This window comes from Chelon labrosus (assembly GCF_963514085.1).
Source record: "Chelon labrosus genome assembly, chromosome: 16".
NCBI lineage: Eukaryota > Metazoa > Chordata > Actinopteri > Mugiliformes > Mugilidae > Chelon > Chelon labrosus.
In genome coordinates, this window is record NC_140349.1 from 16,053,045 (window position 1) to 16,191,592 (window position 138,548).

General features: G+C 42.4%; 8 protein-coding genes across 13 annotated transcripts in view; 5 read left to right on the plus strand and 3 right to left on the minus strand.

The window, feature by feature from the left end:
- Window positions 1-1,368, minus strand: part of fam221a (family with sequence similarity 221 member A) — a gene marked incomplete at its 5' end in the record, with an annotated part of 2,382 nt that extends 1,014 nt beyond the window's left edge. Inside the window, 5 exons of the mRNA XM_084562876.1 lie at window positions 226-358; window positions 441-514; window positions 628-818; window positions 901-1,074; window positions 1,304-1,368. Of these exons, the coding sequence (XP_084419002.1) occupies window positions 226-358; window positions 441-514; window positions 628-818; window positions 901-1,074; window positions 1,304-1,368 (637 nt within the window). The remainder of the gene's footprint in view (window positions 1-225; window positions 359-440; window positions 515-627; window positions 819-900; window positions 1,075-1,303) is intronic.
- A 294-nt stretch (window positions 1,369-1,662) lies between these two features.
- ccdc126 (coiled-coil domain containing 126) lies at window positions 1,663-4,996 on the plus strand (the record flags this gene model as incomplete). Of its 3 annotated transcripts, none has more annotated exons than XM_084563872.1 (3): window positions 1,663-2,218; window positions 3,996-4,589; window positions 4,752-4,996. In XM_084563872.1, exons 2-3 carry the CDS (start codon window positions 4,352-4,354, stop codon window positions 4,994-4,996), a joined length of 483 nt encoding a protein of 160 aa, XP_084419998.1. In that variant the 5' UTR covers window positions 1,663-2,218; window positions 3,996-4,351. The 3 variants fall into 3 exon arrangements, with proteins under 3 accessions (XP_084419998.1, XP_084420000.1, XP_084419999.1); XM_084563874.1 differs by having other exon boundaries at window positions 4,348-4,589; XM_084563873.1 differs by having other exon boundaries at window positions 1,663-2,154.
- Window positions 4,997-6,993: 1,997 nt separating this feature from the next.
- Window positions 6,994-14,354, plus strand: tra2a (transformer 2 alpha homolog). Its single transcript, XM_084563871.1, has 9 exons — window positions 6,994-7,122; window positions 8,477-8,610; window positions 8,780-8,945; window positions 11,168-11,221; window positions 12,181-12,369; window positions 12,861-12,976; window positions 13,175-13,333; window positions 13,418-13,488; window positions 13,612-14,354. Exons 1-9 carry the CDS (start codon window positions 7,087-7,089, stop codon window positions 13,620-13,622), a joined length of 936 nt encoding a protein of 311 aa, XP_084419997.1. The 5' UTR covers window positions 6,994-7,086; the 3' UTR covers window positions 13,623-14,354.
- Window positions 14,355-21,578: 7,224 nt separating this feature from the next.
- On the plus strand, window positions 21,579-45,144 carry igf2bp3 (insulin-like growth factor 2 mRNA binding protein 3). 4 transcript variants are annotated; one of them, XM_084563982.1, is made up of 16 exons: window positions 21,579-22,066; window positions 23,045-23,105; window positions 28,594-28,642; window positions 31,988-32,039; window positions 32,257-32,320; window positions 33,083-33,361; window positions 33,475-33,609; window positions 34,186-34,308; window positions 34,426-34,561; window positions 35,269-35,400; window positions 35,586-35,654; window positions 36,532-36,651; window positions 36,791-36,865; window positions 36,982-37,113; window positions 37,286-37,399; window positions 42,367-45,144. In XM_084563982.1, the coding sequence occupies exons 1-16, from the start codon at window positions 21,892-21,894 to the stop codon at window positions 42,466-42,468; spliced, it is 1,818 nt and encodes a 605-aa protein (XP_084420108.1). In that variant the 5' UTR covers window positions 21,579-21,891; the 3' UTR covers window positions 42,469-45,144. The 4 variants fall into 4 exon arrangements, with proteins under 4 accessions (XP_084420108.1, XP_084420109.1, XP_084420110.1 ...); XM_084563983.1 differs by lacking the exon at window positions 35,586-35,654 and having other exon boundaries at window positions 35,269-35,412; window positions 36,529-36,651; XM_084563984.1 differs by lacking the exon at window positions 35,586-35,654 and having other exon boundaries at window positions 36,529-36,651.
- Window positions 45,145-46,620: 1,476 nt separating this feature from the next.
- Window positions 46,621-52,638, minus strand: gpnmb (glycoprotein (transmembrane) nmb; the record flags this gene model as incomplete). Its single annotated transcript, XM_084564019.1, has 12 exons — window positions 46,621-47,209; window positions 47,352-47,442; window positions 47,529-47,749; window positions 48,163-48,268; window positions 48,701-48,916; window positions 49,047-49,106; window positions 49,606-49,929; window positions 50,053-50,214; window positions 50,305-50,478; window positions 51,036-51,197; window positions 51,272-51,424; window positions 52,569-52,638. 12 exons carry the CDS (start codon window positions 52,636-52,638, stop codon window positions 47,056-47,058), a joined length of 1,893 nt encoding a protein of 630 aa, XP_084420145.1. The 3' UTR covers window positions 46,621-47,055.
- Window positions 52,639-56,950: 4,312 nt separating this feature from the next.
- On the plus strand, window positions 56,951-61,872 carry LOC311501130 (polypeptide N-acetylgalactosaminyltransferase 15-like). The gene is made up of 10 exons (XM_084562802.1): window positions 56,951-57,647; window positions 57,740-57,906; window positions 58,470-58,674; window positions 59,571-59,738; window positions 59,978-60,095; window positions 60,473-60,667; window positions 60,750-60,881; window positions 60,959-61,060; window positions 61,147-61,290; window positions 61,417-61,872. The coding sequence occupies exons 1-10, from the start codon at window positions 57,124-57,126 to the stop codon at window positions 61,600-61,602; spliced, it is 1,941 nt and encodes a 646-aa protein (XP_084418928.1). The 5' UTR covers window positions 56,951-57,123; the 3' UTR covers window positions 61,603-61,872.
- Window positions 61,873-71,895: 10,023 nt separating this feature from the next.
- Window positions 71,896-119,714, minus strand: kcnh8 (potassium voltage-gated channel, subfamily H (eag-related), member 8; the record flags this gene model as incomplete). Its single annotated transcript, XM_084563582.1, has 16 exons — window positions 71,896-72,492; window positions 76,306-76,385; window positions 76,573-76,688; window positions 77,328-77,608; window positions 79,807-79,845; window positions 80,672-80,886; window positions 86,517-86,766; window positions 87,810-88,009; window positions 89,532-89,741; window positions 91,671-91,875; window positions 96,832-96,989; window positions 97,093-97,330; window positions 98,479-98,606; window positions 101,920-102,051; window positions 105,775-106,008; window positions 119,639-119,714. The coding sequence occupies 16 exons, from the start codon at window positions 119,712-119,714 to the stop codon at window positions 71,896-71,898; spliced, it is 3,159 nt and encodes a 1,052-aa protein (XP_084419708.1).
- Window positions 119,715-130,392: 10,678 nt separating this feature from the next.
- Window positions 130,393-138,548, plus strand: part of satb1a (SATB homeobox 1a) — a 12,279-nt gene continuing 4,123 nt past the window's right edge. The window contains exons 1-7 of the mRNA XM_084562549.1: window positions 130,393-130,673; window positions 131,059-131,235; window positions 131,316-131,442; window positions 132,096-132,219; window positions 133,331-133,442; window positions 135,607-136,142; window positions 138,155-138,352. Of these exons, the coding sequence (XP_084418675.1) occupies window positions 130,457-130,673; window positions 131,059-131,235; window positions 131,316-131,442; window positions 132,096-132,219; window positions 133,331-133,442; window positions 135,607-136,142; window positions 138,155-138,352 (1,491 nt within the window). The 5' untranslated portion in view covers window positions 130,393-130,456. The remainder of the gene's footprint in view (window positions 130,674-131,058; window positions 131,236-131,315; window positions 131,443-132,095; window positions 132,220-133,330; window positions 133,443-135,606; window positions 136,143-138,154; window positions 138,353-138,548) is intronic.

The following is a 138,548-nucleotide window of genomic DNA, read 5'->3' on the forward strand; positions in this document are numbered from 1 at the left end:
CACTTTGCTGCCCTCACATGCCTCTTAAAGGAACTCTCTTCGTGACTTGAACTGCATTCAATCTTGATGCTATTTCACGTGACTAAAAGTGAAAGGAATGTTCAAGATTTGCCAGTCAGACGAGAGTACCTCTCACACAGCACACATGCTTATAACTACATTGATTTAAATGGGATGTCTGCTTCTGATTTCCATTGAAAATAGAAAAATATACTTGTCTGTTACCTGAGCCACTGACATCCAGAGCTAGGTAACCATCCAACAAGGAGGTGAAACCTGTCAACCCTCCCATGGCGGCATAAGGGACATCCCTGCCTACAGGTTGACCCCTGGCCTCCCTCTCTAGTTTTGTCTCAACCTGCCAAGGAGATAATAAAATATTTAGAATTTAAGTTAAAACTAAACTGTCCTTTAAGTGTTTGATGTTTAAATGGACTCACCAGGGTTCGATGGGCAGAACTGGGCTGACCACACCCACAGGTGAAGGGACTCTGGAAGCCAGAACAGGAACTGCCTGAAAAATGAGTTACAGGTAAGGGAAAGCTGTGCATGATTCCATCTGTTAATTAATCAATCGAGAGTGAAGTGCACTCATTCATTTCTGAAATGTATGGATTTCAGACTCACAGATCTTGCACACGTGGCCAGGAGCTTCACTGTGATCCTCAGGTAAGTGTTTACACCTGCAGCGTACGGGGTTTGGCCCAAGCCGAGGAACATACTGGTAGGCAGGACAGCAACAACCCCCGACCTGGCATGGTAGGGCCAGGGGTCGCTCAGACGGAACCACCTCCCAGTCTGTCTTATGCTGCTTGTACCTGAACGACAATACAGTACTTAAACATGTACTTCTCTCTGTCTAAGGTAGAAGGGTGCATGACTTTGTGTGTTGTGTAATACCTATGTGTACAGAAGCACTGTGTCTCTGGACCAACAAGTTTGCAGTCAATCCCCCCAGGGACTCCAAAGCTCACATACAACCTGTTCTTCACTCGCTGAGGCAGCACATCCCTCTTGTACGCTTCATACTGCTCTGGAGTGAACAGTTTTCCACCATCATCATCACCCACAGTCCTTGAAAAGAGAAACCATCAGTAACATCTGTAGATTCTGGTTGCCACTTATCTACAACAGTCTGACCTGCCCATGATAAGACAAGGTAAGATAATCCTTTTATTTATTTGTGCCACAGTGGGACAAATTTACATTGTTCTTTAGGCGATACTCTGCACAATACAAGTAAAAGCCTCTAGATGTTCACTAAAGTAAGGACATAAACTGATAGTTTAGTGTTGAAACAAACCTTCTGTACTCCCAGTAGTCATCCACCGCTTTTAAAGCTGATTTATCGAGGCTTACTGTCTCCATTGTCGTAAATCCTAAACAAACAGCAATAGGCTTTTTGTCTTGCGCTGCAAACAACCATTACTGTTTTCCACCAGTTTCGAAGTTGCCATGGAGATGGTGTTAGAGGTCCCTCTAAAGGGCAGAAAGTGAACTGCACAAAAAATAAATAAATAAAGTCAACAAAAACAGACATAAAAACGCATAAAGTGAAATAATAAACGAGAAAAATGTAACAAAAAAGTTCGCAATAACAATAATAATAATTATTATTATTATTATTGCAAGTTTACATAGTACATATTTTTATATATAATCAGCGTTGCACTTTCCTGATCACTTGAAACCTAAATAGCTTTATTTATTTCTCTTTGAGTTAAAAGGTGATTTGTAGCTTAAATGTTACAGCTCGAGGTGTAAGATAAGGAGGTTAAAGAGCAGCCATGTATGACAACGAATACATTTCCCATAATTCAACAGTATTGACGCACCCAGAAGACGTTCAGGGACACCATGATGACAGTCAGCCCAGTTGCATGCTTGGAATTGTAGCTGCCGACTTTTCCTTGCAAGGACCTCTTCGTTAGTAGAGACTGTGGAGGAACACGCTGAAATGGCTATCGGGGAGAAAAGACTAAGCTAACTTTTCAAGAAAATACCTTTTCAGGACATTTCATTCCCCAGCGGCAGTAGCAGCAACAACAACAGCAGCAGCTGCCCCGGGTTGCCAAACAGCCAGCATCATTCAGTGTCAGCCAGCGGCAACCCCTCGTCCCTGCTTCTCTGCAGCCTGTAAATCTCCGTCTCAAGGTAGCTTCTCGGTCAGCATGGTGGGGGAACGTGTCGGTTTTTGAAGGCTACGCTTCATTTGCAGGTAATGCTTTTACCTTCGTGTCGCCTGTCAAGTTGGAGCCCCGGCAAGCTAACATGTAGCGCTAACATTAAATGTTAACTTGCGAAGAGCTTCAGCTAAGCTCGAAGAGCGGCTGACTGCTGTTTTAAAGTGGAAAAAGTCTGAGTTGGGGTTTATGAAATTAGCTAAATTAGTCTGTGTCTTGAGTTTGAGCGTTGGTTTATGTACTTTTCATACATACGTAACTTGACATCGTTTCATTTTAACGACAAGTTCAGCGGGTCAAGGTGTATGTTTTATGAGGTATAATTTGTTTCTAGGATTCACAGTGCCTCCATGTAGTAATTTCCCTCCTCCACGCTAACGGTACTGACATTCCAGTGTTCACCGGATTGCGTCTGTTGCTGTGTCTGTCTGCTTCTCTACCACGTGTGATAGCTGTTGTTGTGTCAATATTTAACCAGTAGATTAGGTATTTTTGGTGCATACAGTGTGCCTTATCGCTGTCAGTCGTAACATTAGGTGGACTTTTTAAATAGCCCACTAAACAAGTGGATTATTCATTGTCTTAATGCTGCACCTTTACATAAAGCTGGTAAGAATGTGTTTTGAATGTCAGTAAGCCTTGGCCCTCTGGTGACCTAGATTGTTATGACCTGTTCACTGACACGCTCATAACGTACTTCATAAGTTTTATTAGTTCCTGCCCTGGAGCTAGTATAATTTACACTCATATAACACAGTACCTGCAAGTGATGTTTACCTCGTAAATTTATATACACCTGTAACTACTAAATAAACTAAAATATTACTCGTGCTTGCCATCTTCTTTAACTGGCTGTGTCGAGTATGTCATTTTTAGTGTCAAACTCTGGTGAATGGTAAAAATTGTTTTTGTCTATATGAGAGTGAACAGATAATATAGTATGTAATTTTACAGTTGTGCGCAGGATGTAAATCATTCTTCATTTGCTTACTGAAAGCAGAAGCAAAAGGGCGTCGACACTGAAAGTTTTTGACACACATGATATGTTTTACACTCAAAGAGATGTGCTTCCTGACTGTTCTCAACTATCCATTAGGTCTTTACACCTTGCTTTCTCTTTTCTCCCTAGTTCCTGTCTGCTGATAGTTTTGCCCAGGTCATAGGGAGGACATGTGTTGCGTGCCTGTGTGTGTGTGTGTGTGTGTGTTGGGGGTGAGCATCACCAAACAGATTCTGTTACCTTTCTTTTCATAATTTATTCCCTCAGTCACTACGGACTATTTGACTGCGATAGTAAGTGACACTCCCATACCCAAGAGAGACTGCAGAGAATGAATTTGATGACAAAGTTGTGAAAGTGGAGAAAAGGTTGTCTAATTTTCTCCACATGTGCACGGTGTGCACTCGCAGGCTATTTGTCTGTCCAGTAGCCATTGTGGAGGTGGGATTAGAGAATGAATGCCCTCTATGACTCTGTCTGTTGCTATCTGGAGCTGTAAAGTGGGTCCCATGAAATCTAAACTAGTAATCGGGGTAAGAGGGAGTGAAAGAGGTTTATTGATGACGGGCCTATTGTGCACCCTGACCCAAAGGAGCAAAGAAATCTGTCTCTAATAAAAGCTAAATAGTGTAGGAAGCCACTTTGATGAATGTATAATGTTTGTTTGTTTTCCATGGCACTGCTGCATTGCAGATTGGAAGATAAAGTGTATAGATTAAAGAGTAAAACCACTGCTTAATCTGTAAAGCAAGTGTTTTCCTCAGATGATAATTTTATTAATTTTGTCTGTTTTGTGTTCTTCTTCAATATAGTTGACAATGTCTGTGGATATCCTGCCTGAGCACCCAGTCTGCCTTGACGATTTGGTTTTAGACATCTTGCAAACAAACCACCTGTCCAAAAACCCATGACTGCTGGTGTCTGTGGGCGTTGGTTTACTTGTGTTTCCTCTTCCTGCCATATGCTTTTGCTCAACACATTCTCGTCACGTCACAGGAAGAGCGGCATGTTTTAGAAATGCTATGGACTTTTGACCTCTGACCTCTCTGTGGATTAAGGTCATCACAAATATCACTTTCTGCTGTTTCGGCTGGAATCGACACACTGTCAAACGTTCTGTCAAGTTATTGGTATAACTAGTTCCCTTCCTTCTCACCACCTCAGTACCATGCTGGGCGGTATATTGCGGCGGAACATGTCCCAGAAACTGAGTTTGCTGCTGCTGGTATTCGGCCTGGCATGGGGACTTATGTTGCTGCGCTACACTGTGCAGCAGCCTCGCCATCAGAGCAGCGCTGAATTGCGTGAGCAGATCCTGGAGCTTAGTAGAAGATATGTCAAAGTCCTGACAGAAGAAAACCAGATTGCACCAGGAGGACCACAAGGAACCTCTATGGCTGGTTATGGTAAGCATTTTAGAAGAATTTACACATTCAGTGCACATGTGTGTAGTACTGTGTTTTCTAAACACAAAATTACTCATTCACTCAAGAATTGTGTGTTTTACAATTGTAAAAACAAATAATCAAGCTTCTTCCTCGTGTATGTTTTTCCTCCCATATCTCCAGCTGACTTGAAGAGGACTATAGCTGTGTTGCTTGATGACATTCTCACACGTTTGGTCAAACTGGAGGGGAAAATTGAGTTGGTGGTCAACGCCTCCGCCACAAACTCCTCCCACACAGCAGGGGGAGGCATCCTCGCCTCTGCTCCCGCTGCCATACAGAAAGCTTCGAAGCAGGAGATACTCGGCAGCCACCCTGGGACATCACGCCTTCACCCTCACATCCCCAACAGGCCTGGACCACATTAAGAAGCATAGTTTTTTTTTAAGATATATTGATTTGATTTTTCCATCATTTATCACTGATGCATCATCATCAGACTATTAAAGAGCAATAGCAATACTTATGGACATCCAGAAACTGAAAAATTGAGATGCATCTCCAAAAATTTTCAACCAGCTCGGAGAGAAGAAAGACCTATCTTATGCTCATATTTATTTTTATTTACTACACAGACTCTCCAGCTCATCTTTTTATATTTTTATTGCAGAATTTATTTTGCTTAAATTCTAGTGTTTTTTATTATCACGTTTGAATTTCTCGACTGTTTATGCAAACGCAAAGAGTGAACGAGAAACCTGGCTTAAAATGTTTTCCATATACCGCACATTGTACACAACTCTACAATATTGCTTCAACATATCGAAATGCTGGACGACTGAACCATACACTCAGAATAGTTCAGCTTCATTTTAGTTTTTAGCTGGTGCAATTGCTAAACACCATAGAAAATGCTTCTTTTAGCATATAAATATACTGAGAATTTTAAGGATGAATAAATGCTATAGGTCACTTGTAAGAGATAATCCAAAGAATATTATTTGCACTCCATCTGAAGGCAATATAAATGCATATGTGCTATTGCTGTGAGGAATATGGAGAATGTGAAGGGGTTTGCCACTGTAAATGTATGTGTGTGTGTGAGCGGGCTTGCTTTGCCTCACTTGAAAAGAACAGTAGCTCCCTCACATCAAGTTGGGAAATGTTTATTAAGCTGTTGATTGAACAGATTGAATGTACTGTGCCGTCAGTCTTTAGCCCTGCAGTGCTGTAAAGATGACTGATCTACTGCTTACACATGTTCAGGGCTCATGTTGCACTGTGACTAAAGACATTTTCTAAAAATACATCCAACTTGGACTTCAGTGGTGTTTAAGGATGTGCTTCTCGTAATGACTTCATCTTGCAAAGAGATGGCCAACACTTTTCCCAATATTATTTGGAAATTGTATGAGAGGGTCTGTGTGGATATATATATTTGGCAGACTCAAATATTAGGAACTAATAATTAAAACATAAACGTGGCTTCTTAATGCTGCTCACAGAAACTGTAGCCATGAGTAGATTATTGACCTTTGTTTTGACTCTGTCTAAATGGTGCCACAAATGTACTTTGCTCCACAATGCTAAAGCAGAATTTCGACAAGCCAGCCTGCTCCTGCTTTGGGATAGCTTTACTAATAAATCGGCCTCATGTGAAAACGTTCTCCCCTTTTAAACCAGCTTTATATATGTCAGAATCCCCACTTTTCTTTTAAATTAACTGTGAAGGTAAAATATGATGAGTGCCGTCAAAGAAATTGCAGATGTGACACAATGTGCCTCACAGGGCAGTGAATGTAGTTGTCTTTGCCTTTGTCTAAGTATTTAGTAAGTATTTCCCAAAGAGGGAAGCCTCTGTGAGTACTTAAGGGTTGTGTGGATGTGTAAGCAAATATATGGAAATAAATTTCCTGTTTGGTTTTGACTACCCACCTCTAAAACCTTGGTACTTTTAAATTGTCCTGAATTACTGCAGCCTGTTACGTAAAGTAGCAATGTACTTTTATTAAAGAGAGTAATTTTAGTGGTTATATAAAGGAGTAGTTGGCTCCATCTGAACCAACTTCAACATGTAAACGGTGCTTGCATTATTTTTTTAACATAATCTGTAACTGCAACATAGGGTCACTTTTAGCAATTCTTTATTGTGCAAGATTTGGATCACTTTGTTTTTTGTCATTAAATGATTTTATGCGGTGTATTTACTACTTTTAAGTGTCCATACGTCGTAAACCACTAATCCTGGGGGGAAGCATAAAAAGTTTCCAAGGTGTGTTTACGGCATTGGTTTACGGTCATGTTACGTTCAAGTACGCCATGTTTAAGTTTTCACAGGAAGGGCACGTGCAAGACGAAGCGGAAATGACGCCAGGTTCCGCAGCTCTTAAACATACCGCCCACCTTAACGCGCCATTTTCTTGGCCAGGAAAGAAAAAAAAATAAAACATTAGAGTTAAGCCGCTTCACTGCAGCTTATTTCTACCAAAATACTGCTTTTCGTTAGCTAAACAGAAAGATGAGCGACATTGAGGACGGAAACTACGAAGAACGGGTATGTAGTTTCCCTGAACGATGTAAAATATCTTCATATCTTCCTTTTTTCTTCTGTGTGGCTTATAGACATTGTTATAGGAATGCACCATTAGCTAGCGTACGTTTATGCTAACGCTGTAAATAGCTTAACGTCCACTTCCTTGCTTTGTTGGCTAGCGTTGCACGTGTTGCAAAGGCAGAAAAGCTTCCAGACAAACGTGTTATCGAAAGTTTTTTTCTAATTTAAAACAATTCTTCTCTGCTAGCAAGACTGCCTCAACTATCCTCTGGTAAAGGTAGCTAACCGCTAGTTACCGATAGCATAAAGTCGCCGAGGTTAACCCTTGGTGGAACCTTGCGTTCCCTGATAAATTATGCTCTGACTCATTTGGTATTGAAATGAATTACAAAACGTCCATGACCAGCAACGTCCTTTTAGGCAAATGTGACTGCGTCTGTTTTTCCTTCTCCAGATTTAGTTTTAAGCCAATCTTCCTTCTCAGCTTTCATTCTCTGGTTTAGAAAATGGAAATATTGTTACAACATTTTCATCTATTATATTCAGTAACATAACAGTATGGCTTACATTGTAACTTTGCTCATTTGCATCATTTCTGCAATATTAAATCTTAATGTAATTGTACTGCATTCAGTTTTTTGTTTTTAATTTTATTTAAGATATATATATATATTTTTTTTTTATTAAACTCTATGATCTTAATTTTATTGAATGTTCTTTTTTCATTAAGGTTATTGAACCTGAAGGATTTGAAGAGTTTTATCCAAGAATGATGAAGAAAATTTTCAAGATAAAAGAAGGCTAATGAAAACATGTACAGAGCAGAACGTAGAAGTGGAAAGGGAGGAAATGTGACGGAAGAATGGTGTGAGATAGACGCGCTTGCAAGTGTAATGGCTAAAATGAAACAGACCGGGCGTCAGAAAATCTGAAAACTGAAAAAAGAAGAATGAAGAAGGATAGAAAACCTGACAGAAAGGAGTAGCGTGTAAAGAATCTGGAAGAATGAATGTGTCCCTAGGTTAAGTAAAAATACTGTTTGTGTCACAATTGTCTCTTCTTTACCATGCTCCCTTTCTTTATATAAATATGCATGTTTTTATCTTTTCCCTTGATGGCCCAGGTGGACATAGAGCTGTCATACATTTATATATTTTTAATGTGTCGTATTGCAGATCAAAGTTTACTAACCCCTTTTTCCACAGTACATAAGCTATACATTTTAGACAGGTGTACTGTTTGTGTGAAACATTCTCTACCACATTTCACTAGTCTGTGCTTGGTTGTGTTTCTTTGTAAAGAAATAAATACATTTGTCCAAGAGAAAGTTATTAACATGCTGCTGTGGCAATAGGGGTCACGCTCCCCATCGAAATCGGATCATGGGAGTCCAGCTCGGGTCAAGTCGGAGAGCAGGTCCGGCTCCCCGAGTCCATCCCGGGCCTCCAAACGTTCTGAGTCCAGATCCCGCTCTCGGTCAAAATCTGGGTATGTTGCTGCCTTTCTATAGTGACTTTGAAGTACTGTGATCTCATCATACAACAGATCAATGTTACTGAGTGCTTTGAATGTTGAGCGCTTTCTTCTCTTTTATGTCACTTGTCATTTTAACGTTCACATGTACAAGACCATTAAATGAATTGCTTCTTGTTCTCAGGTCTCGTTCTAGGCGGCACTCAAACCGCCGTTATAGCCGGTCACGCTCTCGGTCCTATTCCCACCGGAGGAAGTCCCGCTCTCGTTCCTACAGTCCTGAATACCACCGCAAGAGGAGCCAGAGCACATCACCTATGTCGAACAGGAGGCGTCACACTGGCAACAGGGTGAGTGTGACGAGATCTAAAGCGTAGGCCAAAGCTATAGAAGATAAACCAAAGGATTCTCACATTAACTATAAGGTGTTACTGCTGACATTTCGGACACATCAGATTTCTGGGGTAATTCCGAATCGTAACTTGTAGATAGTGAAAGATTAAAACATTTTGTGCATTCGTGTGACTGTTTTGTTTTCCTGAGTTGGTAAGTCCTTTATGCATCTTTGGTGTGTTTAGGTGCTTTTAAGTCAAAATATGAAAACAACATGGGAAAATTCCAGCACTCAGATCGTATCGAGAGGGGTGGTGTTACCCTTTGAAAATCTGTTCAGTCAAAAAATAATAGCACCTGATAACCATGTGGATCTTTTGATCTGATCTACAGTATCTCACAAAAGTGATTACACCCCTCACAATTTTGTAAATATTTTATTATATCTTTTCACGGGAAAACACTGAAGATATGACACTGATACAATGTAAAGTAGTTAGTGTACAGCTCGTATAACAGTGTAAATTTGCTGTCCCCTCAAAATAACTCAACACACAGTCATTAATGTCTAAACCGCTGAGTACACCCCTAAGTAAAAATGTCCAAATTGTGCCCAGTAAGCCATTTTCCCTCCCTGGTGTCATGTGACTTGTTAGTGTTACAAGGTCTCATGTGTGAACAGGGAGCATGTGTGTTAAATTTGGTGCTATCGCTCTCACCCTCTCTCATACTGGTCAACATGGCACCTCATGGCAAAGAACTCTGAGGATCTGAAAAAAAAGAATTGTTCCTCTACATAAGGATGGACTAGGCTGTAAGAAGATTGCCAACACCCTGAAACTGAGCTGGAGCACAGTGGCCAAGACCACACAGCGGTTTAACAGGACAGGTTCCTCTCAGAACAGGCCTCGTCATGGTCGACCAAAGAAGTTGAGTGCACGTGCTCAGCGCCATATCCAGAGGTTCTTTTGAAAATAGATGTATGAGTGCTGCCAGCATTGCTGCAGAGGTTGAAGGGGTGGGGGTGGGCCTGTCAGTGCTCAGACCATACGCCGCACACTGCATCAAATTGGTCTGCATGGCTGTCATCCAAGAAAGAAGCCTCTTCTAAAAATGATACACAAGAAAGCCCGCAAACAGTTGCTGATGACATGCATTACTGGAACTATGTCCTGTGGTCTGATGAGACCAAGATAAACACACCTCCAAGATAACCACTGACTTGCTAAAGAAACTGAGGGTAAAGGTGATGGACTGGCCAAGCATGTCACCAGACTTAAACCCTATTGAGCATCTGTGGGGTATCCTCATACGGACATTTTCACTTAGGCTTGTACTCACTTTTGTTGCCAGTGGTTTAGACATTAATGGCTGAATGTTGACTTATTTTGAGGGGACCGCAAGTTTACACTGTTATACAAGCTGTACACTGACTACTTTACATTGTATCAAATCTTCAGTGTTGTCCTGTGAAAGGATAAAATATTTACAAATGTGAGTGGTTTACTCAAGTTTGTGAGATACTGTAGGTGGAAAGAATGTATTCTTCCTGCCCATGTTTGCTCCATGTGACGAGTGTTTGTGAGAAATGAACATGCAACTTGCAAGCGAAAAAAAAAAAAAAAAAAGTAGCATTTGCCAAGTTTGATTACCATCACATGACCTCAGCGACTTAGCAACTTGTGTATATATTTTTTTTTTTCTTTCTGGTTTGTTCCGACTTGTTGGGACACTGACTTGAATGTTTCCAGTCAGGATCAAAAACTTCCAACTATTCAATCACATGATTGCTCTATTAGGCTGTTTAATCTCACATTGTGTATAGTGAATAAAAACAAATGCTTGGGATGTTATGGGGAGATGTTTTAAAGACGCTGTGTTTGTAAGTAAAAAAAAAAACATGAATGAGTTTCACACGTTTTGATTTAAATCTGCAACATGCATTCAGAACCAACAGGCTAATATAATCAGAACTGTGTTGCCCTTTTTAGTATATAACTGTTATTTGCTATTTATGTTTAAAAAATGTTTTTGTACTTAAGTTTAAATATTGAAAATGTATTAACAACGATTGCTTCATTAGGCATCTCAGCAGTTAAACGTGAAGAGTGAGACGGGTATTTTTGTGTACGGAAGTAATTTATCACATGATTGTGGTGGATGCTGTGGGAATCCACTTTGACATGACATTTAATAACCCCTTTGATTAACCCCCCCCCCCGTTTCATTATATCAACAGAGCCATGACTACACAAAAGAAGCATGCAGTCATGGCGGTGATGCTGATGTTAGGGTACGTGGACCTTCTGACATATTTTGGGATTTAGCAATGTAATGTTTGTGTGTGGGTTAAATGTGCTAATAGAAATGTTATAATATATGTATACGTATATGTAATAGATATTATAATATAAAATGTTAATATTTGCAATATGCAGCAGGTCACCTTCTGAATTGAAGTACAGTTAACACTTCTAATTAATACTCAGAAAATATGGATGATCTAAGATGAAATGAACATGTGTTTGCAGTTTTTATTTTATCTATCATGTGGTGTAACTCACACTTCATTGCAACAGTAACTAGCAAAGTACAAATGGATAATTTGCTAAATATGTATTGCATTCTAAACTTTCTTGTGTCAACAAGGTATTAATAGTTTTACATAGGAGCCTTTGAAGCTTTAACTGTAAAGGGTAAATGCAGGAACATACTTAATGTTGGAAATTAAGATTAAATTTTGTATGTTTTCTTGGCTCTCCATCTGGTAACAATTTCTTGCAGCACCATACTTGACTAGTTGTGTAAGTTCAATGTTCATAGCACACTGCTGCTTTGGGAGGTCCATGTGAAAATGCAAAACATGAGGGACATTTTCAAAACAAACATGAGGCAGTTGAAATCGTCACATCTTAGCCTGTGACATCTTTTTGAAAGCAGTTTAAGGGGTTATTAAAGCTGTCATAGGTTACCCACAAAGAATTTACTGTGGTGCTGTGTAAAAATATACATAGATGTACTTTACTTTTTAGGAGTAGCTTAATAACCCAGTGCTCATAAACACATGGTATAGCTGGAATGTTTCCTCCCTAACAGTGAGAAACTGATCTAAAGTGAGTAGTCAATGTATAAATGAAAAGGTTTTAAAAATCATTCAGTCTTGGAGTGTGTTTTTCGTACTCGATCAGATAAATGGATTTTGTATGCAAAACTTTATCCACCAACTCTGATTCCTATTGTTGACCTTTGCAGGCGAACCCTGATCCGAGCACATGTTTGGGGGTGTTCGGCTTGAGCCTGTACACAACAGAACGTGACCTGAGGGAGGTGTTTTCGCGCTACGGCCCTCTGGCCGGGGTCAATGTGGTGTACGACCAGCGTACCGGTCGCTCCCGTGGCTTTGCCTTCGTTTACTTTGAGAGGATTGAGGACTCCAAGGAGGTATGGGAAATACTTGAAGTTTAATAATTGGTCAAAAGTTCAATAATCTTTACTCCTGGTCCTATTGACTAACTTGTTTTGCTGTACTGCATTCTTACTAGCTAGAATGAAAAGTAGCATGTCACTGGGTCAAAGGGTGAAGAGTATAGACACAAAGCAATAGTCTTAAATCTAATCATTACATTGATTTATGCCCCTCATTACTTTATTTTTTGCTACATTAATGTAGCATTATTCTGTGTGGATATATGATCATTAGCAACAGCATATTGTTTGACTCCTCTTCAGATATACTTTTTTAATTTAGTTGTGATTACATCAGTGTGCCACTAGGTGTCCACCTATCCTCAAATTCCCTAAAATGCATCCCATGGCAGAGGTTTGCAGTGTGTACTGTTGGTGGGCCTTTGTGAATGAAATAATTTTACCCAATGCGCTTATAATAATCTGATAACATCTTTGTCTTTCTCCTCCCTTTTTGTGTTCCCTAGGCAATGGAGCGAGCCAATGGCATGGAGCTCGATGGGAGGCGAATCAGAGTGGATTATTCCATTACCAAACGTGCCCATACCCCCACGCCAGGAATCTACATGGGCCGACCAACTCAGTAAGATCAACACTGATGTCTAATATGAGATACCGGCTGTCTTGATATATTAGTGTGAACTTAAAATCACTCATTCATCACTTTTCTTGTTGTTCAAATCAGTTTTGACATGGCACTGTGCTTTTTATTAATTTTTTGAAGAGATCAGCTGCCCAGGGGTCATAGCTTTTTTTTTCTTCTTTTTTTTAAAAAAAACAGCAATGGTGGAGGTGGAGGTGGTGGTGGTGGTGGCGGCGGCAGTGGCGGCAGCAGCGGCGGCGGCGGCGGCAGCAGCAGCAGCAGGCGGGGGAGAGACTCGTATTATGACCGTAGCTATGACCGCTGTGACAGATATGATGAATATGACTATAGGTATAGGTGAGTAGTACCTTGCAAGTACAAAATCAATGTTATGCCATTATGTGTGAGAAAGCGTATTAAATTTTCATTGTCTTTTCGCAGTCGCAGGCGCTCTCCATCACCCTACTACAGTCGATACAGGTCTCGCTCACGGTCTCGCTCCTACAGCCCACGTAAGTGAGGAGAAATGCCAAAGAAGGCTCACCTAACTACATTTACTATACAATTTTGACGCCACATGTTGCTGATTTAAAGCCTATTCTAATGTAATGTTTCTGGGTTTTCTTTTCTTGCAGGACGATACTAAGCTGCAGCTTCCATCATTCAACTTCCCTCCAATAATTGATGGTGTGTGATTTATCAGTGTGTTTCAGAAGGGCAAATTTTGAATTAGCATGTCTATATCAACAGAGTTCTTGAGTTTGAGGCTGTTCTTGTTTACATGCAGTAGATGTCTTCATTTTTTTAGGCATTTTGATGCGCCCATGTTAAGTGTAAGCAAAGACTGTTGCTTTGTCTAGATTCATTGTTATACTTCATTACCCTCATTTTCTGCAGCCTGGATCCTCTTTTTTTCTGTTCATTGACTGAGTTATTGCACTGTTAATATGGTTCTCATGATGGGGAAAGAAAACAGTGGTAACACTTGATTTTACAAATTCTTTTAATTATAAGAGAAACCTCTCTATGTGCAGTATAGATAACGGAGTGTTGTTTAACTCAGAGTTTACTGGTCAGTAGCAGGTAAATCAGGCTGTTAAGTGGTACCACCAACCAATTGTTTTTGTCTCTGCTTACAGTCTGTCACTTCATTCTAGTCAGGAAAGTTATTGTTTTTGGTTTCCAGAGAATTATGATTTTACATATTGCATTTTTTTTCTATTGTTATTGTTTTCTTTGTTTGGAAATACAAATGTAAAAAAACCTCCAAAGTTTGAATGGTGTTTTTTGTCTCTAAATGCACATGAAATTGACTTGAGCTGTACGGATGGGAGTTAATGCTTAGTGGGTGAGGTGGGAAAACGAGAGTTTCACAGAACAAGACCAGCACCAGGGTGTTGGTTATCACTGATTTAAAGTAACCAGTAGAGCTGTAGTCACCCTTTCAAACTATAAAATATTCTCCATACATTCAAGCTTCCCTTCATTCCACTCCACACCAATGACGACATGAACACAAAGACATAAAGCGAGCTTTTATTAGGTGTCTCATGAGATTCAAAGTTTGCAGAAAACTATATATTCTGTAACTTAACACATTAACACAAAAGATAAGCATGTTGTACATTAACATGCTGTAAGTTCTTCACTTTCATCTATTATCCAGGGTCTTTACCTTTAAGTTTTCTTGCTGAAAAGATGACAGAAGATGGCAAACAGTGTGAGTAACATTTTCTTTCATTAACAAAAACCTTGCAGATTGCGTCAGCTCAACGCAATCACTCACTTTGTCCCACGTAGATACAGGATCAAAACCTTGGATTGATAAAGACAGGATCCCAACACCGAGTGGCTAGTCAGAAAAGTAAACCTGTAGGAATGGAGGGCCCTTTATCTATACGCCTCAGGCCCAATAACAAGGCCCCTCATTCAGATGGGGTTAATAATCAGTGCTGACATGTCATGGGGCCCCTCGGAGTTATGCATTCATCCATTCAGAGATAATTCTTAAGGTTCCAAGGTAACCGCTGGCTAGAAGGATACAAGGGTCAGAGTTTAGGGTCTTTCTCAATAAAGGTTCATCACCATAGCCTACAGGTCTATGAGTGTGTGCTCATTTTCACCTTTATATTGACTACACACTTATTCATACACACTTTCTCCTGTAGAACTCTGAATAATGAAGCAAGTAAATTATATAGTTAGTTATGGTCCCTTGATTGTAACTTGCTGTACCTCTTCCTTATTAGTTTTAAAAGTAGAAAAATGAAATTAAAGAGATTTCTGTAGTTACGGTTGTGGTAAATGTTTATCTTCGTGAACTTGCGCTGTGACACCGGTGACATGGCAGGGGCCACATCCTGATAGGCTAACTAGCTGGGGACAGCCTGCTTACTGTAGATATTTTTATTACTAGCTCAATGTAGACGCATTTTACATATAGAATTTAAAGTTCTTTCAAAGTGTCAGTATCAACAGTAAAGTGTTTGGTTAGAGGAAGAAGTCCATATTTATTGCTTTGCAAAAAAAGACCCAAATAGTTCCTGTTTAATTTGAATTTTACATGAATTTTGATAGTTTTCCTTTATCCCCATCATATAGTTTTACGGTACATGATTTATAGCAATGAACCAAACACACCCAAGATCCTCGCCACGCGCAACATGTAGCTTTACCATGCACGTATGATCAAAATCAAACAGGGAGGGGGCACATGTAACAAACAGGACAATGTCTGAAGGTTAACAGGCAGCAGCATGCATGTTCATGTATTGTATATGGTTTGAACACAGGAAGTGAGCTGGCCTAAAATCCCCGCCTCTGTCTGCTCCACATCTGAGCATTAAACATGAGCTTCCAGTTGGAATAACAAACATTAGCAACGGTTTGCTCTTCAGTAAGCACATGCTGATTATCTTACTTGTTAATCAGGATTCTCGCTCATGCAGAGGTCCAGAACAGAAATACACAATTTGACCATTTTTATCTTTTTTGTTTGGACTTTTCTGAAAACCTTAACTTTGGTCAACAAAAGTTGTTTTCAGAAACTGATCATTTTTTAAATCAAAATGCATTTGTCTATTCATATCCTTACTCCTCTTTATTAAATGTGGCCAGATTAAACAAATAAAAGGTTCTTTGCTGCACTTGAAATGAGCTTTATTACTTTTTTTAAACTGCAAGTTAACGTGTAGCAAAATAATAATAAAAAAATCATTATCAATTAAAAACTTGTTTGAAACTATTTTGGATGTTTGTATAACTTAAAATTGAATTCTAAAAATCATAAACAGGGGAAAGATTCATTATTACACTATAATAATTAAAAGCTTGCTGCTTCCTTTTAAAATTTACATTAAACATTTATATATATCTTTATAGAAATAAATCAAGTAAATACATGATCACCAGCAACAGCCTAACTATAATAATCAACAATCACATGCAGTAAATGACACTATATCCCTAATATGAGAATACACAACTTAGTCCATTCCAAATTCAACAAATCCTGCACTTTATTTTACAACAATAACACAATCTAATGACAAATTACAAGTGTGAAAACTGGAAGCACAACCAAACTTGTTTTTCTCTTCTTTCAGAAAACAAGATATTGAAGAAATTGATTGCTTTTGAGCTGTTAAGGGCAAATTTTCCCCAACACAAATCTCAGTGTAACTAATCAATCAAGGTGCTGAAACCAGCAAACAACAGCAACCAGGAGAGGGGAAGTTTTTTTTGTTAGTTTTTTTTTTTTTTATAACAGAAAGAGAGACAAAGCCACACTGCTGCAGCATGGCCGTACAGAACAGCAGCAAAGTGTGACAAAGACTGCAAATATTCGTGTGTCTGAGCGTGAAAACACCCATTTCCACCAAACTTTTTGTGCTGCATGAACATGTGTCTTTAATCTGGTCAAATGCAGCAACAATAAAGGAAAATTCAATCCAACTCATCCCATAAGATCACACATAATTACAAGAGAAATACAACAAATGTCTGCCACAGTAAAGCCAGTTTAGGATAAAATAATTAAAACTAAAATAAACCAAGAATTTCAGATGATTTCTTTGACACTCCATGCAGCGTGTGCAAGGCAGTGTGTGCGGGACGTAAGCAAATTAGAGGCTGCTAAATAAATATTTCAGGAAAATTTTAGGAACAGCTGAAAGGCGACAATAATGTAACGGAAGCTGAGTTTGGCTGCTATTTATAGCCTTTAAAGCTGTTTCCAGCCAAACAAATGATCAGCCACTTTATTAAAAATATCTCCACATATATATCATCTTTCCAAATGAGGCTGAGTTAACTCTTTTCCCATGCAATTTCCAGGATATTGGCTTTATTTGACAAAAAGGGGGGGAAGAGAAAACAGAAAAAATAAGCTTCAGCTTCTTTCCTTGTGTTAATCTCTTTTTTTTTTTTAAATAACAGAGCTATTAGCTGGGGAGTATTTGATCTTTTAGTAGTTTACCAGCAAGCATTAACTCGTTGTTTACTATTAAAAAGAACTGATGCCTGGCATGTGTTTAGAGGGGGCACAAACCGCCATTTTCTGATGAGAAGAAGGTGTGCCATCATAAAGCAGAATCTAGGGAAAACGCACACGCCACCCGTTTAGTTAGTTTTGCTTGAGAGCCTGAATAAAAAATCCATCTGATATACAGAAACTCCTGTGGCTGGATCAAATGCACAAGGAGATTTGTTAGTTAAGTTACTGTGAGGCTCCTGATTCTCCTCAACATGGCGTTCACCACAGCTTTCCTTGACTCTGTCCGAAGCGGTCAGCCACTGAATTCAGTGCTTACAGCTCAAGTGGAAAGAAAGCACATTGTTAAAGACTTGCCTTAAATAAGAAATAAAATAAAACAAAATAAAATAAATCTCACCGGAAAACAGAATCCCTTGATTCACTGTAGCCTAAAGGGGGCTTTGTAAACGAGCCTTGCGCTTGGCGACGCACACTATCTATATCTTGGAGCGAGGCCAGAAGCTCAGAGTTGGGCTATACGCTGCGTTTTGCATAAACTATCTGCCTCTAATCTCTTTGTCTTTTCTTCTAGAAATATCCCAGTTCAACCAGATCGATTCCTACTCTGACATTAACAGCAGAAATCTTCCCACATAGGGATGCAGTCTGGTCTGAAACTTTATGTCAGTTTGCCCCCTATGGAATTTGTCCATAGCGAGGAGTCCTGAAACTGGGGGCGGGGAGACTTTCTGTACATTCCTCAGCGATACATTCACTTCTCCTCCTGCAGAGCCTGCACACAGAGAGAGAGAGAGAGAGAGAGGGGGAGAGAGGGTTTCAGGCAGGCTGCAGCCATGCATCGGCTCATTTAAACCGACAGAGCACGCACATGACTGCTGTCGCCATACGTTGAATGTCCACGGATGTGTCCCCCTCCATGCAGCCAGTTGCACATTTGCACCCAGCCCCTCCGCCGTTTCGTTATTTAATTTTCTGAGAAAACCATTAAAACCAAATAAACTGGGTTATAAAAAATTGTATGAGCCTAACCAGGCCAACGGAAAGCACACAGGCTTCATAAATCTCCCATATAGGTCCATACAGAAGGGACGTGTGGATCTAACCACTGGCTGGAAAGTCACTAAGAAACTTTTCGGGACTGAAACTCGAAACAAATTATAAAACAGTTCAAAGGTAGTCCGAAGAGTCGCCAGGAGTGACTTTTAACCCCATCTTTTGTACTCTTTTGATTTGATCTATTCAAATGTGTGCCCCATAAATGTAAACACAGCATAAACTTCCTGAAAAGCCGAGGACCGTTATGAAAAAAAAGAGAAAAGAAGCGCCCCGGATCGGCTTCTGGCTCTCGTTTTAGTTACATCTTTATGCCCTATGACAAAGCCAGGCAGAGGAAACACGGGGAGAAATGCATAATTGGCGCGCTGATTCATATAGAATAGTCGAGCCGGGGAGCCAATGAATGAGCGCGCTGAGGCCGAGCCAGCAGCGGTAGTACGGAGCGGGTCTGCTGCGCTCTGATTGGACGGAGCCCCCGACCAATCAGAGAGCTCGGTGTGTTTGTTCAGCAGCAGAGGGGTGAACCGACAGAGGCAGCCATGGCCCCAGTCCTGAGCCAGTGGCTGTAGGGCCCACTATACCAACACTCCCTTTGTAACCTGCTTTACACGAGCATGCACACCTAGGCCTATTCATTGGAAAACAGAGCAGGGACACAGTTCTTATCGTCTCGGCTCCAAGCATGGCTCCTCGTAGGGCTGCAGCGGAGGCTACACCCACCTAAACTCACTTTTCAAATGTGTTTTTCTTTTCCTCGTGACATACATTTAAACTAGCTTTTCAAGCACAATAAAGGAGGCTGGTTCACATTTGCCACAGATTACAATCAAACATTTTACAGCTGTTTCTTTCTGATTGCACACATATTTTATTTTTTTCACATGTAGGTCAAATCCTAAAACTAAATTAAAGGAATTAAATTCTGCTTTAGATCAAATATACTGTTCTGTGTATTGAGCACATGTAAACGCTTATTGACCTGGTTCAAGGTGAACTTTGAACTTTAATGGTATGTGCTAAATATAAGCAGATACAGTCAGTTGCTGGTTGTTTATTAGGTACACAAACCTTTTAATCAATTGTTGTTATTTATAAATGCTATCTCCAAGAAGTAGAGTTCCTCTGTTAGACACTGAGTAAACCTCACTGTCATTTGCCTGCTACTGTTGTTCTGTGGTTGAATTAGTGCACAGTGGTAAGTGTTTTCAATATGTTGCCCAACCTATTTACATGCATAAGCGAACATTAGAGACACAATTCAGTACAATGCTGCAGTATGCACTTATTCATTAGGTACAGAAGTGAAAACAAATGCATTTCATCCTGCATTAAATCATGGCTGCTATAATGTTTAGTTTATATTAAAACAACATCAGAAAGGTGGTGATTTAACTGTATGATCATTCTGGATGATTTAGTTTCCGGTGCCGTTAAACTGGACTGAATTAAACTCGTTTCTGCTGTTTAGCCTAGTCCACTGACTAAGATCGGGTTGTCAAAATAATAGGAACATATGTTTGTCGGCACAGCACAGCACAATTCAACAGTACAACAAACCACAGCCTCTAACATGACGACACAGTTGAATCAGCAGCTCCCTCGGTTATTTTAAACAAATGCAGAATACCATAACCTTCATGAAGCTAAGATTTAGTGCAGGACTGTTAGTTTTCACTTCTGTACCTAATGAACTGGCATGTGAGTGGAGCTCACCAGCAGTGTAAACTGTTACAAACTTAACAATTTATTGCGGAATTATAGATAGACAGATACAGATAGATGTTTTTATTATGCTTTACAAATATATTGACAAATTGACTTCACTGATAAGAATATGTATAAATGTATATATTTTGTTGTAACGCTGACACAATTATTTTCTGATAGTATATCACCCTGTTGCCATCAACAGGTATGTAATCATTTGCTTATTAGTCCTGTAAAAACGTACATTATCTGCAGTGACCTCCGTAAACTATCGGCCTCAGTTGATTTACAAAGAAGCTTATTGACAGTTGTGTAATGCTCTAGACATGTATACCACACGTGATTGGATTTTGGGCCGTGCCTTACATAGGACACTGGGGGCACTTTTTGTGTTGGAGACCCCTCCCTCTTTCAGTAAATTCAAATCCATGCCGGAGGTATAGCAGAAAGGGATTCGCCATGTTTGCTCCACATGGCCAACGCTTCCGCCTTGCACCAATCCTCCAGAAATGTGTAAAACCTAAAAACAAGTGGCGTGGGAGCTCTGATATCGCCCCACGATGCCCTCTCAGCACGATTTTGTGTGACCACGAGCAAAACGGGCCCGCTGTTGGACTTTGAATTGTGGATCAGAGAGGGCATGGCTCCACTCATGCTGGAGAAGATGGATGCCGCCATGTGGATAGTAGTACGTGTCATTCCCACATTGCGTGAGGGCCCGAGGAGTGGCGTAGGGCCCATCCTGTTCAAGTTACTTGGAGTTAAATGTATGCAGCATACAATTTAACAATATAATGCAACATCATTTATGAACGGCCCCACCCCCTTTTCCTTCTACTGTGTCATCAGCACAGCGCACTTAACACAGCCGTGCGCACCAGCCCCCGCAATATCAGCGTCTGAAAGCTATGGGCGTGCGTGAGCGCACTGCCGCTTTACTATTTCTCAGCCGACCAATGAGAATCGACGCTTTGCAGAGAAAGGCACACCAATGTGATTCTAGTAAAGATACTCTAGTTTCTCACGGAATCCCTTTACGCACATAGCTCGCCAGGTTTTTTCCCAACACCAATCCACTCTTCCCCTCCTTTTTTTCTTCGCTCCCCTTCGCTGTCCCCACCCCAGATTCCCGTGCAATTTTCCCCCAATCCCAAACACTTAATTGAGCAATTGGGATTCCTCACGTGTGGGCTGATTTGTAGTTTGAACACGTGGCTCATTCAAAAAAGCCGGAATAGCAGAGGATTTTTTTTTTCTCCCCCCTTCTTCTTCTTCTTCTTCTTCTTATTCTAGGCTCCAGACTCAGAGGCGGGCGCCAGCCTTACCGTGTGTGACATTCTCTGTCTCTTTGCCAAGAGGTTTGGAGGAAGACACAAAGTAGTTTCTCCTCCTTTTCACCCTGCCCGCCATCGTTTGGAGACACGAGATTAATAATTGAGCGTTTATTTATTGCGCGATAGAGACAGAGGGGCGAGGGAGCGCAAACGCACTGTGAGGCTGCCAGTTTAAATCTATCTGTGGCTTGAACGACCGGGAAGCACGCCACAGCCACTCCGTAGTAGTAAAGGCGATTTAGGCTACTCCAAACACTGCACATCCGTGAGAGCAAATAACTATCTCTCCCTCAGCGTAAAGATTGTCCCTTTCGGCTTACAACATGAATAAGCTATACATTGGCAACGTGAGCGCAGAGGCGAGCGAGGAGGACTTCGAAACTATCTTTGAGCAGTGGAAGATTCCGCACAGTGGTCCATTTCTTGTCAAAACTGGCTATGCGTTTGTGGATTGCCCCGACGAGAAGGCTGCGATGAGGGCCATCGATGTTCTTTCAGGTGAGAAATTCTGGGCGAATAATAAAAAAAGTGTTGTTACGGAATACGCACGAACTGCTGCATTTGTGTAAAGATTGCCTTGTTTCGTGGCTCCCTATGAGAAATGCATGTAGTCCTGTAGGGTGGGGGTGTATCCAAGCGTTTCTTTCTCTCACACAACCTTTACTTGGCCTTTTGACACTGTGCGCTCAGACAAATGGCTTCCCTGGGTTTGAGTGAAATCTTGCCCTTGTAATTTCACTGTGTGCAGCTTGATAAAATGGTCGAGTAAACACAATCATGAGGAGGACGAGGATAGCAAGGCTTTCCTAATGCAGGTTCTGTGCCGTACAGGGCAGTGAGGCGCATAGGCAGCGGGGCTGTGAACGCCGTGAAGTGAACCTTGTTGTGGGCTCTATTACAAAGCCCACTTTGGCACGATTTGGAACCATAGTGTGTTCCTTGCTTCTGCTTCTTTCTTTTTTTACGACTTCCATCTTAAACTTGCACTCTTGTCCAGGTCTCAAAGTGTAGGCCTTTCTCCTGTCGCCACAACTCGCTACATTGTGAAGCCATTTTTTCGCCCATGCTGACACACCAGGTGGTTTAATTGTGCTGGTCAAATGTAGGCCATCTAACTGAGCCACACCACATTTTGCTTTTGTACATTATCCCCCCTTTGGTCTGTTATTAAACTTGAGCCTGCTCACACGGGACGAGCACAAATTTGCCCCAAAACTCGTATAATTTTACGAATTGCACTAAAGTCAGGCTCGTTTGTGTCCCCCCGTGCTGCTAGTGGCTCACACACTTTCAGCAATTTGTGTTGCTCACATCACACTGTGCAGAAAATATCCACTGCATGTTTAGGTTTTCGTGCACTCCATAAATCGAGCAGTAAACACTAACCCTAAATACATTTCCAAAGGAGCGGAGGGGGGCCTGCGTGAGAGGTCATATGCTTGATGAAATTAAAGCAGCTGTATTTTGTTTTTTTAGGTAAAGTTGAACTTCACGGGAAAGTTCTCGAAGTGGAGCACTCGGTCCCTAAACGTCAAAGGTACGTCCAGATTTTATTATATAGAGCTTGGTTCAACTCGTGGGAGCACAGTGTTCTCTTTTTTTTTTGCTTCGCCATTTTCCTTTAAGACGCCTTTTATTTTTTAAGTGGTAATGTTGGAGATGTGCGTTTGTGTTGTGTGAGCGTTGTTAATTCAGCGGTGTGTACATTTTTGGATAAACGAGTTATCTTTTTTTTTTTTTTAAAGAAGAAAAAAAAAAAGCTCTGGGGTCAAATAAAAGGGGCGTATGGTGGTGCACTCCCCTCCTCTCGCCATGACTGTAGGGTGCTCCTAAAGTCGTTGTGCATGTGGATTTAACCAGCTTGTATTTCGCCCATCCGCTCTTGTGCTCCTTGTGTGCGCACAGACCTTTATACTACTTGAGTTCAAACCTCGGGTCGACCAGCAGCAAAGCCCCGAGTGTGCAGGCTGGATTTGAGGCGTACAGGCCTTGTGGAGTCGTCCATTTGAGAAGGATCTGCCCGTCATTCTCCCTGCCTGCCCTGCGCTTCCGCCCTCCTCAGCACATTGTGCTGCTGTTGCATGAGATGGACTCCCAAACGCGAGTGGAATGGGAGGCTTGGGGCCCAAGTCACGAAAACCCTTAGTTTCAGAGTTAGACCCCCGTAGCCACACTAGACGGTTGTTTCACTGAATCCCTTTCAAAATTGTACCTTGCATATTTTTCTGTGTGAGCTCTGGACGAAAAATACTGAGACGATTTGACGCTGTGTGCGTGTTTTTAGTGTTTACGCAATTTGGTCATTGAATTAAATTAAATAGGTCTTGCTTCGTAATTGGTGTAATTATTTGTAAGAAGCGTTACGCGTAATGTGCATTGTTTGCTTTCTTTTGAATAATCTGCTTTTTTGCGCAAGGTAGGAAGCCACATGCTATATCCATAGTCATGGCGGAGCGTACAGGCTTTATACGTGGCACAGAATAATTTTAAACGTGCGTGGATTTGAAAAGGGAGCAGATTGTGGATTTTTAGAGACCTTTACGTGAAATGTAATTTCCACTTTTACAATCGCATAGGGTGTCCCTGGCAGCTGGGAGCTTGTTTGTGTGAATTTGAGTATGGTTGGATAAATAAACCAGGTGAGAATTTTTGCGTCAAAATTTGGTGACCTTCCGCCAAATGTTGCTCATTACGAGAAAAAAAAAAATGGTGACGTTGCTGCGTTTTCAGTGCAGCCTGTCGTGTTGGCCATGGCAGCAACAGAGTCGAGTTTCAGCCACACTTTAAAAAAAAAAAAAAAAAGTAAAACGTGCCCTCCCTTTAAAACATGGAACATAGCAATAGTCAATGGGAACAGTATTCTGAGTATAGGCTACACACACACACACTTGTAAACTGGGGGGGCCCCTCTTTGCATTCCAGCCTGCAAATATCAGCTGGGGGGCTTGGCCAATCACCATGGCTTAACCTTTGAACCCATCAGGAAAGGGAAGTGCTATAGCAGACACGGATCAAGGTGGGCTGGCTACAGTTTGTGGTTCATAACGACAGGACAGCGTGGGGTGACACGTTGCGGAGTGTGCTGTTGCACTTTGGGGAAAAAAACACGCACGTGAAGTTTTTTTTTTTCCCCCAATTTTATTTTTTTGAGGCATGCATCAAAAATCCTTAGAATGTGTGGACCACCTAAATCATCACGTCTACGGTCAACAGTGACTCATGAAATTATCCCAACAACTCAATGCAACAAAATTAATTTAATCTGCTGACACACCTTGCTCTTTGTTAACATTTTGGACATTTGCAGTTCACTTTGCCTGGCTTCTGAAAATGTTGTGGCTTTAAAAAAAAAAAAATGAAATCAAATTAAAAAAATCTGCCAGTTAAAGATGAAATCCACTCCTCCATGATCTGCTTTTATGCATTTTTTTTTTTTTAAATGCAAAAGAGTAATAAAATAAAGCATTAATCAGAAACTTACAGGTGTATCTGCTTTTTCAAATGGCTAGATTTTCCATAATTGTCATAATAGTTTAAAATGGTAACTCTATATTAATTTTGAACCTGCCTTTTTTTAAAGTGTTATTTCCTCAATAACACAGCCAAGCCATATAAAATGTGTATTTTTAACTATTTTAATTCCACTCATATTTAGTTTAACCCGTAATTATAAGCCTAACTGAGTTGCAGCAGTGTTATTGTGTGTCCACGTGAGGCTAGAACATCATACTAGAAGCCATTCTTTTTTCTTCTTTTTTTTTTGCATGAATTCTTCAAAAAAAAAAAAAAAAGAACTGCAGCACATCTAAGCCCACATGTAGCTACGAGTCACATGTACAGGAAGAATGAAAATGGCATGGTTATAGGAGGGGTGGCCCCCACGTGTGTGTGTGTGTGTGAGAGCAGTCTTTAGACATACCGTGTTCAAAAGTGTTTTTTGTTATTTATATGGTAAATAATTGTTCTCAGCGAGTAGTGTAAAGTTTCAGTTTGCTTTGTTTGCTTTCACGCTACCTTTTTTTTTCCTTTCATGCCATGCATCAAATAAAACGTGTATAAAATGACAATGGTGTAGCTCATACGAGGCTTGTTTATGTAAAGGGGTCCTGACTCTTATTACAAGAATTCTGGGTCATGGGGTCACTGTGGGGCCCCACCTGCAAAAAAATAAAAAAAGGGGATTTGGGACGGAGACTTGGGGTGCCAGAGAATTATGAATGTGGCCCCTTGTTTTACTGCAGGCAACAATTTCTTAACTCTGCCTCCCTCTACGCTCCAATCAGAATTGCATTGTAATTTTGCTTTCTTTAAAAGGAAGAGGAAAAAAAAAGTATAAAATTGTGTGTGAGCTTAGGCTAGAAACACAAACATGTGGTCTTTGCAGAAGTTCTGGCGATATTCAAGTTTGGAATTCCTTCAGAGCTTTTCAATGTATCCTAATGCAAGTGTGAACGTAGCTTATTGGCTGCACGGTGTGCATATAAGGCCTGTGAGGAGGCAGTGGAAAGCAGACTGTGTGGAGTTCAGTCATTCAGAACCTCTGCATACTGAATAGTCAATGGCTGTGAATGGGCGTTGAGCACAGATCTCATGTGTCCCACGCTGTCCACAGAAGTGTAGGGAGCTTCAGTATGTGTGGACAATCCGGAAAGGGTTGATTTCAGGTGTGGTGCAGAGTCACGCTGCTTGACTGGGTGGATTTTTTTTTTTTAATTTTTTGATGGATGCATCTGCACGCTTACGTGTCCATACACCAACTGTGTGCACGATATCCACTGTGCAGTCACATAGGTCTCAGCTGGGCAGCCAGGGAAGGGGGCAAATGTGTAGAATGTTGGTCCATTTTGAAAGTAAATAAGGAGCACGGCCTCCTCCTGGCCGTCACATGACTAGCCAACACCAGTCACTCCTGGCCCTCCCCTCCTTCCCTCCCCCTCCCACTTTTAACCCTGCTCTACATGTTCCTGTCAGTGGACTTGTCCGTGTCCATGGCAACAGGGCCCCACCCCCACAGGGCAGAGAGGGCCCTTGTTACCCTTCCCTGAAACAGGACTAGCCCCCCCAATACCACACCCCAGTCACACACACATACACAGAGACCCCCCCACCCCCCCACCTAAATCAAAGGCTTGGGCTGGGGAATGTATACCACCCACAACCCCCACCCTACGACATACCCTGGCTGACTTCTTATGTGTGTGGAGCTATAGGTTAATCCGACTGGAAGTGCTTTGTGCGTTTGCACATTTCGCATGGTGTTCTCTCCGCAATGCAGAGCGTACAGAACGTGTGGAGAGAAGGTGCTAAAGGAGCCAGGAATGGCACAGTGGGCCGGAAAGGGCTGAAATTCCTGTTGGGAGTTATATGGGAATTTTCTTTACTATTTGCCCATTTAAAATGAAGTAGTTTATCTCCTGTTTAATACACTGAGCTGCTGTTGGCTCATGGTCGCAACGGCTAAGCTGAGGAATTTAAACTATGGTGGCCCTTGTTGCACACGTGCAGTACGCTTTACTGCATGCTTGTGTGGAATGTTTAAATTTTTGTTGCCCGTCTTTTCTTTTTAATTTTTATTATTTCTTCAGTTTGATAGTGTAAAGGTTGAGCTCATAAATGCTGCTTGTTGTGGGGCATTATCTTCGACACAGATTAGAAAACGGCCATTAACAGCGGAGCAGTTTGTGCAAGAAGATGCATTTAGACGTCACCCAACTGCTTCAGGACAGGAAACGTGTGTAAAGATTTTACATTTGTGACCAAACTGCAAACCTAAAAATTGACTGCACATGCTTGATCATGAGTAGTGCGGGTGCACGGCTGATATTAAGAAAACCTTTATTTGTCCTGCAATGGGGAAATTGCAGAGAGAGAATATGGAGTTGGTTCCGGGGTCAGGGTTTAATTCTACGTTGTGCGTCTGTGTGTGTGTGTGTGTGTGCCTGTGTGTGTGCGCTCATGCTTCAGCTCAAAGTCATATGTACATTTTGTTCCTTTAGGTTTGTGTGAGTCAACAGGCAGTGGACTTTGGAGTGGCCTGCACTTTTCTCACATTTTTTTTTTTTTTTTTTTTCCCTACAACAACCACATGCAGGCAGACACCTGTGAAACTCTGTGACTCATTGATCTACAAGTTTCATTGTCTGCATGACCTCCACTCAAAGCCTGTATACTTATGGCGTTGTGCACAAAACATAACTGAGCCGGGGCCATAATGCTAAAGGAATGAATTGGGGATTTCTCTCCTTGTTGGTTCTTGTGACGGAGCACAGCAGCACCATTGTAACTGCTAGTCTTCGCTTGCTTCTGCTCCACGCACACTCTCTGTGACCAAGCACGCAATTTTGACTCATCCTATTTAGAGTGACGCGGCTAGCCGAGATTCCCTTTGGTTTCTGTTAAGCACCACCATCATTTGTGATACAACAGCTGGGTGATCCTGGAGAAGTATTTTGGGTGAAAAGAGCAGGCCTCCAGCCTTGCAGTGGTATGGAGCACATGCTTGGCTCCACATTCAGATACCATATCTTATCAGTGCCATTTCTGTTTCTTTTCTTTTGCTTCTCTTTTGTCCTCACCGTCTCATTCTTGTGACACTGGCGGTGATTTGGGAGAAAGGCGTGGTGTTTTATTTATTTTTTTTTTATGTAAAGCTTATTTTGGTTCTGAACACCCTCTACTCAATTTAGTCCGCAGAGTGGTGACTCCCTTTGCCCACCTTTTCCCACTCCCTCCCACGTTTTACGCAGGGTGTCTCGGTACACCTGCTGAGTTGGGAATGGAATTACAGAAGTCTTATTTCTAGCACTTCTCTCGGTCTGTCTCAGAAGATGGTGGAGGATTTATTTATTTATTTTTCTCCTCTGATTTGTATCATTGTGGGCTTGGTATTGTCAGCTATTAATTGTCTTTCTCCCCTCTTCTCTCCCATCTCCTTTCCCATCTACCTCCATTATTCTTCCCCCCCCCCCACACCTCTTCTTCCTTTATCCATCCCCCACCCTCTTCTTCTCTTGTTCTCTCTCCAGGAGCTGCAAGCTGCAGATCAGGAACATCCCGCCTCACATGCAGTGGGAGGTGAGTGCTAACAGGCTGTTAACCGCTTCCAGGGTGGGGCACCATGGGGCAGGCCAATCGCCTCTCATTTAGTGGCCTCTGGAGTCACCTTGCTTCCCTTTGGGTTTCAATCGAGCACGCACTTGATGATTCGTTTGTCTAAGGCTGCAGCTTAGGCCAGGGGGGCTGTGATTGGTACGACAGGAACGGCCGCTTAAAAACTCATTCGACAATGACATTATAATTTTTCTGTGTAAATGGTTAAGTGGAAAAGATTTCACTGAACAAAGATTTCATAAGAATGGCACCTACAGATGATTTTGGCTGGCTCACACAGAGAGGAGCATGTTGTCTGTAGTGTTGTAGTCCTACATTTGTTGAGTCTTTGACCCGGATCAGGTGCTAGCTTGAAAGTGGAAGTTTCTTCTCTTGCAAAAAAAAATGTGGAAATTGAAAACACTTGCGTTGTCAGGGGGCTTGTGAAAGATTCATGTGACAGGTGGGCCTTTGGCCTCGCCAAACTTATTGTTGAAGTCCTTATATGGAGTAAATGTCATTTCTTATATGTGAATTTGGTTATTAAGTGCCTTAAGTTGTAGTTTTCTTTGTGCTTTATTTGTACCTAGGTTGGAGTTATGGAAAGTGTTTCCTTGGCTTTAAGAGGGTTGACAAAATAAAAACAGCACTTGTAGAATTTGATGCAATGACTTTGGAGTGCTCCTGAAAAAGATTCACTAATGTCAAAATTTTGGGTGCGTTGGTGACGCTAATTCAAATGCAAAAAAAAAAATCTAATCACATAGTTGCGTTGGAGAAGGCATAAGAAGGCATTTTTATGGATGGGGGGGTTTCTCACAAAATAAAGACATCATGAATAACACAATTCATAAATGCCACCTCAAATTACTATACAATCGTGACACTGACAGAATGCAGCAGTCTAAATTACTGAAGTACTTGTTTCAGGTTTACTGTGCGCTCATATTAAACTGCACAAGTGTTTTTATTACGTGTGTGACAAATCTGCTACCGCGTTCACATGATGGCTTAAATCCAGGTGTTGCATTAAGAAAATGAACCTAAAATAAAAAATTCACGACTTGCACAACTGTTCCAGCGCAGGTAACTCAAACTGTGGGATAAATTTGGCACGATGTTGGATTAAGCCTGGAAGTGAACTTTGGTATTTTAGGCACAAAATACTTTTCTGTGACTAATGCTTCAGAAAACCATGTTTGAACTGATCACAGAAAATTGTCCTTAGTTGAAGCTCATTTGACGTTCTTAAGGCAAATGTTGAAAGATTTGTAGCGAGTTCAAGTAGGTGCTGAAAACTGGTGTAAAATGTCAAATGACTTAAACTTTTTTTGTGTTCCTTAAAACATTAAAATGCTAAAAGCTGTAATGTAAAAATTAATGATATCAATAGAAATGGTGAGCAGTAATGTGGTCAGATTTCGAGGCCATTGCCTGATTAGTGGAAAAACTAGTGAGCGTTGAGCAACAGTCGTGTGTGTGTGTCATGCATTGCATGTCTTTTTCTGTGCATGTGATAAGTGTTGAATTTAAAACTCTATGGTATTCAGTGTCTGCTACACATTCTGCTTTGATTACACCCAGTCTTCTGGGCACACGTAAATGCGTGCAGACCTAAATTTGTCATACAAGTTTAAAAATGTTGAAATTCCACTAAAGTTTTTTTTTTCCCCCCCACTAGAAATCATTTGTACAAAAATACTCCTGTTAACTTCCATATGAAATCTCAGGAGGCATCAGCACAGCTTTACGTGACTTTTTTTTTTTTCTTCCCCCTCCTCTGCAGAGGGTTTAGCTGTGATAGCGTGTGCTTCTAGTGCTCAATTAAATTTTCTGCTCCATAAAGACTATGGGACCCTAATGAGAAAATTCTTATTGAATTGCACAATTGCTCGGCACTATTTTAAATTGTAAGATTGTAAGGCTAATACGTAGCTTCAGATTTCATCTTGGTTCCCTCACTGTGATCAAATGGCTACGGACAGGCTCTGTGTTTTGTAATGGTGGGTTCGCTTAGCCTACGCATGTTCCTTTAATGCAGCTCCAGATCCACCCATGTTCCTCGTATGTAGCGAGCCAGCTATTCGCTTTCTCAAAAGGTGACATGGAGGTTCTCCCCCTCACGGGGAGGGGGTTAGGAGAATAGAAGAGCAGAATAGAATGAGAGCTTTTGATGCAAAGGCCTTGTATGTATCTTATCAGGTAGATAAGACAACGGGTCATGGTGTGTTTAGCCCCACAGCGAGAGAATGGTGGTGAGAGTAGTGGCGTGTTCACAAGCTGTAGTGGGTGGGTGGGCCTGGACAGTTTCCCCTTTCCTTCCATGTGCTCCGATTCACAGAATGTGTAGCATGAACTCGCACCCCTCCCCCAGCTGCTGCTTCCTGCTGGAATGTACCCCACCCTTTCCTGAATGGCCTGGATTCCCATTGGCCAGGCTCGGCAGATGGACAGGCGGTGTAGCCAGCCAGCAGCTAGCAACTCTTGGCTTCAGGGAACTCATATCAGTGCTGGAGCAACCAATGACAGGGAGTGGAAATGGCAGGGAGGCGGGAGGTTGCTCGGTTGGTGGGTGGGTAGAGTGGGGGGTGGCAGGGACGGTCTAGTTGGCTAGAAAGTGGGGTTGAGCTCTTGGGGGTGTGGCCTTGGGTTCAACTGAGCATGGTCGGAGGTCTTAGCTTAGCTTAGAACCCTCGCTCCCCCTCTCGCTCACATTTGATCACGTCTATGAATTGAAATCCTGTGGTCTCCAGATTTGGGCAAATGGCCAGCTTGGTATGGCTTTCATTTGAATGTATTTGCAATAAAGTTTTGTATTTGTTTGTGCTGTTTGCCTTTTATATGCAGGATTCCTACATGCTGGGATTTTTAAAACATGTGTAATTAATTTGCTTTTTTTTTATTTATGGAAAAAAAAATCTGTCTTTATGGATTTATTTCTCTGAAGTAGTAAAAATTATTAAAAAAAAAATAAAATAAAATAAAATAAATATATTAGTCCGCTCTCTATAGTTGCACAGATGATTCAAAGATTGAAACCTTTTTTTTTTTTAATAAACGTTTTAAAGCTCCCTCGGCGCCTGGAGCACCATCCACCAACTGCCCTTAGGGAAGAGTCATAATTTGGGGTAGACAGGCCTTTTACAAGAGGCAGCAAATTTATCCACGTAACTCGACGTTGAACTCGGGGGTTCAGAATTAATGGAGTGTGTCCTCGCAGCGAGCTGGACAGTTTCCCACGGATGAGCTTCTGCTCGCTAACCAGTTCAGGTCAAAGCCTTTTAAGTCACCAAGTAATCATGGCTTTTTTTCCTTTTTTCTTTTTTACAGGTGTTGGATAGTATGCTCGCTCAGTATGGCACAGTAGAGAGCTGTGAACAAGGTAAATAGACTGGGCATTAAGCTTTATGTTGCAAATCTGACTAAAATGTTATTCAAACCAAGTTGCTGCAAGATGCTCAGAATTTCTGTGCCATGTTTTAGTAATTTACCCATGTTTTTACACAGAATTGTGCTAAATTGTTCATTTGTAATTGTGATTCAGAAAAGATTGTGTAAAATTGTGTCACCGTTGCTGAACGTTGTGTGTTCTCCCACAGTAAACACTGACACAGAAACTGCAGTAGTCAATGTCCGATATGCAGCCAAGGACCAGGCCAGGCTGTAAGTACACACACACACGCACACACACACACGTGCAGTGTATTCACGTCATTAAAGTCCGCCTCGTCTGCCTTGACGTGGATCTGTTCAAGTTTTTCACTTTTCCCAGCATTCCCTATTGGATGCTGCATCTACTTCCTCTGTCTAGTGTTCTTACAGTGCACCTGATTTCCTCTTTCCAAAAACAGTCTTGTTTAATTTGACATGCAGTGATAACTGGGAGCAGGGGGGTGGTGTTGGGGAGGGGAAGAGGGAGGGAGTAAGGGGGTGGGGGGGTAAATTAGCCATCTGGTGCCCCCTGGTGTACATGAATTACACTGCAGTGCTGCTCCCTGCAGAAGTGCTTGTAAAAGTTTCCAGGCTTAACTGATCGTTTCACTGAGGCAGATGTGTATTAAGTGTGAAGACTAACATGAGATTATGCGGAGTTCACTGTAGCTCGTGAGAGATGATGTTTGCCCACTGCCTCAACGTTGGTTGGATGCAGTCCCTCGTTCTCGCGTGAAAGCATTTAAACCTTTTTGTTTTAAAGCCCCCACTCATTTGATACACCCATTAATAAAAAGGGTGAAGAAAAAAAAAGAATCAAACCTGAAGCTTAACAGTGATTGCCTCAACAGGAATTTGTTTGGCGGTTGAGACAGTCGGATCTTTTTCACTCCACGACTCCTGTCTAAAAGCCTTCCTGTGCTGTTGAATCATACCCACTCAGTGGCAATAAAGACTTTTTCACGGAGACTGAAATCTCTTTATTCTCCCCAGGGCTATAGAGAAGTTGAATGGATCTATGATGGAGAACTATGCCTTGAAAGTGTCCTATATCCCAGATGAGACGGCAGCAGCCGAGGGTCCTTCAGCAGGGGGCAGGAGAAGCTTTAACTCCCGCGGACCCCCTCGTTCTGGCTCTCCAGGTTTGGGTGCCCGACCCAAAGTGCAATCGGACATCCCACTGCGCATGCTGGTCCCCACGCAGTTTGTAGGGGCGATCATCGGGAAGGAGGGCGCAACAATCCGCACCATCACCAAAGACACCCACTCAAAGTACGTACATGGAGGTCAGGAATTATATTGAACATTGCTAGTGTATCCCTTCTCTTCCCGAGCTGTTGATACTTGATGAAGTAGGCTGACGGGAAATCTTTTCTTTCCTCCAGGATTGACATCCATAGAAAAGAGAACGCAGGCGCATCGGAGAAACCCATCACAGTTTTTGCCAGCCCTGACTGTTGTTCGAATGCCTGCAGAACCATCATGGAGATCATGCAGAAGGAAGCCATTGACACAAAGTTGTGAGTTTGACTTGGGTTTTCACAATTTTGTGTGTCCTCCATAGACCTGTCATGCTGTTTGAAGGTTGATCCATTCCATAGCTTCCCGAAAGCGTTCCTTATGTCCAAACATTCAGATTTTGTTCAGAGTAAATCCACGTTGGCGTCAACACACGTAGAACCCATTTGTGACAGAGCCAAGACGTCTTTGAGACTGAAACTTTGTTTGGCAGCAAAGTCTGTGTGTGAGAGAGAGAGGGGACGGCATCAGCGCTCTAACCTTTCTGCTCTTTTCTAATGTTTGTTTTGGGGAAAAAGACAAGATGACAGATGGGCCCACATTCAAACATAGCCTAAACATTTGTTGCAATGCAATCAAATTTAGGATACTTTGACACCGTCTATGCGGAACAAGGAAAGAAACTGCCAGTGTGCTTAAAAACGGCTCACATCTTAGATCTCTTCCCTCTTCTATATTGTTTGGCAATATATCTTTATTGCATGCGAGCTTGATCTGACCGTTCACAGCGTCCCAACAGATACACACTGAATGTTTAGTATTTGCAAAGTACCCTACATCCTGTCTATCTTGTGCAGTACGGAGGAGATCCCACTGAAGATCCTTGCACACAACAACTTTGTAGGAAGATTAATAGGGAAGGAAGGACGCAACCTGAAGAAAATTGAACAGGATACGGGGACCAAGATCACAATCTCACCGTAAGACTCTTTGGCACCCTCTGAATTTGTGGATGTATTGACACACACTTGTAGTTTGTGTGGTCACTCCATAAAGGTGCCAGTTGGCATCCTCACCCACTTCGCGGTTCTCTCCAGTCTCCAGGACTTGACCCTGTACAACCCAGAGCGGACCATCACTGTGAAGGGCTCCATTGAGGCGTGCTCCAGAGCAGAGGAGGAGGTGATGAAGAAGATCAGGGAATCCTATGAGAGCGACATGGCTGCGATGAACGTAAGCGTCTTCAGTTAGCAAGGGGGAATTACGTGTTAATCTAATGGAAAGTTTACATTGACCAGTTGCTTCAGAAGTGCCAGACAGTCTGTTTACTTACCGTAACCAAGTTTATATAAAAACAAGACACTAGATCACCAAAAAAAATCTTTTTTTTAGGAAGGAAATCAGATGATGCTGTGACCTGAAAACACTGCTGCCATAGCGGCATTTTCATTTCCTGAAACGAGGGCGTGTATATATGTACACATACTAATGAGGCTTAAAAATTGTACTTTTAAACAGATTTGTTTAAATTCTTTGGTGTAATCTTAAGGATTTTATGAGTTTTAGATATTGAGTAATGAACAGTATTCAGGTTTCTTCATGTCAGCTCCTTCTCAACTGCAGGAACTGAGATTTCAGAGGATGTGAAACTGTCGATGTATCAAGAATCTGGAAGGATAGGCTCACAATTTGATGTATTCTTCCTGTCTGGGTCCCGCAAACTTCCCTGCTGAAATCAAGCTGATGTTGCTCGGAGTTTGAAATCACAAGCGTTGTAGTTCACTCTTTTTCTTTTTTTTTCTTTTTCTTTTCCCTACCTGCCAAAAGTGTGACTTTTAATGAATACAATGAGTTTGGCGTTAATGAGGCAGCATGCAACTTGAGATGTGACTTTTTTTTTTTTTTTTTGTATTAATAGAAATGTTCCTGTCTCTCTGCAGCTCCAGTCCAACTTAATTCCTGGCTTGAATCTGAATGCTTTGGGTTTGTTCCCCAGCGGAGCACCAGGCATGGGGTCGTCCATGTCCAGCGTCCCACCTCCTGGAGCCCACGGTGGATGCTCGTCATTTGGTGTAAGTGACAAAGTGCGTTTCTTTGCTGCATACACTTCATGACTCAAACGCTGGATTGACTTTTGATTATTTATTTTAACTTGGTATGCTGCGTTCCTGGGTCACGCAAGTGAAAACTACAACTGATTTAAACAGAAGCAATCCAGTCTTTAGCGACTCAGTTTCATGTGTCTCTTTTCCTTTAGTGCAGTCCTTATGGGGGTGAGGGGCCGTTTTGGGCTTCTATGCTGTCGGCAAGCAGCCAGCCCCTTGGCGTAAGTCACCCATCCCAAAGTGCTTTGCACGGCTTGTGGCTGCTTGCTGTGGGATTATGGGGACGGGTAGTCTAGAAGGGCATCTTGGTTGATAGTCTTTCAGGTTAGCTTCACCAGATGTGGTGGTGTTATTTCTGCCAAGTATGAAGCATTTGTTTAGGAAGGTGAACGTTTGAACAGTGAGTAAAACCTCCTTGGCACCAAAAGCCCTTCTCCAGATTTGTATAATTCCAAAGCAAGTTGTTGTTGAGTCCTCAGCTGACATATTGACTGGAAAACTGGGCTCAGTCCAAAATCAACAAGCGGTACTTGTTGTTCCATCATGACTATGCATCCTCTTCCCTTTCAGCCACACTCATTAGACACAAGTGATGTAGCAGTTTGCATCTGTAAATAATCATTTAAAAGACACTCTGGCTGTACATGAGTTCAAATCTGGATGCCACTGCCTACTTGATGGTTTTTCCGAAAGAATTTATTGGTTTATTACTAAACTAATGCACGTGGTAAACTCAGACTTTGGTTTTGATTAACTAGAAACTGGGAACCCATTTCCTAAATGTTTTTTTAAAATATTGGTTCTAACAGTGATCTGTGGAATGTGAAACAGACCAGATACCAGCGATGGTTTTGGGAACATGCTGTGCTGTAAAGACATTCCCAGTTTGTAACTGCCCGACTGATGTACCATTTCTGACCAACTGATTGATTCCAAGAGGAAGCTCTAAGCTCCATTGTCACTTAAAGACTTGCACAGCTTTTGCTCGATCCCGTGTTTGCATTTGCGCATATGGTTGGTGCAGTTGAATGAACGCTCTGCCGTTAGTCTGTGATCCTCTCCTGTTCACGGTAATACTAAGGTGTTTGTACCCAGCAGGGACACCCAGAGTCGGAGACGGTTCACCTGTTCATTCCTGCGCTTGCAGTGGGAGCCATCATTGGAAAACAGGGTCAGCACATCAAACAGCTGTCGCACTTTGCCGGAGCCTCAATCAAGGTGAGTGACGGACAGGCGGCGAAATTCACAATCTCAATGATAATGTGTGGATGATGTCGTCTTCCTGTTGTCACTTGATTGATAGAGACTGGAAGTGTAAGTGGAGGTTTGCTTTTTTTGGGTGTCTGCCTTCCTTCAGATTGCCCCTGCAGAAGGAATGGATGCCAAGCAGAGGATGGTCATCATTGTTGGACCACCAGAGGCTCAGTTTAAGGTGTGGTAATTACATGTTTACATAAATGCAGAAATAAATGTTTGGGAGGTGTTGGATTTGTTTTGCAATCAGAGTGGCCCCTGTGTCTTAGACCTATCATCTGTGCTTGAACCTAGGCTCAGTGTCGTATCTTTGGCAAGCTTAAAGAAGAGAACTTCTTTGGACCCAAGGAGGAGGTGAAGCTGGAGGCTCACATCAAGGTTCCCTCTTTTGCTGCTGGAAGAGTCATTGGGAAAGGCGGGAAAACGGTAAACGAGGACAACGATTGATAAGTCACTGCGCTAGCTGAACAAATATGCTAGATTTTTTTTTAAACTTTGCTCCAAATGAGAATTGGCTTTAAAAAAAAAAAAAAAGGCTGTGTTTTTATCTTATCCTTTCAACTTGAGTTTATTTTTCATCCTTTTCTTTCGGCTGCAGGTCAATGAGCTGCAGAACTTGACCTGTGCGGAAGTAGTGGTACCCAGGGACCAGACGCCTGACGAGAACGACCAGGTTATAGTCAAGATCATTGGACACTTCTTTGCATGCCAGGTGAGTTATGGGGCCAAAAAATAAATAAAAAAAACAGGTGTACAGCAGGGGTCGCGTTAACCGAATATTTTCCGTCATTGACCGTTGTTTTTTTTGTTTTTTTTTAAACGGTGACGGAAAATCTGAAAGCCATCTGTCCTTTTGACAGATTGCAATTCACACCCCAGACCACTTGGTGGCGAGTGAGCATATTAACTGGCTCTTGTCTCTCGGATTAGTAGTGTAATGGGGCGTTCTATTTGTCCACCGAACTCGGTTTCCGCACATTGAACCACATTGATGAACCACAAACTTTGATTGTAGCTGTACTCTTTCAGAGCTAGCGCAACAGCGACTTTCCTGGAGGCGTCCATCTTTTCTCCGACCTGTCGTAAACAGAACGCAAAAACCCGCTGTAACTTGTTTTCCGACACGGATGTGACGTCACTCCCGAGTTGCAAGTCGTGCTTACAAGACAAATAGAACGCACCATAAGAGTCGGTTAAGTTTCATTTCTCTGCCGGCTGAGTGAGTGGCTGCTGACTCTCGGTAAAGCCGATCCATGAGCAGCGGTTATGAGTCGGTTAAGTTTGGTTTCTCTGCGTATTGTGCTTAAGTGAGTGAGTGTCTGAGTGCCTTAGTTTCCTAGTGGTCAAGTCGGGTAGTAAGTTTTGATTATCTGCCGAGTGATATGTAAGATGTTTGAATGGTGCAGTTTATTGATTATATATCAATCAAACATGGTAGGACTCAACCGAGATGGTTAAATAGACTCTAGATCAGGGATGGGAGACTGGAGGCCCGCGGGCCGTATGCACTCGACGTGGCCCTCTGTATCCTCTGCGGCACTGAATTAGTTGTAATGAAACAGTTGGCCACTAGATGACGCCTCTAATGCAGACGCCGCCTCGCACACGCTTCCACCGGGTCTTTTCTACCAGTGAAGAAGAGACGTTGAACCGTGGCTAAGAGCAGAGGATAGAGAGAACTTGATCGAGAAAATCGTGTCTTTCAGGTGAAAGAAAGTTATCTGTTCACAGAATGTAAAGGCAAACCTATGTGCTCAGTCTGTTTAGAGACGCTATCTGCCATGAAAGATTTCAATTTAAGTTGCCGCCACAACACGTTGCACAAAGCTAAATACGAGAAGTATACTGAAGCTGCAAGGGCCGCTATCGTAGCGGACCTTAAATCAAAAGTACGCAACAAAGGCGGCTTTTTACCAGTGCCCACTGCTGGTAGTGGCGAGGTAGAGTGGGTATACAGGGAAAATGTTAAACTGTTTCTTGGTGTAAAAATGCACAAATTAATTTAACCCTTTGATGCACAACATATGCATACCCCCTCTAATGCACAACATGGGTCAAAAATGACCCGCATTCATTTTCCATGTGATTTCATGCTAGGCGAGTTTTTCTTTGTTGTATCTTTTGAGATCAATTGATATTATGATTAAATATCCCAATTATTCTTTTAATATCTTGTTTTTGATTAGTACAAGGTCATGCTTCCACTGTCCCTTTTTTATTTTATGAAAAAATATAGTTTTTGTGTTATTACACCTAGTTTACATACATGGGTCAAAAATGACCCACATTCATTTTCTATGTGATTTCATGTTAGGTGAGTTTTTCTTTGTTGTATCTTTTGAAATCAATTTATATTATGATTAAATGTCCCAATTATTCTTTTAATATCTTGTTTTTGATTAGTACAAGGTCATGCTTCCACTGTCCCTTTTTTATTTTATGAAAAAATATAGTTTTTGTGTTATTACACCTAGTTTACATATATGGGTCCCATGTATCCAAATGTGATTTTGAATTAAATTACTTTATAATATAACAATAATTTGTAACTTATCAATTATTACACTCAGTTAGCCAGTGTTGTAGTCAAGACCACCTAACCCGAGACCGAGTCAAGACCAAGATCAGAGCATACCGAGACTAAGACAAGACCAAGACTTTGAGGGGGCGAGACCGAGTCAAGACCAAGACCGAGGAGGGGCGAGACCAAGTCCAAGACCGAGACCGAACTGAATAAACAGAAGCATTAGTCTATTCGTCATATTGAAAAATAAATTCATTTCAAACTGTTGGTAAGGCCAACTGGCCAATCTTCAAACACACTTCACCCTCGCCCCTGTCAAAAAGCAAAAAAAAAAGAAAATCTCACTCCAAGCTAAGTTCATAACTTGAGAGCCCTGGATATAACCAAGTTTTTCAGATGGTTATACACACACATAGGCCTATACATTGGTTGAACAATTTTAATTATCTTTGTTATGTTATGGCAGAGAAGAAGTTATTTTCTTCTACGTACTGTATGTGCGCACCTTGCTGAGCCACCTGCGCTGCTCTTGAAAATCCTCAGACGGATTTTTTTTTTAATCTATTCCTTTGCTTATGCTCTTTATTATTCATGTTGTGGGTCGTGTGTAACTTTATTGCAATTTAATTTAAATGACTGGCGTTCTAATTGTGGATGGGCGTGCTCAGAGGGATTTTCCTTGTCCGTGCCGCTGCCGCATCCCTCTCATATTCACTATGGTCAAATGTCAACATTACACATTTTGCAAATCCCTATCCGTGGGTCTTTCTCAGATATACTGAATATGTCCACACCACAGACATGTTGGCCCTTCCAGGCAAGCCCGTGCTGGCCGCGGTTTTTGCTCACGTCATTACAAAAATCACATGGTCTCGACTGGTCTTGACAAAAAATCCAGAGTCCAGCTCGGCCGAGACCGAGACAAGACAGAGTAAAAATGCAGTCGATTCCGAGACAAGACCAAGACCTTGAAAATGCCGGTCCAAGACCGGTCTCGAGTACTACAACACTAAGTTAGCCTGCATTTTTCGCAAACTAGCTACAGTAGCTCGCTAGCCTGCTAACAGTATTGTTTCCTCTCTGACAAGTAGTCTAGCTACTTATTCCATAGATTATATGACTAATTCTCAAGGCAACTTAAACTCTAATCAATTATTATACATTTACTTCACAAGTCATCAAATGTCAACAGTTAGCTATCTAGCTAATAGCATTGAAAATATTTCCCTTTCTGAAAAGAAATGTAGCTACTAAATTCTCAAATCCGAATCAATAATTATGCACTGTTATCTTTCAGATGTCATCAAATGTCTAATCAGGTGATTATAATGATGTTCCAGATGTTCACCTGCAGCCTAGATATGTTCCTGGTTGCAAATATGCACAAATTTTAAAGGTTCACACTTGACCCATGTGTGTAAATTTCATGTAGACATACAAAAGCTACGCTTAGTCATAAAGGAAGAAAATAAAAGTGATGATGAGGATTTGTGCTAAACAAAACAAATAAAATGTACTTCATACTTGGAATAGTAAATGATAAAATACATTGATTCCAAACATTCAGCATAGAAACACTCAGCGATACATGAAATAACATAGGAAATCAATATGGGTCATTTTTGACCCATGTTGCGCATTAAAGGGGTAGTGACACAAAATGTGTTTTTATTAAAAAAGTAAAAAAGTAAAAAATAGAATAAGGATGTATTATGATCAAAAACAAGTTAATTGAGGAATTCCTGGAATACTATATGATGAAATAATTTTTTTGCAAAGATATAGCACTTAAAAACTCAGTCGGGTCACTTTTGACCCATGTTGTGCATCAAAGGGTTAAAAAAAACAAAAATCACCGTAAGTGGTTATTTTTTGTTTGCTTCAACAAACACACACACACACATATATATATACACACACACACACAGACATATTTAAAATGGCAGTTTTATCATATCTGGTTAAGTCCTATGTGGCCCTCTGGTAGTGTCAATGAAAAATTGTTGCCCATCCCTGCTCTAGATTCATGAGTCGTCTTTGATGGCCGGCCAAAGATTTGGCTCGTATAACCGCGGTTATACGAGCCAAATCTTTTTTCCACCGCTACTGAATATTAATTGAAAATGAATGAAAATTAAATGCTATTGAATGTCATTATTGTGATGTTATGAGTATGGTTTGATAAGAACTCCATTACCCAGCATGCCATAGTCGTTAGGACCATGCGCAGAAACCCCGAGTTGAACGTAAGTGGTACGTAGCCATGCAGGTAGCATTGGACTGTTTATATGTGCAAAGCAGTTAATAAAATATAAAGAAGACCAGTTATCACGCCTCCTGGCTATTATAAATTAGAGCAAGACAACACAATTATTATCATTTAAAAAATAAATAAATAAAGTGACGGGTAAAAATGGATTATGACGGAATTTTTATGACCCTGTCAGTCAAAATGACGGACAACGAAAAAGTCTAGCGCAACCTCTGATGTACAGTATCTCATCTGGGATTAGATATCCCAGAGTTTCCTTCTAATTGAATAAAAGGCCAATGATGGCTTGTGCCTTCTGCATGACGTAAATTCTTTCGTCTGTCATCTGACTGCAAGTCGACATATTTTTAAAGGTTTAGCATTAGAATACAAGGACTCTTAGTTGCAACTCCTGTTGGTAAATCTTTCTAAACCAAAATCATTTTCTAGAGCCACCCTCCTGTGTTTAAGAGGGGAAGGTAAAGCCTATGGGCTGCAGCGTTGTGCAAACATGCTCCTAGCATTATGGAATACTGCAGCCCGTCTGTAACTGTGTTGCTAAAAAGCCCAAAGTGACTGCCAGACTTTCAGAAACATCCATTTCTGTATTCGAAGAGCAAATAGCAACCTGATCCATACTCTAAGTAGTTATATGAATGGAGCTGTGTGTCCAGTCTGCAGGTGCACAAAACATGAATTGGTCTTAAGGTCCAAAAGCAAATAAAGTTAGTTATTGAGCCATTTTCAAAATGAGCTAACCCTATGAAAAGCCAGCTATTTGAACATGGTGTTTAATTCAAGGTTTTCCATAGGCTGTTAGCTATCACCTGCATTCTCTAGATTAACTTTGATTATTTTGCTCTGTGGTCTCGTGTTGATTTAAATTTATTCTTTTGTCTTCTAGTTGGCCCAGAGGAAAATTCAGGAGATCCTGGCCCAGGTGAGGAGACAGCAGCAGCCTAAGCCCACATCTGGAGCCCAACCTCCAATGCACCGCAGAAAGTAAAGATCCAGCAGACCTGGAGGAATGGTGACTGAATCTGCCAGAAGACTTCACGGAAGGACAGATGCAGCAGAGTCCAGGGGGAGAAGAAGATGAAGAAGAAGAAGACGACAAAGACAGTGGGTCCTAATGCTCATCTCAGGGGTAAAAGGGTTATCGGAAAACCAACCTACCACCTGCCCCTCCTCGTCTTACTTGATTGACTGTCAGGTGTGGCTAATAAGGGACCTTACGCCTCTAAAGCTCCGCCCACGTCGCCTCTCTGCATCTCTATGAGAATGTACTTCTGAGGGCTCCCACCAACGTCACCTGCCCTCATACGTACGCACCCCTAGACCGCTCTCCTCCTCCTCCCCCCACGGGTGTGTTTGAAAAAGATTTTTTTTTTTTTTTTGGTTCTACTCTTACACTAGAAACACAAAGACGAAATAAGGATCCCCCTCCTATCACCTCCTTGGTGTGGTACTTCAAACGTGACAAGATGTTTTGGTTGACTTCAGGTTTAGTTGACACCTGTTTTTCCTTTTTTTTTCTTTTTTTTTTTTTTAAGTGTTTAATTGGTTGATGAAGCTTTCTCATGAGTTTTCTGTGGAAAGGAAAATGCATTGCTATCAAGGTCCCGGTCGGACCATCAGAGAGGTTTATTTGGGGGGAGGGTTGGCTCAGATTGCGTGGGCCATGTTTAGGGGAAAGATTCTTGTTTTAGGACAGGACTCCTGAAAGGGTGGATTATTATTGGGCGTCCTGCTCTTGTAATGATAGTGGCATTTTATAAATTCGGATGCATTTTATAGATAGACCTATATACATAGATGAATATATATATATATACACATATATATTTAGAGGTGAGGGCAGCGCCACGACTGACGCTTAGGGAAACGGTGCCGAACTGCTGCTGCCCAGGAAAACCAATTTAATATGCATTTTACTTAACTACCTCAGGATCTAGTACCTCAGAAGAGAAGAAAATGATTATATATATATGAAAAAAATGTTCCTTTCTTTTTTTATTTTGCTTTTGTGGTATTTTGTATACTTTATAAAGCTGATAGTCTTTGAACATTTTTATTTTTTTAAGAAAATTTAAAATTTGGTCAGCTGTCAGCTGACCTTGCCTTCAACTCTGGTGCTTTAGGTGGCATTGTACATGTGTATGTGTGACTTGAGATGACCCTGTACATAAAGTCTATTTGTACATAGCGGCCCCGGAGCAAGAGTTGGCGCCCCCTCAGCTGGCGGCTGACAGGAGTATCGAGAGAAAATCGCCTCAGTTTTTCCCCTGAGGGTCCACCATCTTCTGGAAGAAAAAAAAAAATAAGTACAAAACAACAAAGACATGCAAATAATGCCAACCGTACATAATTGCAGCAATGCCATTTAGTTTTGAGATTGACATCATTATTGGTAATGGTACTTTAATTTGTCAAAGATTTCCTTTTTGCCTTCCTACGAGGGCTGTGGTCAGGGTGCTGCAGGGTCGTCCCTGTAGCTGTCCCAGAGTCAGCGGGGCGTCTGGGTTGATCCGTTCTGTTCCCGGTCAATCCGCCACCTTCTTAGCAAGGTCCAAGCCCAGCTAGGTTTATTTTCATAGAGCAAGCTTTGTCGGTTCGGAGTGGCCCTTGTAGCCAGGCCATCATTTCGATGTTGACGTCATTCACTGCATGGTGAGGGTAGGGGGAGTCACACTGATAGATGCATATATAAATATACTTTTTTGTGCTTTAGGAAAATGATTTAAACAAAGGACATTCTCTGTAACCCACAAATGTAACTTGACATTTCTTTTTGTCCTTCGTACAGGGAAAGCAAGTCAGAAAAGTGTCTCGAAATACTGAATGAACCCTGACTTGGGGGATAAAGAAAAGAGGAAAGGAATCCAAAACTTAAATATACAATTTCTTTCATTTGTTTCCATGCCGAATGTAAATATGTTGATTGTGGTAAAAGTGCTAGAGTGTATCCATGCTTCCACAGTAGAACGCCGTCTACCTCAGCTGAGGGGGTGGGGGGTTGTTGTGTGGCACTAGGCACCCCATCCTGCCCCCACTGAGCGCCAGCGCGCACTAATACCTCAGCCCCCCCTCCCCTCTCCCCCCCCCACCGAACACTTCTTTCTACACGGGCGCGCCCTTCTAACACCGCGCTCAACTGAGGGGCACAAGTCATACTTAAAATTATCCCCGACATCTTCCCTGCTTCCTACCAACCCACCCTCCCCACCCCCTCCTCCAGTTTGTTTTGATCTACCTCTTTAGACATGTATTTGAAGTAGAGGCATTCTTCTATTTGTTAGAATTTACCACCCCGCCCCCCTCCTCACTTTACGCATCCCCATGCTTCCCTCCCCAATAAGAATGTAAACTTTAACTAAAATCAGACTGTTTAGAATTGAGAGAATAATTGAAAGTGATCAAAAAATTTTCTTTGCCAGTGTTGATATAAATATATACTCCTTTGGGCTTAATTGAAATCCTCAATGTTTTTCTTTTTTCTTTCTGCTTTCTATTTTTGGTGGTGTGGCTTACATGTATTTGAACTTTTGCTTGGGATTTTTGTGAAAAAAGGTCAAATCACGTGCTTGAGTTTGCATTCAATAGTTAAAACAAGATAATACAGTTTTTAATAAAGGGCCTGCCTTTTCTTTTTTTTTTTTTGTTTCCGATTTGTAAGACTTCAAAATAGTCCTGTCTTTTTTTTTTTTTTTTTTTTTTCCTCTCTTTTTTTTTTTTTTTGTCTTTGGCAGATGCTACACTTCCTGATTTGGTAGCCTTTTCTTCTGTTAGCATTTCTTGGCTGTGTAACGTGGAACATCTTCTTGGTATGGCACAGATATGAGGGACTGGGTCTCTGAGTTTTTTTTTTTGTTTGTTTTTTTTCTTTTTGGAAAAGCGATCGAACTTCAGCATGATATTCCCTCTTCACCCCTCTCTGCAACCATGCTTGTGCCCCTTCACCTCCCTCTCACACACAGCTCCACTTGTCAAATGCCTCTGAATAAAAAAAAAAAGAAAAAAATTTATAAAATTGTTTGTGCCCTTTTTAAAAAAAATCTTTAACAGTGCGTTTTTTCAAAAACGCGTTCTACCTGATCTTGAGACAAATGTCAAGTCGAAACGGGGCTAAACTCTGCAGCGGTGTGCGTCTGCAAATCATTAGTTTGACACAAATACTTGAACTGTTAAAACGACTGGCGTGCTTTATTATGTGGGCCATGGGGTCTCTTCATTCTTCGTTTAAGAAATCTCCTGTATTGAATGTGGTGAAATTTGCTCACCGCCAAAAATGAGGAGGGCAGTGTTATTTTTCCTCGGGGACTGCTTGTCACAGTAAATTGCATCGGTAACTTTGGCCAAGTCTTACTTTTTAAAGCGCCTTTTTTTTTTATTATTTTTTTATATATATATATCAAGTAAAAGAATGAGAACTGCATCACTAACTGTGTTTTAAATAGGTTGAGTTAATGGAAAGTTGGTGATTGGGGAGAAACAAAAATGACAGATTTTGTCCAACCTCCTGTGACCAACGTTCATTTACATATTACTTGTTCTAAACCAATTTTATTAATAATTGCTTTGTCCAAGTCTGTACTTTTTAACTGCCCTTTTTTACACTTTGGCAATTGGTATACAAAACTTTTGAAAGTCTCATTGTTGAGAAGAAATTATAAAACGTACATGTACGATGCAAATAATCGGATTGTCAGTTAAACTCAATAAAACCCATAAATGTTTTGTGACAGAATATACTACATTAACAGTATTCCTCAAAAAAACAAAAGGGTTTTGAGGGTATTTTCCGCGTGTCCTGAGTTTGAAACGGAGGTGATATTTTGCTTCCATGTTTTGATCACGATCCTTTCTCTCGCAGGTTCCACATGTAGCTTCACGTGGACGTGTTGGTTTCAGTTTAACGGCGTCAATCTCGATTCAAGATGAGGTGAATGGTAATAAATCTGATCTGTCAGATCTGCAGGTTATGTCTATACTGAATTCACATTAAACCAGAATGCCTTAAAAAGAGGTGAAGCGGTTAGTTTACACTCTTTATTAGAGACATGTCAACTGCTCACTGAATTTCTTGATATAATTTTCTTCTCACAGTTTTCTCGATTTCCATAAATTTCTATTTCAATGTGGAACTGAAGAAGAGCATGCACAGGTCACCACAAGAGGTATCATGGAATTAATTCTTAACTGTAAATTAACATTATCAAGGGGACGGTGTTGTAAAGCAGTCCTTGGCACTAAACTGAAAGCATTAATTTTAACCAAAGGACAAAAATCAATAAATCTAGCAACAAAATGATTTTCTCAGACATTTAACAGCCTTTTCAATGAATCATTTTATCCATCACAAACTGCTGTAGCTTCAGACAAAATCTTGCTCTTAAACAACTAAATTAAGACACAAACAAGACATTAGTATTATTTACTAATATGTATTCCATGCCACTTTGACTTTCTAATGATTTCACCCACGCTTAGATCTGTGTTTTTTTTTTTTTTTTTTTGTTTTGTTTTTTTGCAAAGCCCACAGGATCTTTTCAAGGTTAGCAAATAAATGCACATTGATGCAACTCTACAGTGCCTACAGGGGGCGTCTCTCAGTCAGCAGGTGACGGCTCTCCTCGCTGGAGGGGAAAAGTGTCTCCCTTAGGCGGACCATGTGGCCTCCGACTCCAGCATGGGGACATGCGTCCTCCACAAGTGACCTGCGGATGGGCCGGTACACCTTGTAACGCCTGGGAGAGGGAATGATGCAGGAGAAATAAATATTTGGAGAATGGTTAAAAAACAAGCAGGAATTGCAACTGCATGTGTTTAGGGCTTCACACATTTACATGTTGTTCTGTCAGGATACTTGTGCATGTAAAGGCTACTCACTTGTAGACCAGATAGGCAATGAATGCAAAGATGGTCACCAGCACGGCACTGGATGTGATAACCACTCCTGCAGTGTGAGAAGTCTTGGGCGCTAATGGTTACAAAGGACACAAGAGAGAGATAAGACACTGATCTGAATGCTGGCGGCCTAAAAGGATACATGCGTGTTTGACTAACCAGGTGGATCCTGGGACTTGTTGATGGTGACAGTGGTGCTGGCGAGGGCCAGGCTGCTGGAGTCCTCCAGGGTGATGTTCACGCAGTAGGTGCCAGGCTCCAGAAACCTCCGCCTCAGATGCACCTCGCACTGGGACGACGGCGGCACGTCATCGCACATGATGCTGCCCACCTGAGTGCAGCTGGGGTCCGACACAATGGTGCAGGCTGAAGTGGGGATGCTGAGAAGGAGGGACGGAAAGATGGATGATCAGACTTCTGCTTATGTTTAATGTACCGTATCACCAAATGATCACAGTGGAGGGAAAAGAAGGTTTACGTGCCACTAAAACAGAATAAAAAGATATTGGAGTGCCATTCTGGCCTCAAAATAAATGATTACCATTTGAGTGCTCTGACTTGTGCTATTCAATAATCCAATAAATTTATGGTTTCTTTAGTTCCTTTTTTTGGGGGGGGGGGATTATGAAATGTTAGTGAAATCCATCAATATGACAGTGAGTTAAATGTAAACTCACTGAAAACATATTTTATGAAGTGTTACTACGATAAAGAAAAAGAGGGTAAAAACTAAAAACTGGTCAACCGTCATATTGTCATTTGAAATAAAAAAAAAAAAGAATTGAACACTCACCTGCCCAGACATTTAACCCGGAAGTTGATGTCTGTGTTGGTCACTCTGGCAGCCGACACGTCCACAATGCGACTGTTCTGCTGACTGTTCATTGGGTGCTTGGGCTCTGTGGAGAACAGATGATTCCAGTGGGAGAACTATTTGAACTGTAACATAAGGACGACTGTTCAAAAGGCTTTTATTCCCCTTTCATTGTCAGGGGAAGTTATTATTTCCATAGAATTGTTGGATTAGATCCATGACACTGACCTGCCCTCATCCAATAAAAATGAAAAACCTGCTTTAAAATATTAGGCGAACCTTGCGGTTCATGGTGAAGTTAAAGGAAAGGTTAAATTATTTATGTAACTTTAATGAAATTCAGAAGTACTGGCACGGTTTACGCTTTTCAGGCACAGTCCAAATATTTAGCACCAATATTTATTTATCTCTTGTCCTCCACAATAATTCACCAAAAGGGGGAACAGTTGCACACCGGTCTTTAAATACGCTGAGCAACATTTTCAGAGTAAAAGGCTCACTGCTGCCTCCCACCTACCAATAATGGTGATGTTGCCAACAAAGCTCCCGTAGGCGTACCGGAAACACTCGTTGGTGTTGAGGCGCCTGGTGCGGAGCCAGGCCGAGCTGCTGGACTTTTGTGTCGTGCTGGAATCGAAGGGAGGGAAGGTCTCTGTGGTGGGCAACCCTGTCGTCATGGAAATGGGAGCAGACGAGGAGGAGGAGGGGAAAGGCCGGCCGGTTCTGGGTGGCACTGAAACGGGAAGCAGACGGCAGCAAGTGAACTCAGAGGACAAACGTGTGCATGTGATGCAGGTATTTTGAGATTAGTCAATGAAATGCAACTTCTGTAAACACAAACACAGTTAGGTGTGCAGCCTCACCCTGTGTGGTCTCCATCTTAGGGGTGACGGCGTGGGAAACAGGGGCAGGTGTGGGCGTCCCTGGAGCAAAAGACATATGAATATGAATTCAAATCTTACAATGGTCTACACAAAGAAAGTCACTCAGTTCTTTCCCCTGTCCATCTGTTGTTTCCTGTTTGAAGCTACCAACATGAACTCCTACATTTAGAATGTGCTGAAACCCTCGATTCTTAATTGGTTTCTGGCTTTTTATTTTATTTTTACCTTCATTGCACAGGCGATGGTAGAAAGATCCAGAGCTAGATGGATTTTGTATTTGGAAAGACACTCCCATCTTGCCTTTACTTTGCTTTATGCTACCCTAAGCTAACCATCTCTTTACTGTAGTTTCATATTCAGCATACAGAGGCAAGAGTGGTATCCATCTCGTAATGTTTGCTTTTGGCGCCCTCGCTGGTTTAAACAGAAAAAGACACTTTAGACTACTTTGTGCACTGAAAGCTAAAATTCTGCTATCAGAACCTGTTTTATCTCTCATTATGTGTCATCTATGTCTATATCTATGTGACTGTCTCACCTGTGTGAGGAAGTGATGTGGGACTTCTTGGAGTCTGGGTGGAGGCGGCGGGCGGACACTCCACGGGGAACGCGGCCTCCACCACCAGCTTCACGCTCATCTTCCCCAGCGTGCTGTAGGCGTGCGTGGTCACGTTGCGGTGGGTCACCAGCTGATTGCCGTCTCTGAAGTCCCAGATGAAGTCGATGGCGGCGGCGGTTTTGAGGTAGCCGCTGGGGTCGTGGAGCTGGACCTTGAAGACCACGTCCTCACCTCGGAAGAAGACGTTGTCGGGCTGGCCGCTCGCAGCCTTCTGGGAGATGCTGACCGCCACTGGGATCTTATCTGAGGGAGCGTGTTTGTGGGAATGATAAATAATTAATTCACTAGGTTGCTGCTCGTGTTTGCGGCGGTGTGGTTGAATCATGTAGACAGATGTTAAAGCTAAACATCTGAGTGTCTCTTCACCTGTGACGTAGAAGACGGTGTGGTCGGTGGTGAGCGGGCTGTACTTCCTGCGCTCACGCTTCCTGTAGACCATGACCTCCATGACATCTGCTCCCACAGGGATTTTGGTGGTGTTGAGGGTCACACTGGAGGAGGAGCCGTCACACGTCTCAAAGTACTGGCCTGGGACCAGCAAAGGAAATAAATAGATTTGACATGTATTCTTTCTTTGCATTTAACCGTGTACATGGCTGAATTAAACCTCTTCCTCACCCATTGTGTGCCAAACGTAGACGTAGCTCTTGCGTCTCCAGTCATTGCTCTGAGGGAAGGGCTTCCCGTCGGGGAACACGTTGCATTTCGCGGTGTCAGTGCACTTTCCAAAGCCGTAGTCGTCCAACCAGGACGTCCAGTTGTACACGTAGCCGGTGCGAACCTGTCCATTGGCTGTTCAAAAGAAAAAGGGAGTGATGTAAAAAATTAAGGCTGCACCGGTGAATATTTGTATGTTAAAAATATGTTAACTGACAACATGCAACATAAACATGGTGACATCTTGTAATAAATCCTCAAATAATTATCTGTAAACTGGGTAAATAAGTACAGCTCTATGTGGACTATTTTAGACTCTTTTAGTTCTTTGTTTTGGTTTTATGACACCTAACTTTACTATTTGTGAAGGGGCTGATGCAGTACTTCCCTTTAGGAGTTGGTGGGGGTGCAAAACAGAGCTAAAAGCTAAAATGATACACACCTGAATCCTAATGCTGTTCTTTGTGTGCTTGATGTGTAAAATAGCAAATGTTTAATTTTTCAAGAGGTTATTTGACAGTGTTGTCTTTACAGCTTGTTTCACTGCCCCCAAGTGGCCAAAAAGCAACTGATTAACTTCATGTGATGCTGATTTGTGTGCAATTTATGCATATGTGCTACAGTGGTGTTTTTCTGGAGCTATGATGAAATGTGTGTAGGTTTCGTGGCCTGGCCTGGCTTTCTTGCAGCACCTGAGGCCTCCAGGTCCATACCATCTTCACAGTGCTCATCCCAGACAAGGTCCCCATTGGCATCTTCCTTCTGGCATGGAGGATACTCCAGCTTGGCAGTGAACGAGATGCAAGAGCCGTTGAGAGCCGGACTGTCGCTGGTCAGCCGGACCTTGGGTTTCCCTGCGGACAAGTGGACGTTCAGCGACCTGAAATGTATCAGTGAATGTTTCAGAGATAAAAACAACCCGACTCACCTTTTCTGTGCATGAGCTCGTTTGACTGTGGGTTCAGTGGCGGGTAGAGATAATCATCCCATGGGTTGGTGTCAGGATCCCAGCCGGGTATAGGTGGGATTGGAAATGGAAACTTCCCTATTGAGTGCTTGTGGGGGAATATATCCTTGTATGCTGGGGGATCAAGTAGAGAGACACAAGATTACTGGAAGTAAAATAACCTCTGGCTTTCCCTTCAACATAAACCTTTTTGTCAGGTGGTCATTTCTGTAAACAAATCATGCCCTTCTTCTGACATTCTGTGTAATTAATTGTGAATTACATTAATCTGCTTTGGGTCACAGCTGAATAGAAATCACCTGAGTTGGACATTCCTGAATGGATTCATCTCAAACTACTATTGGAATATTTTTAAGTCAATGTAAATAACATTCTCCCTTTGGCTGAAGCTGGAGGCTAAAACAGAAAGACCTATGTGGGAAATTTAGAATAATAAAAATGATTATTCTAATATTTCATTTTGATGCTAAACATTAATATCTGACTCCATGAATATATCTGTATTATTAAACTGTGAAAAAAAGTTATTTATCTGATCCTAAAACATGCATTTAATCTGTAGATGCTCCTGTTTTCTATAGCTCCTTTGTTTCTGTGTCCAAATTCCCACAGACGAAAACGAGAAATTCCATCGATATAATTTGATTAAAGGAGATTTGTATAAGAAACATATTTATACCGCAGACATATGCGCAGCTCATGGCAAAGGAAGGGTTTTAAACTAAATATGTATTTGTAAAAAAAAAAAAAAGAAAAAAAAAAAGGATTTTAAGTTATTTTATTTTGATATGTCTCCACAAAGAAAAGTGGACTTAAATAAAGTCTTAAAGTCTTGGACTGAACAAGGCTTCGATGTTGTATTGTATTAAAGAAACTTATAGTGTTTTTAGGATTTTCTGTTTTCTGAGTCAGAGCTCAGACTGTCAGCTGGAGCCTTAATTAAGCTCATGGGACTCTGACTGCAGAGAGCTGATGGCAGGACAGGTTAACTATGAGATAAATATCCGACATTGAAAATCCGTCTTATTACAATAGTTACACCATAAATAATAGATGTTTAGCTACAACACGTGCAATTACACAGATACAATTACTGGTGGATAAATTAGGATATCTTATTTTAATCATGGTGGTTTCAGGTGAACATCTAACCAAAGACGTTTATGGAGTACACGAGTTGATTTGCAAAGTAACTTTAGAGTTACTGTATCACAACTTCGACATCAATTAACAGTCGACTCTTCAAAGCAGCACTTACTTTGGCGTCCATCAGCTTGATAAACAACGCAGGCACAAGCCAGGAGAAAAACGCACCGCAAGACTTCCATTTCCACGTCTCTGCGGGGAAAACAACTCTCTCTCTGAGAAAAAAATAAAAAAAGCTTTCAAAAAAACCCACAAGTAGGTTATCTCAGCTCCGACACGGCGCGTCCCGTCGCCTCTTCGTCCAGCTCTCCTAGTCCTTCTTCCCCCTACGTGCCCAGATGCTCTCTAATTTAATCTGGCTGCGCTGAGCGCACAAACATGTGATGTTTCCTAACAAGACGCACCTCACCACTCATTAGTTTCCTGGACGCAGGAAAACTCATGAGAGATGAGACGGCCCTGTCATGTGCGCATGCTCATCTGCTTTTTCTTCTCTAATTTCTTGATTTCCTGACAAAAAAATTAATCGTAATTAACCTCTATTTATCCAACAATCGGAAGCTATTTAGCTGCTGTGCGCTGAGGGATAGGTCATATGAATTCCTCACAATTTTTACCCCCTCATATTTGTACTAAATTATTATTTTTGCGCAAATAATATTTGCATAATGCATTTGGTTACTTGGTGGAGTACAGTGTCCCCCATGAAGGCCTCTGTAAATATCAACCGTTTCGTTCGCCATCACTTGTTTTTCGTAACTTTTTGAACTACAGAGAACTTATGTTTTATGGGTTTATTTAAATATTCCAACACATTATTTTTTTATTATTTTTGTCACAATCAAACAAAACTAAAAATGAGAAAGATCCTTATCGTTATCTCTGTCTGAATCCAAGAAGACGTTGCTTGGTCCAGATGAGTAAATTAAACGAATCCTATGATGTGATTACCCAATTGTATCACATACCTTTTCATTTTACGGTTGTGTTGTCGTACGAGTTTAGCCATTTGACGTTAGATAACCTTCGTGTGACAAGGGAACCTCATTTGGTGCCTTTTGGGGGCACGGAGCTGCGTCATGGTGAGACAGATCCCTCTGCGTGAGCTGCACCCAGAAAAGCAGAAGGAAGGCGTGTGATGTGCGCTCGTTTTCAGCACCATGCGACATGTGATTATTATTATTTCAGCGGGTCTTCTGCTGTCACAAGAACGTTTGGAAACGGTAGCAAAGGGCTCCCGAACTGCAAACTCATACCTTGAAATGTGTGTTCAAAAGTCAGGAACACAGAGTTTCTCAAAGTCCCGAAATGAACAACAGATCGTGTGAAACAGTAACTATAAATGGTAAATCGCAGATCGAACTCGAAATGCCTTTGGATGGGCACTTTACCATGGCTGCTGAATGAAATTAAAAGCAAATATGTGTAATCCATTTACAGTTTTAAATCCAAAGACAGACAAAGAAGATAAGAAGATGACTGGAATAGAATAAATGCTGTCCTTAGTAATGTCCTCATAATACAATTCATTAAAACAAACCAACAAATAGGGTAAGGTAAGGGTTTTAAACGATAACAGTTAAGATTATTTTGTCTCTATGGCTGCATGATTGCAGATAACAGTCCCCAGTCTAATAGACCCAGCTGTTTGAAAATCAACTCTTTAAAAAAAAGAAGTTGTAAATTCAGCCATCGAGCTGAAGGTTTGAAGGATTTCCAGTGACATTTGTGTGTCATTGAACACAGAGAAGTTGGGCCACATGGTAACAATGCAGACGAGTTACTAAATTGTTTCCACAAGTCATCAGAATCATTTAACTGGCCACAAAACTGGAAAACATGAACGGTTATATACATAAAGCAAAGCATCAGTTGTTGAGACCGAGGTATCTTTTTATTCATTCAATCTGCAAGACTGTATCCTCAGGTGAAGACCAGCAAAGGTGACCGAAAGCCCTGGTAGAAATGAAATGAAAAAAAATTACATTTTTTTATTTATTTTTTTAAAACATGAAATGTGATAAAAACCTGTCATATTGTCACTCTCCAGTAGAGGGCAGCACCTCTCCGCAGCTTCTCACGCAGCCTCCTGCAAAACTCCATTCACTCTGTCAAATCAAATTAAGACTCGGTTTAATTACATTACACTAATTACATTACACCGTTGACAAAGTTCAGCGCGACGTTATTGCTATATTACTGTAAAACCATAATATAACAACTCAAAGAGGCTAGTGCTTTTAGAACACGCACTCTAGCTGCATCTAACAGTAAGATAAATAAATACAATGATGTTGGTTATAGATTAATCGGTTATTCCACCTCTCTGTGTCAGAAACAGAGAAGAAATGTCATCACACCGACTTCCTTGTACATTTTTGTTTTACCTGAAATACTGTCCAAAATGAGTGACATGCCAATAATCTTAGGTTTATTATTCTAGAAGACTTTAAAGATTACTTTAATCGTCCAACTGGTCGATTAGGCTATGGACTAATAGCCTAATCGACTATGGACTAATTGTTTCTTTCTGTCTGTCTGCGTTTCTCCAGCTCCAGACATCACAGGTTGTAAAACAGAAAAATATGAATGAACAACAAGCCAGAAAGGCAGCAAGCAGCCAACAGTCACTTTTCTTTTCTTTCTTTCTTTCTTTCTTTCTTTCTTTCTTTCTCTGTGTATGTGTGTGTGTGTGTGTGTGGTTGAGAGTACTTGTCGTGCCTTCTCATTTTCAGCTCTGGCTTTAGTCGAATGGCGGAATGCAAAAACATTCCCGAGAATGTGGACTGGTTGGACCCTGGATCTTCGGTGTGTGTGTGTGATGTGTGTGTGTGTGTTGTGTTTATGCGTGCGTCTGAAAATGTGCTGGCGGTGGAAACTTCAGTTCAGTGTGGGTTTTTTGGCTGCACCGTGGAACATATGGGAGTGTTCTCTCTGCGCAGCACTGGAAATACATGAAGACCTTCTTTCTTTTTCAATCTCGAGGCTCATAAACAGATTCCCACAAGAACACTGGAGTCAGGAGCCGGTCACTTCTTAACTCTCTCTGTCTCTCTCTCTCTCTCTCTGCTCTTTCATGCATCTGTCTCTTTCATTTGCCCCCTCTTTGCAACACCCTCATCTTTGCTCTTTCAACTTCTCGGTCTGTCTCCCCAGGTGTCCCTCTCCCCCCTCTCTATACTATAATCATAATCATCAGAAGCCATTCTGCCCTGTCATTGTGAGCTGAGTGTCTATCTGCCCCACCCACCCACTCGCGCAGACACAGTCACCACCACCAGGACAGTGAACTGGCTCCACAGCCAACTTGTAGCCAGTCACAATACGAAACAGAACTGGTGAAGCCTGTCTGACGCACAGAGATCTTTATTTCTTGTGATGTGGAGCAGAGTCACCCACCTTAAAGAAAATATCAACCTGAGGTCACTGGGAAAATGAATAAGGAAATTATATTTTGCCATTTTCCACAGAAATACTCGCATGACATTTGATTCTCTCTCTCTCTCCCTCTCTCTCCGTTTCTCCTTGACTTTTCTCACCAGCTCAGATTGTGGAAAACTTGCAGGGTGACGCAAAACTGAAAAACAAGTTTATGACGGAACACAGCTATGCACAGTTTAAACCCTAAACTAACACGCTTGTTTTTGTCTCAGTTAAAAAAAAAAAAAAAAAAAAAAAAAAAGCAGCACCCCCGGCTGCCAAGATCTCCTCGGACAACCGGGGAGATCACCCCGCAACCGCCCCGCTTCCAGGCACCGACAGTCGGTCATGGGACCACGGGGCGCTCCGCCAGCTGGCCGGAGAGTGCATCTTTGATGTGTGACGCACCGGGGAGACGCCTGAACCGAGCAGACTCTCTCACACAAGAAGGAAATAATAATAAAAAAAACCCTGTCTGTTTCCACTGCAATGTGAGCTTATTTATAGCAGGCTGTTGTTGCTGGTAGAAAACACTGAGTTTTGGCACAGAGGTATGACATTCCTCCATAAACTTTTATTTGGGATTTTTATCATTCTCTAAAAGTCCAACTTATTTAAACTACGCATCTCACAGACACAGAGCTCACAACAGACGAACTGTAGACAGAAACACGTTTAAAACAATAAACTAATTTGGGAGTTTCATGTTTTTGGTTCTGGAAAGTGTCTTGAGAAAAATGTGTATGAGTTATTGATCAAACTGTATTGTATAAACTCTTGCAGTACTGGAAATTCTCATCATGAATATGTATGTAAAATGTGTTTTAACCTCTGTTTTCAGAACCTGTTAAGGTTCAGAATCAGTGCCTTGAACAAAAAGAGCAGGTGGATTATCCGGCGCATCTTCTACTTTAACTGAGAGCTACGCAGGCTTTAGGACCGCGGGAGGAGTTGGATGAGAGGCAAAGTCTGCGCACCTCCACCATTTAGAAGTTGAGAGTTCGTCTTGAACCTGCTCTGTCTGTCACTCGTGTCCCAGGTCTGCTGCTCCATGGATACAGCAGCAGTCTTCAGTAGACCGATGATTAGGTGCGATGTATTTACTTTTGCTGGATGATCCTTGTTGACTTTCATACCTTTGGCAAAATGCAATCGACCTCAAAGCTGAGGCAGAACTCAAAAATGTGCAAATCGAGACAGCTCTGGACTGACTTTTGAGCACCGTGCCAGTGTCTGTTCTCTTCGAGATGAGGCTGTGGGGCAGAGCTACAGCTGTCCGGAGGAGGATGCTCTGTCTCTGGCTGCTGCTCCTCGGATTCGCTCTGGTTACCCTGGCGCTCTCGGATCTCTTTAACCGCGAACGCAGTCTTCAGAAACCTGGCCCACCCCGCCGCCCCTTGCACCAGATTCCCGGTCCAGCAGAGCTGGAGGTCATCGTGGACTCCCGGGACCCTGCCTTAGAACTCGGAGTCGATGTGGCTCCGCTAAAATCTCTGCAAGAGGACCAACTTTTATTCGTGCCATCCATACAAGGCACCAAGAGCCCGCCTCAGAAGAAGGGGAATTACAAGGTGCTTTTACCCGGAGTAAACAAGGAGACCACAGACTCTGGTCCTCCAGCGCACGGTGAAATGGGTAAAGCCGTGCAGCTACACCTGGAGGGACTGGAGAAGGATATGGAGCTGACTGCAGTACAGAAATATGGTTTCAACGAGGTGGTCAGCGAGAGGATTTCACTGCATCGCAAGCTGCCAGAGACGCGCCATCCAGAGTGAGCACACAGTGGCAAAACAAGTTGCTCAGTTTCAGTAAGACGTGTATATGAAGTTAATGTAGTCGTTGCGTTTGTTTACCACACAACAGGTGTTTTGGGGAGCAATACAGCGAGTCTCTGCCGTCTGCCAGTGTTGTTATTTGTTTCCATGACGAGGCATGGTCCACGCTCCTGCGCACTGTGCACAGCGTGCTGGACACTGCGCCAGGACAGTATCTGCGGGAGGTCCTGCTGGTGGACGACCTGAGCCAATACGGTGGGTTTCTCCATCCATCCATCCATCCATCCATCCATCCATCATCTGACATTCATACATTCATCCATACATCCATGTACCAAGCATCCAAGCATCCAAGCATCCATCCATCCTAGCATCCATCCATCCATCCATCCATCCATCCATCATCTGACATTCATACATCCAGCTGACATTCATACATCCATTCATACATCCAAGTATCAAGTATCCATCCATCCATCCTAGCATCCATCCATGCTTCCATACATCCATGCATTGATCTATCCATCCATTCAGGCATTGATCCATCCATCCATACATCCATCCATACATCCATGTATCAAGTATCCATCCATCCATCCTAGCATCCATCCATTCATATGTCCATCCAAGCCTCCATCCATGCTTCCATACATCCATGCATTGATCCATCCATCCATCTGACATTCATACATCCATACATACATCCATGTATCAAGTATCCATCCATCCATCCATCCATCCATCCATCCATCTATCCATCCATCCATTTGTCTAAGTGACTGACTGCTCTTCTTTCCTTTTCTCTGGTCACCCCTTAGGTCACCTGAAGACTGTCCTGAGTGAGTATGTGTCTCACCTGGATGGGGTGCGTTTGATTCGCAGCACCAGGCGCCTGGGCATTGGAGGGTGTCGTACTCTGGGTGCTGCCAGGGCAGTAGGGGAGGTGTTGGTGTTCATGGACTCCCACTGCGAATGCCAGAAGGGTTGGCTGGAACCGCTGCTGGAGAGAGTTGCCCAGGACAGGTACAATTTCCTCTAATTAACAGTCACTTCGTATATTCTTTGCAAGCCTGTGCAAAATTCCTGTTATTCACTTGCATGACTCCTCTTTAATCAGACTAATTGCGTTGTTCTTTCTCCGCTGGTTGGATGCCAAAAACATAAAATGGTAGCTGGATTTTGTAATGAAGAATAATTAATATAAACATTTGGCCTTGCAGGGGAAATCCAAACCAGATGTGTGTCCATGCTTACTTTCTGCTTCTGTCTCTGTTGTGCTGTGCTATTTGACACAACCACTTGTGAGACATGAGACGACTTAGTTGTCCTTACTTATTAGTAAAGCAGGGGGATACATGTACTGAGTGTGTGTCCAAGACTCCGCTCTCATGATTTGGCTCCAGTTTTCCGTCTCAGGCTGCCTGCAGCGTGGCTCTAATTAGACTAGGTAATTAGGCTGAACTCTCAAAGCCTGGGATCTGCAACAACTTTCAGCCACATGTTTGACCCTTCTCCTGCTCCTTCTTCTCTTTATTCCCCTTTTGTGTGTTTTCATGCCATTTCCTTGCAGCATCACATCACACACAAACACACTTAAGAAATATTTCAAACAGCACATGTGACTGAACAGTCCTCGAAGGGCTGTTTTTGAACTTGGTTTGTGTAAAAGAGCCTAAAAGCCACTCAGACATAGACATTTCTAACGACACACAAACACATACACACACACTCAGATTAGAAAACAATGCCTCAGGATCCTTTTTACCCTGAGAACAAAGAATCTTTAAGAATTTCACAATGTCTTACTTTTAATTCACAACATCAGCCTCAGCCTGACCCAACACATCCAATAAATTTCATTAAAACAGTGGGTTTTAATATAAAATGAACTGCTAAGATGAATGTTGTTGTCCCTGCAGGACCAGAGTGGTGTCCCCCATCATGGATGTGATTGACTGGAAGACCTTTCAGTACAATGCCACCCAGTGGCCGGTTAGGGGAGTGTTCGACTGGAGGCTTGACTTTTACTGGGAGTCAAACCCTCAAGTGCAAGAAAAGGATTCAGAGATGGCTGTTCGACCTATCAGGTGAGCTCACAGCTGCTCCAGAGTGCAGCTGTGTCGGGTAGGGTTTCATGACATGAGTATGTGTCCTGTTATGAGTGCAGAACTGACCTTTAGTCATGAAGAAAAACAAGGTTTTAAGTTTATGAAATGGATTTTCAATTAGAGCCAAGCACTGAGATCCGTGTCAACCCTCTGCTGCCGAGACACCCACACATCCTTGAGTTTGTTCTTAAAAGTAACGATAATTTTTCCTGTGACAGGAGCCCTGCTTTAGGAGGAGGAGTCATGGCCATCGACAGACATTTCTTCCAAAGTGTGGGGGCCTACGACCCCGGGATGCTGCTGTGGGGGGCAGAACAAATCGAGCTGTCAATCAGGGTAAAGGAAACTTATTGAATATCAATTTGGGAGCTAAATCCTCCGGTTTGCATGTCAGACAGAAGGATGACTGACTACATTTGCTTTTCGTATTAAGCCACTAAAGGTATTTTAGCAATGTCTTGCCTGAGTGATTCAGTTGCCTTCTGTTAGGGTCCTCACGTAGGGCTGTGGGATGATGCATTTTGCAAACGGAAATCTTAGATCAGTCGATGAACTCATAAGTATGAGAGCACAGTATTATGAATGCACTTGTTTTTCTCAGGGTGACCATTAAAACATGCAAAATTCATGTGCTGTGCTTCTCTTTTTAACAATAACAAAGAGGTTTATTTTTTAACTGCTACCACCAAAATACGTACTATACTCTCTCATAGGTGTGGTCATGTGGGGGCTCCATGGAGGTGGTTCCTTGCTCCCGTGTGGCCCACCTCAATCGCCACCACCTGCCGTACCGCTTCCCAGACCAGGACCTGCTCCAGAGGAACAAGGTCCGAGTAGCTGACACCTGGATGGACGCTTACAGGAAGATCTTCTATAGGAGAGACACGCTCGCTCATTTCATCAGGCAGGTATGTGTGTGTGAGACACATTTGGTCGAGAGGCTGGCGGCTGTCCACAGCCTAAAAATCTCAACTATGTTTCTTTGTTTAGTCTGAAAACCCGAACATCGCGGAGCGTCTGCGGCTGAAGAGGAGCCTGGGCTGTAGGAACTTCCACTGGTTCCTGACTACAGTGTATCCACAGCTCTATATCCCGCAGGACAGGCCTGCTCTGTCAGGAGAGGTACCACACACTCCCCTCCACTCACTGAGAATGTACACGTCACTATGACGGACTCATACTCATGTGTCTTTTTGAAGCTCTACAACGTCGGCACTGGCACCTGTGCGGACAACCACCTTGGGCAGGGACTGCAGGGTGCAGTCATGAGGATAGCACCATGCAGCGGGACAGGGAGCCAGGTAACCATGACAACAGATTAGTCAGTGATAACAGTTAAGAAGAAACAGTTGACACCCAGGAACGATGATCTCTCCTCCTGTTGCAGCACTGTGATCTAAACTCTGAGGGTGAAGTGCGATGGGGTCCAAGGGGAGCTTTGTGTTTGGACGCCAAGGGGGACATGGTGGTCCTCTCTCTGTGTCCCCCTCACCGACCCACCATCAGCAGGCTCCAGTGGAAGTTCATAAAGGCAAGGCATAGAGTTTAACTTTTTATTTTCTCTCTTCCTGTTGCTATATCTGCTGCACACATTTACACGGTTATCTAGGGCATTTGGCTAGCTCGCTTCACTGTATCTGCTTTTATCTGCCTTCAGCTGAGCGGCCAGCTCGTCCACCAGCAGTCCCAGTTATGTCTGGAGGCTGTGAAGGAAGGAGGGCTCCTGCAAAGTAGCCCAAGAGAAATCTACACCAGCGCAGGAGGCCTCTTCCTGCGCCAGTGCACGCATCACCCCCGGCAGCAGTGGCACTTTGAGCAGCTAGTGGCTCCTAAAGGTGCTTGACGCGAAGAAAACACAGCTCGGAGTAAATCGGACACATGTCTCGCGGGCTCTGTGAGACGAGACTATTCACAGTCGATCATGGTGGTGTAGAAAGATGTACAAAATATAATTATTGTATCTGCTTTGCCACTTCGCCTTTTTGCTCCTGTTTTAAGGATTGCAACTATCATCAAATCAATTAAATAATTACAGAAACTAATGATCTGTTTGGATCATAGATGTTATTACATATTATTTGTGTTTATGTATATTTCAACACATGCAGTATGAAATAATTTGTGGATAAAATTCCCTTAATTTATCTTTCACTGCAGTAAATGCTTCCATCAGTTCAGGCGTATTTCCTGTGTGTATTTCTAAATCATTAAATAACACAGTAGAAAGAAAAATCACACTGAAAGGCAACACATTTCTGAATTTAGTACTGGATCATAGCAGTTTTTGCCAAGTTGTTGTCCATCATGACTACTGTCCAACAAACCTCAGCTCAGCCTCAGTAAATAAATAAAGAATAAGCAGAGGTCACCTTACCGCTCTGTGTCCTCATACTTTTGGTCACGTAGTGTAGCTCTGCTGCACGATGCATCACTTACCTGACTTATCACTTGCAGGTTGACATTCAGAAAATCCATGTTATGTGTTTGGTATCACTTTAAGTTTATCTTTTTAACGAGTCCTTGACAGAAACAAATATTTTCATCCCTTATCAGCTGTCAACAGCAGAGGGAGCCATCACCCTTCATAAACTTTTTAAAATTCCTATCGGCACAATATTTATGAGACTGTCCATAAAGATGAAATCTTTTCTTTCACGCGTGTTCTATACCGTCTGCCTAATGTGTGACGGTGGTGCCCTTGTGTGCGTTAGGCTCAGAGAAGTTGTCTACAGCAGGCAAAGCTTTAATCAACACCGAGACAACATGTGTTTTTGCATTCTAGTATTGAACTGAAAGTCCAGTAAATCAAAAATGAATATTTCATTTAAGCCAAGGGGTTTTAAGGTTAGAATGACCCTGAGCTATTCCTCACTTCCCTCCACCCCAGGCAGCGAGTTCTAATTTACTTCCTATACACAGTAAAGCTTTTCTTAACCCATGATGCACTTAGCCCAGTCAAGTACACAGCACCTTTTCAATAGAATCAGTCACATGGTGCGTCTGCGACTTCGAGGCATAACTCAAACAACATGCCTTTGATTAGCGTGTCTTTTCCTGTTATGTAAACACGAGCTACTGCACTGCTGTAAGAGAAGGGCAACATCCCTCTGCTGTGGGTCTCCAGTGGATGGCGAGAGGTCACGGACTAATTACATGGAAGATACATTTCAAGACTACAGAGGTGAGCTTTGATTTTTACACAGGCTAGTCGGATCGAACGCTAAGAACCTGAACCTGAAGTAATATTCAATTGATATCTGAAACAATAAGGCAGCCTGTAATGAGGCCAGACATGCAGTCATGTGCAGAAACTGTTGAGTCTTTTAACAAAAACATGTCATCCTCTTAGAGCGGTTATTAATAGGTGATATTCTCAAACAAATGCCACATCAGTTAAAACATTTTGTAGTCATTTTCATTTTCCAGATCAGGGGCCAAGAACCCAAACCACTGACCTCTGACATCGAGGGCCTGGTTTTCTCTTTGGCATCGTCATACCAACATCTGAGCGGCTCTCTAAGACCCTCTGGAAAAAGGTTGTGTTTTCAGTCTGACGAGTGATCAAAAAAGATCTCGCGGCAAAATCAGCCCTGCAATCAGAAAGAGACCAGAGAAAATTTTAAGCGGCATGCCAGGAGAAATTAGAGAGGTAAGACCGGGCATTTTGGAATAACTTGCACCAGACAGACAAATTAAAGGGGAACTACTGTTTTTTACAACCTGGACCTTATTTCTGGCATAAAATACGGTTGTTTACTCATCCATATAACTTTTGTGTAATTTGTATTCCTTCGGGAGATTATTAGATCAGCGTATATCCAGGTCAGAACACATCTTCCGGGGTCTGTAGGTCAATCTACAGACCATGGATGATGATAACAGCTAACTCCGGACTCAACAGGGAATAGCATTAGCGTACAATAACAAAATATTGGTGAAATGAACGTGTTTTGGGGGGAAGATAATGCGTTATTTAGAGGCTGCGTTTCGGTGCCCCAGTCACTCCCACTATATGGATATACACTGATCTAATTATCTCCCGAAGGAATACAAATTACACAAAAGTTATATGGGTGAGTAAACGACCATATTTTATGCCAGAAATAAGGTCCAGGTTGTAAAAAACGGTAGTTCCCCTTTAAACACATGGTTGTTTGTCCACAGTAGCAGTAGAGATGTCTGATGAAAACCTAAGACAGCTTTTCAAGGAGAAAAAAACTATTATCATGCTGTGAAGAATTTTGGTGGAAATGTTATGGTTTTGTGTGGCTTCGCTGCCTGAGGCAGACCAGGGAGCTTGCCATCATTGTTTCAACTACGAATTCTGTATCATATCAAAGAGCGCTTGAAGACAATGTTTGATTGTCTGTCTGATAGTTGAACTTTTCAAACTGGCAATGATCCAAAATGGCTCAAAAAGAAGAAATCTTCTTTTTGAAGAAATGTTGCATGCGTTAAAACCCTCAAACATCCTGCTACTTAGAGATTATTTTATGGAAGATATATTTTTCCATTGATCATCTATTAAAGCCAATATTACGGTATATAAATGAGGTAATACTGGTGCTGACTCCACTACAGGACAGGCTGGATGCATATTTGTGTGACTGAATGAAAAGAGATTGGAGCCCACCTCTGACACCTCCATTACAAGAATCCTCTGTTACGTCCTGTTATGCGAATTAAACCCTGTAGCCTGTAGGGATCTCTGATGTCAGTTTCTGTTGCAGAATATGGTAAGATGTGTGAAAAAAAAAAAAAAAAAAAAAATCCAAGGAGAGAGAATAATGAATTACATAAAGTCATCAAAGTCATTCACTCTGGTCTCTGTGGAGTCTTCTCGACGATAACTGCTCAAGTCAAGCATGCTAGCAAAGCAGCACCCGTCACAGTGTGCTGGTTCAGGAGGGAACGCAATATGTTTAATGGTTCTAACATATGGCGACGTAAAGGGCTGTCTTGCTTATTTGGCAGCCATTTAATTATTTGAAAGAAATGTATTTAAGACTCTTTGACAAATGTTGTAAATAACCCGACTTTAAAAGTTCTCCAAAGGTTATTAGTTGTTTATCAATCGTTCCACACAATATCTCCCATCTGTGTCGAACTCTTCTTCTTCTTCTTCTGCTGTCCTCCCTCAGGTCCTGAAACAGTCCTCCTTCTCTGATGCTGCATGTGACCTTTTACCTGCCCCCCCTCCCCTTTGTCTTAATTCAACAGCATCTCCTGTCTCCTTTCATGCTGAGGTGAGCGTGATGAATACAGAGGACACCCACGTCAAATGCATACGGCTCCTGGGCACGCCACGCAGACAGCGGCGCGCGCACACTTGCAAGGATGGATCTCAGCTGCTGAGGTTGGAGGAAAGCTATGACCTCTTTATGAAGATCCATGGGGCTATTTCAGCCAGGGCCGAGGTGGCTGTACTTACTGTGCGAGCCTCGAGAAGAGCCTTGGGTCTTCTTTACACAGACGCTGTTGTTTCCAGTGATTCGTAATGTGCAATTAGGTCCATGTGGACGAGCCTCGGGAGTGGTGCTGACACAGAGCAAAGATTAAGTGCTTTAAAATGTGACAAAAAAGCTCGGCTGGCGGCAGCAATTAAGGTCAAAGACAAAAACGGCTTTTTGAACGTCTCATTTAGAAAGTTCTTGGTGACACGAAGACTTTACACAGACACCCTGTAAATTAAAGTGGTTGAAGTGGTACTTAGAAAAACTGCTTTTCTGGCTCTTAAAACGCACAGGCTGTACAACAAGAAATAAACAGCAGCAGCTTTGCTCATTTCCCCTACTGACACCGTGAAAGCTATGGTCAGACTGGATTTACACACATAATTCAAAACGGATGCATGTTAGTCATAGAAGTCTGTTTCTGCTCAGACGTGTAGTGTTAGAGTCATGTGAGACGTGGATATGCAGCTTGCAAGGAAGAAAATCATAACACCACATTTACCATGTTGGCCTAGACCAAGCGGCCTGTGAGCGTCTGTGGCTCTAGTTTTAGCGATGGCACCCGTGTCTACAGCTTTTAAAGCAGTTCGGCATGTTGAATCGGTGGTGGGGAAACAGGAGGTAGACAAAATGAGGATGGTCAAAGGAAACACAGAGGGCTTCTCTGATATTAACTGAACATTCAAATAACAAAATATTTCCACAAATAACTTGCAGCCCAACTTATTAGCATGGTTCAGGGGAGGTTAGCTCTGTTTGATGGTTTGTAACTCTTCCCAGCTTCTTAGCCTCCCAGCTAACAGTAGCTCTTTCAGTTTCCGTATTTTCATTGACGAATACAGACTACTGCCACCTGCTGGTGAGTGTTGTGCATGAACGCCGTTCATTGAACATGTTCATATTTTTGTGAACTGAACGCATCATTTTTTCAACTGTGAGCATAGACATGAGTTTCGCTCAATCTCGAGGGAACTAACGATGTTCACCCCTGTTCAGAATTTTTTTATTTTATTTTTACGACAGGTGTCAGCTGACCTGTGATTTATGGCATACAGCATGGCTGGTACAGCTGAAAGAGAAGTCGTCTTCGGCACCGCAGAAGCAGCTGATCCACACAAACAGTTGAGTTATTTCCTAGTATATAGCCTACAGTCAATGGTTATTCAAAAAAGCTGCACAGATCCTGGCGGAAAAAATATGATTTGAACTTGTTCTTGTTTAGTGTGAACTTGCACAACACTGCTGCTGGTATATAGAATTATTTCCTTTCACGTTTATGCCAGCTGGTTGCAATTTTTGTGTTCAAGTGCAACTTTTTGGGCCAGACGCAGGCAACAAGAGGCGAGGTTACAGTTGGCCTTTGTTGCCTGCAGTTCTTAAATGTCGGTTTTATGAGCGGTTTGGACTTCTACGTTAAATTGACGCAGAAGCTACCGCAACAACGCAGACCCCTACGCAGACGTGCACCTCCCCAGAAATGTTACTACGCGCCGCAGAGACTCAGACCGCAAGAGCTGTGATTGGTCCGCTTGGTAGTAGCGAGTTTCCGCTTTAGCATTTCCGGCTGCTTTTCCATCTCCCCAATTTTCGAATTGATTGACTTGTCTTAGGCAGAATTTCGGCGAAAGCGCAGTCGCCATTGTTGAAAGTGAAGCATGAAGTGGAAACAAAAATTGACCTAACTGGCAAAAAAGAGAGCTAGCTAGACTGATGTCCCACAGTACCCTAAAAGAGCCTTTAGTGTGTCTGTAGGCCTACCTTAACAGAAACAACAGCGACCTCATATGGAGAACCAACGCCTTTTACACCTTGTTCCTTTAATGTTTTAGGCTGCATCCCTGGCTAAGAAATAGCCTCTGCTTAAATGGTGGAAAAGAAAATGTTAATGTTTTTTGAAATGTTAATGTTTGGCTAGTTATCTTTGAAAAACACAGCCTCACAAAGGAGAATGGAGAGGCGCTCCATCTACATCAGTCTAACAGTGTCGTAGAGGATAAAATGCTGGCAGGTGTTCACGGAGAGAGGAAAGCTTTCTTTCTTCTTGTACAAATGTCTGAGCATTTAAGTCCAGACTTTTCAACGGGGACCCTTACATCACTGTTACCTCAACACAATGGGAGACATCTATTTACTAAGAGCTCTTCGTGCTGATGATCCTCCTATCTTCTGCTTAAAAATGCCAGACTACTCCCTGGCAGGTGAACAACGAAAGAGGTAATTTAGCAGCCATTTCGGTATCCTTGGCTTGATGGGCATAGCCAGACCTACACCTCTAACAGAGGGAGCCACCATTAATCTCCACTTCTGACATGCGCATTGTTCTGTCACCCCTCCCACCACTTGTACCGTGGCACCCAGGGGAGCAGCTCCGACTCATTTATCAAACACACAAGATGTCCTGCAAGCTCTCCCTCTCCCCCTCCCTCTCTTCCAGTTTTACACAAATGCAAATATAAGTGTTCGGTTGTGCAACAGCAGCCACTGTCTCACCCGGAGTGTAACAGATAAATGTAAAGCCCTTGTGTGGAGGGCTTCTCTGTTTTCATATGTGAGCTCTGTTACAGGCCCGGACGCTTAACATACATGTAGCCAGAAACACGCAAGAGTACAAGACCACAAACTAAATTATAATGCATCCTTGGTTCAGCACGCAGCTGAGCCTCTTTTCTTGGAGCTCTGTGAGGCTTGAATGGAAAGACCACACCACAGCTGGCGGATTTCTGCATATCTCCATTATGTCCTCCGAGATGAAAGGAGGGAAATGGGCAAATTTTTCATTACCTGAGAGAGAAGTTCTCACCTCCTGCACAGCGATGGTGTATTTTAGTGCTGAAATCTGGGGCGAGGGACAAGTGAAGAGGCTCTTTTCACTGGAATAAAGTGCTCATTTGAATGGAAGAGTGAATGCGTGTGTGTGCGCGCACACAGTGTTTCTGCTCGTGTGTACGGGGGACAAGAGTGGACGGGGTGGGGGGGGTGAATAGTTGCTGTATTTGGGTCATGGCCATCATCAAACAATGTGAATCGAGTGGACTAAAAACATACACAGACTTGCAGTAATAGAGTGGAACCGAAACACAGACTAAAGTGCATGTTAAGTTTAAAAATGAATACCCAGGTGCTAAATCAATCCACATCCCACCTATATTAACAATCCTTTTTTGAAAATTTCTGTTGAGTTTTTTCCTGAATCAGACCCTACCTTTCATTGAAAATTGGGGAGGGAAGGGTGCAAAGCAGGAAGCCAGATGGGCCTCAGTTTGCTAATGACAGATAAAGTGGGAAAGCGGTGAATAAAAGATGAGTTTGCAAGCAGGTGGATAAAACGATGCATAAACAGCCAGGATGGGATTGTCTGTACACCATTAAATATGGATGGATCTTCAAGACCTCGGGGTAAATAACAGCATTCCCACAGATGTGCTAGAGGTGCTGCTAAATACACAAATCATTCTCAGTGCAAACACATCCACCTGCATGTCTCGTCTCAGGAAAACACACAGGGAAACCTTGAAGTCTTCATTTTCACTTTGCCCGCCGCAAAAAGCTTCTGCGTGGAACTTCATCAGCTTCACTGAGTATGGCTCTAGTTAGGACACATCCGGTATTCCCCTCACACCAGCTCCTAGCATAGACAAAAACACACAAACACACGGCGGAGCTGCAGCTCGCGCAGGTGAGAGCAGCTGGACCTCTGACAGGTGTGTCAACGTGGGCCCAGCACGCATACTTACCTTGCCTACGTCACCAGTGAGACATGGCGGCTGCTGCCGCACTTTCACCGCAGTTGAACCGTAGCTGCAGCTGACACAAGGGCCCACACACACACAAGCACACAAAACAAATACACAGCGCAATTACAAACAGAGCTGGCAACAAACGCACTGCATGAGAGAGACTTGGCATCCGAGTTCAAGAACAACTCAGCTTCAGGTCAGCAGAAAATCAATGGCAGGAATACAACGCTGCTTCAAACACAGGGTCATGGAAAAGGTGCAGCTTAGTATGCATGCATTTAGAATGATTCAGAAATTGTTCACAATGGATCCTCAGGCAGTATTTATTTCTGATCGTTGGCAGAGGCCGGCCAAGAAAATTTTAAGGTGGGGTTGCAACAGGTTTTGGCAGAGTTGCAGTCCTCATTGTTCACAATTGTTCAGTCAATTGCGGTTTAAGAAAGTCTCCATAATAAATCTTAAATCCACGATCTGTTTTGTGACATATTGTGTTTTTTCACTCAGTAATTTACTGACTTTCTCTTTATTTCTTGTTTCAGTAACATGTGGACATTGGGGGTAACTTTTGGGGGTAAGGAAGGGGCAGCTGATTTAGTGGCATCCTGGATTTTTCAGCTCTTTAACCAGTCTCAGATGGCTAAAGATAGCGGACATTATGTCTAGAAACGCCAATGATTATCTGTATTGTTTATCCTAGCAGCGTGGCTCTGGGTTTAGCCATGTTGGTTTGGTTGATTCACTACTTTAATGCAGACTGGAGACTTTCTATTGTTTCTTCTTTCTAATGTTACCAATTCCAAACTTTTGGAAAATCATCATCCCCTCTAGTGTCACCGTGAGCTTCACGTTTGCGACGTAAATGTCTCAAAATGTTCAGGGATGACCTCGATGAAGGCCACAAAGTGAACTCTGGAAGAAGCTGCAAAAATCTGATCCCATCATCACAGCAGGACTAGACAAAGTCTAAACATCAGCATGTCGAATAGCACTGAACACAAACCACCTCTGTGGCTGCTGGCGTTGCTTCAAAATTACATAATAGATACTAATAATAAAGTCAAAGATTTGCATTTGAATGTCAGCATGACACCGTGAAGGCATTTACACAAATCTCCAGTAATGACATTTTTACCGTTTGCCACTACCCTGAAAGATCAATGAAAACACATCTACAAGTGGGACTGAAGATCTCCGTCGGATCACCAGAAACGCCTCCGTGTGAGGGATGTATTTGTTTTGGATAAAAGAAAAAAAAAAAAGCTGACAAGATGATTCTTTAATAATCTCTCTCCAGCTTTGATGATTGTTTGATGAACAAGAACAGCCGGCACATAATAGTCATATTTGTAGTTTATTAGCATAACCCTTTTTTTTGTATCTAATAAATATCAAAATGTTTAGGGAAAAAAACAAGTTTGATTACAGTACATTCCATTTTCAGAGAAGCAGAGTCAAACCTACGTGAATTCAAAAGAGAACAGTAGATCCGTTGGGACGAGAGTTATGACCTTTTTCCTGGTTTAAGATTGCATTGGCTGATCCCAGCAAACAGAACTGCCATAACTTCTCATACAGTAGCATCATTTACTGCCATCCCGCACTCTTGCATCTTTTGAGGTAAAAAAAATACATCTTTAGTATCGATACATTCATAGAAATATAAAAGCGTCTTTGTGTCCTTATTGTGCTTTTATGTGGGAATATTGCCTTCGCTCTGAACGGCTGAGGGAATGGATCTCAGAGCTGGTAACCCTGGGTGACGATCAGGGAAATAGCCTACACTGTGGATCATGAACCAATTTAGCACTGGTAATATTTGCTCCAGGCCACTTCACAACAGGGGCGACTACCTTGTGCCTAAAATAACCAAGTTGTTTAAACTGAGCCCACGTCCATTAAATATGCATCAGTAAATGCCGGGTTCAGCTATTTAAAGATTGAACCGTGTTTCCTTTAAATAGATAGATAAATGGCAAGCTGGATTTCCACAGGGTGACATGCAGCATGTTAATGTGTGTCTACAGGCACTACTGAAAAGGCTCGGAGAGGCATGCAGAGAGAGAGAGAAAGGAAGGGAGGAGGGAGAGAGAGAGAGAGAGAGAAACACTGGAAAAGAGAAGCAGAGAAGGAGAAAGGGTCCCTGTGCTCACTGTGACAGAGGACAGCAGGGGCTGTGCTGCCCGAGGCATAACATACCCCACCACCAGCTCCATAGCCAACTTCCCGCACCCCCCCCCCACTTTCCCTGAGGCTCAGTGGTAAAGAGCAGAATACGTCCCATCTCTCTCCTCACACCATCAGGAGCTCCCGGTCCAACCAGCCATGCAAAGTTTCACCTAATTCAGAGCATCCACTGCGGGTTGAGTGAGCAAGGAAAAAGAAGGGTTAAAAGGAAAGGAAATGGCAGAAACAGAGGGTTAGGGGGGAAACCGCCCTCCAACCCTCTTTGTCTCACAACCCTTTCTCCACCTCCAACAAACACAGTCTGCCTGAAACCATCTCTGGACAGGAAAAAAGAAAAAAAAAAAGAAAGAGAAGAAATTACTTCTCTCCTTCTCCTCCTCCAATGTCTCTTCCTCCATTATAGCACAGTTCCACTCTTTGAAGGAGCCTCAAAGTGGAGGGGGAAGGGGTTGGAGGTGAGCTGCACCCAGAGAGCTGCTACCATACAGCTCCAAAGCAGAGCCAAACCTCTACATACTGTCTAACAACATTTAGTTTCTATAAGGTAAAGCTAACACACCTAAACCCTCTTGTTACTTGTTTTCATGCAACTGGATTTTTAAACACGTGCCTTTAAAACAAAAGAAATCTGATCCTTGTAAACGTCTTCCAGTGACATGGGGGACCCCATGTTGGTTTGTCCTTTTTAGTTCGGGAATATATCCCATAAAAATGTCCTGGAAAATGTCCTGCAGACTCCAGGAAAGTTCTGAGGGAGCTCTGCTACAAACCCTTGGTTGGGTTGTGGTAGATTCCTCCAAGTCCAGTTTGAGGAGAACACCCAGTGCACTGTAGAGGGCCCTCATCTCCCCCGTCCTGCGGAGGTGGACTGTGTACCCTTGACCTGATGGAGCCAGAAGCTCCGTCTCTGTAGTGGGAAAAATCCGGTGAGCTGACGGGGGACGGATGGTTGTGAAGCTCAGGGGTGATGGAAGATGGCTGCAGCTGAAGGACCGGTGAGTTGGGAGTTTGAGGTGGTGTCGAGCTGGGGGCAGTGGGTAACCCTAACTGGAGGTCCTGGGATCTATGTGCGAGGGAGTCCGTGTGGCACATCACAGCATGCTGCTGGGAGATCATGAGAGGAGAGGAGGGCAGGGACATGGGTGTGTCTGTCCAGACAGAGGCAGTCTGAGAGGAAGGTGGTGAAGGGTAAGGCTGAGAGGAGGGAGGATGGTGCAGGTATGTGGGGCGTGCCGGGGAGTAGTGTGCGGGGCAGACTACTGCAGGCTGCGGCACTGATGGCAGGAGGGTCTCCATGAGATGAGCCATTCTCTTCATGACCTGCCCGAGGTCGGCCACTTCCCTCCGGAGGGTGTTCACCTGCAGACACAAACACAAGTCTGTGTTCAATACAAGACACTCAGGTGGATATTAAAACTAAAAACTAGTATTTATTTGGTCAATTGATTGTAATATTCACGGTCGACATTTTTCTAAAAGACCCTTTTTGAGAGGAGTGTCCATTCTTGCACTATATTTATATGCACGAGGGATTCATAGATTTATGGACATTATGTAATTTCACTAAATGTACTTAGTTACTCCTCATGCAAATGGAACATTCCTACTGATGGTGCTTCACATTAAAAGCATTTGAATCGTGACCCCAATGAGAAAATCGATAATAACAGAATACCTGACCAAGTATTAGCTGTTGTATTAAACCACATTTGCTGTTACCGTGGTAACCACAGATTTCCCCCAGTCAACCGAGATAAAAATCTTAAAAATAAATATGGGGAAGTACATTATAAAAATACTTTAACTGGAATCAGTTAAGGATTAGGACAGTTAAAAATATGCTCAAAGCAAACTTTATCAGGTTTGTCATTCAGGTCCAGGTTTTAAGGCTCCAGTTTGTTTACAGTTGTTTGAGGAGTTGGATCCCCTCTAATGCCTATATCTCTCACATTTGAGTCGCTGCCACGCATAACTTTCCTACTTATGTAATAAGAACAAACTTTCTAGGAAGCAGTAATCATGGAGAACAAAAAGCCCCAGGATTTACAGTACCTCGTAATAATTTTGTCATTTTCAGGTCACTCGTTTTAGGTCAAAGTATCTGTCTCGTGCCTGCCGTTCTGCATGTAACATCAAGCTGCTATAATTGGTCATTACACTGAATAGTGGGGGCTGGTGATTAGCGGCTCCCCCGCACGTGGCATGTCCACAGAGGGCACGACCATGAAGCCCTGCCAATGTGCCATCTGCTTCTGCCAGTCAAAGCACTCATGACCATTCATCAGGCCAATCATGCACATCGGTGCAACTGGATGCACATCAGCCCTCAGCAGGACACACAACTCCAGGTGGGAACTGCTCCAGTCGCTGTGTGAATATGTCAAGGGGTGATCAGGCTGAGTGCACAAGTTCTGTATGTTGTAATCACGATGGAACAAATCAGACTCGGAGCTCTGGTTCTTTAGGTGTACGCACGATACATATGCGGATAAGCACTCTTGAAAATCAGATGGGAATCTGTTCAGAATCCAGTTAATACAACATCACAGTTTTACCAAAGCAAAACATCCTCTGCCCCTCTTTCACAGTCCTCCCATCTTTCCCCCTCTCTCGAGTGGCTGATAAAAGCCTGAGCCTAAACTCCGGCTCTGATAAAAATAGAAATACTGAGAGTGGCAGGACAGTCCAATCTGACACGCCGTCAACATGATTCGAGTACTCTCACATCAGGGACAACCGTCTGTGGAGATGGCCAGAGAAAACAGCAACAATGGATGACCACTGCAGCTACAGGTACATGTCAAAGGGTTGGTATGGTTTCTTCGAAATGGGGTAGTGGTACTTATCTATAGTCAGTGCATTATCTAAACAACAATGAATTGCTCTGGGGTTTAGCCAACCATTCTCTTCAAAGCCACCAGACTCTACCAACAAAAAGCACAATCGGAAAACGTTGCTGGCGCCTCAGTGGGTTAGCTTGTTTTTGTTTGTTTGTGTCCACTATATTTAGCAACAGCTACATCATCAGGCTGCACCAAAATCCAGATTAAAGACAGCCATAGCTTTCCTGAAGGGAGCCCTGCACCAATTTCCTGGCTAGTTCAAAGATGACCGAAGATGTGGTGCCAGAGGGGAACTGAAGCAGACAAGGCAGACAGCTAGCAAACTGTAACGGGACACACCTATCGCTTAAAGTAGTTAGCCCTTAATTATGAATCAATTTTAAGCCACATTATTACTTTAACAAGTGAATCATATAGAATTTCACCCATCATAGTTGTCATGAAAGCTTGGGATATTAGACGCAAAATGTGTGTTATTGTATAACACTGTAATCATGTTTAGTTCTGGCATTTTAACTCTGGCTGTCTTGGGGATTGACTCGCTTTTGGAGCCTCAAGAGGCCACTGGAGGAACAGTTTTACCACTTTTAATTTTTCAGTCCCAGAGGTCCCCCCTTTGATAGAACTCACATACATGATGGAAACACTTCAGTTCAGCCTGAAACCATATTTACAGTTTATTTAATATTGCACCTTACATAAATATTTAAACAAAACTGACCCAAGCTGACCAAATGAAAAACCAAACTGTCGCTGCCTGAAGTCTATGCACCGTTTCTTAATGTTCATTTACAAAACGAGGTCACTGCTGGGGAGCAGGCATGTGTTCGTCTCCCTCAGCATGCGCATTGCATCGCAATGTGTTTCTGGCCGTAATTAAAAGTGCGGTTACTCGTACTGCTCAGGCAACGCTCCGATTGCTCCAGCGCTCCCGTGTAGCTCTACATCATGATTTTCTTTTGCACAGTGCAGAGGTCACAGTGTTAGGCCCCTGCTCAATCCCGTTAATGCTTTATTCATCTCCCACCGGAATAAACCCTTCAGAAGCGCAGTTATTGTTTCAAGTCAAAGGGCAAAGGTAAGAGGCCACAGTGCGAGGCAGAGCCGGTTTATTGCGGCGAGCACACAATTTGTAGTTCATTAAAATGTTGCTACGTTTGTGCGGTTCAGGTCAGAATTAGTAATGATATTAACCTTGTCAGTGTTTTGTTCGGACGGCCATAACTCACGTAAAAAACTGAAATTCATGATTGCGATTCAGAGCCACTGTACCATGGTGTTTACCTCTGTGGAAAATGGACGTTGTGATCTGGTTTTGACTAAAATAAGCAGTGCCATTGTTTTTTTTCACTAATTATTGTGGCTGCCTATATGGCCGTCTGTAAGTTACAGCCCTTTTTTTTGTGCCTACACATTTTGATACTACTATGCTGTATACATCACACAACAAAACATACAATGGCCTCATTTGTCGTGTCGTTGCTGGGTGTGTTTGTATAGGGAGCAAACAGGGCTTAAATCAAACACACCTTTTCATCTCCTGTGGTGATCTGTGTGGATGGATCCAAGTGTGGATTAACAACCTACAAGACCATGCTGAGAGACTTCCTGTCAAACACGGGCAACCAGCAGAGCCAGAGAAGGCACAACAGAGCCGGAGTGTATAACTGTGAAGGTGTTGTGCCACCGTCCTTCACACAACTCATTGTTGTGTGTTTTTCTTTTCTCACTTCTGCTTTTCCACCCATTGAGTTTTTCATGAATTGAGGTCTCTTTCATATTTTGTTCTTTTCCTTTGTGTTTTTCTTCTCCTCGTGCCTCGTTTTCTTCCCCAGTCGACTCATCCCACGATACACACCGAGGCTTAGCGGGAGGAAGCAAACACTCCTCCTCACCTGCCAAAAGTCTAATGTCAATTTAACCACCCGCCAATCAAAACCACGGGATACAGCACGAGAGTCTGCCTGTGTATGTGTGAGCAGAGCCCTTTCAAGCCGGACACTGAACCACGGTGGACAACAAAACATAAAAATAGAATCCTACACAATGCTACTGGAAATGCACAGCATATGCTCATGTAACTACCAGAGGAGCACGGTGGATTAGGAATTAATTATCTTATTTATTATTTTCCATTGGTTCATTACGTCTCTCAATCCTTTCATCCATCTTGTCTCTGACATGCTGATACAGCCATATGGCTTGTGCTTATTTGTGCCCACCTGTCTGTCTCTCTGTCTCACCACTCACACACACATGCACGTCCGTGGTTGCGTTACTTCAGAGGATATTTCACTGGCTTATGTTCATTTCCTGAAACGAGTCCTACCTGCTGGTCGAGGTGTTGCAGCTGACCCCTGGTCTCCTCGGCTTTAGCTGCTAGTTCTGCTGTGCTGATGTGCAGCATACCTGCGACAAATTAGGAAGTTACAAATCACTTCAAGCAAGTGTAAATTTCCACCCCACGGTTATTGCGTCGAGGTGGCTGATGTATGCTGCAGTCGCTGACAGACATTAATCAGCCTCATTACTGTAACTGGTAATAGGTGATATCCGAGAGGCAAACTGCTGTGTGTGCAGTGCATGATGAGAAGACCTGTGGTAGATGCTGAGGCACTGGTTGGTTGGTTGGCAGGACAGCCTCGGCTGGTAGAGAAGGAGAAGGCCAGGGAACTCTCTGTCCCCTCACTGTCTTCAGTACCGTCCACTATCCTGCACAGAGATGAAAGCGAGTGTAAGTACATATTGTTACTCAACATCTAATAATGCTGGGTTTAACTGTTTCCTGTTGTACAAATGGTTAAATGATAACAGAGCCTTAACATCGTGGGAACACTTATTTGCATTCTTGCGTGTGGAAGCTAAATAAGAAGCTGGAGCATGGAGACTGTTAGCTTAGCATAAAGACTAAAACAGCTATAAAATGGTAAAAATCAGGATAGTACTTTTGAAGTATTTGAATTAACTGTGTCTAAAAGTGTGCCATTTCTTTTAGATTGTAAATTATCAATAAGTGCTTTTGTACTGCAGAAACTGTTTCACAGTTCCCATAACTGTTCCCCTTTTTGTGTGTTTGCACAGCAAAAGCTGAGACCAGATGTAGTTCGTTCTTAAAACTTTCAGGGGTTTCTTTAGGATGAACTTCAGATAAGATGCTCTAACTTTCAACTGACTGTGGCAACGAGGTTTAGTAAATAAAGCGTTGAAACACATGTTACTCGTTGCATTCGTCTCAGGCCTAGTTCTTCCTACACATAGTGTCTGAAGAATGACAAAAATAGACATAACACAGAGTCACAGGGATACAGGTCTAGACAGGCACATAGACAAATCAATGGCAGTCAAATTCACCTGGGGCTGAGGTTGGAAGGGTCTAAAGTGGTGAGAGTAATTTCCTGGATCTTCCTCCGAGACCTGCTGGAGCTCTGTGCCATGGTCTTCTCGCTGGGTCGGCACAGTGGAGACTTCCCACCAGCGTCCCTGAGGTTCGTGGCTCGGTTCTGCTCCGACGACAGAGATACAGACATGGCCTCGCATTCGTCCTCCTCCTCCTCCTCCTCCTCATGAACCTCCTGTCCCTCTACAATTGGCGGATAGCCCTGAACCACTCGCCCATTCCTTCTCACTCCAGTCTGGAAAAAGAAATTGAAGAAAAAACATGAAAGGATATGTCGAAAGTGGAAACAGCTATCAATCGCCTGGGATTTGAGGACTAAGACAAAGCTTTGGAGATAAGATAACAAGAAAAAAAGAGAGCTGACGAATGAAATTAAAATCTATTCATGTGAAAGCATCTAAAGCGAGGGGCTTAATGATATCTGTTTTGCTTAAATGCGTCCTTTCAAGAAAAACTAGCAATTCTCTACATTCTGTGTCTCAGCAAATGTTAACGCTACTTTTTTTCTGCTTCCTCTAAAGATGCTGAAGCCGTGCTTGCACCTTTAATACTGTGACCCTGAACGGCGCGATGTTTTGTTTTTTCCAATACACATAAATCCACTAATGACTTGTAAGTGCAAAGAGCAGCCCACTCAAGTGACAAGGTTGACAGAAAAAATCCTCAGATCAACGTTTTAGGCTGAAACCATGACCTACAGAATAGTAAGTGCAACACTAGTGAACTCTGACATCTATCTTAAAACACAGGCCAGTGTATGTGCGTGTCTATTGTCAAGGGTCTGCAGTACGCTGTAGCTAAATTGCTGGGATGCAGATTAACTATAAGATGGGGACACAATCTGGTAATAACTGAATAACTAAATGACGTCCACAGTCACCTATTGATCTGCGACCTGTGACCCATTGGTCCCATGTCCTTGGACCAAAATACCACCAGTGTGAGGTTAGTGGCTCCGACAGATGAATTGATTCTGCTGCAAATCTGAGCAGCTTGTCAGCACATAGACCATTGGCCTCTATTCTGGCTATTAATGACAGCGCCTCATTTTGAGCTGAATTAATAGTCGTCTTCCCTCAACCTCCCCACCAAAAAAAGATCTCTTCATCTTAATCATTAAGTCTAAAAGAATGATTGTGTCCATTAAGAATGAAGGAGGTCTAATGTGGGGTCACCCTACAGACCTTTCATAGATCAGAAAAACTGAATTTGAAATCTTAGCTGATTAACATATCGTGGATAGGTATCAGAAACTACATTAAAGTGATTCATATTTCTTAAACCCTACAATTCTGATTAGAGATCCCAGCTTAACTTAAAATGATCTGGTAACACACAAGCATTTACACGTCACAAGACATTCATGAGAACTGTCTTTTAAGCCCTTCAACCATCAAGGTATTCAAGTATTTTTCATTCTTTTAAGGTCTCCAAGAAAAAGGTTACGTGAGCCACAGCCCTCAGAAACTCATCATGTCACCTGATGTTTACTGCATGTGTGGGGACAAACTCCGGTCCATTATGGACAATGTCCGCCGCTCTCTACACGACACCATTACCAGACAGAGAAGCTCTCTCAGTGACAGGCTGCTGTCTCTGTCCTGCTCCTCTGACAGGTTGAGGAGGTCGCTTGTCCCTCAGGACATAAGACTCTCCAACGCCTTGCTGTGAGGACACAACTGAGTGAGGTTGCTCTGCTACTACTTGCTGCTACTATATATTTTTTATACAGCATTATATATTTACTATCTTACATATCTCACTATATACTGTGCACAATACCTATATAACTCTAATACCAAATATCTTCATGTCCATATATTGCACCTCAGTTTTATTTTTATTTTTTGACCCTGTTTGTTCAATGTAATTCCTCCTGTCTCTGTTTAGTGATGCTACTGGACACAGGATAAATAAAGTATCTATCTATCTGTTGGTTATTAGGAGCTAATCTTTGAATTAACTTGTGTTTGGGCCGATTAGGTCAGTGCTTTCCGACTGAGGTGCTTCCATTTTTATTGGGCTATTATTTGGACTATTAATGGAATATTAGTGCTCATGTAAATGCAGAGATTAAATCCAAGTGATATGACAAGTCTTTTGAACTAATGGCGTGTGAAAGTTTTGCCTTTTGATTGTAAATCTATTAACAGGCACCTTTGGACCGCAGGAACCGCTTTATAGTTACTAATACTGGTGGAGAACTGTTGCACCAGCTTTTGTGCGTTCAAAATGAGAACAGTAGTAGTTCTTAGAAGTCTGTTTTAGGTCCTACTTCATGTTAAGTACGCCTATTTCCATTTCGAATACTAACAGAAAAAAGACCCCTTAATATGTATCAAATTCTCAGGAGAGGCTCCAGTTCCCAGAACTGCTTGGTTCACAAGCCCCTATTCAGTGTATGATTGTGTGAGAGTGCCAGCAGTTTGTTACCTGAGTCTCTAGAGCTGTTGTGGACAGTCTAGCCTTAACCTGGAAGACAGCCAGGAAAGAAAATACACAGTAAATAAACCACAGAGAGAGAAAATCAACATGTTCGTCCACATTGTTTACTCAGTTTTAATTTAAAGAGAAACCTACGGAGAGGCAGTTACAGAAAATGGTTCGCCTTAATACAGTGACACAACTGTACTCAAATACAGTCAAATCCTAACATCTCCTTCGCAAAGATCCCTCTGTCCACAGCTGCGTCCCTCCTCCTGTCTTCATTTAAACTCTGCTCGGTCTTGAGATTTGGGCAGCCCCTCTGCACATTACCTTCACCTAAAAGCCCTGCGGCATGTATTGTGTGTGTGTGCGTGTAAGTGGGCCAGTGGTGTTTGGGAGAGACAGATTCACCTGACTGTAATTACAGCAGCAGAGCTTCTCCAAGTGCCCTGGATATTTTCGCACTCTCTCCTGCTCGCTCACACACACACTTAAACACTTTTCTTATTTTAAGGCATTTCACCTTTTGCTTTCTTCGGCCACACTCAAAGTCCAGTCCTCACTATCCAGCCCTTTTTTACTTTCCTCTCTTTCAACTCATCAGTCATGCTCACACATTATTACAGTACAGTGATTCATTACACAGAGAAGCTGGCACATTAAGTGCTTCTCCTGCACTGTACTGCTGTGAGTTATACCTAGGCTTCATTAACTTAATTAAAAATAAAAAAAGTCTAGAAAGAAACTATTGCGGATTTGTGAAGATTATTAAAAATCAGCCTCTTTTACTTCAATAACTTTTTTCAACTTTTTAACTTTTTGGATTGAAACCTTGGAGCACTCCCTGTTTAGGACAGTTGGATGGACTCACGTGTGTCTCATGTCCCTCCCTCAGGTTGTATGTGAGGTCCTGCTGGATGTCCTGGACAAAGTGGTGAGAGTACTCCGGGTAGAGGTCCAACACCTCGTAGAGCCCTTTCAGATTGACGCACTGAAGGTCACAGTAGGTGAGGGCTTTCACGTCCGCATTGGTTTTTATCACCCGGTCATCTAAGGACAGGTTCGCTCCAATCAGGTCGCCTTTACCTGCTCGGAGAGAGAGATATGGACAAGGCAGGTCAGCAAAAGGGTCATGGAGAGATGTTTGCAGGCTGGTAAAAGGGGTTGAAGCTGTAGACGCTGTAGTGTCTGATGCGGACACTCCAGCTAGTTTCAGATCTTCCATTTGTTGCAGGGTCTCTAAAAGGAGTACTCAAGTTTTGGGGCAGAACAATGCTGAGACATTAAGTGGACCACTACTCTATCAAGACTCCGCTCGAGCCCTCATGTCGACATGCATCTGTCCTGCTGACATGTCTAGCTGTACTGAATTCTAGTTACTCACTTACTTACTCAAGTTATTTACCGTCTTACAATCAGGGGTGGAATAATCGTGTCCCAATACCAATACTACAATCAGTAAGAACAATATTGGGCAGTTGCCGTGGCATCATACCCTACATCTACATCCAGACTATGGACCAAAAATTTAACTACTTACTGCTCCGAAATGCATTTTCCTGTCTTTCTGCTCAGACATATTGATTTCAGTAAAAGTAACTGTCGAATAAGATTTTTTAACTGCAACTCTGACATGAGCCGTTCAGTTGCAGTGTCCATTGGGTGAAGTACACAGAGAAGCTCAACAAAGCTGACAGTTAAGTCTAGCCTAGAGTGTAATTACAAAAATGCACATAAGTGCTTGTATTGCCACAGCGCAGACTCTACAAAGGTCTGTAGGCTGAGTCTAAACCAAGCTTGAGGAAGCATGAATATACTCATTGAATCTAGGGACACAATATGTAACCAAGTAACCAAGGTCAGCTATGCAGGTAGACGGGTTAAAGCTGCCCAATAAACCCAGAAGAAGAAGAAGGAGGAAGTGGTGGTATACAGGTTTGCTGGTTGTTAAGAGGTGTCTTTTTTTGTTAGAGAAGTGACGCAGTTTGGACGTTTTAAAGGACATGCAGGCGTATAAAAAGAGAAAAAGATGCTGAACCTCCAGAACAGCAAACACCACATACAAGTAACATTAAGCAGAAGCGAGCAGAAGCGGACTCTGGGAGATTTGGGGTCTGAATATGGGCTTCTGACTGCTCACCAGTGGGCACTTCTGGAAAAACACTGTACTGTATTGCAATTGTACTCAACCCTACAGTGTAATGTTTATACAGTGTATGGATCTATAAAAAGATGGTACATATGAATGACATATAAAACGTTTATAACAGATTCAGCCACCCGAGAATATTATTCCAAATGAAAACTATACGCATGTATGAAAGTGCGGACTGACATACTGTTGGCTTGAGTAGTTTATTTTTACTACAGAACGTTGGAGACACAATTAAGGCCAACACAAGGAGAAAAACTGGCACAAACATCTCCAACATGACTTAACGTCACTGCAATTCGGGCTTTTGACAAACTGTATCTTCAGCTTTATCCACCTCCCGCGGCTCTTTTCACCACACACGACAACAATGAACATCAAGGCAGCTGGAAATAAACAGACCTGACAACTGGCTTTTCTGTTCAGTTTTTACACGAACGCTAATGTGTTCTGCTAATTAACTGTTGCCACCTACTCGAGAGCATTCACTCGATGCGTCGACAGATACGACCACAAAACCAGCACTTTGTTGAACGGAAGAGCTTAAGATTGAGACAGAAATGTTTAAAAAGGAGGATGAAGTGACACAAAACGAGAAAAGGAGGATATCACTGTTTTGCTTTTGCCTCTAATTGTTATTTATAAAGTAGAATGACTGTCACTGCTTCTAGCAAATTCGACAGTTTTGAGTGAAGCGGCTGTGACAGCTGTTGCTCCACATACAGGGCGAAGCTAAGTACCCCGTTAGTGCTAATGTCCCTTAAGCAGGGATAAATTATTCATCATGGTCATTGTGAACTGTGAACGCGGCTAAATTACACTGCAGCTGATGGAGGGGCAGTCAGGACTGTTTTCATTCTCTATCTCTCTGTCTGCTCTGCCGTCTCTCCGCTCACTCCTTCTGTCGGTCATAACTCCTCTCTCATCCATTCTCTCTCTGCTCCTAGATTTCTCATTGGTCCAGTTATATAGAAACCCTTTGTCATTGTCTTCTGTGTCGTCGTATCTGCTTTCCTTTCTGTATTCCCTCCCTTTTTTCTGTCATGTCTTTCCTTCCTTCATTGCTCCCTTTTTATTACATTTTCCTCCCCTTTTCATCCTCGTTTACTTTCCTCAATCCTTTTTTCCTGCTTAATGTTTTCTGTCATTAAACAGGAAAGAAGGATCCTTCAGAAGGAAGGATCAATTTAGTTTTCTTTTCCTTCCTGGTTTTCTTTTTCCCCTTTGCCATTTCCCTTTTCTCCCCCCCTCTCTTTTGCTTCTGTCTGTTTCCCCTTGCTTCTATCCGTTCCTTTTTTCCTTCATGTTTTCCATCTGCCGCCATTCCTTCTTTCTTTCCTTACTTCTTTTCTTCATTCTCATCACACCTTCCCTCTTAACTATTCTTCCATACTTCTTCCTTGTTTTCCTCTTCTAATCCTTACCTTCCCAGTTCTTCCTGTTCCTTCCATTTTCCAACCTATTTTCTGTTTTACTTTCCTCCCTCTCCACTCCTTCTTCCAAGTACCTTTCCTGTCTTGTCCCCTCGTCTCGTCAACCCCGCGTCCTTTCATCCTCCCCTTCTCTTCGCTATTCACTTTCTGCCGTTCCTTTCTTCTCCTTTCACCCTGACTTACGTTTACACACATTCTTTCGTCCTTTTCCTTCTATCCACTCCACTTTCTCCCCATCCTCTCACGCTTTCTCTTTCACATCTTTCAACGTGGCCTGTCTCGTTCTCACCCGCTCCCTATTATAGACTACTGGGCTGCAGCCACGGACTTGTGGTGCGACAAGAAAGAGGGCGATAGAAACACACACACACACATACACACACGGAAAGAGAGACAGACTGAGAAAGAAAGACGCTTTTTTTCTCCTTCAGTCAGACACTCAATGTCAGCCTGACCTTCTGCACAGTCAGCAAGCAAGCACAGAGACAATACTCTGTGCCTGTCAAGCCTACACACACACACATGCACCCGCCCCCGCACACAAACACACGCCATTCTGTGCAGCAGTAAACAATTCCACCTACTCGATACACACAAATGCCCCAAGAACACGCAAACACTCTTTTTTTTCCTCTCTCTCTACTGAAGCATGCAGGTGCCGAGACTAATAACAGGCACACATACACAGCTCAACATATGGACTGATATAACGATTTTAAGTACCTACAGCAACGGAAACAAATTGATGGATGGAGGTTCAAATCTTTAACCGCCTTTCTGTGACTCACTCTCACACACACAAGTTCCTGGCACACACACTCGTGCCAGATTGGTCTATAAGGCTGTGTCCCGGAGGTCAGATACCAAACGCCATTAAGGTCACAAGGACAAGAGGTCGTGCTACACAGCGGGTGTGCGTGGTAGGGGATACCGCTAGAATTAGTTGGAATCTTGTCTCAGATTTACAGTGTTCTGCATACAGATTGGGTAAGATATCTGCAGCGCTTTTTCACTGCAGACTAAAAGTAGGTACACTTTTATGCAGATGTCCTCAAAGAGAGTTGTGATGGTGACAAGGGAACGCAATAATCCATTTGTCCATTTGAGTGGAATTAAATGAGCTCCAAAACTGTTTTTGCCAGAAGTTGCCAGTTTTAAGAAGATGTTAAAAGCACAGATGTAGAAATTACAAATTGTTCTCATTCAAAGGAAGAGGTTTGTGAAGTAGTATGGAATGGTTAAGAAGCTGAATGGTTAATCATGCGACCATATAATGTGATAAATAAAATAGTAAACTCTCGACTTGACAAGACTGTATCAAAATCTTTCATATTTTTAATGTACAACGAACAGCCACAACATTATGACCACTGACAGGTGAAGTAAATAACCATCACCATCTTGTGACTGGCAACATGCCTTGTTTGTACGTCTATCATCTCTAGAAATTGAAGAATTTCATTAAAATTCCATGGTCCCTTGTCCCCATATCGTCTCTGTATGCACTTCCCCTTACAGCAGATGTTACCACTTGGAAGCCAGTCTTCAAGCATATGTGGCTCCCCATGTTGTAGCCACAAGCTCATATGAGTTATGACTTTTCTCCTACTACTCGGAAACTTTAGGTCTTAGCATGTTACTGTACTGTAATGGATGTTACTTAGACATTTAGCACCCACCTAGACCAGACCAGGCACACCCACCCCATAGCAATGACACTCCTTGATGGCAGCAGCCATCCCCAGCAGGATGCAGCCTGACACAGGATCACACACAAACAGGAACAACTTTAAAAAAAACACGAAAAACAACACAAGGTGTTGAACTGGCCTCCAAATTCACTAAATAACAAACTGATCAAGTATCTGTGGGATGATCCACAGAGGCCCCTCCCCTCAACCCATGGGACCCCACTACCAACAATCTGTTGCCAGACACCACAGGACACCCTCAGTAGGCCCATGTCCATTCTCTGATGAGTCACAACTGTTTTGGAGGCACAAGGGAGACCTACACAATATCAGGAAGTGGTCATAATGTTATGCCTGTTTTGACTCAGGATCAAACTGTTTTGATCCAGATCTGCCTATGTAGGGCTCAAGGGACACATGTTTCAGATGTTTTTAACCAAGTGTATTCCTTCTTGAGAAACGGTTGTATCGTCTGATTGCGATGGATGATGTAATGGCTTTTTTCTTTAACACACTGTCTTTTATTAATTTTAATCTATTCCATTTTTCCATTAAAATCTCATAAATACTACTGCATGAATAATGCGACACCCCTTTTTATTATAATTATAACGAACAAATATCTTTTCTTAGTTTTAGCTGAATTGCAGTTTTTGCTATGGAGTCACATTCCTTCATTAATTATGAGCCAGTTTCTATTTTAGCATACTACTACTCTGAATTGCTGATTAGGGGTTATTCAAGGGCTGAAACAGACCTTTGTATTATCATGCCAGCTGATGCAGTAATTAGTTGCTGTTTTAGCAAATAAAACATTAATTTAAATCTGCAACTGAAAACAGATTTCCAGGCTTTGGGCTCCACATACAGACTGATTCAATAAGGAAGTGGCCTGGACAGCATTAAACTGGCCTCGACTAGATGGAACTAAAATGACCAAACTCCAGTGAATGGAGCTGATTAAATGGGCTGGACTCCACTGGAGAGCTCAGATTAAACTTGACAGTGGACTGAATTACGATGCTATAGGCCAGACCTGATCATGCTCAGCTGGACTGGTCATACCACCATGGAACAGAGCAATCGTGGCCTGAATTGATTACTGGTATATAATGTAATACAACACCTGCCTGTCAGCTCTGCTCAGTGCTTCATTAAATGTATGTAGCCTAAGATCAAGCTTTGAGAATTAAGGCTACGGTTAGATAAGCCCTTCTTCAACTCACTTACTGCTAGAAAATGGCATCTGCCCAAAGCAAGCTTCCATGTTTACACAATGAACTAATTAACAGGATCATTTTTTAATACAATAGGCAGCAGAAAACCTTTCTTATGAATTACATTTATGGGATTTTCTTTTTAAAACTAGGATAATGGTTCAAAGAGATTCTTTCTCCCTTTTCCCCACTACTGAGCCCCGTCCTCGTCCCTTTCTCGTACCCAGAATGGCGAGCACCATGCCGTCTTTCAGCACCTCCATGGACCCCGAGCAGACAAAGAAGATGGCCTGGAGAGCGTCACCCTGTCGAAGGAGGTACTCTCCAGGAGCGCAGAAGGAAGTCTTGATGTGCAGTGACAGGGAGCGCAGGCAGCCGCGACTGGCAGAGGCGAACAGCGACAGCTCCAGGATCTCCTTGTTAAGGTGCATGGTGATGTCGGATCGCAGCTCATCCGGGAAGTCCTTCAGCAGCTGTGGAGATGATGGGAGGGGGAGAAAGAGAGAGAATGAAACCAAGAGAAAAAAAGGAAGAAAGAAGGCAAGAGTGTGAAGAGCATGACAGCTATGAGAACACAATTCTGCAATTCTGTGACTAAACATTCAGACTAGGTTGCCTCAGACCTGATTTCCAATCTCTGGTACAATTATACAGCTGTATGATTACTTCTACACTACTGAATTGACTTTATGAATGAATGACAAATCACATTGAGTTAAATACAATCTGGAATAGCCCTGTCACAGGTGGGAAAAAAAGTCAAAACATTGCATGTCATCTATCTGTCTATCCAGCTTGTCAGGACAAAAATCTGGAGCTCACCGGCACATGGGGTTGATCAATGACTCATCAGCACCAGGCTGAGTTTAATCAACAGTCCCATCTATAATTCATCTGTCTGGGATTCATCATCATCACTCCATCTAAGCCCTGGTCTGGGCTCTGACAGCTGTCTCGCCAGCATTCACAGCCTGGAGGGACGAGTTACTATTTGACTGCTGACTGGCTGCCTCAGTTTCCCTGAGCTTGTCAAGGAAAGGTGTTCCGCCGACTTTTCTGTTTGTGCTTCCTCTAAGCTGTCCTATTCAAAAACAAGTATTTCTTACACACAGTTTACGAGCTTACGTGCTGACCGTTGTCTGCTGCTGTTACAGTTGAGATTGTCTAGATTTTGTGTCACGCAGCTCAAAGTGGGCTCTATCAAATCGCCAAGAAGACAATTACACCGTCCAAATATATGCAAGTCAGTTGGTGCTGTGGGCAACAACTTGCTTTCACATTGTGCGGGATCATGTAGTATTGATCGCATTATGAACCTTAAATGTGGCTGATATGTGAGAAGCATGTGAATTTTCTGATGAATTATTGATCCCTCTATGCTGTCCCGTTGAGAAGCTTAAAACAAGCTTGTTAATGCTGACTTAGGTGCTTGGTGGAGAAATCGGGTATGCCTTTACACATAAAACACTCCTGACTTCAAATTCACACAAAAAAATGGATTGTTGTTGTTTTGCACCTCATTACAGTCGATGCCGTTGTTGACCGACCAGGTTGTCTGAAAGTACTCCAGCATTCGCTGCTTGAGGCTCTGTGGCAGATGATGGACACGAATGAAGTCCTTGAGGTCTTTGGTTCTGGTGTGGTACTGGGACCAGCGTGAGTACATCCTCTGGATAATGGCTGTCACATTACCAAAGACCAAGGCATGCATCAGTGCTGTGGGTAAAAGGAGGAACGGATGAGGGAGAGTTAGACAGGAAATAGATGATGGAGCATGAGAATGATTGAAATATAACGGAATGGACTGAGCTGACAGTGGGCTGTCAGGACAGGGAACCAAAATAGGAAAACCTGCAGGACACTATTCTAGCCTTTGGGTGAAGCAGAAAAATATCGCATTTTTGTATATTTCACTGCAAACTTTACTGAACTAAAGTGTAGGGAGAAGAACAGCATGGGGTGCAGTTCAACATTAGCAGGATGATTGGGATTTGAACTCGGACCACCTGCTGACACAAACCAGGTCAATGGTGTTTTGAGATAAACATCAAGGAGCAGTCATTCTGTTGATGTAATACTGTTGTTCTTTCATGTCGTATAGAGGTAGATATATTTAAATAAGAGCTGGAATAAGCGCCATGAATAAAGCCAGTTATACAGATGCCTGTATGCTGTTCGCTCGCCTCCATTTGATTTCAAAAATCATATATACAGATGAACAAGCTAAAAATATATTTGCATTCTTGTCTTGCACCTCCATTCCTTCCAGACAGGAACATCAATGTCAGGACCAGGAGGCGCTTATTTGATTGGTATGACTTATACCTGCCCTTTCCACGCCCACAGGTAATACATTCTCCTGATCGCATTCAGTTTTCAACTGCAGCTGTGTCGCAAGCCACTGGACATGAAGCTGTGACTGTTCAAAGACAACTGATGACACTGATGAATCTTATTAAAACAGTTTGAGGTTTAAGTTGTGGTATGGTAATGGTTAATTCAGAAATCAAAGTAGAATTATTCCTCTATAGTGACACAGGTGAACTGTACAGTGGAATGAATGTAGATTAGGTTTTTAAATTCATTCTAAGAGAACAAATTAAATTCCATCCTCAAACTTCTTACACCAGTGCTCTGCTATAAAACGAACAGGTGCTTTGTCTTGGTTTTGGATTCAGGTAACCCACAAGCTGTGTGCGTGCTATTGTGTGTATGTGTGAGTGCTACTGCTACTGCTACTGCCCCGAGGCAGCCAAGGACATTTAGCATTTAGCCCAGCCACCGTGGGGGGTGGGGGGGGGGAGTCCACTGGGAAAACCCCACAACAGTGACCTCACTTCATCTCCAAAAACCAAACCTAGTGTAACAATCCAGTTTAAACTGCATCACACCATCCTGACTGTGCCAGCAGTATGGGTCGTTGGACTGATGTCCGGCAGTGGCCCTTTTATACTGACAATTGCTCTACGCTGATGTGAAGATTACTGAAGTTTTACATATTAGACACACGGTGTGTGTTCATGATCTATTTTGGGCAGCAAATCTATGTGTATGGTCTCAGAGAGGTTCGCTCTTCATGAAATAAGCGCTCATTTTTTTCTACTGTTGCAGCAACAACGCATTCTCTTATGATTTCCAATTTCCACTGTTGTCAAAAGTAACGCCACGTAAAAAGTGCGGGTTCGCTTGCTTGCGATACGTCCCCGGATTTTTGTACGTGTTCATGTGTTGCATGTACCTCCTATGAGCATGACACAAACGGAGAAGATCTTCTCAGCGTCAGTGTTGGCTGACACGTTGCCGAAACCCACACTGGTGAGACTGCTGAGGGTGAAGTAGAGCGAGGCGATGTAGACGCTGCGGATGGACGGGCCATTGCTGGTCCCGTTAACGCCTCCTATGGCATAGTACGGTGACTCCAGGCGCTTCCCCAACTCGTGGAGCCACCCTGTTTTCAAAATGGTGTAATTAACAAACGGATGGTTAAATAGTCAGATACAAGTACCCAAATGTATCAATTGACTTTCATTACAGCTATTATGAAAAGAATAAAACATTCTTATTTGAATCATTTTCTACCACATTTACATTGGTCTAGGCAGCTGTATGTAGAGAAGATACAGACGAACCTAGCACATTGTTTCTCAGTTCTGGAAACTCGTTAGTGGAGTTAGTGGAAGCTGCAGAACAATGGATTTTACTGTAGAAGCAGATCAGATGCCTAAGAACCAGAACTGATCCCTGGTCAGTGCAGTGTGGAGACATGCAGCTGATCCCAAGAGAGTCTCCTGCAGACACTGATGAATGGTAATTGGATGGAAGCACCTCATAGCTGCCTGACTTCAACGCGTTCACTTCAGCGTCAGAAATGCATAATTAGGAAACAACACATTAATCCTGCCTCATGTACTGACCTGTTATTTTATGACACTGAAATGCAGTAATTGGTGAAGAGAAATCTGCATTGCTCTCCTGACCTAGTCAATGCTGACCTGGAAGCAGTTAGGAAGACGCAAGAGCGATGTAATTGCAAGCGGTGCAGCTCATCGATACTGACCAGAGATCAACCCAGGGGGCCTCATTATAGGAGTGACCCGGAGGCTGAGGGGGAAGCCTGGAGGCACCGTCATTAATTATGAGAAGAATCAAGCCATTCACAGCAATTTTGAAATACACACACAACTGAAGTAGCAGTCGTTTTTTACTCAATAAATATTAAGGAACGTATGAGGGAATCAATAAAATCAATGAAGGAAATCATGAACTTAATTTAGCAGCTAATATACACAGTTTATTGTAACATTAAAGGAACCAGACAACCTGCAGAGCTGTCCTTGGCCAACAAACACCTACTGTACGGCAAAATATCACAATATGATGAAATGAGTATGTAATATAATATAACAGGGAGCTCTCAGTTCAATTCAAACCCACACGTGTTATCTTTTCAATTGATCTATGAGGACTGTAACGTAACAGCAGTGCTTCATTACCAAGTAACAAATCTATACCTGCTTCACCATAGATTAAGTGCATGCAACCGTCTTAAATACACATATAGGAGGACAGTGACGCCAAACAGATCCCCGGCTCTTTGTACTTGCTCAACAAGTAAGTTGAAGCGTTAATGCATCGATGTCCGTTCAGAAACACAGCTGATTTGAAATAAATGAAGGAAAGACGCGGCCATGCGTCAAGATGCTGACACGTTTACCCACATATATGGTATGTGACAGATAAAGAATTCAATTTGAAAACAATCAGAAAAAAGACTTCTTTTATAATACCAGAAGATCAATACAAAATCCAGTATTCTAGCTCTGTCCCGTAGCTTTGATCCAGAGAAATGAACCGTTTATTGTATAGAATTTTGCACATAGGAGCTCTGTGTTTCGTTTATATTGATTTAGTACAGAGCTGGATAATGGCTCACTCTGTCAGACAGATAAATGTAGAGCCCATTCCCGCCTAAAGACCGTGGTAAATTATTTTTAATTCTCAGCATTCACATTTCATTCAAGCTTTTGCAAATGTTATAATGATAATACATTCTTTTGGGCAAAAACAAATCATTTTACAACCTAATCTGAATTTCCTCAAGGTTATAATGTGTCAAGGTTTGTGGAGAACTAGCCAACACAGTGTCATACTCTCAGCCATCTAATTAAATTAAAAAGTCCCAAGAAATAACACATTCATATCATATTACATTCCCTAGTAACACTAATCCCACCACCAGCAGTGTCTGAAGAAGCTCCTCCTGATTTTGGTGTAGTGCCCAGTGGCACCCATGGTGTGCTGAAAGGGATTCACCGTTTGTTTTAACATCAAGGGAGCTCTTAAGTGTTTTTGGCATGTTTTTTCCCCGAGTGCTCACCAATATCCCAGTTGTAGGCGTTGGCCTCCATCTCCATCTTCCCGATAATGTACCAGATGCAGGCCATCCAGTGGGCCAGAAGGGCGAACATGGACATCAGCAGGGTCAGGACCACCGTGCTGTGCTGCGAGTAGCGGTCCATCTTCTGGAGGAGGCGCAGCAAACGAAGCAGGCGCACGGTTTTTAACAGGTGCACCACGGACACCTGGGGACAAAGAACAATAAATGAGTGGATTTATTTTTAGGTGACAGATGGTGAATATTTTTTGCTTTCACGCTGTTCTTGTCATTAAGGATATTACTGTAAATGGGAAATGGATTTTTCACCATGCACAGTCATAAAAGAATTGCGGGCACTTTGACAAACTGGTTTTGGGCAAGAAAACATTTGATCCTCTTTGAAATGGTGCCTATTATGAAGATGATATGAAAATGATATTATGAAGATGATATAGTGAGACAAATGAAACGGACATTGTGTCGTCCTTTCAGATCAGTCACATAGAAAAAAATTTAACAAGTGGGACCTGCCTTATTTAAGCTTGTGACATCAAGGGACTGGTGTCCTCTTTGCTATTTAACATTATGACAAAATCTAACAAGCTGTCTAAAGTCTTAAGAGAAATGTTTGTGGATGCCATAAACCATTCCACTGAAAGTAAATCCAGTTATCATCTAAGTGGTGTAGATGTCAGGGGACTTCCAGTTCCGGATGCTCCGTCAAATTCAGTATGGGAGGTGTTGCAGATAAAGCACAAAAGAACATTAGGGCAAAACTATGGTTCGCTAGGTGTAATATTGTTCTCTGGATGAATCGAAGATAGAGTTGTTTGGCCCACTGATTGGTGCAGACCAAAGGCAACCTTTCAGGGAAACGACCTCAAACCAACCGGGAAGCAAGATCATGGAAATGTTGTGATTTTGAGTTGCTTCGCTTCTCGCAGACATTGATTCAACTAATGAAATCTGCAACATATCAAAGAGAGCTTGAAGATGGAAGCTGTAACTGAATCAGGGACAGCCTTTTTTCAGAGGATAATGATTCTAAGCATGATGCCCAAAACGTAGGGTTACAGAATGGTCCAGCAAAATTTAAGGTTTTAGTCCCATTGAATATTGCGGTGGGATTTGAAGTGGGCAGAACATGCAGGTCACTGGTCAAACATTTCACCAGGCTGATCTAAGAGACTAGTGGACAATTATTCAACACACTTATAGTAATTTATTTCTGCTAAGGGTTTACTTACTTTCTCCACAGAAGAAATTTATATCTACTGATACTTTTGTTGTGTATGTTTTATATATAAAAAAAATTATAATCTTGGTTGATTCTGATTGTGCTCAGGTATACCAACATTATCTATAGGCACAGTGTAAAATAAGATTTAATACTTGCTAGTTCAAATATGAGAGAAAAACTTGCCAGGGGATGTCCTCATTTTACCACTGACATCACTACAGTAACACCATATCGTTTCCATCTCCCTCTCCACAGCAAACACTCCTAAAGGTAACATGTGTTTCATTCCATGCTCAGCAGTGATCAAAAACCACACCGACACAACCTCCTCTTCATGTCTCGAGGTTGTCTGATGTTCTGCCGAGGGCAAAGTCAGACAGAGAGACGCAGATATGAAGAGAGGGGAGCAGAACATCTGAACGAGAGGAGCAGAGTGCAATTGTCTCCCTTTTGCAGACAGAAACTCTCCAGAGATGAGCGATAAAGCGGCTTAATGCACGCGCGTGGCATTGCACAATTCACAGCAGCAGTCGAAGAGACGCAAAGCGTGCTTCAAGTCCTCTCCAGCCGTAGAGGCCGCTCAAACACTCTCCGGTTCTATAATTAGAATTCCACGAATGCTTGTAAACATTTCTACAATACGATCTGCTTGAAGATTTCCTGATGAAGGACACTTGAATATAAAAATACCAATTAGAGCAATCAGACGCTGCCTCACAGGTGAATTTGTTTTGATGTTTTTTTCTTTTTCTTTTCATTTCACTTCCATATTTTCTGCTTCTTTAATTCACTCCTCAACAAATCAAAAAGCCTTCCGCAACCACCGCCTGACTTGCGCACACAATGTGAAGTTCCTTTTCACACCTTGCTGACTTTCATGCACCGTTGATGGGAAGTGAATGTCATCCATTGTGCACCTGCTCCTCAGGCAATCTCCGGCATCAGTCCATCATTTGGGACTTGCCATCCTGTATCCCCATTGGAGGTGCACACACACATGGGCTCGCACACACACACACACACACCTATAACAGCTATTATTTAGAGGGATGTAGGACATGGAGGGTATTTGATGTATGGTGCAAGTGCGTTTGTGTGGTGGGAAGGGAGCGAAGGGGAGCTGGTGGCGACGGGGAAGGTGGGGCAGAAATTCTATAGTCAAGGTGTTTCTTAAGCGATACGGAAAATACATAAACGGGAAAAGAATGATGGTGTTTGGAACAGGTAAAAAAAAGATGGAGAAAGTGGGAGAGAAAATGTATGTGTGTGTGTGTGTGACAGAGACAGGACGAGAGGAGATATGTGGACAGTCCTTATCAGAGATGTCTCCAGTATGTTTCATGGCGTTTTTTTTTCCTGTGAGATATAGAGAACTGCTGCTCGAGGGGTAATGAAGCCTCCTACAGGGCCCGGGGGAGAAGCTCCATCTCCTCTCCACCATCTATCACCACTCTCATCCCACCTATGGAGAAAGCAGCCTGCCACCACCTCCAATTCCGGCAGCATAACCAGTAAGCAATATAATGCAGTCAACAACGCATACGCACCTCCTGCCAACTCCTCCTCCTCCTCCTCCTCCAAGTTCTCCCTCTGCACCTTCCATCTCACCCCTGCCATTCACGATTTCATTTCCCCTGCTCATCAGGTGTGAAATTTACATTTAGCGACCTGATTGCCTTTCTTTTTACATTTTAAGGCAATATTTGTGCACATGATGAAATGCTCATTATTTCTCCCCCTGCAGCCTTCAGCCCTATAAGCCTATCACAACAGCGTGACTGGTCATGTTTATTTTTTATTTATTTTATTGATGCAACCATGCCATTCCAAAAAGCATGAATATCACTGCCAATACCAAGGAGCCATCCAGGCCGAGGACCTGTTGTAATAATTGTAAAGTCTCAATACTAACAACGAAGGACCGTGTTTGCATCGTGATCTTAAAGCAGAACAAAATGCTAAAAATATTATAGATGGATGATCAGCTGGTTTAGCATAGCACAATTTATAAGGGGACTCTTCTCAGGGGTTATTCAAGTCAAGTATAGAGTGACGATTATGGGGAATAAGAGCATTACCCTGACAACAAAAGGACATGCAATTTAACCATTGCTCTAAGAAGGAGAGAAGAAGAAAAGTCGGGGTCAAATGGGTCCACTTGACAGACTATAAAACATGACAGAAAAGCAGAAATGACAGAGGCAGATGACAAAAAAAAAAAGGGGACAACACAAGGGAGGGACACTGCTGGGGCCCCGTGGCTCATTCTGGTAAAGGATGACTTCTGTCCTCAAAGGGGACGTCAGTCTGGATGCTCGTTCCTTAGAGGGGACATCACGCAGAACGTTCCGCAATTACCAGCCGTTCCTGCTCTCCCCGGCGGCAGAACAGAACCCCTGCATCCAAATCCCGACCTACTGGGAGCACCTGGTATTTCCGTTAAAAGAGACTAGAACCAAACTGGTACCGTCGCCTGGAGCGGCCCGTCATTGATCCCTCCCACTCCTTCTCCCTTCCCTGAGATGCATTTTTTTTTCTTTTCTTTTACAGCATTTGCGGACACTCATTCTTTTACTTTTTTCTCACTAATTGTTTACTTTTCTTTCATTAAATGTCTCAGTTTGGTTTCTAATGTTTTTTTAAACCATGTAATAATTCACCTGTGTAACTTTTTGTACAGTTCTCATGGGCACCACAAATTTGACTTCTGATTCTTTAATACCTACAGCTTATACATACGCCTTTACGCCACATTTAAGCCCTTGCCAAAAAAGTTTACAGAATACCGATTAAGCTCATCCGTACCTGGTAGATCTTTCTGTAATTTATAGTATACCTGTGTTTTAAATCTGCTGTCTGTGGGGACATTCCTGTGTCGGCTTAGCACCTCAGTGATGCGTTTAACATCAACCAGCGCTGATTAGTTTATTAGTTAAAGAGGTGAGCAACTGTAGCGACGGAGACGGATTAGGCAAAAAAGTAACCAGCGTTCTATGAATTCACCTTCTGCTGCAGTCAGGAATAATGAAACAAACCAAGGAAGCATCCAAGAAAAGTTTCAGGTGCTCCAGATAAAATAGAAACTTGGTGCTCAGAGGAAGGATTATAGTCTAAATAAGAAATAAAAGCAACAGGCAGAAGAGATGAAACTGTAGGGCATACTGTACATCACACGTACATGTCAGAAGTCTCTGTATAAATACCGTCACTGCGCTGTTACTGTTTTTGCTCACACATTAACCTACTCTACGCAGGATTAGATGCTTGTGTGCATCCATCCGATACCGCATATTGAACCTTTTGATTCACATTACGGCGGTGATTTAAGCCAAGCGGCAGCAGAAAGCATCTCTTTCTCCAAATAAGACACCAGAAAGCAAAAACTTCCATAAGAAACCAATCAAAAGCTCCCTGTAGTGCAGCGCTTCGATTGGGTGGATATCATTTGGTCGGGGACAAGACCAGATAGTCCACCTAATTGCTCTGTATCTCTGTTTCTGCCTCCACTCAACTGTTCTTAAGGGGGCTGTGTGTTTGACTGAGGCAGAACAGAAGACGGGTTTTAATGATAAGGATTTGATTGTTTTCCTTTAGTGCTTCTACAGTATGTGGAATCAATATGACAAATCAAAGAGGCATTGGGGCCACTCCGGAAACAGTCAAGGTGATTTATTCGTATGAGATGTCAAATGTTCTGGAGGTGCCATTCTTTACAGTGACAAGATTAGAGGTGCCTGGCCCTGGAAAGCACATCAGTCATGACTTTTTTTTATTTTTTATTTTTTATTTTTTTTACAACAGCATTCAAAATCATTGCTTTGCCCAAACATTATTAATTGATCATCTATAATAGTTTACCATACATATTTATGGTCTGAATTATTAACAGGGAGCAAAAGCAACAAGTCGATGGCTACTCACCACGCTGACTTTGAAGGCATAGAGCAGGTCAAAGGGCAACGCGGCCACCAGGTCGATGATAAACCACGTGGTCAGGTAATGGATGCATATCTGTCGAGCATCGAAGATGACCTGACCTGACTTGCTGACATAAGTGGTACGAAAATTGAAAACGATGTCTGGCAGTGAAAAAGACAAACAATCAGACGTAGTTATTGTAAATGCTGCTTATCGCAGAGGGTCGATTATTCATGCGTAAATCATTTCTAAACTGCAACCAACCTATGATGAATAGTATTTCCACAGCAATGTCACTGACAGTCGTACTGCGTGTCAGGTCGTCGTCGTCGCCAATGAAGCACACGTTGTAGGGCACTGTCACAGCAACGTAGAACGTGGCGAGCAGAATCAACCAGTCCCATCCTGCTTTGAATGTGCTGTAGTGAAGTAAGATGAATTTGGACTTCTTCGCATCGGCTACTTTGTACTCTGGCAACGCAGGTAGGTCTCCGAATACATTCTGGACGGATTGGAAAACATAAGCAAGGTAGTTTCTTTTTGGAGTACATACACTTAGTTTATTTTGGAGATTATCTTGAATCTTGGATTAAGAGTCAAGGGTCAATAAATACATAGCAGAACTGAAATATAGCAGTTACACTGTTATTTATTTTTTATTAGTTTATAATTGCCTGTTGCTTTCAATGAGGCTTTCATATACACATGGGGAGAGTGTTCTCTTTCATGGAGACCTATATCTTTCAACAGGAGCCCAGAAGGGACAAACCTAACCCTGGCTTCAGGGAAGACTTTTTGCGTTTTTACACTGAAGTCATGTCACCCACTACAGGACCTTGGGAACAGAGAGGTGAGGGAGGGGTATTGGTTGCAGTCTGTAACCTCATCAGTAGATGCCACAAAATCCTAAAACCTGGTCCTTCATTGCAATTTCCAGGCTTTTTTTCAATCCATCTTGATTAAGCTCATAGTGTGAACAACAACAACAGTCTTGAAGATTCTACGGCTCAGGTTCAAAATCTGTTGATCTTCTGGAAACGCCGACCACCAGATGTATAAAAACTGTTTCATCTTAGATATCTAGTTTACTTCTCAAGGAATCCAAGGGGAAGAGCTGCAAAGTATGTCATGAAAGAGGATTGCTTTACATTGACTGGCTAATATCAGAAATGCAGACTAGTTATTTGACCCAGCTGAAGAAATGCAACGCCAAAGAAGAACTAGTTCAGCAGAGACAGACAGAGGCTGCAGCTGCATTAGCCGTGCAAAGTGTAAGTCACGGGTTACGGTGATGCTACACCACACCTCTGAACAAAACATCTCCAAACATGTGAATTGCTTCTTGTTATCCAGATGTAGTGTTATTCCATTGGCTTAGAAACTATTTAACTTCCCTACATTAACATGTCAGTATTATTATGCATCAGTTAAATCACTGCCACAAATAACTCATCTTCTTGTTCATTCACTGTTCGTGGGAGAGTCCTCCTCCATCCCTCTCAGCTCCCAGCTCTTGACTTTGTGCACCTTGCCTTAATAACAGCAGTTATCTTGTCACTTCCCATATTATACAGTCGGCCCCCTCCCACGTTTGAGTGATCCCTCAACACGGTACATCCTGCTCCGTCGTTTGAAGAGTCAAAGTGATACCTTGTTGAGTTTAATCTTGCTCTTCTCTCTGCTGTGGAGGTGACCAGAGATGTGGTACAGCACGGTGCTGCTTCGCAGACGAGCTGAGCTGAATTGAGAGCCTGTTTTCACCCTGCCGCGTCGCCGCTCTGTAAACACGTACACACACACAACAGTTAGTACGCACCCACCTACAATACTTTACCCCCCAAGGTAAACTCTTGATGAGTGAGTCAGTCATTATGCTTGATGAAATACATAATATTCTGTCCTGAATAGGAAAACATGAATATGCAACAGCAAGAATGTTTCATTTCTGAGCAAACTGCTTAATTTACAAAGGGAGTGAAATGTGAAAAAAAAAAAAACAACAACTGGGTAGTTAATGTCATTTTGCTTCTCTAAAGTCTATGAACATTTGTAATTGTTTTTATGGACATCATTCAGCTGTACACACAGGTTGATAATGACATATTGTGTAAACACTGTCTCCAACAAAAATGCAATTCCCAGCTCTGATAAGTTGCCACAAGGGCAGAGAGGCAGTTAAGTATAGTATGCTATATTTCCTCTGGAGGATTGGTACTGGTGTGTGTTTCTTCCAAGTGTATTGCATTAGTAGATAAAGTAGATTGTGCAGGAGTGATGTGTTCAGACGAAGGAGTTGGGTAATGGGAGTAGGCACGTTATTGCTGCTGGGTTCTGAGCTCCATTCTCACTGCTGTGAACCCACAGGAAAGGAGTAGGGCCAGATTGGCTTGGGGGGGGGGGGGGGGGGGGGGGGGGGGGTAATGACAGTAACAATGCTGGAGAATAGAACTGATAACTGCTGAGTGTCCTTTTGAAAGTGTACGTGTTGTTGTGTGGTGTGTGTTGCGAGTGTGCGTACGGACCCCAGACGAAGCGGATAGACAGGGCCCATCCATAACGCCGTGCAGCCTTCGGGGACGCGACACGGCAGGAGCACAGAGACAGAGACACGCTTATTTTTAGATCTAATGAATTTCCCTCCGCTTTTATAGCCATAGTGGTGGGGGTAGAGCGGGAATAGAGGGGTGAGAGTTGTGCATGGGGGGGAAGGCAAAGGCATGTAGGGCAGATAAGTATGCTGGGAGTTTACCGATATTGTAAAAGCAGCTCCGGTGGATGAGAAATAGATGTGATTGGATAAGAGATAGGCGAGAAAAGGACAAGGAAGGAAGGAACAAAGCAGGGAGTGGGGATTTACCAAAGAGATATCATAACGGAGAAACAAGAAAAGAAGGGGAGGAGTGAGTGAAAAGAGGTACTGCCGACGCCACAGAATGGATCTCCCTCTTCATCAGACTGTCCACATTGTCCAGACAGAGTGCTAAGTGGGTCACATCCGAGGTGTCCGTCTTTGAAAGGCTTCCCCAGTGATATCATAGCATCAGTCTGTCACGGTGTTATCCTGGTGTGTTCACTTTCGTCACATGACTTTACAAAGCAGCACATTCCTCGCACAAAATTGTTGTGTCAATCATGTTAATGCACTGACTCCAAAATCTCAGTCTGTCACGAAACATTTTTGGAAAATGTGTAATTTTCTGCCATTTTTTTCACCCGTAAAAATATTTGTTTGTCCGCGAAAGAATGCAAACGACGCCTCTGGCAAACCTGTTTTACACTGTCAGCTGTGGTTTCGAAATTTAGAATTAGATCACTGAAACTGATAGTTGTCCTTTTAATGTGTGGTCCCGGGATTGCTAGCAGCATATCCATCTGCACCGCTGCCATCCAAAAATAGACCCGGAAATGACTGGGATAATTCTGCAGATCATTCATCAGCAGGTGAACCTCTCCTCGCATGTGACATCTTCATAGGACCGGATGGTCCCAGGATTTTCTTTTTCTACCTTCCAGAATGAAAGGGCCACAAATCACTCTCACTGCTTGACGACAAAGGTCTGCTAACATCTGAGATTGAATGACGGATTTAAAAAAAACACATGAATATAGACTTAGTGTGCTAATATCTTGAGTAAATTTTCTGCTCTGGCTTAAACGTAACAAAAGCGTGTCTCCACTGAGATGCACTTAAATGCAAAATGTTTATGAGGCATATTCTCACTTAAACAAGCTTGTCAGACCCAAAGCCATTACAGTATATTGAGGGGTTCCTCTCTGACAGAGGCATGCAGCATTAGCCTCTTTCCTTTCCTATGAAGAGCATTTCATTATGTTGGCAAAAATAACTTTTGCTTTCTGCATCCAGCTCTACCATATTTACAGTAATGAGAGTAATTAGGCAAATCCAGGGGCGGCAGGCCTGAGATGGGAAAAGTCGGTTTGCTGACTTCACTAACAGACTCACCCATATGCGCACACACACACTGACCTTCCTTCTAGGTTTGCAGGCAGCGTTAAGCTTTAGCTTAGGTGTTGCCCTCGAAGAAATATTGTGGATACTGAATTTGAGTGCAACGATTGGAACTTAATTTCTTTTGTATTTATAATAATGCATTTAAAATACTTTAAGCATGAAGAAAAAACACCTATTTAATTCACTCAGACAGCATCACAGCCAATTCTGAGAGAAGCATTTTGCACTCTGTTGGCTAAGCTAATCTCCACTCTTCATGTGTTTAGGACTTTGCAGCCCACCATCCACCCTAATCACCTACCCAAGACTTGAGTGCAGTATAAAAACTCAGTAGTACCTCTACTGGAAACAATATTACTGCTGAACAGAACCCAGGCAATGTTTTCCTTAAAATCGATCTGGAAAAGGAAATTAGGGGAGTGTCGAAAAATAAGTTTAACAAGACAATTTTGAAATGGGATACAAGCTCCCTACAGAACTAATATATCACAACGGTTTCCACCCAGCTGGTCAATGTGACAGGGCGTATCTGTTACAAAAACACAACTGGTGTAATGTTATGAAGGTTGCCAAGCATGGGACAGAGGCTGCCTATTAAAACATGAAATGTATGCGGCGCGTGTTGTTCTTCATTTCTCTTGCGTCAAACTTGGTAGAAGTCTTGAGAATATTAGGAGAACAGGTTGAATTACTACATAAGTGACTGCATGATACAAGGCAGTTACCTATTGATCTCTCCAATTTTGGGTCCTGCTGTTGTTTTTCCAATCTTACTCTGGCTTGGTGAGAAGGATCAGGAGTTTTATTGTGTTTCAAAACTCCGTTTTGGACTCATAGTATTGCAACTGGTATTGGAAATATAATAAAACCCAGGGTTTAAGGGGTTAAAGAAAGAAATCGGTGATGGCTGAACATTACATTAGCTTCACTGTGGACTTTGTGTCTCTGTTAAATGAGTAATTTTCTCTACAAAAGCAAACACTATTTTCACAGTTCAGGTTGATGGATCAAAATTCACAAGCCAGAAAAAAGTTCATACTTAGAGACTTTGGGGATATTTTCCTCACTTGTACAACACTTGTGAGAAGCCATTCAACAATACCAACACACGTACTGACCTTCCTTCTTGTCCTCTTGGATGGCTTTGGCTTTCGTGTCAGTGATGTCCTTAAATGAAGCCAGGAAGAGCACCACGTCGCCCTTCTCGTTCTTAATTGGCACAATGTCCAGCAGGCACCAGAACTGCTCCGCTGAAAGAGGAAAAACACTCCTATTAACACAATTAAACATCATCTCTGAGTGAATTTACAATGTGTGCGTGTGTATACCAGCATGAGTTTGTGTGTGTGTGTATAGAGCAACAGTTCCACAAATTCCCAGACTTATTAGTGAACCTATCTACAGTTGGAGGTCCCTCGGGAGAAGCAGCGTCTTTAAATAGACCGAGCCACTGTTCCCCCGGCACAGCAAGAGATGAACCCTTCTCTGAGGTCCCATCTCCTGCTAAATAGATTGCTTTTCAGAAGAACTGGAGGTCAGCATCTGTGTACGTGTGTGTTTCTCTACAAGCATTGTGATGATCACTGTAGTGCTATTAAGTCGTCGAACACAGATTTTGCAGCATTTTAGCATCTTTCAGCTCATTGTTTTGGTTTTGCTTTTGGAGCTCTCTTTTCAGCGAAAGGCTAAAACGTTACGTGAAAATGCCAAAGTCCAGTACCAAACAGCAGACAATTAGCAACTTGCTTGTGATAACAGTGGAGTGTTTAGTTTGCTGGGTCACCAGAAAATTTCAGATGTCTTCTGGATCTGCACAAACTGTTTTCAGTGGAGTTTGACATTTTAGCTTAATAGGTGACAATGTCATTTCTTAAATGATAGTATTCTCTTGAAGTCTTGTTTATGTTAATTATTTAATCACACGAATTTCAGTCTAATCTGCATCATGCTGTGACATATGCACGATAACACCGCTGAACTATGTTTATCAGGCATACAGGTACTTTTCTTTTTCTTTCCTCTTTGATTATGTCATTCCTTCCTCTCTTATTTGTATGTCAGCTAATATATTTGTCCAATGTTTCTTTTTTCAAAGATAAAGATAAGCTGAGTGAAAAATGTCATCTCCTTAAGATTTTGTCATAATGAAAGTCTTCACAGCAAAGATTTTGCTGTACATTTCATTCTCTTCTGCTCGGCAAGTAGGAATGAATCGCTGAGCAAGAGGGATTTCCCACGGAGTTTCCTCCCATCACTCCCACCCACTAAATCTTCTTTGCCTGGTGTTAACTCAATCACAGTATTTTTGTCTCCGCGCGCGAGCACGTGTGTGTGTGTGTGTGAATATCTGCGTGCCTGCGAGGCAAGGCAGCACTATCAGGCACACGGGGAGAGAAAGAGCTCTCCTGATTGCGAACACGCCGCGTTCTCTTTTCTCCGGCAGACAGACGGAGGACAAACTGAGTCAATCAGCTGCGTTTACTTTCAGGACTCTGCTGTGACAGACGGAAAGAGGGAGGGAAGAGGCAGCACAAAAAGGCTGAGGAAGGGAAGGGAGATAAGCATGGGAGACACAGACAAGCTGCTACCAAGAGAAGAATGTAAAAGAGGCAATAAGAGGTGGACGAAAATGGTCTTGCTGTGAGACACCCAAAGGCAAATGGAAGGTAACAAAAGGGAAGAGAAAGAGAACAGAAGGAGTGCGAAATATAAGACAACAAAGCAAGAGAGAGTGGTGGAGACAGTCACATCTGCGATGGTATTAGCAAAGCTGTGTGTATTGGAACTGCACTGAACCGCCTGCTAAATTTGCTTGATAAGTTAATCAAAGAAAATGTCAAGAAAAGCAGTTAAACATGTGGCACAGGTACATATCATGATACCTGTATGTCTAATCTTCTGAAACCCTACCGACAGCATACAGCCTCATAAATGATACTGATTTAAACAATTCTGGAGGATGAAGTTAATTAATCTGCTTCCATGACATCCATCTCAGATTCACTGTTGTGTGACCAAGGCCTGGTGTTGTGCTCACTGATGGCTGTGGCCCCATTTAGAGAAACAATTGACCGATGCTTGAGGTGAGACAACTTAGGAAAGTCATGAATCGAAACGTTCATTTGATCAATGTGAAAGACATTAACTCCCCCCCTTGCAACAGCGTCCACCTCCAAGATTTATTACTCAACCACTGGCAACTGGTTAAGGCAGAACAAAACAGAAACTGTTTCTATACAGTAGGTCGGCCAACAGAAACGATCAGGTCGAATGAATGAAGTGGAAAAAAGGTAGTTCAGGCAGGTTATCAGGTAGGGAGTTTATCCCCTTGTATGTGTCTTGAAAATGCTGATTCAAAGTGAAACAGGCCAAGCATGCAACCCAGTGTGTGATATCTGAAAGCTCCAGAACAGCTACTAGATGTAAATCGTGCCGAGAAATCAGAAAATGTAATAGAACTTACAGTACAGTGACAGTAAACTGATGTTTTCTATTTGTTTTTTACACAAAGAGCCATCTGAGAAGCCATCCTAGGAAACAGTTGGAAAAGAGCAGGCACGTTCAAAAGAAATACTTGGCAACTGGCTCTGATGTCCATTCACATCTACCAAAGGCTAAACAGAAGAGTCTGAGGAGCAATGAGAGGGCATTTATTTTGACCTTTGTTTAAGTAATTTGTGCATTACTCCTGTAATACCTAAAACATTTTCATAGCTACCAGTAACTCCAAGTGGTGGCTCCTGTCAAATCTCTCAGGGAGGGTCATTCTGGCAGTGTTGGACTGTGTTGCTATGCTGTCAATTGAGTGGACATCGTCAGATTGCACTGGACAGTTTTGCGACATTTGCGATTCAACTCAGACAGCAATACCAGCAATAACCACTGGATGGCTTTCATTTTTTAGGTCAAGCGACGCTGGGGTTGATAATGTGCAATCAGTTAAAATATTTAAAAATCAATCACTGCACGTTACGTAATATGTGCAATCACAGTATATACCACCCTATGTGAAGGCAGGATTATCTGCGTGATCTGCAGCCATATTGATATTACTCCAAGGGGGCAGCACTCCACGAAACACGGCTTTATGCTCACTGGACTATTTTCTTAGTCACACGGACAGTATGCAACAGCGATGGTCACTGACATCTAGTCCAGACACAACCATCGGTTCCTCACAGGACATTTATTAGTGGGCACCCTGTGGTACTGCCACAAGTGCAAAACTTGAACACCGGCAAGATGGATTGCGGAGTGATTTTATAATCTCATTAATTCACAAAAATTAATTTGCTTTACGAGATAATTGTGACGGAGTAACTTCTGAGAAAAACACAAATTTTGTTACACTGGATCAAAACACATCCATTTCGATATTTTTTTTTTTGTAGATTCACACCACTGAACCTAACAAAACCGAAGCACAGCAAGTGTCTATTCACTGAGGCCGAGACGTGCTCATTATTTTTGACTCTATTTTGTTCAGTGGCCAGCTGGCTAATCAGCAAGTCACGCACCAAACCACGCCACACCACAGCTACATATTGGGCTCAGTGTAATTGAAGAAGACAGGGTTAAGGAGTCACTATCTGACAGCTATTAAATTTTAATGTGCCTCAGCGTTAAATAATGACTGTGGGATTTTCTCACTGATGGATTTGTTTAATCAGCTTTTAATGAGAATGAGTCAATAAGAGAAGTTATATTTCAATTTCTCTACCATTATTTCATCTACCCGTCGGCCCCTCTATGCCAATTTAAACGGAGCTCCTTCGGAAATAGCCACCGAGAACTGCCATCCATTTAAGAACATGTAAAATGCAAAATCTCACATGGTAATCACCCTGTCTGTTCATTTTCTTGCCTATCTGTGCTTCTCTACGGGCCTTTCTTCCAACAGTTAATTGGTAAATGACAGAGGAGTCTGTGTTGTATGGTAATGCAACAAAGAATGAGCAAAAAGCTAAGCTTACCTGTCTTTTTGTAGAACATGATCTCATCCTTAAACTCTTTGCGTTCTTCCAAGGCTTCGTCGATGCTAAGGATGATGCTTTCGCTGGTCTCGGGTCCGTACAGAAACTTGCAGGCGCAGCTCTTCTGCATGACCTCTGCCCGAGAGAAGCCTGTGAGCTCACAGAAGCCATCAGAGCAGTAGACGATGGGAAAGCCCTTCGACACCTGAGCGTTGGCCAGAATGAAGTTGCTGTCTGCAGGAGAGAGAGGAGAAAGGGGGGAAGAAGCGTATGAGGTGCTCACATCATTCTCAAGGTTGTAGCAGAGTTATGCATTGCGCCTGTGTACCCATACTCGGAGTCATGGATTCTCCAGTGCAAAGGAAAACTTACAGTAGAGTTTGGCCTAGCTTAGCTCAGTTTCCAGCTCCAAATAAAAATAAGAAAACATACTAAATATATAAATATATCTTCACATTGACTCCAGTAATGTTGAATATATAATCCACTGTGTTTTTTTGACTCAAGGCGCTGTACAGTACTCATTATTTTGTTCCTTTAAGGGTCCATCGAGGTCTCCGGACCAATCTCTTAGCAACCACAGATTCACAGAACTGCAAATATCTTCCACAGTTACGTATAACTGTTATTAATTAGTTTTACCAAGACAAGAAACTGTAAGCATGAAATGTGCTAGTATGACTATTGGCTAACAGTGTAACATGTGGCAGAAGTGGAAGAACATTAAAGCTGTGGAGTGGACATGATGAACGTGCATCCCATTCAATCTCTTGCCAAACGCGTTCACACAATTCTGATAAAGACTGTTTTTCATCTGGTGTCTATGGTGGCATTGCTGCACTGGAGAACCGTGTTTTATGTCAAGTAGCCATGACTGCTTGCCAGATGAATAAATAAGATAAATAAAAAAAGAAACTTTACGTTCAGAGGAAGTACTGTAGTCTGAAAAAGGAAGCAATCGGCGATGAGGCCAAACACTGATTACCACTGGTGTGGCTTTCTTTTGGGTAGTTCTGAAAGTGAGAATGAACTGAGGACAGACTCAGATGGCATACAGCACACGTGACAGTGTTTGTGTATTTACTCTCACGCCCACAAGGGTGAGACAAAAGTTCTGCTCTGTAGGTTTGACACTTACACTGACCTGGCCCAAAAAAAAGTCACCACCTGGATTTAACTAAGCAAATATGTACAAGCCTCCTATTAGATAATTACTGCATGGGCAATTATTTTTTAACTGGCAACATGTAACCCTAGCTTCTCATTTCTTAAACAACCATGTCGTAAGACACATCCCGTGGTCGTGGAAAAGATGTCAGTCTGTTTGAGAAGGGTCAAATCATTGGCATGCATCAAGCAGAGAAAACATCTAAGGATAGTGGGGAACCATCGTCTTTGAGGAAGAAATGTGGTCGAAAAAAATCCTGATTGATCATGATCGGTGATCACTTAAACGTTTGGTGAAATCAAATTGAAGAAAAACAACAGTAGGGGCTACTCAGGGCTATGTTTAATAGTGAAAGTAAGAGCATTTCCACACGTACATTATGAAGGGAACTCAAGGGATTGGGACTGAACAGCTGTGTAGCCTTAAGAAAACCACTAATTGGTGAGGCTAACTGGAAAAAATGGCTTCAATTCGCTAGGGAGCATAAAGATTGGACTCTGGAGCAAGGGAAGAAGGTCATGTGGTCTGATGAGTCCAGATTTACCCTGTTCCAGAGTGATGGGGGCATCAGGGTAAGAAGAGAGGCAGATGAAGTGATGCACCCATCATGCCTAGTGTCTACTGTACAAGCCTGTGGGGGCAGTGCTATGATCTGGGGTTGCTGCAGTTGCTCAGGTCTAGGTTCAGCAACATTATGTGTCCAAAGAATGAGGTCAGCTGACTACCTGAATATACTGAATGACCAGGTTATTCCATCAATGGATTTTTTTCTTCCCTGATGGCATGGGCATATTTCAAGATGACAGGATTCATGGGGCTCAAATTGTGAAAGAGTGGTTCAGGGAGCATGAGACATCATTTTCACACATGGATTGGCCACCACAGAGTCCAGACCTTAACCCCACTGAGAATCTTTGGGATGTGCTGGAGAAGGCTTTGTGCAGTGGTCAGACTCTTCCATCATCCATACAAGATCTTGGTGAAAATGAATGCAAACACCGGATGGAAATAAAACTTGTGACATTGCAGAAACTTATTGAAACAATGCCACAGTGAATGTGTGCTGTAATCAAAGATAAAGGCGCTCCAATGAAATATTAGAGTGTGTGACTTTCTTTTTTTGTGGCAACTTTTTTTTTTTGGCCAGGTAGAGTATTTGATGAGAATCACACTACGATCACAGCATCAGCAGCCAAGCATGACCAGAAAAATTGTTGGCGCGTCTCAGTGGGAGTTTCACTCGGGCTCTCACTGTTTGATATTGCCGGATGTCGTCATTAGTTTACAAATCAACTGGTGAAACCAACATATAGGATCCACTGGCAGCTGCACTGTGCGACTGGAGCACTGACGAAAGTTGAAGGCAGCCACACGGATAAGTGTTGAACGCCAGTTTAAAGCTTGCAACTGGCATCCAGTAGAAATTGCTTGCAGCGCTTTGGAAAGCAGAGAGCTAAAAGATGCTGTGCTGCTCAGAGTGCAGACATATTCTTATTTTCTCTAATCGCCTGTCCAGTATCCACTCTTACTATGACAGACCTTTTAATACAACACATTAGATCAATACTGGAGAGAGCAACTATAGTGATATTTTCAGCAGCGTGGAAGCCGGACATAATAAACAGCAGTGTTTATTACAGTGTTGTACCACTGACACTCTGCTTGTGACCACTTCTCTAACCTCTCAGCTACCACCACCACCTTTCAAAACCTCACATAATAAAAATGGAAGTAACTTCAACTGGTCAAGTATCACCTCTCTTGCTGCTTCTATGTATCCTTCTCAGTAGCCAGTGTGGCAAAAATTTGACTTTTAACACAGGGATACAAAGGGTAATGGGATTTTCGGCTCAGGTAGACGAAGGCCTTCTGTGGGCTGCAAAAGGAAGGTCATTTGCCTCAGTTAGAGGCTGATTTATGTGCATGCTGAAGAGCAATAGAAATCCTAGCCTTGAAACTTATTCCTTTGTATCAAGAAAGTCGACCCTGAATTCATGAGATGCATTAAAGAGGGGAAATTCTGAGCGACTGGAAGATAAGTGGGGAAGAGCTGGAGTGATGACAGAGATCAAAAAAATAAATAAAAAAATGAGGGCTTAAGTCTATCACAATTAATTAGCCTATTTGTGTCTATCTCTAAACACCCAGTTGAAGTGGACCAGCTGTTTATACCTGAATCCATCTATTACAGCTCTCTCTCTCTCACACACACATCATCCACACAAACAAACACCCACAGTGCCGGTGTTGTGCTGAATGATGCTCAGCAGCACTGATAGACAGCTAATGTTTACAGTACACTGCCTATGATACAAGACAGCGGACCACACCACTGTGGTGGTTAGACAGATTTTACAACGTATGCAGATATATATAAAAAAATAAACATTTACAAGTACGTTTGGCATCCAGAAAATACGTAGAAGTGTAATCACAGTAAATGAGCGTACCGCACGCACATTACCACACATTCTTAAACACATGAAACGACAGCTTGTTTATAATCACCGCTTGAGACTTCCTGCAAAGTGACTTGTTTCAATTACATTTCATTACAAAAATCAATTTTCTGCATCGATAATTCCCTTTTCCACCAACACGGATGTTTAATTGTTTTATGTTACACGTCAGGCATTTGCGGAAAGAAACCACCTTTGATTTGAACTGGGAATACACAGAGCAGAGAACAAAACTCTTGTATGCGTCTCTCAAGAGAAATGAGCAGCGTGTTTCATCTCTTACTCCCATCCTGCAGTAAACGACTGCCTCCGCACGATCACCGTACTTTGTGTCGCTTTAAAGTCTAGCCCAAGATTACTGCACAGACCCCAGGATTACTGTCTACAATAGTGAATTGCTTTGGAATTGTGCCTATACCTGGCTAGACATTTGCTTAGATGTGGAAACTGAGTAACATCATTTGCAGGTAAAATATGCGACAAACTGTTTTGGACATTTTAGTAACATTTTTTAATTCTAGTGTAGGTTGCTTCCAAATTTATTTGGCTAACTAGAGTCTAATGCTGGCAATAAACTTTATTTTTGTTTCTGTGAAACAGACAAAAACAAAAGTAGCATTATTCTGTCTCTCAATATATTCTATTTTATGTAGCGTGATAATTAATACATACGTACACACTTAATACGTCAATTGATGCCTGTTGATGATGATGGTGTTGTTTTTTGTACATTTAATGACATATTAATTAATTTATCAAGCCATTTATTTACCTATTTATTTATTATTTTGGCAGTTTTGGGCTTCCATAAACGAGCACTATCATTTTAAGCAAACATTACAGGTACTGATGTGATGTTCTACTGAGTATGTGGAGTTGACTCAAAATAAAATTCAAATTTAATATTTGTGATTTGTTAATTTGTAGGTTATCTCTGCCTTTTGTCATAGGTTATGATATGCTGTGCTTTGTAAAATAATAAAGGATATCTGCAAACAGAAAAAAGCAAGACATGAGCTCTAGCTGTCAGACTGTTTAGACAAAACAGAACATATGATTGAAGTGCATTTTAATGTACTGCGCAGGAAAACTGAAACCGTGACAAATATTTCCTATATAGTCAACCGATATAATCTTCTTCAAATAAGTCTGGATCAACTTGGAGGTTTGTTTAAAACTGATTAGGCGCACGGTCGTCTCGTTGACTTCTTGCGGCTGGGTTCCCACATCTCAGTAACTAACTTGGTCGGTACGGTGTTATCAACCTCATTAATACCATGTGTAACAGTGTCTTTGGAATAATTGTTATAATCAATAAATAAATCACAGCGACAGTAATGCCCTTTCGCGAAAGAGAACACGGGATCGTGTCACGTCAGCAGTAATACTCTGACTGGAATGGCCCAGACAGATGGTCAGAGGCGGTCTCAGTTCTGGGACCAGCTGTCAGCTGTGAGGCCCCCAAGGCTCGTGGTAAGAAAGAGAGAGACCAACAGGACTGATGGAGTCTCAGGGACCCTTAGCAAAGGCCTGGAGCCTTTCTGACGGCGGCTCCCAGAGCACTGGTGCATGGTGTTGAGAGAAAGCCAATGTTTACAGTGAAAAACACACTATACCGTGTTTGACAGTGGATTACGTTGGTTGCCTAGAAATGACAGATGTGATGTGTATTGTCTGAGAGTCCACCGTGCTTATACTCTGTGGTATGAAGACAAAATGATGGTTGTTTAACTTAAACATTGCTTCACGGAGAACATAAGACAATTTCGCAAAGGCAGATTTGATAGGCTTTCTCTTCATTTTAAAAGCAATATGTTTAAATCAAGACAATCAAAAACTGTAGGAGTAAGAGTGGGTACCTCCTTACCTTAGATAAATACACAGAGGTAGAGTAGAAAAAACTACTTAATACTACATTGTGTTTGAGACCTCTGCACTCAGGTTTTCCTCAAAAATACAGTAAGTGTCCAAACAACACAACAAGAAATACAAGAATTTGAAAATACGCACCTGAAAATGTATTTTCTTACTCTGTTTCTTCCATGACTAAATGACATTTTCAACCAAAGCAGGAACAGCGTTTCTGTTTTTGTCGATTTCTGTTTTTTAATTGTAATATCTTGTGTATTATTAATACATAAATCCAAAAGTTTTGAAGTGTTTTAAGTGTTCATGTCATTTGTTATGGCTGCAGTCTAAATATCTACTACTGTAAAAGTGTATTTTTGGTTGACACAGATGCCTTCTCTTAACCTTTATTCCACCTTGATTGTGTCCTTTACGTGAAATAATCGCTCCCTTTCTATACCTTTTCTATCGCCCCTCCCGACTACTGCCCTACTTTCCCTGCCTCCATATGTCCCTCCTTGCGTCCCCATACTCGAAACATTTCTACCTTTGCTCCCTTCCCCATATCCCCCTCTCAATCACTCCAACTGCCCTTAGCTGTATCGCTCCCCCATCACCCCGCCCCATCGCTCGCTACGTACCTCCTACCGTTTTGGCTCTCTCCGCCTAATTACTCTTCATCTCCTCTCTACCCTTGGAATTCCACCAGATTTCCCTCTTTTCCCCGATCCACTCTCCTCCACCCATCGTCTCTGCAGAAGCATCATTTATCTACGTCTACCTTTCCAGAATCTCTGCTCAAAGAAAATTTTGAATCATCTTTCCTTCTGAACCCTCCACCATCTCATCTTATTCCCTTTGTTCCTTATTTTTAAGTTCTGTATCCCCCTCTTCACCACCTCCCGTTTTTCCTGCATCTTCTCCGCTCTGACTTTGTTTTGGCTAATTGCTCCGATGCAGAAGCCCATAGATCATCGCACCTCACGCTCACACTGCTGCATGACAGCTGCTGGAGAAACCCCACAGGTACGCGGAGAACAGAGAGAGGAGGAAAAGACAAAGGCGAGGGGAAGAGAGAGGGAGGGCAGAGGAGGAGGAAGGAGGGCAAGGAAGAAGAGAAAGATTGTTACGGGGACTTCTTATGCAATTAACGTCAACTAAAGTAATCTGCCGGTGAACAAATGATTCCTAAACCATACGTGAGCTATAAATAAAAGATGCTTTCAAGGGTAATTACAGGATAAAAACATTTGCAGTTGGTTCCTTCTCTCAGAACGCTTTCTTTTAGGGATTTCTTCACTTCCTCGATACCTGATACCTGTTCTTTCCTGAAAAAGTGACCCGTTTGATTGCATCTTTTTTTAATATATTTATAACTTTAAGTAGAGTAGCAGAAGGGATGACAATCTTAGTTTGCAGAACTTTGGTTTTTCAACTTTGTGTGTTGTTTTAACCCTTTCTCTAACCTTGATCAAGTCATTTTTGCACCTACAACAAATGCAAACACAGCACATATAAGTGAAAATGCATAACTTCTGAAACATTAGTCTTTCTTAGGCTTTTGCACGGCTCTGGTATATGGTGTCTTTGCAATAGTCAGTTGCTTTGGTATGCTATGAGAAACAACATGTGTTATTTCAGTTTCATGGACTTGTTTGTGTCTATTTCCGCAGCAGGTCAGTGCTGAACTAACTAGGTGGGTCAGTGGAAACAAAGCTGCACCATCAGGTATATTCTTCCACTCCACTCTCCAAAACAGATGGGGAAGAGGTGCTTTGCCCCAGATTTGTATGTTTTAAGCACATCCACACGGTGTACGAACATTCACCGGCTCATCGACAGCCCTGCGCCACCACCTAAAGCAACCCCGGAGCTATTTAAGACACAACAACAATTCTCATGACGGGTGACCAAGCATGAGGAACCGCAGGAAGAGAGGGGGGAAAGAGAGAGAGAGAGAGAGAGAGCGAAGCAGAAACTGTCAGAACTACGCAGCGGGCAGAGAGAAAGAGATGGATGGCAAAGCAGATGAGAAAGTGAGCGATGAGGGGGATGTGGACAGGTAAGGGGAATAGAAGGGGAGGCAGAGGAATACACAGAGGCAGACAGATCGGGGCGGGGAAGGGGCAGAGGGCGAGCGGGTGATGTGAAAAGTTGAAAGTGAGTGAGATTGAGCGGAGAGAGGTGGAGCGGTGAAAGATGGAGATGGAGGGTGGTAAAAATCGGCTGGGATGCGAGGAGATGGATGGAAAGACCTCGTCACCTTTTTTGCCTAAATCCATGCAAACTGCTACAGAGCGGTTACGTAACCACAAAAAAAAAAAGTCACTCCACAGTTGCCACAGTAACCACCGACACACACCATGGCAACCAAGGATACAACTGCACAGTCTGTTTTTTTGGATACAGACTCGAGTCAACATATGGGATTATGAGATTATTGTCACACACCGGAGTGCGGCGTCAACAGTTACTGACATCGTTTTGTGTCGAAGAGAGACCACATCTCTTAAAATGCTTGCACATACTGTATATGCACATGCAGCCATTCCGAGAGTGGGAATCCTCTCACACCATGTAGGTGAAGAGAGAAAATCATTACAGCCTTAATCGCTGCAGTGGCTCTTCATCATACAATCCCCCAGGCTCACACCAAGTGAAACATTACACCAGTCATTACATTGCTGTAATCTGGAGGACGCACCTTAGCATTTCTTGCTCTGTCTCCCTTGGCCAGCATCTACGTCACCCTCCACTGTCTGAAAACTTCCGTCATTTACCTCGTATCTCTTTCTCACGAAACGCCAAACAATTAATTGAGTCTAAAAAAGGCCGACTTGGCCCAGACTTCCGCTGGTGAAACCCAGTTTGTCGATCATTCTGGACAGTCCATTAGAGACGGTGATTAGGTGAGGAATCTCACTAATTAGGCGGCTTAACAAGGCAGAACGTCCGCGGCGACGGGGAGGCTCTCACTCAGGGGTCCCAGAAGTTTGGCGGAAAAGAAGAGACGCTCTCCCTCCCTTCAGTTCACAGTAATAATCAAGTCCAGTGACCTTACAGCGAGGACAGCATTAGCCTGCTGAGCCTGTACTGATGATGGTGGCTGTGTCCTAACCGAAAACTTTATCAAAGCCTTGTTAAAGCCAGTGGATAGAGCTGGGCTGCTATTAATTCGGCACAGTCATTTGCATGTTCCACAGTCGACGCCGATGCCTTTAGCTGTGAGGGTTTACAGTGGGTGTCTTGTTAGTTTTGACATGACATGCAGGGGATGATGTTGTAAGAAACAGCATATTTCTGGTTAATTAAGCTAAACATGCTTATATTCTTCTTTAGGTGCATACAGTGGAAGAGCAGGTTCTCTACCTAGAAACAAATGTGTGTGCTTGTGAGTCATAGTGAGGGAAGGTAGGAGGTTGGACGCTTGGTGACGTGGCGTTACGGCGTCCGATGGCTGTTTTTTTTAAAACAAAAGAGACCCCTAAATGCTTTAAGGTAAGTGGTTGGATGGGTTTGTGGCTTAACGTGGTCCTGAGCTGAGAAGAGCCGTCTATGATGGCTTTTAGTGTCTCCTCTTCTCTGTCACTGCCTCCACTCTGTTCGACGCAGACTGGCAGAACAGTCGTAGCAGCCTATTTCATACACAGAAGGACCTTAACAGCCTGCTCTGTCCTGTCCAATGTAGTCTGTCCAATCCAGCACGTCCTTGAGCTGCACCCGTATGAACTTGCTTGTGTTCCATTTCCACTAACTCCCTCCTTAAAGTAATAGGGTTTGGGGGCCTCTTGGAGCGCGGAAGTCTTGTTGGTATGCCCAGCGCTGAGCTGCTGCTGTTGCACAAGCTTCTGAATCTCTGGACTAGCTCTTTCTACAGACTCAGTAATGGAGGAGTGATCTGAGAAATTCAGTAAGTGCCATATTTCCAAGTCAAAGAAGAAGCCCGAGGAGTAGCGACAAGGGGAACAAAAATGGCGCCAGTAAAGTAGTGCCTTGTTGGTGCGACCTGTTGGTGTCGGCAACCGTTTGCTTATGAGGAGATACGGGAATATGTCAGCGGAGCTTCACAGAGCATAGTGGTGCTACTGTGCTCCAAGCCACATGCCAACTCCACCATGCTGAAAATGAGAATGTTTGCATGCATGCATGTTTGCATACTTGCTTAACTTAAGCAGGTATGCAAACATGCATGCATGCAAACATTGTAATTGTATCAGTATTTTTATTAACCCTCTTAGTATCGTATGTCAGCATGTCAACATCTGCTAATTAGTATGTAAGTTGAGGTAATTTGTAAGTATTTGGTAGCCTACTAAAGAAAAGTATTGTTTGAATTTTAATAAATTCCCGACAACACCAACGTCATTGCATTAATGAGATGTGACATGGTTTGTGAGGGTGCGTGTCTCAAACGAACTTTCTTCAAGTTCTAACAGTGACTTAGCTCGCCAGCTTGATGACGTATGTAGTTATGTTTCTGATAAGCTCGCCAGTCATAGCTGCCTCATATTCTACAAAGCAGAATGTACCTGAATCAGCCTGTAATAATCCACATTGTGGGATACCTTGCAGACCTCTAGGCTGGATAAGACACAGCACCACAGCATCAATATTTCTGTTTGTTTTTTACCCTAAAATGAACCAGTGTTGGTATTAAGTGGGTTTTGGAGAAAACTGGAACAGTAGTGCCAATCCACTGCCAGGAAGTGAGGGCCCCTCTGCACCCCGCAGCACTACAGTCAATGATGATGGATTACTCCCTCACAGTCTCATAACTGCACTCATTATTTCTTTCACAGTCATTCTTCGACTGAGGACAACACCAGACCTGGCTTTTCACAAGTTAGCATAATTACATTGGGAAATAACACTTTGCTGTGCGTCCATTAATAAAAAATGTAGAGCTGTTTATTTACTGTCATATGTAATCCTCGTTCATTGCAGCACCCACTCCTGGCTATCTCCACTTTAATAATCCTTCTAGAAACATACTGTATGTGCATCAATATGTGGTCTGTGGTCTTTTATACTCAGTAATTAGCTCCCTCTGCCTTCTTGCAGGTCATGGAGTTGCTTGTGAGACTAAGCCATAGGGACACCTACAGTATGCAGTATATAGTCTGTCTTCTCCAGACAGCAGGAGCGGAAAGTGATAACTTCCGCTTTGTGTGCCTGAGCCTACTCAACTGGATTTTTTAAATATTCACCTGGCAGCGACTGGCAATCACAGTGAGGATCCCACAGCCACTTTCTTACCACATAATTAGTTGTGCTGCATTTAAGGGAAGTTAAACAGCGGAGAGGAAACTTCTGTTACAGCACCCTTACACTCGAAGACAGCTAGACACACACAGACACACAAACCAGCAAAGTTGGGATGATGCACTCTCCTATCCTACTTCCTCTTGCTCTACCATTTTCCTCTCATCTTTTTCTGCACGGTCCCTCTGTTCATTCGCGTACACACTTAAACATTTCGACTGCCGTCCTGTTCCGTCTCAACACACAGCTGTTCCGAGTCTTGGCATCGGTGATTGTGACAGTAATTACCTGCCTAGTTGAGGTGGAACTAGTGTGTGCCGAGAGCTAGAAAAAAGCAATCTGGAAGAACAGTGCAGGATGGGGAGCAGGCGGCACACTGGGGGACTTTGCACAGCCCTCTGTTACAAATGTACCATTAAGCCGTCTGCTTAATTTGGCAGAAGGTCTGCCCAATACAGACTTCTTCTGCCCGATGAAGGCCATCATCGGTTGATAGAAAGTCAAGTCAGCAATATTGCACTGGTGATGAGGCTGCTGTGATAACCCTAACCCTAACACATAACATTAGAGCTTTGGATAAATAAGTGGAAGCACCAGAAATTAACTCTACTGTTGGTCCCAATTTGGCAATTTTGACTTTCATTACATAAAACAAAATATGTTTGAGATTTGGGTGCAGGATGTAGTAAACCTTAGTATTGGGGATACTTTTTTTTTTTACTGTAATCTGGCATTTTATGAACCAAATAATATGTCAAAAATGAAATAAATTGTTAGTTACAGCCCTGAATGTGCCTGATTTTCAAATTACGGCACTTTGGCCTGTGTCAATATGGAATTATGACACCACAACATGTAGCACCGGTGACGGACAGGTGGTACGATTAGTCACCTGGAAGGCGCACGGTGCTAGCGATGACAGAAGGTGGCGGAGCACTCTTGCACATTCATCACAGAGCAGAGACAGAGACAGATTCTCTTATTTTTGTTATAGCAAACAGGTACACACCGAACCCAGCAACAGTAATCAAGAGGAATGTGTGTCTATCGACCAATACTGTAAGTCGGCGAAGCACACGGTGGAGTACACACACTGCCTGTGTTTTGAAACACCTCAAACTGATAAATACACGGCAACTTGACATTAGCCGTGGGATGCTAGATAAATAATTTGAAATGTGTACGTTCACCTTCCTTCTCCGAGGATTTGTGAGTAACCGCAAACCTGCGACTTCATCCAAACATAGAAAAATAATTCAAAGCCTTAAGCATCTCACCCTGTCTGAGTTATTCAAAGGGCTGCAATCTGTGTCTTCTCAAAGCTGTTAATAGAATTGATCCTGAGTGTTCCCACTTATTAACTGTATCTGTAGACTCTGCTTACCAAAGGGGCAGCTCAATTTATTCACATAACCCTGGATCTGAACAGGAGGAGAATATCGTTCTTTGTGAGCACTGAAAAAAAAAAGTTCAATCTATTTAAAGGGCCACCAGTAAATATAAAAAACCCGTTCTCTGAGTACAAATCAGATCACGTCAAAGAGTCGCCTAGTTTCACTTCCATCCATTTATCACTGTCTCCGGGTCCGGGCCTGCACGCCCGGGCTTTGGATGACGTCAAAGGGGACCACGTAGCAGTGAACTTAGCGCTTCCCTTATATTCACTCTTGGGCAGGCCATCAGACCCAATTTGTCCCGTCAGGCTCTGCTGCCTCGAGGCTGCCCCACCTGGCAGTTCAAATCCAACGTTAATTTCCTCTACCTCGCCAGCTCAAGGACAGCAGTTCATTATCTGGAGCTTGACAAACCACTCGTGCTAGGTACAGTACCACTCCAATTCCCTCGTGTTAGGACGGAGCTCCTGCTCAGGCAGCTGGATGTTTGTTGCCACTCGACATATAGCCTGCTCTTACTCATATGGCGGTGCTCAACTGGCGGGTATTGGAACCGAAATCACGATGGATGTCTCTCTGAGTGTTGTGAACACACGGCAGGAAAGGTAGAATGTCCTAAAGAGGTTGCTGTTACAATTTCGAGGCACAAATAATTCCACAAAGGCTATTGTTTGTGCGTGATTCAACTAAATTAGCAATAGTTTCTGTACAGTACACTAATCCAAGATGCTCTGACATATTCAGTCTAAGTTAAAAAGGAGACACCATTTCTAAATCAAGCAAATATTTGCAAAAAAGAACGTCCCAAACAACAGCACTTTAAATGTAACTCTAATAAATAAGGTATGAGCTAGGCAGAAAGGAAGGGATGAAAATAAGAGCAGGACCAGTCCTGGAGCAAATGTCAGCGCTAAAACATTTTTTTTTTCTTCAAGAGAAACAGAAGAAGATCATGAAATATTTGGTCTGATGTTTGTGAAACATCATTAAAAGAGAAGACAACGAGGAAGAGAAGCGAGACTTCAGACAAAACTTGTCTCTAAGAAATGCCTGTGTGCGCCTCAGCCCGAGGAAGGGCTTGCTGTACTGTCGACCAATTAACTTTGATAAATGTGGCTGCTGGTTTCAGACCAGCGGGAGGAAAGATTGCAACGGCTGCAGGATTTGTCAGCCAAAAAAACTGAACATGATAAAGGTTAAATTCACAGCAAAAAGGGAACACGTGAAAACATTTGACTCCAGTGTGTTCACAAACATGATGAATCTATATTAAGTATAGGACAGAGGCTGCAACTTGCAAACAAGTTGCCCAGATGCCTGGTGGGGTGTTGAAGGCTGGGAGCACACAGTTACCAATTTGTCGCTGTCTGAGGTGCTGAAAACTCAGCACCTCAGACAGCGACAGCCTAAACAGACTGGAGGAGCTCTCCTGTTTTTATTTACTGTCTGGGCTCAGACTAAACCTTGAAGTTAAAGTCTATCTCTGGAAAACAAAGGGACTAGGTGACCTAACGTCACCTTTAAAAGGCCGTTTGCGTCGATCATAACCAAATGAATTTGCAAACATATGAAAAAAAAAAAATAAACATTCATTTGTAAGGCTGCTTTGTCAAGCTTCTTCCAGATTGGACAATTCCAGCAAGCCACAACTTATATACACATATATCAACCCCTATTACAGCTTCTTAATATATTGGAGCGTTTAAAAACAATTTTTTAAAAAAGAAACTTACGAGTGCCATCAAAGCGTGTGGCTATAGTGTCCAGAAACGTGTTCTGCGGCGCTAATAATCCTTTCATCACAGGCATTTTCCCTGCTTGATGTCGAAGTCCCCATCAAAGTTACTGAGGAGAAGGTGCAAGCCGTCCAAATGCGTGAGGTGCTCCCATTTAAGGCGCAGGGGCTATATGAACCAGCAGCTATCCAGTCAACTCAGCACAATGCGAACCCTGGCTGGAAGAGAGCGCACGTGATGCGCGCACCCGGGAGTCTGTTGCGTGCGTAAAGGGCGGAGGGGAGGGGAGGAAGACGAAGCCCACAGGTGCAGTTCAGGTAATAGCCAGGGACGACCGTGAGAGAACGAGACTCCCTGTCAGCGATGCCATTATTATGCCTTTTGGATTCAATGATCGTCTATCCACAGCGCGCCAAGGGTGGGAGGCACCAATCACCTCACAACAACAACTGTCTCACAGCGCGAACCGGAGGAGTTTCTCTGTGTGGAGACACACTGGAATCGCAAGAAACATAACTTTTATTTACATTTTCTTTCCTTTTCTTTTCTGTGTCACTTCTTCTATCATAAATAAACAATGGATTTATTTATCCCAGTATTCCCAGGGACACCGCTTAAATGGAGACAATATGAGTCCAGACATTATGCGTAAAGAATTAATGAATTATAGGGATTGTATTTAAAAGCAATTGCGTTTACGCACACGATCTGCTATTCCACAGCAAAGAGAACTAGTGAAAATAAAAATAAAAACTAATGACAATTTTAAACAAAATGTATTTGTTGCACAACAGATTGCGGGGTAGTCATTTGCATTGTTGTGTTAATGTGTAATGTGTCCACGTTGCTCTCTGCAAGCGCCTTCAGCACGTCAGCAGGCGCACCACTGTGCACAAAGACTAAGGCGTGTCGTGAGTTTTTAGCGCCATCTGATGGCGACATCGAGCCATGACCTGCACGGACGGGATGGAGTCAGAACACAGCGACACAAGGAAACGCAGCAGCCCAGATGTGCTGAACTATAGCGCCCTCGTGTGGTCGGTACCGCGCGCACACACTGAACATGTTCTTTGATTTGTTAAAATGAGGCAAGACTGGCAAACATATGGAAAAGTGAGGACTTGTGCTGAACAGAATGTTACAGTCATGTGAAGAAAAAGTAAATCAAATGGAGATGTGACTTTCTGAACACATTTGGGGAAAAAAAACCCCACGTTTGATTGGCTTTAAATCAGTGCCCACAGATTAAGGTTGTAAACTTGAACACAACTACCAGAACAATAGCTTAAACCCCTCTGCATGCAGGAAGTTCGAGGGCTTTCTTGCACACTGTCTATTACAAATCTCACCACAAAATTTTAAAAACTAAGCTAAATAAATGTGCAAGAACGTGTTTTAACTTCTGAAAATGGGCAGCCAGAAATTGTTTGAGAACAACTGTTACGGCGGCGGTGTAGCATGTTTAGGATCAATAATCTGCTGAGAGGTCCACTATCGGTTCAACTTCAACTTTCAGACAGTTGGACACAAATTATCTTCAGTCCCTCTTTGATAGGAGGCATAGTTTGTAGTAAAATCAAAGACTGCAAGCTGTCCGCTTCCAGAGGCAGTGAAGCAATACAAAACCAGGACATTTCCACCACCACACTTCACAGCTGGTGTATAGTGCTCCTTTAGAGCTGTATTTGGTCTGCACCAGTCAGGGTTCACCAAAGATCTTCTATCTTTGATCTTTGCCTGTGGTGTTCACTAACACAAATTTTGCTATGACGTTATTTTTTTGACAGCGAAAACCTTTTCCAGACTTGCCTACCCACAGATCCTTTGAGATTTCTTGGTGACTTTAAATTGTTTGCTCTCAGACTGAATTAGCTGGGGTAGTCAGTGCAGGATAAACTGGTCACTTGAACTCTAGGATGGCTTTGGGAAGCTCTTTAGATCTTTGCATAATGACAACACTTCAAATAGCAAAGAGAACAGTAGACTCTAGATGTCAGAGGTTTAAAAAAGACAACCTAACTTCTTTAGGTTACGGAAGCGTATTGCTGCCACACTTTAGGAAAAAAAAGGCTCAATATTATGTAATTACATGAAAGTTTCTTGTTATAACAATATATTTTTCACGTTTTAACAAGATAAGTATCACGTTTTTACATGAAATTATCATGTTATTTCATGAAATTATCACGTTATTTCATGAAATTATCATGTTATTTCATGATAATGATATTTTCACGTTATAACGTGAAAACATCATGTTATTTCAAGATATGATATTTTCATGTGAAAATATCATTATCTTGAAATAACGTGATACTTTCATGTAATAACGTGAAAATATCTTGTAAAAACGTGAAAATATCATATCTTGAAATAACATGATATTTTCACGTTATAACGTGAACATTATCATGAAATAACATGATCATTTCCTGTAATAACGTGATACTTATCTTGTTAAAACGTGAAAAATATATTGTTATAACAAGAAACTTTCACGTGATTACGTAATAGTAAGCCTTTTTTTTGTGTGTGTGGCAGCAATACGCTTCCGTATTAAGTAAATCACCTCTAACACCTCTAATCGATGCTCTTATCTTTGACAGGACTGTATCTACTGAAATGTAAATGTGCTCCAGGTGTAAAATTGAAAGCTCACGTTGTCGTCGTTATGGAACAGAGGTGCTGATTTTGACCGACAGTGAGATACACCAGTTGTTTCATGAGCAAGACTCACTGAAACGGTGGGCACGAACATTTCTAAATTCCACCTCAAGTAATCACTAAATCCCTAATTGGACAACCCACAGTTCCTTCTGTAAGTCAAAAAACAGGACGGCAGCCAAGGTTTTTCAATTACAAGCATCATGTTGCAAGTACAAGATACCTCCAGCGGTTACCAAGAAACCTTTAGTACATTCACGCACACATAAACACACACGCACGTGCACAAAAAAAAATAGGAGACGCAGCCAAACTCCATTCTAGGTCAATCCCACTGACACCAAAACTAAACAGCAGAAGTCGAGCACTGCGCCTCCCACTCAGATCCTTGTTACAGTGGTTATGTCATTCGGACAGAGTGTAGTCATCAGGTGCTCCGAGGCTCCCCACTATGAATCATATATCATCTCAGTGGCTTCAAACAAGCCCATAAACTGTACACACGTTCAAACAAACAGATTCTGGATACACATAACGACATGCGTGACTCATGACCCTGAGGTGAGGCAGTGCGAAGTAGTAGTTAAGCACACAGAGCTAATTCCATCAGCGTGCCAGCTAATGAAATTAAAACAGACAGCCAACGCACAGTGATGCTTCACCTGAGTAATTAAATGCTTAACGCATCATTTAATCCCGATCATTGCTCCAAACACACATTTTTTTGACTGTGCGTGTGTGTTTGAGAGACAGCTGAGTTAAAGTGAGTCATTGTTACCTCATGGGAAACTTTATTAAACTTCCACGAAGAAGGTCTCTTTAGTCCACTTAATGTTTGTTAGTCATTCAATTATCACTTTATCAGTATGATACCATTTAGACAGAAGTGTATTTTATTTTATATTGAGCCACTAGAGAAAACTATTAGGATTATTGGCAAAAACTAATTGAATCCCTGTTGCCATTTTTAGAACATTTACTCCAACCAAATGGAAAACTTTGACGTAGAAGTTTAAAGAAGTTTAAATGTAGGCTGTATTTGTATATCGCTACTGAATATGATTTTTATATATATATATATATATATATATATATATATAAAAATTATTACTGAATACATCTTGGGAAATAAATGACACAATAATATAAACTGAGCAGCACAGCAACTCCTGTGTTCTGCACAGTAAAATTGCAGTTTTTGTCAATGGACCCTGGTAGCTTTGAAGAAAGCAGTGATTGATAAAACAGATTCTGTTCCCCATCAAAAAGGACTGACTGACAACAAATGTAAAGCAGTGATCCAGATTCTCCGTACTGGGGGCATGTTGGTCTCCATCTATTGTATGTAGGTAATAAACTGACTGATAGATAAGTACCTCAACAACCTCATTTAAATACAACAACAAACAACTGACTGTCCCTTTAATAGTGTGTTGTATTGTACACAGTGGTTCAGTGTTTAGTTATTACTGGGACTGATCCATTCTTAACATTACAATCTGCACCTGAAATGACATGTGAAAGGGGTCTTTTGTTTTGTTTGTAGAAACATACAGTAAGTCCAGTTTCACGGGGTCAGATGTTCATACTACCTCTAGAGGTCGCTAAAGTCCTGCACCTGTTTAACATTCTGACGAGAGGTTTACGCCGACAGAAATCCAGGAGCAGTAGGACCTGAATAATCAAAGAAATCAGCAGCACCAGAAAAAAAAACCCAACCTCCTTTGCTCTATTAACATCTTGAAGAAGACCCTTGAGGAACAAGTGGGAGAGAAAGAGAATTCCACTGACTGTTTAATGGAGAGACTCCTTAATTTAGAACAGCAGATGATAAATAAGCCTTTCAAGAAGTGAGTTGCTGAGCATTTTAAAAGAACAGAAGGGAGTCAACGTCAGACCTCTACTGCACCACCAGTCCCATCAGCCACTTCTTTCCCAACCCTGCCCTAACACCTTAACTCTGAACCTCCCTAACCCTATTACTTATCTTTGCAACTCCCTACCCAAACCCCAAACCAATTATTCAAAATAAATATATATATATATTTTAGCAGTATTTTGGTACAACTGTATCCCAAGACAAATCAGACTCATGTGGACCTCACCAGGTACTTATTGACAAACATACTTTGACGGCAAGCCTTTGTATGAACACTGTGAATGATGCGTTTGGTTTAATCTTAAACTTTCCAAGAAAATGTCCAGTTTATTTGTTTATCTGTGCTGATGTCGAAAAGATGGGTTGGCTAAAAAGTCTGTGAACTGGTTTACTGCAGCACTTCTTTTACCCCTTTGTTGCTTTTACCACTGAACACTGAAAATGGTCCATGCCTGCCCCCATCTGGCAAAACGCTCTAATAGCAAAGAGGTACAAGTGCACAAATGTTTGGTCCTCCGGGGGAATCGTTTGCGGCACCGTGGGGTGAGAAAGAAGAAGTAGAAAATGTATCCAACAACCAAGAATTCAGATTAGAATGTTTTCTACTCTGTTGATTGTCATCTGCTACTTTCATTATCTTTTTCTGTGAGAACATTTTAACATAAGCTGTAGTTCCCCCCACTCCACAAAAGGACACTTGTTCAGCCTGATACCAACTGTCTGTGTTTCTAAACTCTCTCACACTCCGACACAAAGGCTTTTTGATGATGAACTGGAGCAAAAAGAGGTTCAGTAAAGTGTGGTATACATTTCTTTTGAGCTAAAAGGAAGTTTTCAGTCTGATTATGTGCATATCAGAGATATACACTCACTTGCCAAAATATTAGGTATATTCGGTAGTGAAAATGAATTAATTTTAGTATAAAAGTTATGCACTGAAATCCGCCTCCATGACAGTCCTAATACTAGTTTATATCAGAAAAAGTGCAAGAAAGGTGGTAATTCAACTGTATGATCATTTTGGAGGGTGTAGTGTTGTGGAGCTTGTGTTTCTGTTGTCATAATAACAGAAACATGTGTCATTACAGCACAATACAAATAGTAAAACAAACTACAGCCTCCAAAATAAGAACACAATTGAGCGCCGTTATTTGAAACAAATGCTGAATACCATAAGCTTCATGAAGCTAAGATTCAGTCCAGGACTGCTATATTAGAATGCATCCATTTTCAATAGTGTACCTAATGTTTTGGAGAGTCAGTGTATAAGGGAATTATACTGGGTACTCCCTTGCTGCAGTGAAAAGCCAACACTGGCTTGACTGTGGTTTTTATGATGCCCCGGAGTGCTTTAAACGGAGAGGGCACGGCTGTTTAAAAATACGGTTATAGGTTCATTTCACATGCGTACTTTAACAGTAGCCTATGTTTTATGTGCAATATGTACCACATTCATACACAATCAGGCCGTCATCATTCACATGGAACACTGCACAAAACCTCCTAATACAAGCAAATTGCAGAAATGCCACATGACATATAATACCCATATGCATTTGTCTAACCCAAGGCTTAGGATTTGTCTCTTTTGTGTTATTTTCTGTCTTACCATTCTTATCTCAGACCAAATATTTCTTTACATGTTTCACACAAAAAATAACCTATACACTTTTCGATCATGTAGGTCAATAAGGCAAAGTTCCTGAGCTCACAGTGACATCTAAAGCCTGGAGGTCTCTGAAGGTTTCTCTGCTATGTATACATACATCAACACCACCTTGACCAAAGATTTTTTCTATTCAATATCCAGGCTTGTATGTTAACAGAGTGAGGAGCCTGTACATGTCCCAGATCAGGAGAAACCTGAGCAGAGACAGCGTCCTACAAGCCAAGCTGTGGCACAATGTCAGTGACAAGACTATTATATGGACATCAAATACCTTTGCAGAGAAAAAGGTTTCTGGGTTAAGTAGGAAAGGGACAGAAGTATAAATACATTACAATCCATATCCATTACAAGTAAATGGGCTCCATGCAAAAAAAAAAAAACTAATTAGGTAGAGGTATAGAAATATTAGCAAAATGCCAATATTGTGATTTATATAGTTTCATTCTTGGACTGATGCATTAGTGCAGTGGAAGTAGCACTCCATTAGAGCTGGAGAAAATGAAAGCTAAATTAAACTGTTCACTTCACAGTGTACAAACACAACAAGGGGCCCCAACTTCACACTTCTTCTTTGGGTCACAAGCAAAGACTGTATTTAAAAGTTGTACGTAGCCACAGTTACACCGATCAGACCTAATATTCACATAGGTCTCCTTTGTGCCCCCAAAACAGTTATGACTCATCAGAGAATGGGCATGGGCCTTCTGAGGGTGTCCTGTGGTTTCTGGCAACAGAATGTTGTTAGTGGGGGCCTTTGGGTCCAATGGGTTGAGGGGAGGGCCCTCTGTGGATCATCCCACAGATACTTGATCAGTTTGGGATCTAGTGAATTTTCAGACCAGGTCAACACCTTGTGCTGTTTTTCATGTTTTTTTTAGTTGTTCCTAAACCGTTTTTGTGTGTGTCAGGCTGCATCCTGCTGGGGATGACTGCTGCCATCAAGGAGGGTCATTACTAAGGGGTGGGGTGCCTGGTCTGGTCTAGGTGGGCGGTACATGTCTAAGTAACATCCACACGAACGGCAGGTCAAAAAGCTCCCAGCAGAACACTGTATTGTTACAAGATGGTCAGTGTTATTCACTTACATACTTACTGTTAGTAGTCATAATGTTGTCACTCATCAGTGTATGTCACCCATTGGTTTATGGACTACAGTTTTAAAGCCTCAAGCTGAATCTGGTTAGATGTGACATTTTGGGATGAAAAGGACGAGCTGGAGAAGGGCAAGGGTCTGATCTGACTGAGAACCATATATTGCACACATCAACCAAGCAAAGCATCAGCGGGACACCGATCAGATGAATTTCTAACTTATTAAGACTTAAGGAAAGAAATTCCGACTAATTCAAGAAAGAAATTGGGAGTCTGTGGGAGTCAACGCTTAGTGACCATAAATGGTATTGCACTTTAAGCTACTTCCACATTCGCTTTACTTTTCTGACCTGGTGGCTACATGTCAGTCGTACAGACTGTGTTCACAATACAAAAAGGTTGGAAACACTGGATCAATCTTTCATAACATATTAAATTTATAAGCTGAGGGTGTTTTTTTTATGTACAATCTTAGCTTGTGAAGTAACTTTTAACCAGAGCTCTCAGAAACTAACAATAGAGGAGAATATATAATATCTTTCCCTGAAATTAAGAGGATTGAAGTATGTCTAAAAGAAGAAGTCTAACATAGCATGAAGCAGATACACCAAAGAAAATTATCTCCATTTTGCTTTTACACTGTACATATCAGTCCAACAAACGCTCACATGTTTGCATTTGCATGTTTTGCATCAGTGTGCCTGTCAGATTGTCAGCGTTGTGTGCAAATATACTCCAGATCATGGAGCACGCGCGAGCACCAGAAACAGAAATGTGCAATACAGTGTGCTGGCAATCCATTTCCCCTTTAACGCGCCAACATGATGTCTCCACCCATCTAACGGCAGCAGGCTCACTAACCATATCATGAGTTTATAATAACCACATCACATCCATGGCGAATGAGGTGGAATGAAAATCTAACCTAATTTGGAGAGATACACGACTGTGTGAGTAGTGGGGTGTCCCCTGAGATGAGGCTCCAATTGAGGGAGCCGTGTGCTGCACTGGTAGCATGCTCTGTGAGCGTGTAATGGTCTTAATTATCATTTAGCATGCCAGCCTCATTGACGGCGTATCAAGCCAGTGATAAAATAGCAGAGCAGAGGGTGACAGAGAGAGAGAGAGAGGGAAACTGGATCATATAAAAACTTAAAGACACACACATGCACAAAATAGTAGCAGACAACACCGAAATACACACAAATCAGTTTACTTGGATAACAACACACCCAGAGGTGCAAAGGGAATGATGCAAACACACACACACACACGCACGTTTCCACCCAGCTGAGTGACATCTCTCTCTCTGAATTAGTCACGATGAATGATGTGTAACCAGCCATGACTCGTTCTGGCTGGGGAGATAGCTAATTCACTTTGTTTAATTAGTCAAAAGTAGTAGAGCATGCTCCCTCTCCCCAAACACACACACACACACACACACACTTCCACAGCACAACATCCACCGACAGCTACGCCTGCCTGTAGAAAAGACAGACCTGTGGCCGCGCCGGTGTAACATTTCACGGGGCAAGCCTTTGAATCTTATCTGCCAGAAATGAAGGCTCTCTGACTCTCCCTCTCTCGTTTTATCTCACGCTCGCACACGCACAAACACCACCCTTCGCTTTGTGATACCTTCACAGAGATTTCAGGCGCCGTTCAGGGATCCCAGCTTCAGAGGTGAGTCTGCGGTGGACCACATGGGGGAGGCATGCTGATGCTCGGCGGCAACTCCAGGTTTCTGAACACAGGACAGAAGAAAAGTTACTCGCCTTGCTGATTTGACTGAAGAAAACTTAAAGGTAGAGTCAAAATGATTCTCTTTTATATTTGTCTTTCTTTTTTTAAGTCTTGGCCACAATTTAGTGTAATGTTGAAAATGAGTGATGATGTTGGGAATTGTCTGCGTCTTTCTCTTCTTGCTGTCTGCACCATAGCATGCATACAGGAAGTACTACCCTATTATTGACTATACTGTTGTATTTGATTTATTTTTTATTTTTTCAATATTCTGCACAATAAATATTGGATTTTATATGTGATGTCATTCTATAACTATAGTAAGTCTACACATTTACCACAGTACTATAGTTCAGTAGTTGTGGTCGGATATGAGCACATTAAGTGGAGTATGGGATTGTCTGCATAGAACATCAGTGTTTCAAAAGTTAATATCAGTCAACCAGCTCCACCCTGCCCTGCTCCACTTTGTTACCATGGAGAGCTCCAATACCCTAAAGACTATAATAAGTGCGTGCACAGCATGCGGGAGAACATAATAAATAGATTTATGCGCAATTGTCACATTTAATACATTTACGGAGCGCGCTAGTGAATTCATTATTACACCATATGTTAATGCAGCTGGGTCCGTGTATTTTTGAGTGTGTGTGTGTGGGTCTCTCTCTCTCTCTCTCTCTCCCTCTCTCTCTTTCTCTCTCTCTCTGCGTGCGCACAGCGCTTTGAAGTGTAACCAACAACTGCTGTCCTGGAGTCAGTGGTGTTGTCTAATCTCTGATAGGAAATGCGCCCCAGGAGCTCCACGCCGCGCATTGTTCTCCACAGAGCTTGATCCACACCGAAACGGCATGTCCCGGCGCTCTGGATGGGAGGTCGCTCCGAACTTGCGCTGAGGCCAATTTATCGTTGCACCGGAAAGCGAAGCGCTGTCGGAAAGAACAAGGAAGGATAGGGACAAAACTACTCGGGCAGGTCATTTCGGTGCCGAGAGCGAGCCAGCGGTCTAAGTGCAGAGAGAGGCACACAGCTGGACACACACAGCACCGACAGCCGGAATACGCGGATCCGTTCCTCAGCTGGAGACCGATGGAAGCGAGCACGGCATATGGACACAGCCGCTGTCTGCAGGAATGGGCTGTTGATGTGTGATAGCGGGTCGGGAATGCAAGTTGTGTGGAAACAGGTTGGTGGCACCTCGATCAAACTTCAACAGAATCAGACCATGGGACGACTAGCGCTCATTTAGGTGTTGGAAATGAAGTGAATTACTGCCGCCCTAACAGTGCAGCGGCGCGCCTGGAGATGACAGCAGGTTTATTATGGGGAACTGCGCCGTAGCATTCACCGGACTTTTTACTGGATTTAGAGGGGTTATCGTAATCGCTGAGTGAAGGTCATCCCCAATACTGATCCGGATATATTTCTGATCTGAATGTGTTTGTGTGTGTGTGCTTTCTAACGAACTGTAAAGGACTGACACGGCGTTCTCTCGACAGTAGTATTTACTTAATAGTGTACTTTGTATAATCTGGGAAATTAGTTATTGGCTGTGTATTCTTAGCCACATGGTCACAATATTTGATTCATATAAAAGCTACTTTATAATGTATGCTATGTAATATTATCAAGAATATATTATAAATTCAGAATCCTAAACAGTCAACACAATCCCTGCTGACCACCATAGTCATAGCTGATATATATATATTCAGTTACCTTGTTTAGCTTTGCATGTCTCTGTCTCCGTATTAGTGTGAGACCACAGATGGATCCCCTGTGTAATGGAATCAACAAAGCTGAAGGCTGTGATCTCGTGTTAGACCCTCGCCCCCTTCCTGCTAAGCTGCCCCGACTGGAATCACAAGAGGTCGGACCCTCGTCCCACGAGAGGAGCAGGCAGGGGAGTCCCGTGGCCAAAAACCACTGCTTGGCCCAGAAACTCCCCACAGTGAGGCCACAGAGCAAGAGCTGGCACACCAGAGGTACATGGGCTGACATGGAGAAGGGTTTAGAGAGCAGATGCAAACAGGATCCCAGAGGGTCTGTGGTTCTAAAAGGCTCTCTCGCTCTCTCTCTCTCCCTTATTCTTTTTAACTTGAGAAATTAAAGATTGGATCTTTAGTAAAGTGATTATGACATTCGCGTGTCATCTGATTAATTGGGGGATGTTTCAGCACAGTTGTAAATGTCACTCTGATTATGACTGGCCAAGATGTGATAAGAATTTGAAGAAGTTTGGACTGCATTCAATAAAATATATATGAAAATGAAACGAATCATAACTTTGTAAGTTGATGAAATGCCTACAGGTATGACTGCATTTCTCAATGCAATGCTTTATGAAATCATGTGTGTCCGTCTGCTTAGGGAGCCTGCTGCCGGTGTTCTGTGTGGTGGAGCACAAGGAAAACCTTTTGGAGGGGGAGAGGAGAGAAGAGCATGCTGAGTTTGTGCTGGTCAAGAGAGATCTGCTCTTTAACCAGCTGATAGAGATGGCCCTGCTGACGCTGGGATACTCCCACAGCTCTGCAGCTCAGGCTAAAGGTACACACCACGGTGCACTGCGGACACATCCTTACGTCCTTAAGCAGTCTCAAGTTTTACTTTTCTACGTGTGTCCTCAGGTCTGATCCAGGTGGGCAGGTGGAACCCGGTGCCTCTGTCCTGTGTAACGGATGCTCCAGATGCCACAGTGGCTGACATGCTGCAGGACGTTCACCATGTTATAACTCTTAAAATACAGCTGCAGAGGTAGAGAGCACACATTATTTCTATTAATATGTCCGCATTTGCAGTCTGGTTCTGTTCTTTGTTCTGTCTGACCTGACCTCAAGATTGACCAACTCCAACTACAGCACAACCGAGGGGTTGTATACATTTTCTCATTGTTTATTTTTATGTTTACACCTCTGCACTTTGAGATTATTTTAAGTCTTCAGTTTCCTCCCACAGCCACAACTGTCTCACACCTTGAGTTTGTGTGCATGAGACAATGAGTTCATGTGGTTCAGGATTTAGACAGGAAGTCTATGCTAAGTGTGTGAAGGAAAGTTTAAGTTTGTTTATTGCATGGTGGTCAACAGCTTAGCACTGTGTTAAGCTGGATGTTTATTGTCAACAATATATGTAAAGTAAGCAAGTAGAGACAGATATGTCTTAGAGGTTGATTTTTAAAGTGGTTCTGACTAATTCTATCAAGTCTTCTGCGGCTCTGACAGGCGCTTCTGAAAGTCTGAGGAAATAACCCTAACAACGTTGTCAGGGTCTAATAAAAGATCCCATTAAATTACATTTTGAGAACTTCTGAAATGTTATGAAAGTGCAGCATTAAAGTGCTCGAATGCCCCATTAAACTGTAGCATATTAAAGTACTGCAGTACGGCCTTTTTTTTCTTTTACGGTAGCTGTCCAAAATTGGAGGACTTGCCAGCCGAGCAGTGGAGTCACTCCACGGTGAGGAACGCTCTCAAGGAGCTCCTCAAGGACATGAACCAGAGCTCCCTGGCCAAGGAGTGCCCGCTGTCCCAGGTAGAAGGAAGACACACAAGCGCACACAAACAGCATCCAAAAACAGAGACGAACATAAACCGTACTGACATTAAAAATGTGCATGTACAGAAACGCCTTTGCCCTGCTATGCGTGTGTGTTTGTGCCTAGTTTGATGCACGGCGGAGAGCGAGCATTTGGTCCAGCAGTTAGACAGGAAGTCCAGATGCAGAGGTAGATAAGGTGTGGAGGCAGAGCGCAGGACGGAGAAGCAGATAAAGGGAGATAGCTATCTCTTAAAAAGCCATACCGCCTGCGCTGCTGCCTATCTTGATGCTGACGTCTGCCAGCCTGCCTGCCTGCCTGCCCATCACCCTATCTGTGTGTCAGCCTCACTTTCTCTTTGCTATTTAGCGTTTCCTTCTCTCTTGACTGACTCAGCATTAACATCCATGTCTGGTTTTAAGATCTCCTTCAATTCTTGTGTGTTTAATTAAGCAAATACAGACACAAATGCAGAAATAATTTACATTAATCATGCAGTGTTTGGAGAAGGCCTCCTTATAAATATTCATAATTATCAACTTAGTCTATCTGTTATTCTGCCTGAGGGTGTGTAGGACATAACAGTTTGATCAAGAAAAACTGCTCACCATCTCTCTCTTCAAATTCCTTCCCTCTCTCCGCAGTATTAAGATCTGATTCAAGCTGATCTTTCCTCCCCCATCTTTCTCTCGCTCTCCTATCACTCCCTTAACCCCCCTCCCTTGTTTGCGAGAGGCAGATTAAAATAAATATGAGAAGATGAAAGGTGTAATCAGATGTAAAGATTGCACAGGATGGTCTTCAGGGAAAAACCGTGCGTGCATGTGTGTGAGTGAGTGAGTGAGTGAGAGACAGCGAGGCATAGTCTCTGATGACCTCTAGTGTTTAGTTTGATTACACACACGCGCACGCACGCACACACACACACAGCTCACACACTGACACACTCATCTGTCTTTATTATCCTATTTACCTGGGGGTCTTTTTAATAACATAGATCTGAGTTCATTAATATCAGATGTGTGAACAGCTGAGGCACCCAGGCCGCCCGTAGCGGGAGCTCGGAAAATGTAATGAATTTCTATTGTCTTTTCCCCTCTGTTTCAGAGTATGATATCATCTATAGTAAACAGCACTTACTATGCAAATGTCTCAGCTGCCAAATGTCACGAGTTTGGTCGGTGGTACAAGCACTTCAAGAAGTCCAAATGCTTCAAAGGTGAGGGATTTCAATCACACCTGTGAACATCAAGGGTGTATTGTTAAGTTTCACTCTACATATAAACGCTGTCATACTCTATTAGCAGTCTGACTACAAAAAAAAAGTATTTTCTTCTATCAGGACATTATGCAAAATACAGCGACAAGAAAAACTACATAAACACTGAAATAATCAGTTTTCCTGTCTTTTTCTTCATCAACACAATCTATTGTTTAAATAAAAAAATTACTGCATTATTGACACCCACATTAAACACATAATTAAAACATCAGAAAAAAAAAAAAAAGTAAGTGAAACCTAAGACTAATGACATCAAGCTAACTAGAATCCAGTCAGTGAAACAAGACTGTAGGTGTAAGTCAGAACAGCTACGACACAGAGACTAGAATTACCATCTGGTGGTTGTAAATTGTTAAGAGAATTGATTGAAAGAAAAAAAAAAAAACATTAATGATGTAATTTAGTGAAAAGCTATTTTTTTTTTAGAAGTAGAACTTAATGGTGTCACAGTGAAGCTGAGCTCTGATCTCTTGAATAGAAAATGCGTTCACGTTGCGTCAGTTAATCCTATTGTATGTGTGAAATCGTGTGATAATCAGAGAGTGATCTGTCGAGTTATGACCAAATCACAGAACCCTTTAAACACCAAATTACTTTCAGTTCATCCATTAGTCATACTGAACTTGAAGATATGAAGATATCTTCTCAAGACGTTCCTGAGATGTTGCCTTGACAAGTGGCATTATAGCCAAAAACATGTTTTGTAAAGGTCCCAGTGACCCTGTAACCAATGAAATCCAAGGTAATCTAGTCAAGGAAATGATACCACATGCAATGGTAACTAAATGCACCCTTTGAAATTATCTGCCTCTTACTTAGGTACTCAGATATTCATCTCAGACACAATTACAAACAAATACAACTACTAGTAACACAATCATTGTGTTGTTGTCACCCGTATTAAATACATAATTCAAACATTCACAGCGCGGGCTAAGAAAATATTTTTCTGTATGCTGTGAACATATAGGGAAATTGACAATAAAGAAATCTTGAATCTTGAAGTATAGTTAAATTAGTATATAAAAACTGAGTCAATCACCTCAAAACAAACTAACTGGAGTCCACTAAAAGAAATAAGATTGGACAAATTTGACAAACTAGTGTTACTACCTTGCGGTTGTATGCTTTAGCCAGATAATCAAATGTTTATTCACTTTTTGGGTATAAAATGTCACCACTTTGTAATTTTATCCTAGTATTTGAGTGAAATCTGAAGTAAATTAGAGAATGATTTGTTGAGTTATGGTCAAAAATGTCGTTTTTTTTTTTCACTACAGCCTCTTTTCATTTCATTCTTGAGTCCAAATTTGTGCTTTTCTCATGTCACTCCTGAGATATTGCATTGACAAGTCGAGTTACAGCCCAGAACATGTTTTGTGAGGTCACAGTGACCTCGGCCTTCGACCTTTATCCACCGAAATCTAATCGGTTCATTTTGCGTAGTTAGGCTGTACATGTGAACAGCTGAACAGACAACTCAAAAACACAATCTCTCTTGGCATGACTGTTGACGGGACGCTGTTTTTATGCCTCTGCAAGTTTGCTATTCTCAGGAAGTATCTGCTGTTGCAATGGAAAAGAGTTTATTTGTACAAGCCCACTGTGTGTGTTTGCTCTTGTGATGTAAACACAAGAGACTTACATTTGGACCAATTCATTCTAGAAACCAGGTATTTCCAAAGGGTTCATATACTTTCTGATGTACACACAATGTCAGTCACTCTGTGATTTTACAGCCAATTGAACAAATGGACTGAAAGCAGACTGTCCCCCTTAAAATTGCATTTTTATTTTTCCAGGATGTTTAAGGAATTGTTTCACCACCACGTAGAGTTTACTTTAACTGTTCCAACAGCATCCAGCTTTCCGTTACCTTTTTGTATTGGCTTAAGGGAGAACGGTCATAAACTTGACGATGTGCAGTGAACATGGTAGCTGGGTTGAGTTTGTCTCATTTTGTCAGTTTTCCAGTGTGAAAAAAACACGTACTCAAAGCCAGCTTAAAGTTAATGATTCACAGTTAGTTTGTGAGTTTTGGACGCATTAGTAATATTAAATGTGTTAATCATTCTACATCTGTCTTTCTTTCTTTTACCAGATATTGAAAGCTTCTCTGACCAGCCCACACACATCACCCTCACCCAGCAACCAGTCACAGGTAGCCCAGCTGATCAGAACACAACCCTTCTTTTCCCTCGTGGGGCAGTAGCCAACATATGTGGTCGCTCACCCCTTGGTCTGCACCCTCCTGGGATTGTAACCCAGCCTCTCAGCTCCCAGATGGTCAACCAGCAGCTGGTGATGGCCCAGTTTCTCAACCAGCAATATGCTGTTAGCCGCATGCTAGCTGGCCAGGGCCTCTCATCGCAACCGCAGCAGTATCTCAACCATCCTCCTGTAGGCAGAGCTCCCACCAAGGTCTTCTCGAAAGCCCCTGATCCCCAACTTCCACAGCAGGCGCAGTGTGGCCTAGCAGGAGGCCCCGTGGCTGGGCTGCAGAACCAGACACCGGCTGGGCCTTGTGTGGGAGCAACAGACGTGCCGGGTGACATCTACCACTGTGTGAGGGAGGAACTGAAGCGAGCGGGCATCTCTCAAGCCATCTTTGCTCGGGTGGCCTTTAACAGGACTCAGGTATGGTAGGAGAAGGGGGCAGAATAAGAGTAGTTGAGTTTGTAAGAGTTTGGTGGCCATTATCGTCTGTGTTTCTCGTTGTTTCAGTAGTTGGTGAGTGTGAATATGTGCGCTTGATGGTTGGCACATTGGCATGGCCTTTGCCGCAGTGCCCCCTCCCCCCACGCATGTATGTATGTGTGTGTGTGTTTGTGCCAGCTCTCTGCAGCACAAAGCTGGTGCCAGCACTGAAGCAGCTGCTGGGCCAACTAATCACAACCCCTTAGAGAAATGCTGTCTCCCTCTCTACCTCTTGCTCTGTCTCACTGTCCTTCCATCTTGCCACCTTTCACACGGGAAGACCTTCTGTTCGTTTAATCTCTGCCTCCTATGGTCAAGCCATCTTATTTTAATCTTTCCTTTCGGTTGTCCATTGATTTCCCTCATTTAGCATCCATTAGTGGTGTGCAGACCATAGTTATATGTGCAGGCACTGCATGGGTCATAAAAATTAACTTTCCGATTAACAGTGTGTTGGTCGAGGGTGGGTGAAACAACAGCCTGCATTATTAATGACACAAATATTAGCTAATTATATTCTCTAAAATGTAACGTTTGCAGGAGGACATTCATAGTCTTAGTTTGAAGGGATTAAAGCTACCATCTTGGCTATTGTTCAAATTTTCATTTTACCAAACTACCATCATTTCTTATTTTGATTGAAACATATAATAAAACAGCCTACTTTCGAGCAATGTTGCCGTATCATCACGCTTACATATATCCAACTGAGAAATTATGATAATGCGTGGTCGGGTGCTGGTCTCTAAATTGGAGAAAATAATTTGTGACGGAGGTTGATGATTTATAATTGCATGCGGATTTAGATGGCATCAAAGCCAATCACCAGCGCCCATAACTCTTTCTATATTGTCTCAAACTAACACTAAAATGCTACATTATCTGTGTCTGTCATCTTACATTCACCGCAGCGCCCACAGAAATGGGGCTCAAAGGACAGGCTAAGCCCATTGTTATTATTATTATTACCATCATTATCATTTTCATCACAATAAGCAGAGTTAGTTATTATCCACCCCCATGTTTCCCCTGTTGCCAAGTCCAAGGTGCTCCGGTGCCAGCCATACAAGTTGGGCATGAGGCCAAAACGTCATCTAGAAGTGAGAGAAGCATTTGTCACTTGACGATTCACATAAAGCCTCCATCCATTTGGAAGGCGGGGGTATGCTGGGTGGATCCAAGGGTGAGCCATGATTTGAATAAGAAGGCAGTATCCTCTCATGCCATTCCACTGCCGGCGTGAAATCTGATTTCTTTTCAGGAAGGGAGCCGTACAATTTGCATGTGGCTGTATAGACAGATACACAGAGAATAATGCTAGCCGTACAGGCGAGCAATGTGCTTAGAACAAATTGGGACCGGCTGCGAAGCACTAAACTGCGAGATTTTGTCAAAATGCCTCTTTGGATGGGATCAAGATTTGAATATAGGGATATTCTGCAAAAGTCCTTCACAAGAAACTTTATATTTAGGATCTTTACATGAAAATAACAGACGAAGACATCATTTTTTATATGAATTCAATCTCCTGTACGTGAATCATTCTGTAAGCCTAAACGCAGCTCATACTAAATCAGTGTTATCTGTGCACTTTGTTTCAAATTGGACTTATAATGTCTTTTTTCTGCTTAACAAAAATAGTTTAACAGCTGGAAACAGGGTTAAACAGCTAACCTAGCTCTGTCAATGTTCACTAATTAAAACATTATATCATGTTTGATTAATTCAAACAAAACCAAAGTAATTAGCTGAGGTTTCACACGGGAGTTAGTTGCAAGATTATTCCTGAGCTCTGTATCTCCCCGACAACCTTTTTACACACCAATTATTTCCTCAGAATAGTAATAGGAAAACAGCACACACCACAATGCTTGAATGAGTTTGTATCAGTGCTTCCTCATACTAACCAGTGAGGACTGATTTAGTTGTGTTTGTGTGTGTGTGCTTACCAGGGTCTGCTCTCAGAGATCCTGCGAAAGGAGGAGGACCCAAAACACGCCTCGCAGTCCCTGCTGGTCAACCTGCGGGCCATGCACAGCTTCCTGCAGCTCCCCGAGGCCGAGAGGGAGCGCATCTACCAAGAGGAGAAGGAGAGGAGTCTGACTGGATTCACACCCAGCTGCAACAACACACCGCCGAGATCCACCCAGGTCAGCCAGCAGACGGGCTGAAAGACACGAGATCAAAAGTCAGCCTCGCAAATCCGCTGTCTCCAACTAATGTGTTTTTGCTCATAAAAGAGCACTTAAAGGGAGAGTTTTGTTACTTAGTTGAATTGTGTGCAGATGTGAGTGGTGGGCTCAGAGTCCTGCAGTGCCTATACAGCCTTCAGCCAACTAGCATCGT

What these genes read in the sequence shown, in the direction of transcription:
- tra2a (XM_084563871.1), top strand. Translation starts at nt 7,087, where the DNA reads ATGAGCGACATTGAGGACGGAAACTACGAAGAACGG. An exon ending in GGATTGAGGACTCCAAGGAG is followed by an intron (nt 12,370 to 12,860) that starts GTATGGGAAATA and finishes TGTGTTCCCTAG; the next exon opens with GCAATGGAGCGAGCCAATGG. An exon ending in GAATATGACTATAGGTATAG is followed by an intron (nt 13,334 to 13,417) that starts GTGAGTAGTACC and finishes GTCTTTTCGCAG; the next exon opens with TCGCAGGCGCTCTCCATCAC.
- igf2bp3 (XM_084563982.1), top strand. Translation starts at nt 21,892, where the DNA reads ATGAATAAGCTATACATTGGCAACGTGAGCGCAGAGGCGAGCGAGGAG. An exon ending in GCCAAGGACCAGGCCAGGCT is followed by an intron (nt 32,321 to 33,082) that starts GTAAGTACACAC and finishes TATTCTCCCCAG; the next exon opens with GGCTATAGAGAAGTTGAATG. An exon ending in TTGCCGGAGCCTCAATCAAG is followed by an intron (nt 36,652 to 36,790) that starts GTGAGTGACGGA and finishes GCCTTCCTTCAG; the next exon opens with ATTGCCCCTGCAGAAGGAAT.
- LOC311501130 (XM_084562802.1), top strand. Translation starts at nt 57,124, where the DNA reads ATGAGGCTGTGGGGCAGAGCTACAGCTGTCCGGAGGAGGATGCTCTGT. An exon ending in CCAGAGACGCGCCATCCAGA is followed by an intron (nt 57,648 to 57,739) that starts GTGAGCACACAG and finishes ACCACACAACAG; the next exon opens with GTGTTTTGGGGAGCAATACA. An exon ending in TCGCTCATTTCATCAGGCAG is followed by an intron (nt 60,668 to 60,749) that starts GTATGTGTGTGT and finishes TTCTTTGTTTAG; the next exon opens with TCTGAAAACCCGAACATCGC.